Raw genomic sequence first — 121,896 nt, forward strand, 5'->3', positions numbered from 1 at the left:
AGCTACTGCAACATGATAGATATAAGCAGATGTGGTATGAGTGCCAATGAGACAACTCTCCATCCAAGTCACAATTTGTAAAAAGTAAACCATTATAGGTCAAAGGACGGTCTTCAACACTGAGCATTGGCTCACACCGAACAGCAAGCTATAACGGGCCCCAAAAATGACTAGTGTAAAACCATTCAAACAAGAAAACCAACGGTCTAATCTATATAAAAAACGAGAAACGAAACGAGACACACTTGTTAACCATATCAACAAACGATAACCACTGAACAACAGGTTCCTGACTTAGGACAGGTGCAAACAAATGCAGCGGGTTTAAATGTTTTAACAGGCGCCAACCTTCACCCTTACCTGAAACAGTAGCATAAGATTTCAACATAGAAAGACACCCTATAAAGTATCAATTGAAATGGCTTAACTCAATCAAAAAGAAATATTAACAAAACAAGTAAACATACACTGAACGAATAAATTTGATTTATGACACAACATAAATACAATATGTAAAACAATGTCAAAAGACAACTACAAAGTCTTGTAAAAAACTAAAAGGTCAAAATGGCGTTCAATAAACTAACGTACACAGGTAACTATAAATAAATTAATTTTGTTGTAAGGAGTACGGAAATATTCTTTACAAATATAATGTTCATATAGATATTCATTTCACACTGGTTAATCAAATATCTTCTCTATTTTATAGTGCATCTTCTGCATAGTCAAAACAAATAAAATTGTGTTTCAGTCTTCAGTGTGATTTTGTAAGGACCTGTAAATCTACAGTGGCGGATCCAGAGGGGGGCGTAGAGGGCGAACCCCCCCCCTTTTGCTTGCACTTTTTTTTTTTTTTTTTGTAAAATGATTAATCAGACTAGACTTCGCGAACTTTGCCACTTCCCGTGTATTTAATTTTTATGCGACAATTCTTTACATATAAAGATATTTTTCGCTCGTATTTACTGTAATATATTATTGATTATGTCAAAGTCATGTGATTTGCTACGGTGGAGTTGACCAGTACGTCAATAAAAACGTCACTCAGTCATTTTGAAATTCAAATTACAGTACTAGTAACACATTGCTTAGGCTGAGGATGACAAGCTTGACGCCTTTAAAGCGACAAAGTATTGAACAAGAACGTTTTGACTTCTATTTCACAATTCCACCCAACAGAAAGTGATACTCTATTACACTCTCATGAAAAAAAAAGTTCCACAGCAATATTATTTACCTACGAAAACATGTTTAACCCCACACGCCCCAGCCCATTAATGCCATTGCTGAATAGTGATCCCCAGTCGGTAAGCTCTAGATATAGATTTAAAGTCTAAGGTACGGACCATTTGATTTGAGGGGGCTGTCTGAGATATTTTAGAGAAAAAATTCTGATCCTGATTTTTGCCCGTCGTCTTCTGTGTGAATTTTTATGCAATAAGCATAAATAGTTTCTGACATACGGCGTGACATGCGAAAACCCCCCTTTTTTTTTACAAAAAACTCAATATCTCTAAAATTAAATTTTGAATCAAAACCAAAAAGTATACAGATCTTTAGATTAATATAACTAAGAAGTGTGTAAAATTTTAAGCAATAATCATAAATCGTTTTTGAGATACGGCGCGACATGTGAAAAACCCCTCCCCTTTTTTTACAAAATACTCAATAACTCAAAAATAAAATTTTGAATCATCACCAAAAAGTATACAGATCTTAAGGTTAATATAACTAAGAAGTGTGTAAAGTTTTAAGCAATAATCATAAATTGTTTTTGAGATACGGCGCGACATGTGAAAAACCCCTCCCCCTTTTTTAACAAAATACTCAATATCTCTAAAATAAAATTTTGAATCATCACCAAAAAGTATACAGATCTTAAGATTAATATAACTAAGAAGTGTGTATAGTTTTAAGCAATAATCATAAATTGTTTTTGAGATACGGCGCGACATGTGAAAAATCAAAGCGCGAAAGCGCTGTAAAGGCAGTTAATTACAGGTTGTCTGTATTTGTAGTCCAGTTATATCATTATCTTGCATAGTACATTGTACTTATCAGAGGTGGCTTTCAGTATTTAAGATTTAGACTTCTCTAATGATATTGAACAAGTTTTATGAATGTCATATTCTGAGCACCATATGAAGGCGATTGTTCTCACTTGTTTATGAACTAGTGCATTATGTCCAGTTTGTACCTTTTTATCTATGTTTATAGTCAAATACTGTTTAAAATAGTTTGGCATTTTCTTTTTAGTAATAAGTAAATGTTATCAACTGTATTTTATTCAACTTTGCAAATGTGGTTTGTTACTGGTAAGTACAATGCATGGATGATAGTTGTTTCATTGGCAATCATAACACATCTCCTTATTTATATAATGATCTATATTCAACGACCTCAGGTACAAAAAAAATGTATGTAACTAAACTATGATGGGAAACCTTTGACTTCTTTCTTTAATATAAACTTTTGATTTGGTACCATAGAACTATGTAGAATAAATGTACATTGCAACATGTCAACTCTTTCAATGACAATACTTTTTTTAGAAACTATAACTCCAAGCAAAATTATATTTCCAAGTATAAAGTAATTTATGAATGAAACAAGAGTACACACGCTGAAATGTCTCGCCTTCTTTACTAATCATTGATATTATGTTGATAGTCCTAAATATAAAACTTTATTACAACTGTCACATAAACTTAACTAAACATTGACCAATGCACCAAGAAAATGAGGTCAAGGTCAGATGAACCATGCTAGGCAGGCATGTACAGCTAACAATTCTTCCATACAACAAATATAGTTGACCTATTGCTTATAGTTTAAGAAAAATAGACCAAAACACAAAAACTTAAAACTGAGCAATGAACCTTGAAAATGAGGTCAAGGTAAAAAAAAACCTGCGTGACTGACATATAGATCATAAAATATTTCCATACACCAAATATAGTTGAACTATTGCATATAGTATTAGAAAAAAAGACCAAAACTCAAAAACTTAACTTTGACCACTGAACCGTGAAAATGAGGTCAAGGTCAGATGACACCTGCCAGCTAGACATGTACACCTTACAATCATTCCATACACCAAATATAGTAGACCTATTGCATACAGTATAAGTAAACAGACCAAAACACAAAAACTTGACTAAAACCACTGAACCATGAATATGAGGTCAAGATCAGATGACACCTGCCAGTTGGACATGTACACCTTACAGTCCTTCCATACACCGAATATACTAGACCTATTGCTTATAGTATCTGAGATATGGACTAGACCACCAAAACTTAACCTTGTTCACTGATCCATGAAATGAGGTCGAGGTCAAGTGAAAACTGTCTGACGGGCATGAGGACCTTGCAAGGTATGCACATACCAAATATATTACTTATAATAAGAGAGAATTAAACATTACAAAAAATCTTAACTTTTTTTTCAAGTAGTCACTGAACCATGAAAATGAGGTCAAGGACATTGGACATGTGACTGACGGAAACTTCGTAACATGAGGCATCCATATACAAAGTATGAAGCATCCAGACCTTCCACCTTCTGAAATATAAAGCTTTTAAGAAGTTAGCTAACGCCGCCGCCGGATCACTATCCCTATGTCGAGCTTTCTTGGACAAAAGTCGCAGGCTCGACAAAAAGGAGTTCTTAATTAAGTAATAAACTGATTCGCTGAGCGCAGCTGGATACACCCACAGAGGTCCAACCCTGAACAGTTGGGGGGAAAAGGACACAATATTCAAGATTGATACCGGTCTGAATTTGGATTGTAATTAAATATTTGACATATTACAGTTTCTGAATAAATGTAGTCAAAGAACTTGAAATCGGTTATATGAATTGAATTTATATTCAATTAAAGATTTCTTGCTGTTGTGCAATACACTGTGCTGTTGCGCAATACTTAATAAATCTGTTGCCAGACTATAAACAAATAAAGTTCAATTTCTTCTCAATGTCATATTATAAATTTATGAGAATCAATAGGGAGATTACATCAATAGCTATAAATAATTCACCGAAGTTTCATGCGAACTACTTAAAGCATTTTTGAGTTGTTGTCCAAAAACTGGAAAATCCCCCCTTTTTTAATGAATAAAACCCCATAACTCAGAAATGTAAAATCTAAAATTTATAAAATTCTAAAGGGAGCTTACGGATTGATAATTTAGTCTTAGATGCAAGATTTTTTTATCAGTTGTTTGTGGCTTTGAACTAGTTGTCAGTAAATTCGAGTACTCTCAGATCTGTACTTAGTGTCTTTTTGTTGTTTGGATGTACAACTACCCGGCCACGTCCACTTGTATTTGTATTTATCCATCTGATGAGTTAAGCCTCTTTCAACTGATTTTTATAGTTCGCTCTTATATTGTACTGTTACACCACTGTCCCAGGTTAGGGGGTGGGTTGGGATCCCGTGAACATGTTTAACCCCGCCACACTCTGCATGTACATGTATGTGCCTGTCCCAAGTCGGGAGCCTGTAATTCAGTGGTTGTCGTTTGTTTATGTGTTGCATATTTGTTATTCGTTCATTTTTTGTACATAAATTAGGCTGTTAGTTTTCTTGTTTGAATTGTTTTACATTGTCATTTCGGGGCCTTTTATAGCTCACTGTGCGGTATGTGCTTTGCTCATTGTTGAAGGCCGTACTGTGACCTATAGCTGTTTCTGTGTCATTTGGTCTCTTGTGGAGAGTTGTCTCATTGGCAATCATACCACATCTTCTTTTTTATATTTACATCAACAGATATAAACAATTCACCAAAGTCAAGGTGAGACAACAAAACTTAGGTTGTAAGATCTCTGAAATTTTTTACACGGTACAAGTTTTTCTAATTGTTGGAGATTGTATGGTGACAGTAACACCTGTAACTGCTTAACCCATTTCTTATGCACTTTGGTTCGATAAACTCACTGAATATCATACCACATCTCCTTATTTTTATATGCATTACAATTTACATGTGCATGTAATTGTAAATAATATTTATCTATATATATCAGAACAAACTTCATTGCGTCACTTTTATTTATGCATCCTTTGGCACAATACAAGTTCTAAAATTACACAACATAAAACAACTAAATGTTATTTCAGATGAAAGTTTTGTTTCAGTTCCATTCATAGAATTTATTAGAATTTTGTATGTTTTGCCAAGTCCAATAATTAGCTCTATGTGCACGTGTTAATTGGAGACTTTTCTATCCCGTATAAGAGTTTTGGAACTAATTCTGTTTCTTTTTTTGAAAAAAGTGAGCAAACAAATCTTGCACATTTAAACCTTTGTCTGCCATCACACTGTCACCTGGATCACATAATTGAACTATTCTACATCTTTCAACTATTTCACAGTCACTGGTACAACCAACATATGCATTAGAGACATAGTTGACTAAACCACCAGGTGTCGAACATACAAGTATTTTCAGTGTTTCTGTTTTTATATGATGAAAAGGTTGCCTGAGCTCTAGGAGCTTTAGGTTTTATCACGGGATATTCTGGGCTGTCAATAATAATCCAAGTTGTAGGAAACTTTAATTTAAAGTTAGATGGCGAAAAATACCTGACTAAACCACTAAATGGCCAAGTGTTAGCCTCACGCCACTGTTTAGACATAAAAACAATCCATGTTTACACAATATTCTTAACACTAGTTTCAATCTAGAATCTAGACAGTTCAAAGTTGGTTGTATAATGCATCAATTTCATCAAAGTCATAAAAAAACTGATTTTCAAATGACACCCTATCAATTTGAATATATATGTATCTCAAACAATGTGCTGTTGGACCAAGTGTGGTCAAAACAAATAAAAATTTAGTATACAACTCTAAACCGGTATAAAAATGCATGGCTGTGTCACGTGTCTTCATTTCAAAATTCTCTGCTGAAAATATAGGCATTGATGGTGTTTGCGTAATTCCATCTGTGAAGCTCAACATTAGCTCGGCAGTTGGTGGTGGACAGTCATAAATCCTGTCTGCAGTATGAATTACTTCTTCAGGAAAACCAATCAAAACTTTCCTCTAGATTTCTACTACAATATTCATCAAGTTTAGTTCTTTTGTTTTCACAGGAAACTGCCCTGATTTTTCTTTTTGCGGACGATTCAGTCTCTTGCTTGGTCCAGGAAAATAGGCTGGGATTGGCAGTAGACTTAAGTCTCTGTATGGTGGGTTTGTGCCCTGAAAAAGGTTATAAAACATTAGTTTTTTGATAATTAAATGAACTTCCATTAGCAATGCATACTTTGTACGGAAGCAAGTTAACTCGTACCACGTAAACTCGTACCAAAAAAGTTAACTCGTACCAACGTAAACTCGTACCACTGGGAAGTCGTACCAATCAGAACTCGTACCACTGCAAATCATACCATTAAAAATATATTCAAAAATACGAATGTTTTATGAATTTTTTTTTGGTAAACTAAATAAAAAAAGTTGAATTACTTGAATTTTATACTAGATTTTAATGAAAACTTAGACAAAAATACGAATGTTTTATGATTATTTTTTTTTAAGCTTTATACAAAAAATTAAAATATCTTTGAAATTTATACCAGATTTTAATGAAAACTTAGACAAAAATACGAATGTAATTTCTTAATTACCATGCTAATAATTATATTAAATTTCTTTGATTGTGTGATTATTGGTTGTTTATTAACTAATCAACTTGTTTTTTTTTTATCTTTAACTAATCAACTTGTATAATCATATAAGCATGGTCATATTCTGCTGAAATGGGCTGAATATTGTATAAAAATAAATTTCATACTTTCTAACTGTTGGTCATAAACAATTTTAAACCTTTAAAACACAATCAATAAATTCTTTCATTAAATAAAATTCCTTTTAGAAACAATAGAAAAATACCCAAATCTATTCAATGTTACTGATTTGGAATGATTAAAAATTAAATCAAATAGTTGTCAGTAAAAGTTTAAAAAAGAGTCTATTCAAGGGAGACAACAAAGCCAATCTGCCACGGTTTTCTCCATCCAATTAGACAAGGAAAATTAGCTACAAATTGGTTATTGTAATTTCCAATTATATACATTTTACAGACTTAAGAGGTATTGAGTGAAATTAAAGTATATATTCATCATTAAACACCATTTGAATGCATTTAAATAAATTGGTACGAGTTTACAATGGTATGAATTTACCGTGGTACGAGTTAGCAGTGGTACGAGTTTGCATTGGTACGAGTTTTTGTTTAGTGGTACGAGTTGACATTGGTACGAGTTTACAATGGTACGAGATAACTATAATTCCTTTGTACTACCTGTCAAAATATTAACTAGATTTATTCATTACAATCTGGATAAAACTATGTTAGCCTGATTCAATGTACATCAAAATGTATGTTATGTAAATCCAAAGGACAAACAATGAGAGACGTATGAAACAAACATACATTGTTTGTACCTAAATAACTATAATATAGATGAGAGAGATGAGATCATGTCATTGTTTTGTTCCTGTTAACATTGTCATTGATATTTTTCAAGAAAGTCTATGAGGCATAGCTTATGCATTCCTGTCATTACTACATTAGCATAATTACTGCTAAAATAATTCTCAGTATGAAATACCTCTTGTAAGAAATCATTATAATTGTAGCAAGCACCAAAAAATCTCAAACAGATCACATTGAATCGTAATCCAAAAAATTATGACGTCTTGAATTAACCACCCCCTTTTATTCTAAAACGATAATTGCGGTTGTAAACAGACTTTGGTTTATTCGCATGGCGATTACATATATAACTATATATTTTAAAAAGAAAATAGAGTTTTACCATGAATAGTTTCCTGCACGTAGTCTTTTTCAGTAAAATGTGCCTTGCAAACAACAGCTGATTGAGATGGACTCCACGATTTCATCGTGTTCTCGTCCAATCTGCGTATGGGCCATGGCGTTGATCCAACTTTTCCTTCTTTTTAAGTCATTTGGAAATGCATGTCCTCCTCTTAAATGACATCCAGGTACACAACAACAAGTACTTGGCATCGTCAATTAAAAATGCAACTGTAATAGTTGCACAGTGCAGAAACCGGAAGTTGAAGATCAGGATCGGCTACTACGGCGCCACCTATTCAGGAACGATAATTTGCTACTTTATATAACTGCGAAATAACAATAACGTTAGACGAGTTCGCGTGCATAAACAGAAATGCGCTTTAAATTGTATAATATAATTCATGTTCAGTCGACCTTTAATTATTATATCAACGACTGAAATGATTTATAAACATCTAGATTGCAGCAAGGATTTGTATAGTGAGACTATACAAATCCTTGATTGCAGATAACACTCGAAATTAACCCGACCTCTTTCCACACGGAATTCAAATAACTCTAGTTTGTCAATCGGTTGACTGCTTATAATGTAAAATACAAATATATCAAAAGTTTTTAAAACTAACAAAACACAATGATCGTTTCTCTATTTTCCAATGTAAATGAAATGAGACAAAAAACATTTGATACCGCAATAAGAAGAGGAGAGAATCAACATTTTCCGGATCTACTTGGAGCCTAATGACCCCCCACGTAGATAAGTTGGATATCGCGGAAAGAAATATTAACACGGCAACTAGAAAGGCATTAAAGCACTGCCTTTAAAAACACATACCTGTTTTAGTTACTAAGTCCCGTAACTCAAAAAGTTTTAATCTTATTTTCACCAAAAAGTATACAGATCGTTAACTTTGACCGTCATAAGAAACAACTATGTTAAGTTTCATGAAATTTGGATAAGTCATTCTCAAGTTACGGTGCGACATGTTTACGCCTGACAGACAGACGGACGGACGGACAGACGGACGGACGGACGGACGGACGCCGGACATTTGTATACCATAATACGTCCCGTCAAAAATTTGACGGGCGTATAAAAACGGGCGTAATTTTTTTTTGGGGGGGTTGCATGTGAATCCCATATCTGACCGGAATGTCTGTTTCGCCGAACTGATATACTGAATACTTTTTTCAAGGCCCGACTGCAACCTGCCTGCTGGGTGTGGCCTATATGTCTCCATGTGTCGACCGTCATTCACAACTTCATTGTCATTTCCGACGACTCATTCGTAGCCTTTGGTTGATTTGGAACCCCTCACTTCCCTTGTTGGTTGAAACATTTCAACCAAACATTTGGATAAAAATTGCTTGTTTGTCTTTCTTCTTGTCGGTCGTATTGTAAATTTCATTAAATAGCCGTATATCTTGTTTACAACAAGAAATCTGTGAGGTTATGCTAACTAACCATTCAACAAATGAGAATTTTCCATGTCCGTTTTTACTGACAAATCCCACATCAAATATATTAATTAGTACATAGCTTTGGATCCATCCAATCATATAATAATAGACAATTAATGGAGAGAATACGGCACCAAAATTGTCCAACCCCTACACTCTAACTATAAAATGCATTTTACACTTATTATTTGTTTTTTAGCCAAAAAAAGGTCCAAAAATTTTTTAACTTTAATACTACGCCCCCCTTTCCAAAATCCTGGATCCGCCCCTGATCTATCTTGTATAAAGTAAAGAAATTTATCAATAAACTTTATCTATAATTCTCCTTCGCGATAGAGTTGTCTTGTTTCGTATAAATTAACAAAAACAATTTCTAAAAACAAAAGCATTGCAATTCAATCATATGCATGTACTTACAACTGACGTAATCTTTCTAATCCGTAAAACGTATAATGTGTTATATGTGTGATCTTGTTCACTCGTATATCCCTAAAATTAATAAATTAAACGTATTTTATTTTTATTGAAAATATCTTAAGTCTGTATTCCCTTACCTGTAATGAGCAGATATTTTTTTCTACTTAATGTTTTGTTCTAAAATGTACAGTCATATATCTTGTGTTAAAGACTTGATGTTGAAGTGTAGATACATTTTGGGTGTATTTATGTTTGCTTGTTTGTATCATGTGATGTTGTCAATGGTTGGGAAAATCAATTAAAATTTCAAAAGATACTCGGTTACCAGGTAATATGTGTAATAACACTAGTAACCTAGATTACAAGTTCGAACTCTGCGCGTTATGAGATATGTTTAACTCCAACCTTAATTGATTAGCATTGCCACTGTTTTTGCCGAAGGTCATCGGTTATCTCCGGTTACTCCCGCTTTCTCAATCAATGAATAATGGAAATGAAAATGTACTTGCATTTACCTACCTTAGCTGAACATATTTTTGTTTAAATGTTTAGTGTTATGAAACTACGATAAACCGCGTATTCACATGCCTTTCGTGTTGTTTTATCATAAAACGTTTGTACCAAAATGTTGCATACTTACAGGCTATTAAGAGATGTCAAATTCGAAAAAGCAAAATCCTCTATTTCAAATATGGTATTGGTTCCCAAATTCCTGCAAAAGTAATTTCAGAGTAAATATCGAACAAAGGATATGACCCGTGTGGAAACAATAACATGGAACTTGGTGCCATTGGCATAGAAACATTTCCGTTTGATCTCAATCTTCATCTTACAAAATACAATGTATTTCCAAGAAATTATTTTGAATTGTTTTTTTCTTTTCAATTGTTTTTTTTTCTGTTTTTTCTTCATGCACAAGGCTTTGGACGGCATTTGGCTAAGATTTCCTGTTTTCTTACCCCTTTCCTTTTTTTAGATTCCCTTTTCCTTTGCAGTTTATTTGATGTCTTCAAACTATAATTTTGAGTTTTGTATTTAAATTCTTCTGTTTTTGTACAATCGACTTTTCGAAATTTTAATGATTGAATCAAAGGGTCCTTCTAAAGAACATCTACAATCACGAACTTTGCTTGCAGAAACTGTGACCTCTGGTTCAGGTAAAATTGCAATATTTATAAAAAGTTGAAGATACCGATGGACCAATCAATTACAACAAGTCGAAGTCAATTAGTCAACACCATTTTTAGAAAAAAAAGAAGAAAATTAAACAACATATCAACTGAAAAATTATTCAGAAATAATCATTCAATTCATGCAAAAACCAAAATCAACTTGACGATTGTACGCTATTAGAATAACAGTCTACATGTACTGATACCGACCAAGTAAAAGAATGACATTTTATATCGATTTCAGTACAGCAATTATTAATTATTCTGATCATCGTATATATTAACTTTTCACTATTTTTATTTGTTTAAATGATGAAAGTTAGAAATTTAATGTTAATCCTACAGTTTCCTTAACGAATATACATTAGGAAGACAAGTTTGGCTTGTCTTTCATTTTGACAATAATCCAATCAATTTCTCGGATACCAAAACTGCACGAATGTCCTGATAAGCACTATGATATAGATTGGTGTGACAAAGATTGTTTTAAATAATGAAAACACATGTTTTGTATTTAAGATAAATAAAAGAAGTAAAATAACAAAAAAGGTTGTAAATCATGCATATAAAATTTTGAAGAATAAGACAAAAAAGAAAACTGATTCAAATAAAAAGAACTCAGAAGAAGATATAAATCTGTATCAATATTACATACGTAAGCGTTTTGAGCGCTGATATTGTGTGTATTATACTTTTTTCTACCATGCAGTGATCTACCACTATTATAGTACAGAAATGGGTGTTGCGTCCTACAGGTCTAGTTAAACAACAATTTACATATATTTGCTTATAACGGAAGTCTTGGTGGGTTTTTTTCTGATGTTGTCGTTAAGATCTCGGATATTTTAGCTGTTCACAGCTTAATACATGAAATATAAACTTTTGACTTCGTGTTGGTATAAATAGTCCCTTAGATGCGTTTGTTTACTTAATATTTATTATTCAATCATGATCGAATATAAATTGAATTGTTTAATCAAACTTACAGTATTTCAAGGCGCTGTTGGTCCTCAAATATTCTTTGCTGAATGCTGGTTATCTTGTTGAATGACAAATCACTACAACGTGAAATATATCAAATGAAATACTACCACCTTGATATTATACATTTTAGCTTAAGTTCGTGGATTTTGACAACTAGCAGGCACTATAGTCGAAGTTGTTCTAAATACACATATGTTGAATTATGTGTAACAACGACAATCGTTAATCCTTGTGTGTTTTTTATTCAATTTAATAAGAGCTCTTTACATATTCCTTTTGAGTTATAAGCCGTACAATAAATGGAGTTAATATCAGACTTCTGTGTAATAACTAATAATTCAGAAGAAGCCGCTGTTTCTAGTTTTCACGATACCATCAAGTATATATATCGCACCTAAAAAGGGACGCAAATATACTCATTGTCCATCCATTACAAGATACAACATACATTTATCTGTTCTATTTAAGCATAAATTCCAACTGACATGCTGAGCATTTTTTATCACAATTAATCATAATAAGGGAAACGAAATAATTGGGACGACAAAAAGTGGGGGAAAAAAGTAAGCAATAAGAAACAAACAAACAAACAAACAAAGATAGAAACAAACAAACAAACAAAAATAGAAACAAACAAACAAACAAAAAACAACGAAGGACAACACTATGGCCATTACTCACATGTTGTGAAGATTTCGAAGTCCCCTGAATGCATTTGTGTGGATACTTTTTATCTCTTGGTGACTAAACGTTCTACAACGAAATTCAATGTAAAATACCATACACAAATAAATACGTTTCAAACTTCCAAAGAGAAATACGATACTAAGGGGCAGTAAAGTCTACAATCAAAGATAGACTAAATGTTAATCCGCAGACACTTCTGAAATAACCTCGTTTTGGATTCTTGTCAACAACATTTCGATGGATGTCATATATAAAGATGCAAATGTGATTAATATATCTTCTTTATAAGGCTTTTAATTGTGTCCGGTTTTGCAAAAACTATTTGTAACATACCAATTTTAAATAAAGTAGGTCAGTTTCTTCATGCTTGGAGCGTCATACATTTTGAGTGCCATAAAAATTGATATATTCAATCCAGAATTTAAATCCTTTTTATATAGCATAAGAACTAACATACATTTAAAATGATTGACGAATTTTCTATTTTTGTATTATTAGGTGTAGGACCATTGCTCTTATCAATTTCTTGAGTACTTGTAACTTACAGTGTTTTAATATTCCGTAGATGTGTCAAAACGTGTTCAGGGATACTTGCCAGCATGTTGTTTTGTAAATTCCTGAAAACAAAACAGGCAACATGACAAACATTACCATGTATAATAAATTGACAGAAGTTGAAATTCTTCATTTTCCGTTTTACATTATTTTAATAGAAATCTGCAACAATAAATTATTGTAAAAAGTTTATTTTGTTTCTTACTTACATCGATTGCATACATAGATCTTGTCATTATTCTGCAATCAAACGATACAAAATTTAAACAATGACAACTCAGTAGGACTATCCTCTATTTCAATTGAAATTCCGTTTAAAGATGATTATTGATGTCTTTATTTACTGTTAAATCTTCTGTTTAACTAATTTTTTTTTGTCAAGGTATTCATGGGTCACCAAGATACAATTTTTAATATATCTACTAACAGCACAAAGCTAAGTTTAAGTATCTTAATATCATGATCATTGTCTCTACGTAAATAGATAAAATTAATATAGATGATAATCAAACACTTTACGTTTACTACCTGTTCTTCATATTTGAAGTATTTTTTTTGTAAGTTCAGGTAAATGAAATAATTGACTATAAAGAATACTCACAGTTCAACTAATGATTCCAATGTATTAAACAGTCCTTGTTGTAGAGTACTTAACTTGTTAAAACTCAAATCACTAAGAAAAAGAAGAAATCATTTACCAGATAAAGCTATCAGATAATGATAACAGTTTTTCTTGTAATAGAATTGAATCGAGTAATTCTTATTCAGGTTTCCTAATCAACAAACAATTACAAGAAATAATCTGTTTTTTATGTCCTTTTTGGTTATATAGCTTCAGCGTTTCTGCGTATTTATAAATCCCTGGTTTTCAAATGTTGAATGATGAGCGTACCTAATGTCGGTAAATCAGCAAAGCGTTTTTAACGCTCGGAATTTATAATGTGTTATTCAATTTAAACAACAATAATTTTTTTTTTAAGTGCACAAATGACAAATAAACAACTAAAATATTGGGATTCGGAAATAAATTGACAGTTTTAAAGGTCAAGGAAAAGAGGGCAGTTTGTAAAAAGAGGGCATGATGGTAGGAAAACGAACATTTTAACTATCATTGTGTTGTTGCAAGAATTCATTATTGTTCATGGAATGACAACTGAACTGTACTTACAGTATTTGAAGCGAATGCAGATCAAGGAAGCTAGTATTTGCGATGAATGTCAGTCCATTTCCGCTCAGGTATCTATAATTTATTTAATTGAACAAGTTCAAATTAGATCTTCATTAATAATGTACACATGTATATGATAAAGGCTTTTTGAACTTTGCACTTTAACATTTCCTTACTCATATAAAGATAGAGAGACGATCGGTTTCATGAACTTGAATTGGCAAAAAATAAGCATTTTGTTCGATTTATTCAAGATCGAGTAGGTACACACATTTAGAGCACAAATCGAACTATTAGAACATAGACCATAGCAATGTTTAATCGCAATTCCCTTCAATCTTATGCTATTAGAACAGACAACAAAAACCTATTTAAAAAATCTCTGTATTTTGTATCCTTGAAAAAGTCATACTTACACCTAAATAAGGTTGTGTAATCCAGAGAAAGCATACTCTTCATTGTCTTTATACTTACAACTCAATCAGGTTGTTCAATCCAGAGAAAGCATACTCTTCGATGTCTTTTATATGATTATATTCCAAGTTTCTGTTGGCGTTTTAAAAGGAAAGGTCAACAAATAAGTTTAGAATTATACATACTAACTGAATGACTTTATTTTCTTGACTTTACGTATTTATTTAATTTTTAAACTCATAAAATTGACTGAACTAATGGTATACTCAGCAGATACGTTGACTAATGTTCATTAGATTATTATGTTTTTAAATTCCAATTTTAGATAAAATATAACAGTTAACAAAAACATCGTCTTTAATTATTAAATTACGACATAATATTATTGTCCACGCAATATATTCAAAATCCAAAAAAGATGTTTTCTACTTAAAGTTTAAAAATGTTAGCACGTGCTGTTATTTAAGATGCTTTTTTAAACGTTCATACTTATCTTTACGATTCGTTGACCATTTCTAGTCACGTGTATCTAAATAAACATAACCCATTATTTCAGAGAAATAAATAATTTAAAAATCATGCACCAAGTTAGTTCGCTTTACTGATGTAGAATATATCTAAGGAGATACTTGAAACAACGACCTAATAAAATTGAAGAACATACGGGTCTAATATATAACCTACTATACGGTACTGGTTTTTCTCATTGCTAAAGTTCGTACGATTGCCTATTATTGCTTACATCCACTCATTTGAACTTTGGTGGATATTTGTCTCATTGGAAATCGTACCACATATCCTAGCGTTTTATAATAATATCAATTGATATGCTTTAAAAGAGACTAGTACATGTGTAACTCAGTAGTCATATTATAGCTGTAGATATAAAACTAGATACAAATAGCAAGAAGAAAAAGGCGACAGGGATCAAATCAGACCACGTGTCTTGAAACATTATGTTGAAACAGATAAGTTGAATACATGCATTAATAAATTTACTTACAACACTTGTAGACTAGATATATCAGAAAACATGCCATTTACGATGTGCATAAACTGGTTTTGTAGTAAATTTCTGAAACAAAATAAAAAACTGTTCTATCTTTTCATTTCAGTTGAGACATTCCATTAAAATCGTCTAGAACAACACAACAAATGAAATCAGTTTAAGTTTTTTCCTTTCTTTCGTCTTTTTATAACACGTTTTTGCAAAAAATATTCCATCAAAATTAAACAAATTAAATATGCTGTAGATTTTAAACATTAATAGATATTTTGTAACTCCCGTGGGCAGAGTTTGTACAGATAGTTTTTGCTGTACTGGTTTGGCCCTTTTGTGATTGTATTATATAACGTTTGATAATTGTCAATTACAAAACTAATATCTAGCGTTTCTGGTAACTGGCAATCAAGAAACACGTGTTGTATCCACTGAAATCATATACGAAATCTACTGTCTGGATTAAATAAAACTCTTTTTAGAGTTAAATTTCTAGAAAGAAAAAGATATAACATACATAGTATATTCTTAGACATCATACTAGAAAGACGGATTCATACAAGAATGTTGAAGTAACACGAACAACGTAGCTTACTAAATATTTGTTGCTATTTTGAAAGCTACCCGTCTAAAAATATAATTAAGATAATGGATTGTATTGTAATAGATAGTGATCTATTTGTTGCATCCTTGTGTCATATTAGGTTAAGAATATGCTAGTTAAAACAATGCAAAAAATATCATTTACATGTATGTCTCCGATTTGTTTCGTTGCAAAAACTGCATGCATTCATTTCATTGATTTTGTTCCGTTTTCTTTATATGCTGGGATAATTTCCCTTGCTAAGACATGTTTTATTCAGAAAAATTTTAATACAAAATACTTACAGGCGTTTAAGTTCGGGCAGATCAATGAAACTGCTGATATTAATACTTTTAATGTTATTGTTGTTCAGTTCTCTAAAACAAAAAACAAATTTGAATGATTCATATTTTAAAGTCATCCTTTCGACAAATTGACAGCCTCCATCATGATTTGTTGACTGTTATGGACGATAACGTACATGTTCCATTTTTCGCAGCAGCAATATCCCGTCCTCTCTTTCCGATTGTTCATAACTGAATGTGTATGCAATAATTAACACACATATAACAATAAAAAATAGCACGTGTTAATTGCTGTATAACTTGGAATTAATGCTTGTATAGCAAGATCTATACATGTCAACGTTACTGATCGGAACAAGCAAATCATTTATTTATTTATTTGCACAATATACTTCTATATTATTTTTCGTGGTGTTATAACATGTCCATTTTTAATAAATATTTGACTTACAAAAGGACAGTGTTGTTTGGAATGCCAGACGGAACTTCCACAAGATCTAAGTATGCACAGTCAACATCTACAACAGCTTTAACAACCTTGCATGAACAGGTATAATTGGAATCGAAGGCATATTCACATTCAACATTTCCGTTATAGGCGAGCGTGTAAATGAACATACTGAAAATATATATGCGTACGAATTAATTGAATTTTAAAATTAAACTATTACGTTGAGTGTCGGTGGCATTGGTGTAGACTGATACGCCTCTAGAGGGAACGAACAATCGTGAAAGGTTCTATAGTCTTATAATCTACAAGTTAGTCATTGTCCTGTTTCATTTTCATTTCTTATTTTCAATAATTATTTTTTTTGCCCAAAAGTGTGGGTTGGCAATTTTGCCCCTCGGCTCCAACGTCCCTGTGTCTGCTGATGTAGATAGGTAATAGTTGAAACATCAGCACATTCAAAAGGATACACTACAGTTTTCGATCACATTACTAAAACCATCTGAAACTGATACATGTAATTAAAATACAATTAGAATAAAAATGCCGTTTAATGTCACGTTTAAAAATGATTGGTTATAAGCCGAGGTTTGGCGAGGTAGCAAAACCGTCTAAAATTTGTTTTGGGTATTAATGTCTATCGTTTCAAAACCATGTTATATATCATGCTGATGCTCCTATTATATTTGAATTAGTACAAATAAAACTTGCAAACAATCAATAAGATTAAGACTTGTGTTTTCTGATTTCGTTTACACAAGCTATTTGTATGTAGTGTTGGGTGCCTTGGTGACATTTTCTTAATATGCATTTATGTACATGTATGATGTATACAGTCATTATCCAGTAAAGGGGGCAAATTAACATTACAACAGTTATTTATAGAGAAAGTCCAAATAACTGGCCATTCCTCGAGCATAATGGGGCGGAGGTCCGAATGAGTGTTTTGATTAAAGATTTACGTTGCAGGTTTATTTTAACAATGAGAAAGGAATTAAAATGTCTAATGACCACAGAAAATAAGGAAAACAACCCGCATATAAACACAAGTATCACAATTGAATGAAAGGAGAGAAAAGAACTACCCCAGAAATGCTACATGTATGTTCTATAAAGGTAGTGTTTAGTTTATATGATGAGTTATAACTATTTATTACACCCTTTCTGTTGGCGTCTTTGTAAGATTAATTTGTATGTGTGTTTGGTATTTTTTTTAGTCAGTTTTGTTGTACGTCTGTGATGTATGTTTACACAATTTGACCCCTGGATCCCAATTTATGTCACATTAACCTATTATGTCTGTTTGGGTTATTTCCCATATTTGTCAATATAATGGAACTATAAACAATTGTCATACAAGTGGGAGGTTTAGCTAGCTATAAAACCAGGTTTATCCCAGCATTTTCTTTGGAGAATGCATGTACCAAGTCAAGAATATGGCAGTTGTATTTCACTAGTTCCGTTGATTGATAGCATTTAGTCTTTATGGACTTCCCCCTTTTTGAATTTGCCTTGGAGTACAGTATTTTTGTTAAACTTTTTTTCATATATCATCTTCAACATTGGTATTACATTTTGGATATTCAAATATTTTGGCTTCGAGCATCACTGAAGATACATATATTGTCGAAATGCGCATCGTGTGCATTAAAATTGGTACCGTTTATGTTATTAAATGCTTCATCTATGAAATTAATTGTTCCTTCGATATCAAACACTTACCTTATTAAAACATAAATATATCTCGACATTATACGGGTTATTTAAGGACTTATTTACACAAATTAATAGATGTTATGATTAAGGTTACATGACACAATTGTTTGATAGATAAACGGTGAACAAATATTAAGGTGAATGGATTCTACATATAGTCTTTCATTGAGGTAAAGGTAACATTTATCGCTGCGATAGAGCCTTTTTGTTGTTTCGGCGTAAAGCCAAAACTAATCAATCAAAGTAAATAACATGCCGTTTAGATATGTTTCACATATTACTGTATAGGTTTTGCTCATTGTTAAAGGCCGTGCGGTGACATATTGTGTGGCTTACATCAACGTTATTTGGACTTCTGTGATTAGTTATCTCTTTGGCAATTACACCACATATCCATATTTTTCTAGCAATCAATCAATTCAATCTTGTCCATAAAATGTCCTCCAATAAGTTGACTAAGACAGTAGTAGTCTGAAATCAAATTTATGTTTACCTGTTCATATTTAAGATAATAGATAGAGAAGGTGTGTCATGTAATGGAGTCAGGCCGTAACCGGCAGTACTATAGCAGACTTTCAAGACAACCAAACCACACTGCAAGAGTTACAGGTTAGTGACTCAGAAATGGAGTCAGGGCGTAACCGTCTTATAAATAAATTCAAACGGGAAAACAATAAAAAATAAAATAAAAGGCAAACAATGAATGAAAAAATGAATTAGTGTAAAAATAAATTTAAATTTATTTATCAGTTAAAATATAATATATAATGTTAAAACAATTGAAAAAAATTGAACTAAACAGTAATTTGCAATTATCTACTAGAGGCTTTTTTTTCCAAATTCGCGGCACCAAAATTATCTCTGTATCTACCCTTTGTGACTTTTGTTATCTATTTGTTCTATTTAAGAAATAATTCATGGAAGCCATAGATTTGTTGTAAATTACACATGGCCTGGGTCGTGTATTCGAATTTTATCCTGAGCGTTAGCGAGGGATAAAATTAACGAATATCACGGCCCAGGCCATGTGTAAATTTACAACAAATCTATGGCTTCCATGAATTATTTCGATTCTAATAGGACAAATACGGTCATTTAAAAACTGATGCGAGGGTGGGAATGCCGTGTGTGCTGCTGTTCTTTTTTACTCCCTGTTAGATAAAGCTTAAACTTTCTAATAAATCTGTAGCTTGCATGAATTATTTCAAAAGTAACCGCTAGAAAAAATGAACTTTATTCTTTTAATTCTCAAACCGAACATTTGACATTTTTAATCTACATGTTTTTCTCGTAAGCTGCGGTCAAATCCAAAGATGACATTTCATTAGTGTTATTCTGTTCCCGTTTGCCTAAAGTTTTCCCAGGTTCTCTAATAAAATGACGATTATTAAAGTATATATGTTTATTACGTGCTGTTAACATGTATTTAGTTCACATTTACAGTATTAAAGTCATAAATATCAACTATCAAGAATACGATGGTCAAGTTTACGTTAGTCCTTACCTGGGTAGTAAGATATAACTATGTTTTAGATAAAAATGTAGAAAAAAAAATAAAGTCAACTATCAACTGGCGTTCTAATCCCAAAAGTGCACTCCCCCAAACCCTAGAGCTTACGTATTTCTATCCCCAATTGACGTCATAGGCCCGGCCGGGCTACCGGGACACCGGAAGTGGCCCGGCGGGGGAAAGAAAATGGCCGGAACTACAAGAATTATTTATAAAACGGAGATAGAATAAAAGAAAAGAAAAGTTAACCAAACCCCTGAAATGTTTAAGGACTAACAGCAAAATGACTACCGTCACACTCCCTCCCTCTTAAGACCTAATGTGCAAAAACACATTAGTCCAAAGTGGCAGGAATATAACCTAAAACATTTAATTTAAAACAATTATTAGATTTACACAAGTAATTAACAATATATGTATAACATTACTGGTTAAGTATGTACTGTTCAATGTCTATCTGCAAGAAAGTTAAAGTTAACACAATATGCAATCAAAATTTAGCCTACCATAGAATTCTATATCTTATATAGATCAACAAGTAATAAAATATTCAATAATATCAACAAGTAATAAAATATTCAATAATAACAACAAATAGATATATTTCTATAACAATGTTCAACCTGAAATTAATTAAGTTATTTAAATAAAATTATGCAACAATAAGTATAATAAATAAGTTCTCATCACAATATTAAATATCAAGTTCATTCCTCCACCTGTTCTCAGCGATTTGTCTCCTAAGCTCTCGGTTTTCTGCCTCTAATTTCCGTCTGATTTCTCTTTCTTGCTGTCTGCTTCCCGACTCTTTGATTTCCTTTAATTTCTGTTTTGCCGACTCTCGCAACCGTCCTATAATATCCATGGAATTACATAACCACCGGAGAAGGGATTCGACTTCCGGGCGGGTCTCTGGAATCAGTGATAATACCAATGGAGGCAGATCTGTTAACGATGTTTGGGTTTCACTGCTTGTGAACGTTGTCTTACAACCAGATTGTTTGTTTGGCTCTGTTGTCTGGATTTCACTACTTGTTACGGTTGAGGTACAACCAGAGTGGTTGTTTGGCTCTACCATAGCAGGATGCCCAGAATAGGCATTTTCTGTAGTTGTTTCTGGTTGGCTTCTGCTTTTATACTCTTGAAGAGAAATTCTAGATGTTACTGAGAAAGGTGTACGATCAGGAATTATAGGAAGGTCTGGAAGTGGTAATAGTGGCGGTCTTCTTTGTGTTTCAGGAAATTTTGGTGGAACATTTACGGTGAAAGATGGTGTAGTGGTGAAAGATGGTGTACTGGTGTTACCCATAGTGGTAACAGTATTGGTCGATAAAGATGTGGTAGAGGTTGAAGTGGTTGATAGTTTGGTCCGGCCACGAAAAATGAAAACACCAGGATCAACAAATCCTTTGTTTTCTCTGACCTCTTTCTTACAGCTTATTAATTGGGTTTCCAGTTTCAGTGTATTTCCGATGTCATGAATTTTTTTAAGATGTTGTTTCATATCTGCTTTTCTTCTGCATACTGCCTTACACAATTTCGCAGGGCAACTGTAATTAATAGTTAAAAACAAGTGTTTCTCATCCCAATGTCTTTGGTATTTAGCCTTTGAACCAAACCGACCGGCATTACAGCCATCAATTGGACATTGCATTGTAGTTGGTGTATAAAAGAATTCTACTCTGTTTTCTAAGTCCTCCTCATTGAAATCTCCATCGGCAAAAATCTGAATCTCCATGCTGAAATTGGAACCAAAAGTTTTTAGGTGACATTGTATAAATGCATTTGTTTTTACTGATCAAATTATTCAGTCAATTGACTAGCACATCTCCCCCTTTAAAATAAAAATAAACTATAGAAATATATTATGTCAAATATTACTCTTGACAATTCTGACATGGCCCACATTGGCCAGTCATTTTAAAACAAATTGTGTTTATTTAGTATTAGTGTACATGTTTCTATCAACGTAACCGAAAACTAAGAGTCCATGGCCAACAAATTGCCGTATAATAGAACATGCCCACCCCGACTATTCATAAGCCGTGTTACATTGGTACACATTGACCAATTCAACGTTCTCAATATCGATCCAAATTAATCAATACATCCACAGCATCCGGTTACCACAGTACCGAAAGTACATAAATACCCATGGCAAAATATTGTTCATGTGCGTATACCGGGAATACTGTACATCCTTAATTAACTAATAACAAAAGAAAACATATAAAATATGTGCTAATAAATTATCCGAACACTTGCTCAGAATGACAAGAGCATGTATTCATGCGAAGTTAAGGTTATGCTCTTGTTAAATACATATCAACCAGTATATATATATATATATATATATATATATATATTTATAGTATATTTAGAGTATAAGACATGTAATTTTATTATGTTGGGTATAAATATAAAAAAAAAATATGTATAGTTTGTACTTGTATATATTTTTGATAGTATATCTTGTATTATGGTTAATTGGTACTATAATGTGTACCACTCTGTGCAAAGCAAATATGAAGTACACTACACTGTACATCATTTCAAATAAATTACTACCCCCTTCCTTTAATAAAAAGAATTTGGCATTCTTTTGACTGTATTTTATTATTATGTATGTTATGGCGAAAACTTTATTGGAGGTTTTATCTGTCTGCCACGACTACTATACTTTGGAGAAGCTGGTTCTGTTTCAACCTTGTGAACATTTTCATCTTGTATATCAGTGATATTGTCAACCGTGTAATCAATCCAAATTGATTGATCTAATGTTTGTTCTGTTAATTGTTCTTCTTGAACTGGAGCATCAAATGTATCATCACGGGTGTAAAGTGATTTTAAATGGTCCACATGGACCACTTTAAGTTTTGAATTTTGACAATCCTCAATTTCGAAGGTTATATCAGACAATTTTCTACTAATTTTGTAAGGACCAATCCAACCCAAAACAAGTTTTTTGTTTGCTTTTGGTGGATACCATCTGAGAACTTTATTCCCAATTTCAATGTCTGTGTTTTAGTTTACAATCATAGTATTTTTTCTGTCTATGAAAACTTGACTGCAAATTTTCATGAACTTTATCGAAAGCTCTTTGCATGGCGTCGCGCATCCATTCAATGTATAAATTTGGACAGAAACTAAAATTTTCATCTTGGTTTGACCCGGTTAAGATATCAATTGGTAAAGATATTTCGCGTCCGAGCATTAGTAAATTTGGACTGCATTTCGTACTTTCGTGGGTACATGCTCTGTATGCCATTGTAACATAAGGGAGGTGGCTATCCCAATCATCTTTATTTTCATTAACAAACATTGATAAAATTTGTTGTAGGGTCCTATTGTAGCGCTCTACCATACCGTCTGACTGTGGGTGATAGGGAGTGGTTCTAGTTTTCTCGATTTCCAAAAGATCGCACATACTTGCGAATAGTTTGGACTCGAACTCACGTCCCTGATCAGTATGTATACGGCATGGCGCCCCGAACTGAGAAATAAATTCTGTTACGAGCTTGTCGGCCACTGTCTGAGCACAGTGTTCTTTGAGAGGGTACGCCTCAGTCCACTTGGTAAAGTAATCGGAAACTACCATGATGTACTCGTTTGAATGGTCTGTAATTGGCAGTGGACCCATTAAGTCTATTGCGATGCATTCCATTGGTCTGTAAACATTTCTATGTTGCATGGGAGATTTGCCTAGACCAGGGCCTGGTTTTCTTTGCTGGCATAAGAGACATGTCTGACACCATCGTGTTATGTCTGTAGTCATTCCCGGCCAATAAAACCTTGCTCTGACTTTCGCTAGAGTTTTATCGCGACCAAAGTGCCCTGCCGTTCTACAGTCATGTAGGAGACGCAAAATTTCACCCCGAATTCTCTTTGGCGCAACCAGTTGCTGATACGATGTTCCATCACTATTTTCCCATCTTCTGTACAGAATGTCGTCAATTACATCGAGTAACTCCCATTGTTTTAATAAAGTATTAAGATCTTGGTCAGGTGTGCTTATATGAGGCTTTTCTTTACCATGTATTTGCCGAAGCGATAGCATCGAACTGATTGTTTTGTCTTCATGTTGATATTGTTTTAATTCGGTTGCACTCCACTGTTGCGTCCAGTTTGATTCTTGGAGGTCAACCGAAGTGCTGACATCAGAGTCATCAGATACATGTTCTGTTTGGATGGAATTATTTAGCGTGTTGTCGTGCTGAGAGATGACTGATACAGGACAGTTGCCAGCATTATTATTAGCGCTACACTGTAAACAAGTACTCCTTTGACATCGTCGCCGTGGGCGCCGAGACAGGGCGTCAGCATTGCCATGTAATGCCCCTTTTCGGTGCTTAATGTCAAAATCGTAGGTGTCAAGGGCGGATATCCAGCGTGCCACCATTCCTTCTGGTTCTTTAAAATTTTTCAACCATGTAAGGGAGGAATGGTCAGTACGGATAAGAAAGTTACGTCCGTACAGGAAATGTTTGAATTGTTTTACGAATACCACGACTGCCAAAAGTTCTCGATAAGTTGTGCAATATCTCATTTGTGACCTAGAAAGAGTTTTGCTACCGTACGCAATAACTTTTTCCTCTCCGTCTTGAACTTGCGATAGGACAGCGCCAATGCCATAGGCACTAGCGTCCGTGTCTAAAATGAATTGATCGTTGCGGGTAGGATAAGCCAAAACTGGAGCGGAAGTAAGCGCATTCTTCAAAGTAAGAAAAGCGTTTGCACACTTGTCAGACCAGACAAATTTCTGGTCTTTTCTCGTTAACTGTGTAAGTGGAAAAGATATTGTTGAAAAATTGGCTATAAACTTGCGGTAGTAGGACGCTATGCCTAGAAACGAACGGACATCAGACACATTTTCCGGAGCTGGCCAGTGCTTGATAGTGTCTAATTTTTCAGGGTTACACTTAACTCCTTTCTCGGAAACGACGTGTCCCAAATAGGACACTTCTTCTTCAAAGAGAGCACATTTCTTTGGTTTAAGTTTTAGGTTTGCTGATTGGAATCGATGGAAAACAGTAGTCAAGTTTTGTAAAGTTTCATCAAAAGATTTCCCAAAGACAATTACATCATCAAGATACACAAGGCATCTCTCTCATTGCATTCCGCTCAGTACTATTTCCATAAGACGTTCAAAACTTGCAGGGCTGTTAGCTAGGCCAAATGGCATACATTTAAATTGGAAAAGTCCTTTGTGAGTGGCAAATGCGGTCTTTTGTTTATCTTTTTCGTTCAACTTCATTTGCCAATACCCGCTGGCCATGTCCATGGAACAAAAGTACTTGGTGCCCGCCAGTGAATCTAGTGACTCGTCGATGCGCGGAAGTGGATAGGCGTCTTTGCGCGTAATGGCGTTCAATTTCCTGTAGTCAACACAGAAGCGCGTGGCGCCATCTTTCTTCTTCACGAGTACAATTGGTGCTGCCCAAGGAGAGTTACTGTGCTCTATTATGTCTTGCTCCAACATTTTCTCAATTTCTGTCTCTGCAATCTCCCTCATGTGTATGGGTAGTCGGCGCGGAGGAAGTTTTATCGGCTTTGCATCTCCCGTATCGATAGTGTGCTCGAAAAGATTAGTGTGTCCAAGTATCCCATCCGGTTCCATAAAAATGTCGGCATATTTTTGAATAACGGTAGTGAGTGCAGTGCGCTGGTCATGTGTTATTTTTTTGGATGAATTGTCTACCAACGGCTGCAAATATGAAGGAAGGTCAGGACTTACTTCCGTTCGTATTGAGGAGATTCGTTTTTCAAATCCGCATTTATCTTCATAACTTACTTTCTCTTTCTGTCCGAATTGACCAGAGAGTATATGTTCGACAGGGTGTACCGTTGCCACTTGTATATTTTTCTTTAAGATTTTCGGATTTGGTGTCGGGTTCATTATAGAAAAGACTATATTTGTTTTTGTGGTATCGGTTAGTGACTTTGGTATTATAACATGTTCACCACCCCTGAATCTATCTAATGGCTCTAAACAGCCATCGTTAGTACTTGGAAAATGACCCCGTATTTTCCCGGTAACAAACATTTCACAGTGCGCAGGAATGTGAACAGTTTCCGCTAAGTGTACTCTTGCACATCGTATATCAAGACTACCCTCTCTAATTAGTTGAACATCAACAAGTGGAGAGCATAACCTCCCCTTCCCAGTGTCTATAACAAATGCATTTCTGGACAAAAAATCCAAGCCTAAAATGCCTGGCATACCCCCTAATTCTGCCACAATCACAGAATTTATGAAAGTTTTACCCCACAGTGTAATTGAAAGTTTAGTTTCCCCCAATACTGTCAATGGTTCCCCGTCAGCGGTTGTTAATGTTGAAGTAACCTTAATTAATTTTGATTTGTTACAATTTAATTCATCATAATTCTCTTTTGAAATCAATGTCACAGCTGATCCAGTGTCAATTAACATATTAGTGTCTAAACCACCAATTTCAACATTAGCAAACCAACAGTTATTTGAAATAGCAGATAATCTAACAATTAAAGGCCCTTTTATTTGTTTTTCCATATCAATTTTAAAAGGGACTGAACTCTCGGCCTCGAGTACAGTCCGTCCTATTTTAAATCATCTGAATGAGTGTTTTGTGGTTGTCTCTGATTGTTAGCCCTTCTATTCCTATTGTAGTTATTGTTGTCCTGTCTTCTGTAAGATGCTTCTGGGCAGTATCTACTTATGTGACCTTCTTTTTGGCATGTGTAACATATTGTAATTTTATTGTCTCTTGGTCTTGTGTTATTGACCTGATTGAACTCTGACTGTTGGCCTTGTGTAAAATTTGCCAGTGTTTGTTGAATAGCCTTAACGGAATCAGCTAACTTCCAAATACTTGGTTCAACATGTGTATTTTTGTTTGTCTCAAATGTATGTGTATTTTGTACTGCAAATATATTAACAGCTTCCTCCGGTTTGGGTTTGCGGTATTGTGAATTTTGTGTCCCTTCAAAGGCTTCAAATTCTACGGCAAGCGATATTGCCTTATCTAGAGTTGAAGGGTGTGAGAACTGTACGTATCGCTTTAATTCCGCGTTACCTAACCCGGATACATATTGCTCAATAACCAGTGATTCACGCATGCTCATTGGGATTTGAGGATATGCATGACTGGCTAACCTCTTTAAAGAGTACCCGTACTCGGCAGCCGACTCATCTCGGCTCCTTCTGCGCGTTCTAAATTCACAACGAAAGGCTGTTTCGCGCTCAGGAGGGCAAAAACGTTGTGTTAAAGCAGATCTCAACTTGTTGTAGTCTGACAACTCACTCTTGGTCAGTTCGCTTAGAACTCACTGAGCATTTCCGCGGAGACAAATTGAGAGTTGCGTTGCTTTTTCTTGATCAGTCCATTCATTCCACATAGCGACCTGCTCAAAATGGCAGATATAGTCGGGCCATTCAACGTTTATCCCGTTGTATGTGTCAGGGTCCTTTTCTTTTCGTTTGTATCTACTAGACCGAGAGCCAGGTAGTTTTGAAAGATTTACAGGGGACTGTTCCCTCCTGTTTAGTTGTTTCCTCAAATAAGGTGGATACTCCCTATGTTTATTAGTTTGAAATTCTGTGTCAGTTTTGCAAACTGTTTGAATAGGATTGTAATTTTTATTTTGAGTTGCTTCATTACTATATCTAGTCTGATCAAAATAACAATTATCATTTGCGTGTTGATAATTTTGTCTGGTTTGTGTTTGATCTCTATAATTCAGAGCCGTATTGCCCTGGTCCCTTGAAAATAATTGTCTATTCATATCAGGTGTTTGATAATTTATTTTTGTCATTGAGTTATAGTTGCTACTCATTTTGTTCTTATTTTGGTACGTAGTGTTTGGTTGGCATTCATGTACCTCATATTCAGGACTATGTACGTTATGTTTGGCAGTGCCTTTTGCACTTGTTATTTCTTGTATGTTATTTGTGATGTTTGTGTTTCCTTTAGGGTCAAAATACCCCATTTTCTCATTACTGCTGACAGTATTTGTTCTTAATTCTGATGAATATTCATCAGGTACTTGTACTGTGTTTTTATTGCATTGTTCATAAAACAAACGTTCTTGTGTGTTGAAAGAATTTTCTTTCATTTCATCCATATTTGGATCATTTGTATATAGTTGTCTGTTTTCACGTTCCCCAATGGAGCCTCCGTAACCTGAGGATGTCACGTGATAAGGGTTAAATACTGAATGAACGACGTCATTTCCAACGTGTGGCGGACATGTTTGACGTGAAAAGTTGGCATGTTTGTCGTTGTGTACGGACACATTTGCCCTTTTAGAATACTCATCATCATAATTATGTGTATGATATGTTTGTCTCTCAATTTCACTATAGTGTGGTGTTTCTGTTTGAAAAGACGGCGTGTCAAGAAATGTTTCATGTTGACGGAATGTGGGTTCAGAATTTGTGATTTCACGACAATGGAATGAATTTTGTGTACCGTCATTCTTATTGAGAATGCTTATCGGAGTCAAAAATTTAGAGTTCTCAATATCTGAAGCTGAATTATGATATTGTTGAGCTTCGAAGTTATTTTGTGTGCAAATATTTTCATCCGAAACGTCATTGGATTTGTGTGCTGTTTGAACAAAAATTTCATTTTCATAATTTTGGATTGGACTAACTGCTGATTCAGTTGCGCTTAATTCAGGTAAGCCTTTATTCCTAGTATTCATATCAACTATTTCAACACATTTTGGTTTGTTTGTTTCTTGATTTTCGACTGTATTTGGTTTGTTACTTTCCGGGTTTAGTTCAAAATAACTAGGACTAAAAAGTCGCCTAAAACTAGACCCGACGGAGTCAAAAACCCTCCTTGCGGAAGCCATTTGTGTAAATTTTCAAAATAAAATCTTCACAATTCAAATTTCCTTATTGAAATTTATATATTTGTTGTTGTTTTGCTTTTAAAATCGTAAATTTATCCCGGACGAGCCCCCAATTTGTAACAGATTAGTGTTAACCTGTTCCCGTTTGCCTAAAGTTTTCCCAGGTTCTCTAATAAAATGACGATTATTAAAGTATATATGTTTATTACGTGCTGTTAACATGTATTTAGTTCACATTTACAGTATTAAAGTCATAAATATCAACTATCAAGAATACGATGGTCAAGTTTACGTTAGTCCTTACCTGGGTAGTAAGATATAACTATGTTTTAGATAAAAATGTAGAATAAAAAATAAAGTCAACTATCAACTGGCGTTCTAATCCCAAAATTGCACTCCCCCAAACCCTAGAGCTTACGTATTTCTATCCCCAATTGACGTCATAGGCCCGGCCGGGCTACCGGGACACCGGAAGTGGCCCGGCGGGGGAAAGAAAATGGCCGGAACTACAAGAATTATTTATAAAACGGAGATAGAATAAAAGAAAAGAAAAGTTAACCAAACCCCTGAAATGTTTAACCCTCTTAGTGCGTATCGAAATTTCAAAACATTGTCCAGAAACGGGACTATTTCAGTAAAAAATCCCACAAACAGTAAATTGTTATTCAGTCTTGAATCACAACATGTTAACTTAAATAATTGAATAATTACTAAAATATAAAATCAAGATGTTTATTTTTTCAAAAAATAACGTTATTTATTTGACATTACATAACGTCATAATGGTGTTCACGTCACGTCCTTAGCAAATTTCGCGCTTTTCAATTAGCTAACGTCAAGCACTTTGCAGTGGTTGGAAGAAAACGTTCAGTTTTTGCAAAACAGCACTATACTTTACAAAATTTCATGTCAGTTTTACATATTTTCGGTTGGTTATCTCTAATCAAATCAAATATTTTATTGGATAAAGCACATGTATATATATAAAATATGACATTGCGTAATCCAAGTGTACAACATACATGACAAAAAATGTAAATAAAACATAATGCATAATAAGAAAAAATTAACTATATGCTGTAAATATAACTACAAGTCTATTTTTTTTGTACGGTACTTCCATTACTTATGCTAGCCTAACTGACACTAAGCATAACTTTTAACTTCAAATTGGGTTTTTCTCATTGTTGAAGGCCGTTCGATTGCCTGTAATTGTTTACATCCACTTCATTTGAACCTTGGTGGATAGTTGTCTCATTGGCAATCATACCACATCTCCTTTTTTATATTCAAAGGCTTATCTCATATTTTTACAAATTTGGTTGGCATCAGCCAACTTATTTTGATTAATTAAATATAATTTAAATTTGGATGAAACGCGTCTCCTGAGTGGCTGCCAATGTTTGTCTATCAGCTCATAGACATAATTTTCTCATGTGACCGTGATGACCGTGATGTCATCAACGTGATTTACTCCGGCTTAAAATGGAAATTAGAATTAAATTATAAGTTATGACTAATATTTTTTCTGTCTATTCGAAATAACATGAAAAATGTGGTGCACACTTTAAAATAACCCGCTACGCTGGTTATTGGGTGTGTCACATTTTTTATGTTATTTCTTCATAGACAGAAAACATAACAGTCATTCCTTAAATGTTACTGATTTCATAACCTCATCTTTAACCAATTTTTGAAAACTTAAATTCTCCCAAAGGTTTTTTATATAGGGGACATTATAAAAGGAAGTGCACACCATATTCTGCTTTATCTCCGCAAAATTTGCAGAAACTTTCAGTTGCTAAAGTTTTTGGTAAACTGGATAACCCCGTTTAAATAGCAAGTGATTGTGCACTTATACTTATTTTTGTGAGAAGTGATCGCTCATATTTTGGAATATCAAAGCATAGTTAAGCTTTTAAGTCAAACGATGAGCAAGTTTTGCAATACAATCTGAGTTTAACAGTGTTGTGTTATTAGATTTAATGTGCTCAAATTGATATAATATTTAATAATTTATAAAAGTTTGTAAATGACTCTCCAAACGCAGTATATAATTAGGGAGCTACCATTTGTGATTTTTGACAAATTGTGGTGGTGGTGGTGGTGGGGATGGGTGCTAGGATGAAAAATCTTGTCCTGTATTTTTTTTAGTTGTAATATCTGTTCTGCCTTTTTTATTTTTTCACTCTGTTTGGTCCTGCCTTTGTTGTATTAGTTTATTCTGACTTTTTTTTACATAAATTGTCATCCTGCCTTCTTTTTTTTTACCAAGTTGCTCATCGTGCCTTTTTTTTTTAACTCAAAACTCCTGTCCTGCTTTTTTTCAAGTTTCAACCCCCCCCCCCCCCCCCCCCCCAGGCCAATAAAAATCAAATGATAGCTCCCTTATAACCTATACAATACACGTTTCTTTTGTTTAAATTGTGTTTTCTATGTACATACACCTGTACATGTATTGTATTTTCATAGCACGCTTATATTGAAATTAATCTGAACTGTCAAAATAAGATTTTTTACATTATTGGTTTAGGGGCCAGCTGCGTTGGAGACCCATTGGTTGCCTTGTGGTGTTTTCTGCCTTTGTATCTTTTTGACACATTCCCCGTTTCCATTGTCTACTAGTATTCAGATTTAAAGGATGCATGTGTCCTAAAATAAATATCGTCACACCTAAAAAGGCCAACATTTTATTGGTTTAACTATGATGCAATTAATTTTAAGCCTTGATTTCTTAACAAAGACCCATTTAAGATTAATGGTGTTTACACATGCACACAAGCACAAGCATGCACACTTTACATCCTTTACTTTAATAGAAATGTTTAAAGATGCCAAAAATATATCAATGCTGTGAAATGTTTTGCTATATATACTGTAAAATGTATCTGTCTCCGGAAATATCCTCCCCCAGTGAAACATTGCAGAGGCGGAACAAGGGGGAGGGGGCCCGCCCCCCTTTTGTGGGAAAAATTTGGTTGATTATATAAGGAATCACTGAAGCATGACTGGAGCGGGCCCCTTCTTAGGCAGTCAGTGGACCCCCACTTATGAAAATTTCTGGATCCGCCACTGCATTGTAATCGTCTTGTTCCCTTTTCTTTGTAGACGATGGTTGCACCGACGCTAGTGTCATCACATGAAATATTTCTTGTGTTTATTATGGTTATTAAATTCTATGTTATACATGTATTCATATTATATTATTTCATATGTCAAATTTATTATCATATCACATTGACGCTTGACGAATGATAAATCCAAATCGAGCACACCTTTTTACCTGCATGATTTCTAGTTACCGCCAAAAATGTGGATGGGTTGCGCTACTAGCTATATATTTACATGTTTGTTTTTTTCTGTTTCTTGGTTTTTAGGTTCGGTTCTAATATTTTCGTTAATAACTGCTTAATTTCTTTGATTACTACTGGTCGATGGTATATTTATACTATTTGTAACTATCATATTTACAGAATAAATAATAACAGGGCCCTTCCGAATTTATATAGCTATACGGGGAAATATAACTCACGAAAACTTATTCCAAAATAATACCGTATGTGTTAATTTATATGTGTACATCAATGTAATATTTACACATATTTAGAAAAGATCTTTTATTACATCCTTCTTTTATTTTTTTCCCCAACTTGGCATTTTACACTCAATATATATAACACATGAAGTATAAGGAAAATATAGATCTTTGTTTGAAGCATCGTATTCAGTATCAGCATGATATGAGTTAAAACATTATACTTGTCTAAAATTTAAACATCGCAAGGTGTTACTTCATTGAATAAATGTGAAGGAATCTCAAAATTTGCCGTTTTTAAAGATAGTACACTCTTTTGTTCACGTCCCAAGTCAGGAGTCGGAGCCTGTAATTCAGTGGTTGTCGTTGGTTCATGCCTGTCAAATGTTTTTCATAAATTGTATTGTTATAAATTATGCCGTTAGTTTTCATGTTAAAATTGTTTTACATTTTTTCATGTCGGGGCCTTCTTTAGCTGACTATACGGTATAATGGCTTTTCTCATTGTTTGGCTGATTCCTGCTACTAACGGGTTTCGAATAACTGCATAGTATCTATTCATTTTTGCACATAAACTAAAGCCTATAATAGCTAATAAAACATAAAAAAAAAAATATTCAGAATACTGAATGCTTTTTTATGCCAATTTAACAATTCGTATCAATAAATTAATTGTAGACTTATTTATCTATATACCAACGTAGACTTTTTCGTTGTTTAATTCATTTGTTTTCAAACAAGTAAGAAAACCAAGGCAAGCTCTAAGTTCAACACTTAGTATATATCAGTGTCCCTCCCAATCTAAAAGAGTTGAGGACATTTGTTTGAAATATTTATAATTGTTGGATACAAGAATTAAAACCAAATAGCAAATATTTTTGTTTGTACTTTTCAATGATTATTTGTTCATGTTGATTTTGTTTTCTGATTCTATGTTATCTTATCAATACGATGCATTTAAAAGGTTCATTCTAAAATTTGATAGCGCTATTTTGCCTTCAACTCAATTACGACATGAAATGACGTCAAATAATACTATGACATAATGATGACGTTTTATGAAAAAGATGGATAAAAAGAAAACAACAACAAAAATAACAACCCCATAATGAATAAAATATATAAAATGTATTCAATAAATGAAGGAAAGGGTATTTTTTAGAAATATTAAAAAGTGAAAAAATAATCGATTTTTTTTACACAAAGGACATATATGTCCTTCCCGCAGTAAGCCAGGGGAAGACATATATGTCCCTGCCGAAGTAAGAGGGTTAAGGACTAACAGCAAAATGACTACCGTCACACTAAGGAGCCGCCTTGTTGATTTGCTGAAATCAGTAAATATGCGAATAATGCATTAGAATAGAAAATAAAACAACACCTACCTAAAAGAATCATTTTAATGTAATAGTTTACAAATTTCAATGGTTTACGTAACGGAAAAACCTTCAGCTTTAGCGTTTTCATTTGTATGACGTCATGTTTTGAAATGACTTCAATGCGCCAAAAGCATTCATGAACTTTCGCGGAATTTTTATTTTACTTTGATATGTAAATTTCTCCGATCTCTTGTGCATTAATTCTTTTGTTATGCATTCGAATACGAATAAAAGTTCTGTAGTCTTATTTCAATTTCAGTTTTTAAAACAAAATATCGGCATAGCGTTTGTAAATAGGTTCTGATACATGTGGATTTACGTGGGAGGTATATTGTAACATCCATTATTATGTATCTCTCTGAGTCTGCGCTAAGTATTAGATATATCGAGAATTTTATCACGGTGTTGTTTACAAAGCGAAAGAAGCACGTCATATTAGAATTAATTATTAAAGCCGCAAGTCTAATCAAAGACTTGAAAAATTGTACTTCGTAAGATCTGGTTTACGTTAGCCCAGTTTTAGTTAGCGTGGGGGGTTTGTCTTCCTGCGGACAGTGTTCCGTTGGTGTCATGTTTTGCAATCAGAAAGACAATAATCTGTCACCTTAGAACACTAGACTACAGTTCACTATTGGGAATTCAACAATGAACAACATCAAACTATTAAGTTAATTATATAAGGCTTTGGTATAAAAAAAAAATTGCGAAGCGGTTCAAAAGAAAACAAATAACGGTCAGATTTAAGATTAAACTAAACAACATATAATAATGACAGAGAATAACAAACGACAACCACTAGAATACTGGTTTTGGTCAGGCACATATAAATAAAAGATGTTTGTGAGTACTCCAGCTAAACCCTTACTTGGGCTGTTGATTGACTGTCAGCTTTGTAGAGTGAAATCTGTTCAGAAAATTTTTCCAGAATATATATACTTTTAATAATCATTATCATTTCGGGTATACATATATGTGCGAGAATGAATTTTTTTATAAGATCGGATATGTATTGAAAACGTCCAGCGGCAAATAAAATAGGTGTGCTAGACTTATAGAGAGCTTATTAGTAAATGAATATAAACAACAAGGAAAAATACAAACCGTCGTGTCTTAATAATTGTTATATTATGATATTAATAAGGATTAATAATAGGAATCTCGATCGGTGTTTATGTCAAAACACCAGTATCAAAACGTCATCAAACCAGTATAAAAACGCCAAAAAATCAGTAACAAAACGTCTACAAACCAGTATCAAAACGTCATCAAACCAGTATCAAAACGTCAACTAACCAGTATCAAAACATCAACAAACCAGTATCAAAACGTCAACTAACCAGTATCAAAACGTCAACAAACCAGTATCAAAACGTCAACAAACCAGTATCAAAACGTCAACAAACCAGTTATCAGAACGTCTACAAACCAGTATATAAACGTCAACAAATCGGTATCAAAACGTCAAAAAAACATATACAGAAATTCAAGAAACTAGTATCAAAGAGCCAACAGACCAGTATCAAAACGTCAACATACCAGTATCAAAACGCCAACAAACCCTTATCAAAACGTCAACAAATCAGTATTAAAACGCACAACAAACCAGTATCAAAACACAAACAAACGGTATCAAAACGTCAACAAACCAGTATCAAAACGCCAATAAACCAGTATCAAAACGTCAACACATCGGTATCAAAACGTCAAAAACCCAGAAACAGAACTTCAAAAACTAGTATCAAAGAGCCAACAAACCAGTATCAAAACTCCAACAAACCAGTATCAGAACGCAAACAAACGGAATCTATCAATGATGATTTTATTGTCTAATAAAAGTTACTTGTTAAACTGCTTCCGGTTTGCCAAAGGTCAATTATGATTGACACGAAATGTTGAGCTGGTGCAGAAAATTTAAATCTTTAATGTTATTACAACCTCTGGATCGATGGCTCTGCTGGTGGACTGTTAGTCCTCGGGGGTATCACCATCCCAGTAGCCAGAGCTTCGATACTGGCATGAAAATACGGACATTGTGTTATAACAACTTGCTATTTTCTAATATTTGGAAATTATTTTAAACTAAAAATATTTTTTCTTCATGCAAAACTCTGATTCCTTGCCCGGCTTTGACTATACCGCTTTTCAGTTTTTCAACACATCGGTATCAAAACGTCATAAACACAGAAACAGAACTTCGAGAAACTATTATCAAAAAGCCAACAAACCAGTATCAAAACGTCAACAAATCAGTATCAAAACGCCAACAAACCAGTATAAAAACGCAAACAAACGGTATCAAAACGTCAACAAACCAGTAACAAAACGCCAATAAACCAGTATCAAAACGTCAACACATCGGTATCAAAACGTCAAAAACCCAGAAACAGAACTTCAAAAACTAGTATCAAAGAGCCAACAAACCAGTATCAAAACGCCAACAAACCAGTATCAAAACGCCAACAAACGGAATCAAAACGTCAACAAACCAGTATCAAAACGCCAAAAAAATCAGTTATAAAACGTCAACAAACCAGTATCGAAACGTCAACAAACTAGTACCAAAACGTCAACAAACCAGTATCAATACACCAATAAACTAGTATCAAAACTCCAACAAACCAGTATCAAAACGTCAACAAACAGGTATCAAAACGCCAACAAACCAGTATCAAAACGCCAACAAACCAGTATCAAAACGTCAGCAAACAGGTATCAAAACGCTATCAAACCAGTACCAAAACGTCAACAAACCAGTATCAAACGCCAACAAACAGGTATCTTAACGCTAACAAACAGGTATCTAAACGCTAAGAAATCAGTTTAAGAATGCTAACAAACCAGTATCAAAACGTCAACAAACCAGTATCAAAACACCAATAAACTAGTATCAAAACGTCAACAAACCAGTATCAAAACGTCAACAAACAGGTATCAAAACGCCAACAAACCAGTATCAAAACGTCAACAAACCAGTATATAAACGTCAACAAATCAGTATCAAAACGCCAACAAACCAGTATCAAACGCCAACAAACCAGTATCAAAACGTCAACAAACAGGTATCAAAACACTATCAAACCAGTACCAAAACGTCAACAAACCAGTATCAAACGCCAACAAACAGGTATCTTAACGCTAACAAACAGGTATCTAAACGCTAAGAAATCAGTTTAAGAATGCTAACAAACTAGTATCAAAACGTCAACAAACCAGTATTAAAACGCCAAAAAAATCAGAATTAAAACGTCAACAAACCAGTATCGAAACGTCAACAAACTAGTACCAAAACGTCAACAAACAAGTATCAAAATGCAAACAAACGGAATCAAAACGTCAACAAACCAGTATCAAAACGCCAATAAACTAGTATCAAAACGTCAACAAACCAGTATCAAAACGTCAACAAACCAGTTATCAAAACGTCTACAGACCAGTATCAAGATGTCAACAAACTAGTATTAAAGCTTCAACACACCAGAATCAAAACGCCAACAAACCAGTATCAAAACGTCAACAAATCGGTATTAAAACGTTCAAAAAAACAGAACTTCAATAAACTAGTATCAAAGAGGCAACAAACCAGTATATAAACGTCAACAAATCAGTATCAAAACCCCAACAAACAGGTCTCTAAAGGCCAACAAACAGGTATCTAAACGCTAACAGACCAGTATCAAAACGCTAACAAACCAGTACCAAAACGTCAACAAACCGGTATCAAACGCCAACAAACAGGTATCTAAACGCTAAGAAATAGGTATCTAAACGCTAAGAAATCAGTTTAAGAATGCTAACAAACCAGTATCAAAACGTCAACAAACCAGTATCAAAAAGGCACAACCATTGAATGCTCCTTTTTAACGGTTTATAATACATTTTTTGGGCAAATACTTTGCTCCTTTACGATGTTTCGCTAAAACTCCCGATTAATAAAAAAAACCGGAAAATGTTTTCCCTATCATAGTAGTACATTTTGTAAATTTGTAAAGACCCAAATCTATTTATGTTTCCTGCGGACTAGTAAAACTTGAAATCAAATTTGGATATCTGTTTTCTATGTTATCAAAGTTTTTCAGTAATAAAACTATTTTGTTGATTAATGATATAAGTCTGTACTATACAGACTTTCAACATATTCTGAATATCCATAAATTCGGCGCTGTTCATTGCTAGTAAATAAAAGCAATTTTGATTTATCATGGCAAAAATTTATGCTATGGCCGATCATGCGACGTCTATAAAAATTGCAGATTTGACTTTTATTAAAGCATTTTTATTAAATTCAAATGTTCAACAATTTGCTTATATAATCCAATTATGCTATTCAAATAAAAAATGTGATATTGTAAATTTAAGTTAAGATGTCAAGAACTTTTGAAAATATTTTGGTATAAAATAAATGTCAGAGAAAAATTACCATACAATCATATACTTCTTTATGTATTGGCCAACATCTGTATTTATAATTTCTTTTTTAAAGATTGTTAAGTTTTGATTACCGAAAAATGGTCAAACGTAATAAAACAATTGATTACAATGTTATGTCATTGAACTAATAAACATCCTATTGCAAATGTAAATTTGATTTGCGGGGAAAAAACGTATCTTGTTTAACATTAAATAATTATGTTATACTCTTTCAAAATGGAAAATCCAAATTAAAGTTCTGTACAAACTGAAGTTTTAATTGCTTTTGTTTAGAAATACACGTGAATTTTAAATTTCTATTTAAAATTGAATTGTCCTTTTGGGAAATTTAAATCCACAGTTTTAATTGATCTCCAAAAGTGCATCTGTTGTTTGGCATTTTCCATGATATGTAGTCTACATTACCATCAATATTTCAGAGAACTATCTTCAGTTTCTTCTCGCCCGCGTATAACCGAAACCGTAGCAGAACAATTGATAAAAACAACATATTTACTTTTGGGAATTGTATTACAAAGAATTTGATATTCGCAATGTTTTGCTTGACGGATATAATTGTTTCATAGCAGAAATTTGTAAACCAAAAATAGCATTACATAAACGATTTAAAAAATTAATACAATAAAACTCAGGAGTAATGTTAAATAAAATGTTATTCAAGATCAAAATAAAACACGGAAGACGCCCAGAGGCAAAGATACTGTATTCAACTATAGACAAGTTTCTATAAAATATGTCAAGATCTTACATTGTAATCGCCCCATCGGAGCATATAAACGATGCAGATTGTTTTTTGGGTTTGTGTTGTCCAATTCCCGAGCAATCCATATAGCTTTGTAGTTTTTGTTGTCTATCTGCTAACCTATAACTATTCATTTGGACTTTGTGTTGTCCAACTTTGAACCAATACATATTGCAAGGAGTTTGTGTTGTTAAACTTCTGACCCGTACAGATTGATTTGGAGTTTGTGTTATCCAACTTATAGTCAATACAGATTTATAATGCATGTCCGTTCTCAAGTGCTAGAATCAAGATAGCGATCATTAATCATGTTTATTTCCGAAAAACGTAGTTGCTTTGGTACTCTTTGGTTATTTTGTACTCATGTTAGAAACTTATTTTGTGTATTAAAGGTACCTGCGGTCGTTAACTCATATCTTCTTCACCTTCAAATTTGTTTCATACGGTTCAAAACTAAACAGACTAGGGCAGTTTTTAAACTGTGTCCACTACTACACAAATGTATATTAATCGACGAGATTCATCTATCCTGTCCATAGTACCAAATGATGTTTCATGAGAGTGTTGATCAACTCACAATGACTTTGAGATGAAGGACGGCAATACAAGCGTGATATGAACTCTTGGATTTTATTAACGTGCAGTTAGTATTTGTGTGTCATTAATCGTTACCATATGCTTTATATTTTTTATTGTATTATATCTGAAAAAAACAGATGTAAGGTATATGTTAATATTACAACAACCCAAAGCCACAAATAACGACACAAACATCTAAAGGACAACGTACAGTCTTTAACAATAAGCATGTGTCCATGCACTATATAAAACGCCCCGAATGTTAAAAGTTTTGGTGGGGTTCGTGTTGCTCAGTCTTTAGTTTTCTATATTGTTTTTTGTGTACTATTGATTGTTTGTTGGTCTTTTTGTTTTTTAGTCATGGCGTTGTCAGTTTATTTTCGACTTATGAGTTTGAATGTCCCTCTGGTAGCTTTTGCCTCCCTTTAACAATAGACATGTGTCCATACACTATATAAAACGCCACAAAACCAGAAAGTATCAACTATCTATCATCAAAACTAAATTCTTCAAATAATAACATCAAAATTTGAAATTAGACATCTTCTGTCTTAGTTCTTGGCTTGTTACAGGCATTTGCAAATGTTGTAGGGTCAAAATATTTTTTGATAATATCAAAGCTCCTTTTTTTAAATCTCGATCAGTAGATAAAAAACGTACATAAAAACAGACAATAAAAACAGTAGAGGTTAAACATTTAGTTATAAAAGATAAATAACATTAACACAATGATAGTATAATAAATAACATTAACACAATGGAAAAAAAAACACAAAATAAATAACAAACTATACAATTGTAAAGAGTTTGTCTGTTAATTACTCATATGGAGACAGAAAAGATAAAATACTACCAATACACAATGTCTGGAAAGGAGCCTTTCAAATGAAAAATCATGCACAAAACATGTTTATCAATCTTTGAATAACAATCGTTCTGACGTCAAAATATTTCATTTTTGTTCTTTTATAACAGTTATGCTTCAAATGTCTTGTATGCAAGTGGTACTTTAAACTGACCAAATGACATAGAAGTTAGCAACTATAGGTCATTATACGGCCTTCCACAATGAGCAAATCCCATACCGCAGAACACCATGTTCGTATCTTCAATATGAACTATGACCTACTACAATGTATTAATCATATGTTCATGTTAGGCCATTAGTTTTCTCGTTTGAGTTGTTTTACGTTTGTCATTTCCGGGGCATTTTATAGCTGACTATGAGGAATGGGCTTTGCTCATTGTTGAAGGCCGTACGGTGACCTATAGTTGTTAATTTCTGTGTCATTTGTTCTCTTGTGGAGAGTTGTCTCATTAGCAATCATACCACATCATCTTATGTTTATATAAAGCGTTTATTTCTGTAGTCAGTTTTAATTTTGTTTAACAAATATTATATTGTATTTTAATATCTTATTATACTGCATTCTTTATAGTGGTTGGTCTTTTCTCTATTCTTTATTTGTATGCCCCACCTACGATAGTCTGTGCGTCCGTTTATTCGTTCGTCCGTCCGTTCGTCCGTCTGGTCCGCTTCAGGTTAAAGTTTCAAGGGTCAAGGTCGTTTTTTATGAAGTTAAAGTCCAATCAACCTGAAACTTAGTACACATATTCCATATGATATGATCTTTCTAATTGTGATACCAAATTAGAGTTTTGACCCTTATTTCGCGGTCCACTGAACATAGAAAATGATAGTGCGAGTTGGGCATCCGGGTACTATGGACACATTCTTGTTTCACCTATTTAATATAGTCCTTGTTTTTGACCCATTAATCTCTAATCTGTAAACCCCATCAAGACCGTTTTCTTTTGTTGTTAATGCTGGTACTTTATGTCCCTTTATGCAATTTATATGATCAATGTTATTAAGACATGCAACCTTAAATTTCTACACAATGTGACGAAACTATATCATCCTCATCTCGTCCTGAACATACATGAACTATTTGCCATTTGACGTTAAGCAACCAACAATCAATAAGTTAATGTTTTTTTTTTCAATAAACGAATTAATCTTGAAATCATTGAAGAACTTTGTTATCGTTGTAATATGAAGGACTAAATAAATAAATTTAAAGCTCTTATTATAATTGTTGCAATGAAAAGGTTTTTCCTCAGTCTAATGAAATCCTGAAATAAATCCTACATTTGCACTTCTCTGACCTAGGACAATTGGTGAGGTCAAGACTTTATCAACTAGAGCTAGTAAAAACAAGTGAGAACGCGTATTCTTGCATTTTCAGATTTATTTCCTTTTAAAGTCAATGTACTTTAAAAGAATTAATATTCAAAGAGTGACTGCACTGATAACTCACGAAGGAGCTACATTTGGATTGTTTGAAATTTCCCTCGCCCTGCTCGTCCGAATTAAAAGCGTTTTTAATGTAAAGAAATCCCAGAATTGTTTTAATTAACTTAAAGAATTTAAAGTATTTCTAATTTTAATTCAATTGGTGATAGATAAGACATTATAGATATAGGATCGGTTGCTTACAGAAACTTATTACAACTCTAATTTGAATTACTTAAGCAAACTTATTACATCTAGAAATCATATATATATATTTAGCTAATCTGCAATAAATTCCAACTTCATGCCTAATATATCGTGTACTGTGTTACATCTCTAGACTCTACTGACGAGGAAAGGTAACACTAGGCCACCGAAAGCTGAATTTTTAGTTCAGTAGATGGCCGTGTTGTCTAGAGCGCTGGACACAGTGCAGGCGGTGTTGTCTCGATATCCCAATAGCATGAGTCCGAATCCCGGCAAGGGAAGAACAAAAATTTGCTTCCGCATATTTGCAGATTTAACATTGTTGTGCTGATATTTAGAGTGGTTATGTATATATATATATATATATATGATAAACGTAGCAGCAACTGTATAGAATAAATCTTAGAATTTCGTCGTAACTGCGAGCACCTTCGATACTGATACATTTAAATTTCTAACGTTATGTAGCATCATAAAACCACATCTATACAAACACCTGAAACATTTCTGGTGCGCCATGCAGGTTACATCAAACTAAATGAAAATAAAGAACTGTTGAACAGCTACTTATACGGGTTCTCTCTATATATAAATCATGCAGATAAAATAAATAGAAATATACTGAGTTATTTTATAATTGTCATATTCCTCCTCTCGCTGGAGAGAGAGGTGTACATGTTAAAAATCAAGTTTTGTGATCGACAGGTAGAATACTGTTTTCCAGAAGTGCTTCGTTTTTCGTTTTCGTCTTTTGTTGCATCACATTAAGTTGACTGTTAAATAACATGTAATTATTTACAAGTGTTGGGATAAGTATAGCTAGCATACAGACACCGATTACTGCGCATGCGGATGCAACTAACTTTGACGGCAAAGTTTTCGGAACTATATCTCCGTACCCTACAGTTGTCAAGGTTACAATTGCCCACCAGGAGGCCTGAGGGATGCTTGTAAAAGCAGTATCTCGTGTGAAAAAGGCCAAAGAGGAAAATATGAGAACTGCCGTTAAAAGACAAAGTAACATCAAAAGCAAATCTTTTAAACTTGTACGAATCGTAAAAATTAAAATGCGAAAACTAGAGACATACTTCAATAATCGAAAAAGCCTCATTACACGTATGATCTGCAATGATTTTACTGCATCTACAAAACTTTCCTCGTATTTCTCTCGTTCGTCGATTTCGATTGCTATTTTGTCAACGTACATCACTATAAGTGAAACAGCATCCACAACAATGAAAAAGTTGAGGAAATCCTTCCAAGGCAAGGGAAAGAAAATCATCTTACAAATTATCTCAATTGTAAAATACACAATTGTTATCAATTCTAAATATTCTAAAAAAATCATCCGACTTTTAAGGTCTGGTAATTTATCGGCCATTGTTTCATTATAACTACCCGCTCCTTTCCATCCGAATTTTTCTTTTTCTTTCGCATTTAAATATTCGTCCCATTCTTCGTCTGTTAATGATTCATAAAACATTTGATCTGTACTAGCCACAAGGATGAATAAGGATAGCATTACCATTAAATTGCTGAACACCATGAAAATCTAAAAAGAGTGAAAAGAAGCAAGTACTACATTTTTACGCACAGCCGCGTGTTTACGTTGGTTTATTGACAAAACGTTTCTACAAGATACAACAGATTTTGCGTTTGTAATTTGTTCAAGGTCATAAATTACATGTCTTTTTTGTTGAATTGCTATCTAATCTGCTGTTTTAACAATTTACTCGAATTACAGCGTTAGTCCGAGTATCCCTGTTATTAGTTACTGAATTTCCAGGGAAAAAGCTCAGTCAAAAGTAATAAAATGTTATAAGTAATAACATATACATTCTTTTAAATACAGTTTATATACAAAGTATAGAATTCCATGGTACAAATCACGTGTTTATGGAACATCAATTTGCCTTTTCACTTGATTCAACCCGTATAGTCTTATTAACTTTTTAGATATATTTAAAAAAATTATCTAGCAAGCATAAATATATGAAGTAGGCAATCATTTCCAACGGAACTAAATTATATAAAAGAAAAAAGCATGTATGAATATATATGTTATGTATGTTACAAACCTTTGCCATGACTGACGTACTTGGGTATTCCATAATTTGCCATATTTTCGCCTGCATTGCCTTCCATCCCTTGCCTTTACTCATAGCGTATACCCTTTCCTTTCTCGCATGTCGCTCGTGTTCATCTCGTTCTAAAACCCTTAATGTTTTTTCATCATCCAAAAAACTTTGATATTTAGTAAAGCAACAAGTCGCTATTTCATTTTCTGGTACTCCCCAAAATTCCATTTCCTGTCTAAACTTTTTTGGACAGACGTCAGTCGGAATGTGTAATAAATCTCCTCTTATGTAGTCCAATATATTTAATGTGCATGTTGAATGTCGTTGAAAATGAAATTCAACGACTGTCTTGTCCTTAGTAAAATCAGAAAGTATTTGTTTACCAGCAATTGACCCATTACATGAGATTTTATCCAAAATTATTTTTGAAATTTCAAATTTGTCACCCTTATTATTTATCGAGTAAATAACATGATCCATGGTAAACACAGTAAGATGTCTGAATACCACAAATGCTATATTCAAAATGCAGAAATTAAAAAAAAATTATGTAACGTATTTTTTAAAAAGTAAATTCGCTTTTATTGAAAAACCATTGGTTTGCATGTACGACCTATTAAAAATTGATAAGCTTTCATTATGGAATTTCCAATATGACGGTTATGGTCTAATAATATTATAACATTGATTTGTTCAGTTGTTAAAAATATAAAAAAATATATAATTTTGAAATCGATGAACCGCTGTTTTAAAATGTAAATTATTTACAACTATGTATAGTTATCCTTGATTGCCTTTTCAGTAACTTTAATCTCAACTAAAATACAAAGGTAACAACAATAACCTATAAATGAAATTTGTAAGTGAGAAATTTGTGAGTGTTCGTGTGATTACTTTTTTGTGAGTGTGTAAGTATGTCAGTGGGGGTATTACCTTAAATACTTTAAATGGGAACTAATTGACTGTCCTTTATAACCCACGCCAAAAATGCGTATGATTTAATTATTTGAAACACAAATGAAACGGACAAGTCCTTTAACGGTTCACCAGAAGACCAATTGCGTTAATATTCGCTTCGAATTCACAGGTAATAAAGTACGTATAGTATTTTCTGAAGTTCGATCAATAAACTATTTCCATGACTGAGATGATCTGCCAACTGCTTTAAATTGTTTGTCATAAACTCAATTTTATTTTCATATAAGAGCGCAGTGGTGCGTTATCGTTCAAATTGATATATACAAAAATATTCCTTTAGGTAAATTGTACAGCGTTGTTGTTTATCTAAGTTGTTGGTTTATAGTTATATATTTTATCCAGTGACCATATGCAAATAAGAAGATGTGGTATGAATGCCAATGAGACAGCTCTCCACCAGAGACCAAATTACGTAGACAACTAAAGCTCATCGTACGGCCATCAACAATGAGCAAAACCCACATCACATAGTAAGCTATTAAAAGCACCGAAATGACAAATTTAAAATAATTCAAACGAGAAAACTAACGGCCTGATTTAGGTGTAATACCACCAAATCATAGTACGTCACGCCCGGTTGCATACGAAAAAGGATCGAAAAAAAATATTCCCCTGAATTTGACAGTTGTGGGAAAGTAATCCTACATTTCATTGCAGTTAAAAATTTCTGAGTCATCAACTTATATCTTGAGTGTTTCAAAGCACCATTTTTTTTTATTTGGAAACTTGAGGTTACATGGTTACTTAAGCTTGTAAACACGAAAGAAAGGGGTGGAAATATGATTGGTTAACTTCCAGTGATGGTTATTATCTTATATGCAATGAAATATTATGTGAAATTTTGTCTGTAGTATTGGACAGGATAACACTTTACTCATGCCAAGTATTTCTTTATTTGAAACAAAGATAAATTCTGCACAATTTTTTGAAAAGTGCAAATTTAACAAAGACTAATAGGGGAAAACCAATGGTGGTATTACACATTTATGTATAAAACAACAAACAAAAAACAAAAATGATATACATCAACACATGACAATCGCTGAATTACAGGCTCCTGACTTGGACAAGCACATACAGAGTATGGCGTGGTTAAACATTTTTGTTGACGCCAAACCCTCCCCTAACCTTTATACTCCAACCTCCTCTAAAACGATACTCGATGCACGACTATAAAGCTTAGCGTAACGATCGATGCCGCTGTTTTTTTGGGGTTTTTTTGGAGTTTGCATAATTATGCTGAAATTGAGAAGGAAGAATTGATTTAAATTCGAATCGAATGACAGGAAGGACATTTGAAAACTAGTTTAATGTCATAAACTATTCTAAACTAAATGGATATCAAATTGTTCATGCTAGTCTCAGGACATAGTCTCAGGACACAGTCTCAGGACATAGTCTCAGGACATAGTCTCAGGACATAGTCTCAGGACACAGTCTCAGGACATAGTCTCAGGACATATTCTCAGAACACAGTCTCAGGACATAGTCTCAGGACATAGTCTCAGGACATAGTTTCAAGACACACTTTTTAATTTAATATATAAGTTGGAGAAGCGGCACACAATATCAAGTCTACTTATATAGTTGTTGGAGAAGCGGCACACAATATTAAGTCTACTCATATAGTAGTTGGAGAAGCGGCACATAATATTAAGTCCACTTATATATTAGTTGGAGAAGCGGCACACAATATCAAGTCTACTCATATAGTAGTTGGAGAAGCGGCACACAATATCAAGTCTTCTCATATAGTAGTTGGAGAAGCGGCACACAATATCAAGTCTACTCATATAGTAGTTGGAGAAGCGGCACACAATATCAAGTCTACTCATATAGTAGTTGGAGAAGCGGCACACAATATCAAGTCTACTCATATAGTAGTTGGAGAAGCGGCACACAATATCAAGTCTACTCATGTAGTAGTTGGAGAAGCGGCACACAATATTAAGTCCACTTATATATTAGTTGGAGAAGCGGCACACAATATCAAGTCTACTCATATAGTAGTTGGAGAAGCGGCACACAATATCAAGTCTACTCATATAATAGTAGTTGGAGAAGCGGCACACAATATCAAGTCTTCTCATATAGTAGTTGGAGAAGCGGTACACAATATCAAGTCTACTCATATAGTAGTTGGAGAAGCGGTACATAATATCAAGTCTACTCATATAGTAGTTGGAGAAGCGGCACACAATATCAAGTCTACTCATATAGTATTTGGAGAAGCGGCACACAATATCAAGTCTACTCATGTAGTAGTTGGAGAAGCGGCACACAATATTAAGTCTACTTATATATTAGTTGGAGAAGCGGTACGCAATATCAAGTCTACTCAAATAGTAGTTGGAGAAGCGGCACACAATATCAAGTCTACTCATATAGTAGTTGGAGAAGCGGCACACAATATCAAGTCTACTCATATAATAATTGGAGAAGCGGCACACAATATCAAGTCTACTCATTTAGTCTGACATATACGCTTATATACGCATCGCAATATAGCATTTTGTACTGAGGGGTGTAAAACAATCCACAATCAATCATACCCATAAAATGATCCGTCAATACATGTACAACATGTCTTAAATTACCGCTAAATGATTAATAGACAAGTATCAATAATCTTCGTTATCTTCGCAATATGTATGTAAAAATTAAAACAATATTTAATACTATACATACATACATGGATCGCAAGTACTATTTTTAAAATTTTGATAGGCCCGATTGAGGATAGAAATTGGACATATACGGCCTAGGCGTACACGCTACCACTAAGATGAAGACGGAAAGAAATCAATGAAGTCGTGAGAGACTATTGTTTGCAAAGCATCTAGTGGCAAATATTTCATGTTCAAGTTCGCCAGGCTTAAGCGATCATAAATTATTTCTACAATTCAACTCAACACATGTATAAGAAATGACCTCTCATTATGAAAGTAGCATTTAATTTATTATCAAACGTATACAACTTCTCAAAATAAAAAAAAAAACAGTATATTTTACATCTAAAACACATTACGGCTCATTCTCGTCCATTATAAAACACATTACGGCTCATTTTCGTCCATTATAAAACACATTACGGCTTATTCTCGTCCATTATAAAACAGTCATTCATAAATTATACAGATTCAGTCACAGCCATCCAGTTAAAATGTAATGTAATATAAAGCTTTATAAATAACCATTACTTTTCACATAAAAACAAAAGACTGTCTAAATGAGAGGGGGAAGTAATACAACCAAGGCATTTGCATGTAGTATTCTACTCAGCGTAAGGCGTGATAACTTCGAATAATTACACTATAAATTTTATTTAATTTATGTGTATAATTCGGAGAATATTTCCTGCACTGCGACAAATGTATCTAATGGAAAACCTTTATATATAAATATAAAAATAAGAAGATGTGTTATGATTGTCAATGAGATTTATAACTCTCCACCAGAGACCAATTGGCATAAAAGTTTTAAAATAACTATAGTTTATACTATAGGTCGCCGTAAAACACATTACTAGTATTCTAAAACAAGTGTTGATGTAAACAAACACACGTGTTTTACCAAAACAAATACATGTGCTTCCGTACTATAAATAAATATATTTTATGCATATTCAGGAAAAGAAAAAAATGTCACGTGACAGTCCAAATTGGTTTATGTAAAAAAAGTTCGGCCTCCAAAATCGATAAATTTGGAAACTGCTACCTAAAAAGAGAGTATCTGTGGTGAACAAGTCCGGAAACATTATGACTTCAAAATATGTTACCTACAAATCCCTCTAAAGAGTATTGCAATATGAATAAAATAGATGTGGCGTATACGTGAATTACACAACAAACAATTAAAATAAGCACAACCAATTACACAGTGAAATAGTCAGTTGTAAGGACGATTTTACATGACTGTCTCAAAACAAAGTATCATCATAGTAAGCTATAAAAGTCTCCGGTAGGACAACATGTAAAGCAACTCAAAAGAGAGAAAAAAAAACGGTCTGATTTTAACTTCAACCACTAGATTACAAAATACTTGATTGAGACAAGTGTTTAGAACATATAACTTGTCTATAGTTGATTCTCTTAACCAAACACTCGTACGATTGAAGAATTAAAGATCGATGTTATTAGTGAAAGCATTCCGGGGGGCTTGCAATCTAGATAACAAAATATCTTATATACACGAAAACATCCATACAAGCAAGAGATAAAATAAAAACACCATGTAGGACTGTACATTTCCGTATAGGAGCGACACCGGATATTGATAATAGCTGAAATGGAGATAAATTTAAAATGCAAGCCATCGTACAAAACTTTGTCTTTATGACTTTCATATAATCTTAAATGACAATTTATGAAAATTATGGTCTTGTGTAGTCGTAGTGGGTCATATTTGAATAAAAGGGGAAAATATTAAACATAACCTTGCTATATCTCTTGATCTGAAGTAATCGGCGTCTCTTTTTTTTCCGATTCTAGATGGTAGTTTTTTATCTACAGATTTAATTTACGTTGACGTCTAACATTTATAAATGTTTGGAGAACAGGTCAATTCCAACATATCATTATACAAATCTTTAGACACGTGCAATGATTACAAATGCATAAACAATTGATTGGAATTCTTACCTTTGATTACAAAATTTTACAACATCTCTCCGCTTCAGCTAGTACCAATATCCAGTGTCGTTTCAGTACGATGTACATGGTACATCCCATGCTCTCTTAATTTGATTTGAGGTCGTTTTTTCATGACAATGCGAAAACAATCAGATACGCAAATATGTACTGTATCTTTAAAATTTCACGAAGGCGTATACATGTATATTTAACCGTTTTGTATCACTTTAGACGCGTAAGTCTTGGTAGATATTATTTTAATCTTTTAAATAGTAATTTGACATTTTAAGGCAATAAAAACATAAAAAAAGCAAGATGTTTTTTTAAACAAGTTTAAAATATGCTTTCAAATTAATGAATAAAACCATGAAAAACTGACCGCCGCAAAAAGGCCAATAAGGCTGAAAGTGGCGTTAAATACCAATCAATCAATCCATTGAATTAAAATGAAGCTTATTGATCTTTTGGACAAAATGCACAATACCAATGTAATAATAGTCGAATAATATATACAGAATATGATACGGCTTCTTCAATAGCATGCCCGTATCAACCCGAGACACCAATATAATCACAAGAGGGTTGATACGGTGTGTGATATTCAAAAAAGCCATTTCCTAAATATACACTGTATTATATACATAAAAAGATGTTTTTCGCGGGACTTGCCGTAATACAGATAAGGGGTTTGATAACTCTTTTTAATTGTGACTGATATCAATATTAACATAGATGGCTGATACAGAACGATCGCCATTGATTGTATTACACATCTACATGTACTTCGGTACTGGCATGCAAATACGAATATTGTTTGATTAAAATATGCTGTTATAAAATTAGAGATTTGATCTCAAGTTAAGGAATATATCTCCGTTGTGCAAAGCTCTGATTCCAGATTTGGCAGTACTTTAGGTCCTTTTTGGTTTGCTCCGCTCTTTAACAATTGTTTTAGATTTTGGATATTTAAATATTTTGGCCTCGAGCATCACTGAAGATATATTGATTGTCGAAATGCTCATCCGGTGCACGAAAATTGGTACCGTTTATGTTTTTACTATTAAGTACATAATAAATGTATGAAAGCACTTTCAAGGAGGCACGCTAACTGAAATATCTTCCCTTTACTATAACTCGGTATTTGATATATTCACTAGCTTGGAGTTTCATAATTTTACTACCAAGACCTCAAGACCTTAAATGCAACCAGTTGACCTAATGTCGGTTAAAGACAACCACTGTTAAAATGACGTAAAATGATTTTTTTTTTGACGCTACAAATTATTGGAAAAAAGTTTTTCTTCACTCATTTGCGGACACTCTAGAAAATGGTAGATAGTGTTATCTAGAACAGTATGAGAGAATGTAAAGTTTCAAAATGTATCAACTACATAAAATTAACTCTCAACTAAATACACTTTTTTCTTTAAGTTAAATTCGTATCCTATTTTGGTGAAACTAGTGTTTGTTTTCTAATGAAATGCTCTTTCTTTGAGTTCTGTCGTCTCTCTATTCCAACATAATGAGAGGAGAATAACAGAAAATTATTAACAAGTACTGGAATCAGTAGAGCAAGAAGACATACCCCAGTAATTGCACATGCTGATGCAATCAGCCTTCCTTGGACAGTTGACGGGTAGATGTCTCCATAACCTACAGTCGTTAAAGTGACAATAGCCCACCAAGCTGCGTCAGGGATATGTGCAAATGCTGAATCTTGCGAGAAGTAGGCGAGAGACGAGAACAGCAAAACACCTGTACACAAACTTAGAAGCATGACTAAAAAATCTCCCATACTAGCACGAAGCGTGTACACCAATATTCGAAATCCGCTGATGTGCCGTACCAGTCGGAATAATCGAAAGACTCTGAATATCTGAAGTGAATGCACGGCATCATGAAAAGAATCCTGATATTGTTCTTTAGGATTCACTTGATTTACAATGAGCGACATATACATTACAACCAGGGCTAATCCATCTATGACGTTTAAAAATGTAATAAACCCTCTCCACGGCAATGGAAATACTAAAAGCCTGCAGATAAATTCAGTCGTAAAGTACGCCAATGTTATCATTTTGAGATGCAAAAATGCATCGATCTCGCGGTAAACATGGCTGGGCAGTGATATGTCTGTTCCGTTCAATGTTTCATTTATAGACCAGTAATCATTGTACAGTTCCTCCTCCTCTGATGTGAAGTATTCAAACCATTCATCTTTTGTTAATTTCCTTCTAAATAACGGGTGTGTACTGCTGACCAGTAGAAACAAAGACAGCAGGACAATGGCATTGCTGGTGTACAAATATACCTAAAAGTAAAAAAAAGTAAACCTGTTTATTGTTTTTTTTTTCTTTCTTTTTAACAGTAGTTTATTTTTTAATATATTTTTCAAACTTACCAATATTCATAGTCATGATAGTTTCAAAACCATACTATTTTAAAGTTCATACAGCACTTTGTAACATTTCTAAACATTTAATCAAATGCCAAATTGCTTATGATTGATTCCAAACTGTGACCTGAATATAGGACTTATTTGTTTGAATAGATCAAGAATTCTAGCTTTTATCAACTTGACAAATTTGATTTAATACCCCCAAAAAATACTGTGAAGTGGCAAAGAATTTTTTTTTACAAAAGATTGAGTCAAACAACTTAAGGTTTATAGAGCAATCGGAAGTGTTTTCGGAATTGATAATTATGAAGTAAACAAATGGTAAAAAGCTAACGAATATATACATATCGATAAATGAAAATTGTTATCTAAATTTGTTTTAGAAATGTTGATTTTGAAGTAGGAAATGCATCATTTATTTCCCTTGATGATATATAGGACAGAAGGCGCTTCATCTGCAGAATGAAAACTACAGAGGATTTTGGGGAGTTGAATTTGTAACACTCACCACCCGTGAACAGCGTAAGCTACTCATCTTGTTTGATATCTAATATTTCAATCAAAGCTGTTAAGTATTTATAGTATAACGGACAATTTCTACTTTGTTTTAAATGTAATTTAGTGCAATTGCTATTCCATCAAAGGAAGTAAGACTGACACAGTGTGTTGACAAAAATACATCTTTATACTCCTTTTCCGCTCCGCTCTTTTCGTGTAACTTCGTCTATTACAATGGACAACAGTCTTTTTTATTATACACTTGATATGTTTGCAATGACAAAAATGAAGATATAAGTATTCCTTTATGTACCTTGGTGAGTGATGAATATTTGTAGCAATGCAACTCGACGTAGAGGCAGTCATGATCGACGTCATTGTTCATCACCTACTCTCCATGACGTCTCTATAATGACCTTCTGCAATTTATACAAAAGCAGTTAGGTATTCACCACATTTGCACGACGCTTTACTCGCGACTCCTTCCAAAAACGTCAGTCTGTACTACTGTTACAAACCTATACAAACTTACAGCTATCATCTAAGATTTCGCAAGTCACAGACTTTTTAGACCAGTTCGCACTGGAAAAAATTAAGAGGAAAAAAATCCTTTCTTAACTTTTTTCTGCAAACAAAGGTCTCGACGCTATCAACTTGTGCGATATCATAGATCATAAATCACTTCACCCGAAAGAAAAAATCACTATTTCAACTATCAATCTATACCTATTATCATTCCAGCAGCGCTGGCATATGGAGAATATATCTCCAAATCTATATGATATTACAGAGCTGCATTGTTATCTTAATTTACTTGATACAGAGTTGCTGATTACAATGCATCTTTAAAACCAAGAGTTCCAAATGGTTAAGTTGAATTAATTCCTTCGAAACTTTTACGGACGTCATCACGAATTGGTTGACCATTATGAATATCTAGTTCAAAGATGACGATGGATATGATATAATTGTCCTTACCACACCATTCCGTCCTCTTTTCATCGAAACCAGGGACAGTCTATACTAGACTGTCTCTGTCGAAACTAACGACCGAATTAGACTTATCACCGGGTTTGTACTTAAATGTTCAACACGACGGGTGCGACATGTGGAGCAGGATATGCTTATACCTCCGGAGCAACTTAGATCAACCCCGGGTTTTGATAAGGTTCATGTTGCGCAGTCTTTAGTTTTCTATGTTGTGTTTGGTATACTGTCATTTGTCATTTGGTCGTTTTAGTCATGGAATTGTCAGCTCGTTTTGACTTATGAGTTTATTTATTTCTTTGTATCTTTCATCTCTCCTTTAATCGAGGCTATCTTGGAAATCATAAACGCAATAAAACAACTAGAATGTATACAAGACCACTTACTCCTACTCACACCTCAACTAAAGAAATCCAAACATAAAATATGGTTGCTTTAGGTCAAGCTGGAATCTTTTTGTGTATATTCATTTCGAAAACATTTAAGTTCACACTATTTGTAGAATATAAAAGGTGAACAGATCAAAAACAGAAAAAAATAGAGACTGGAGTAGAGTTGATGATTGATTTGTGTTATAGAATTGATGATGTAATCCTTTCAAAACGAAAACAATGTTATAATGTCCATTATTAGACCGAAAGTGACTGTGTATTTATACATCCTACGCCCAGTAGGATTTGAAGCAAATTATAACCAATCAACAGAACTAGTACACATTTTTGTTTAGGGGCCAGCTGAAGCCTGCCTCCGGGCGCGGGATGTTCTCGCTGTGTTTAAGACCCATTGGTGACCTTGGGTTGTTTTTTTTTTTTTGTTATTTGGTCGGGTTGTTGTCTCTTTGACACATTCCCCATTTCCATTCTCAATGAATCAATTGATACCATTTTGTTTACTTCATACATGATTGGACTTTCTTTAACTGCTGGCTAGAAAATTTGTCCACAAACATGTACGACTATCGTAATGATTTCAGATTATGTAATGGATGTGGTTTGCGTAGTCTCCCTTTTAAAGTTCCAGATTAGTATTTTCTTTATCAAATGTTTAATTTAGTTTTAATTTCATTTAAACATACTATAATACAAAAGAGCTTTATTATTAACTATAAAAGTATTCAAATTTCATATTACTTTATAAATTGGATGATTATTCATTTATTTGATATTTCTTCAATACCATATATTTATTTATATCTTTGGAGTGATAAGTTTTTCATTAAAGTGAGAACAGAAGTTGCTTCTGTAGGGACAAGTTTACTTTTCATATCAATGTAAAAGCTGGCAGTATACTACCATTTTTCTCTTATAACAATACAGGAATCTAATTCAATTGTGCAATTTCGCGCCTTAAATTTACAGAATTTGTTTATGCATTTGCATAACTTTTTCCGTATGAATAGCTATCGAATATACGGAATTATGACGTAACAATTCTTTGAAAACGCAAATACAGACTTTACAGAATTTTAATTACGTTTATATATGTGCAGAGTTCGAATTACGTTATACAGGGAATTATTTATACAGATTATCATCAAACTATTTTCAACAAATTAGGCGGGGTCAAAATATGATTTGCTTTATAAAATACAGAATATATATTGGAAATTTGTGTGGCTCCAATATGGCCAAATCTGACCCGTCAACTTAGGAATTAGGTGGGGGACTCTGCGTCTCATTTAAAACAACCTACAACTATAAAAAAAAAATCTTAAATTTGCTTAAAAGTGAGGCAAACTGATGCATTTTATTAACGTAACATATATAAGGGGGTATTCTACTGGGGCCCCGTATTGTCATGCATTAACACACATTGTACATTTTACAGATATTGTCAATAATAGTAGTATTTGTTTTCTTCAATATTCGCATTTTGAAATTGACATTCAGCATCAAACGCATTTTAAGAGACATTGACGCTAGTCTCCTCCAAAATTAAAAAAAAAAAAATCTATGCATTATAGTGTTATGCACAATCAGTTTGACTCAATAGTTTTTCTTGACTTAACCAATGAATGGTAGATAAACCAAGCGTTTGTCAAGGAGAAAGGAAACCATTTGACAAAGACACATGCGGGACAAGAAAGACACAGTGTCTTAGATACATGATTTTTTTTATAAGTTGTTATTGTAACTAGCTGTCAGTAACTGCGAGTACTCTCAGATCTGTACTTTGTGTTTTGTTGTTGTTGTAGTGAGGGATGTATAAATACCCTGCCACATCCGGTCTGTCTTTTTGTTAGATATTTTTTGCTTTGTATCGATCTGATGAGTTAAGCCCTGATTTGTATAGTTTGCTCTTATGTTGTACTGTTACACCACTGTCCAAGGTTGGGGATGGTTGGCGCCTTCAAACATGAAACATGCTTAACCCCGCCTCATTCTTTAAGTGCCGTCCCAAGTCAGGAGTCTGTAGTTCAGTGGTTGTCGTTGGTTCATGTCTGTCATATTTGTTTTTTGTAACTTGTTATAAATTAGGCCGTTAGTTTTCTCAATTGAATTGTTTCATATTTTTCATGTCGGGACCTTTTATAGCCGACTGTACGGTATGGGTTTTTTCTCATTGTTGAAGGCTGTACGGTTGTCAATATTTGCTTACATCCACTTCATTTGAAATTTGATTGATAGTTGTCTCATTGGCAAGCATACCACATCTATTTATTTATATATTCCACAAGTACAAACAATAGTAAAACTAGTAAAATCAACGTATATATATTGACCTCAATTGGATTTTGTTTTGTTATGATTGTTTTTCACCAAAATATAAAAATGATTGATTGATTGTTGGTTGCTTAATGTCCAGTGGCAAATTTTTCATGCATGTTCAGGACGAGAACAAATTAACAATCTTGTAATAGAGGGCGTCCGGGATGAAGGTCGGGGAAATTTAGACTGCCACTGGAAAATGAGGGTATATTGGATAGGGATAGAAATTTCACCTTGCAACAGGCCACTTATGGACCCTTCAAAGAGGTGTTGCAAGGGTTCTTGGCGTGCAAAGAGCGTGGCATCGAATTTAACGTCCCCATTCTGACCGGACGTGGCTGCGTACTTGATACACCCCGCACAGCCAAACAGACGCCCAACTTTGGCAAGGGTTTTACTGCCGGTCGGAAGAAGACCTGTGATGACCATATTTCTATTCCCAAGTCACCCTTGGGGGGTATAAAATGAAAAAGAACCCCATTGTGATACATACAGCCATGCATTAAGAATAATGACCCGTGATTGTTCTGACTTAAGTGGTTATAGAGGCTCGTTTACATGTTTACAATAAAAGAATATACGCTGAGTTTACGAAAAATTACCCTGTTTCTCCTATTTTTTTTTTTACTTTCAGGAAAAATGTAACACTTCCGCTACAAAATTAGATAAAACCTAGTTGAGTGATACAAGGGGTTGAAAGTGTTACAACCAAATGGGGACGGTAGGGTTATCCAATTTTGAAATATTTATTTATGTAGTTAATTGTGGTAAAACCTCACTCCCTTTATACAAAAGGAGGGAAACCGAAGATCTAGTAAAAGGAAAGTAAATCAAGAGACAAAAACAAAACCGGGGACTAGGACAGCACAGAATGACAATGGACACACAAACGCCGAAATATAAAGACAAATAAAATACCCGATCCGTTTAAAGGAAAAGGGGGCAAGGATAAGGACTCAACATTGCAATATGCATGTATATCAACTCTAAGGCACTGAGACAAATGTCTCGCATCAGAAAAATAATCGGAATCTAAACGGACAACCACAAATATTATCGAGAACAGAGATGGTCTTTTGTAGAAAATTACCCATACACTTGAGACAGATGGAATGTCGGAATAACATGAATAATGAGCTGTCGGAATAACGGGATGTCGGAGTAATTGGCTGTCGGAATAATGGGATGTCGGAATAATGGGCTGTCGGAACAATGGGATGTCGGAATAATGGTTGTCGGACTAACAAGATGTCACCATTCCACTTGAGTTAATATTCAGCAACTACATTGGCATTATTTTTATACAATTTACTAAATTCTACAACACAACGCGAAGTATATAATTACATTTACATTTTCTTTTTAAACTTAAAGTTTGATTTCATTTGATTTAAAAGACTTTTCCTTTTAGTTTCATTTGCGAACTATTACTATTTCATTACATTTCGTTTTTGAACTTAACTTTTGAAATACTATTCTCTTTCATTTCATTGAATTGTTGAGTTCTTTTGATTTATGTCTTTGTTCGGCCAAAATCTGATATCAGGTATCCCGAGGATTGAATAGGGACGAAGTACTAGCCACTACACATCCCAGGAGGGGTCGACACCGACCCCCTCCCATTACAATTAATATACCATAGAGGGTTTATTACCCGATCAAATATCACCACAATAATTAGATTGTACTTTTTTTCACAGTAAGATTAAACTGTCCAGTATATAAATATTTCATTGAAATTCAATTATCCTAATTAACAAAACCCAGTATATTGTACTAATAATTACTCAATGACATCTTTTTTGCATTTTGTCTCTGGTGGAAAGTTGTCATTGACAATCATCTCACGGTTTCATCAAATCAATTTATTTTCGTTTTTGAGATAAAAAAAATCAATCGACAGGTAAATGGTTAACGGATAGTTATCTATTGTCAAGTTTTTATTACTAATTGTTTCTTTCTATACTGTAACATTAATACAATGTAAGTGATTTACGAACAATTTCCGAAGAACCCAACGACATACTGCTTTATAAGTATACTGGTTCCCTGTCCTTTATCTGTTTGGCTCTGACATACCCGTAGGTTGCAAGGAGAGGACCAGCCTACTTTATAAGTATCATAACAAGTTCGTCTTCTCTTTAAAAGATCAAAATGCTTCTAAATATTCCAGTTAAATTTGATAGTCTAAAGGTGTAACACTCTCTCAAGTCGTTCGTTCGTTTGTCCGTCCGTAACACTCTCTCAAGTCATTCGTTCGTTTGTCCGTCCGTAACACTCTCTCAAGTCATTCGTTCGTTTGTCCGTCCGTAACACTCTCTCAAGTCATTCGTTCGTTTGTCCGTCCGTAACACTCTCTCAGGTCATTCGTTCGTTTGTCCGTCCGTAAAACTCTCTCAAGTCATTCGTTCGTTTGTCCGTCCGTAACACTCTCAAGTCATTCGTTCGTTTGTCCGTCCGTAACACTCTCTCAAGTCATGCGTTCGTTTGTCCGTCCGTAACACTCTCTCAAGTCATGCGTTCGTTTATCCGTCCGTAACACTCTCTCAAGTCATTCGTTCGTTTGTCCGTCCGTAACACTCTCTCAAGTCATTCATTCGTTTGTCCGTCCGTAACACTCTCTCAAGTCATTCGTTCGTTTGTCCGTCCGTAGCACTCTCTCAAGTCATTCGTTCGTTCGTCCGTCCGTAACACGTGCACTCCGTTCGTAACATTCTCTCAAGTCATTCGTTCGTTTGTCCGTCCGTAACACTCTCTCAAGTCATTCGTTCGTTTGTCAGTCCGTAACACTCTCTCAAGTCATTCGTTCGTTTGTCCGTCCGTAACACTCTCTCAAGTCATTCGTTCGTTTGTCCGTTCGTAACACTCTCTCAAGTCATTCGTTCGTTTGTCCGTCCGTAACACTTATCTGTTGCATTGTCTCACCAACTACACATCAGAGATTTGTTTTATATTTGTCACTTACTTATAAAAAGCTATATAGTTTGACGCATTCTCATAGTATTTACTTGTCTACTTTCTATTTGCTGCATTATATGTGTATTTTCTTCACATGGGTGCATCTAAGATTAATTTGTGTGACCATTTTCTCAGCAACTGCAAATCAAAGTTCATCGATGTTTTAGTACCATGCGTCAGATTGGTAATCATATCGATTGCCACGTTTGTAATTCGTCACCTTTTTACTTTTCTTTGCGCAATAGAATTATCAAAAAGGGAAAAGTTGTATAATTTCCATATAGATAACTATTCATTCAACAACAAACTTTAAGAACAACACTGTGAATGATTACACTTGTAGTTCCTTCTTCAACAATAGAAATTAAAAAAAAAAAACAAACACTTGAATAGTAAGTGACGATCTGTATCAGCTTTGTTTTTACTAGGAAATGGATTAATATAATTTAACAGCTTGTTTCTGGATCCTAATTATAATGCAATTGAAATAATAATAATGTTAATGCCAAATTGAGAGTATTATTTATCTTGAATTTAATTCATAAAAGATGTTTACACATTTCTATACTTCTATCGTTGCATTGTTTTCAGCAACTAAAATATAGCTTCTGCTTGGGTTATTTTATTGGGTGAAACTTTTTTATTCCGTTCCTTATTTACCTCCTGTTAGATATGTACTTCATGTTGGTGCTCTTATAAGAAATAGTCGTCACAATGTTCTAAGCAACTACAGAGCAGAGCTTCTTGATATCTGGAACCAAGCTTCATATTGCTCATTGCATATTATTATATGAAGGATTTAGTTAATTACTTGATTAATAGAATATAGTTTTTTCTCGGACTTGACCAGACTTTTTTAAGCTCCAAAAATAATTGACATTTGTGTTTTGATAGACTTTCTTGCAATATTGAAAAAATGGTTTCTAATAATAGGAAGTCCAATAATCAGATGGACTGACAATTTAGCTGAAGTACACATGCTAGACGCTGATATTTAACTGGATTTATAAATTGTTTTTTCTATTTTTTTTATGGAGTCCTCTAGGTAACCAGTACATAATAGGGACAATGTGATTTTCAATTGACGCTTGAGGTTGTTAAGTTATCAACTCTATGTTGTGTCCTTCTTTGTGGTTTGGTATACAGTACCTTATTGCACGCAAAAGAAAGTGCATAAAAATATTGTTTTTATCCTGAGATAAACATCCGGCACTTTCAACTTTAGTTAAATCCAAATAGCTGTCCCGGATTTTTTTTTAAAGAATCGACATAGTTTAAACGCGGACCGCAAAGAGGTCCCGAAAATAAATAGTTACACAAAAAATTCCCGCCCTTCATCTGATCCCTACATGGTACATTGAAGAACATACATGTAGTGTTAACTGAATTAATTGTTATATTTTCTGACCCGGAATTTGCATGAAATACTCGCAGATGGACGTTGATCAAGCAAGAAACAATTACACACTACATCTTCTTGTATCAAATATACATTATTATAAAAATTACTGCAGCACTAATTTTAGATAACAGTTTTACCTTGGCTAACATAGAAGAAGTTGGATATTCCATTACAGACCACACTCTTGCTTGAATAGAGCTCCATCCGTGTCCTCTGGCCATTGCAGCTACTTTTTCAAACACAAAATTTCTTTTACATTCCCCTTCTTCTAAAACTTTCAAAATGTTTAAGTTATCAAAGTACGAAACATACTTAGTGAAGCAACACGATTCTAAGGTAGTTTCTGGTAAACCCCAAAATTCAAGTTCTTCATTGAACTTCTGTGGACATATGTCTTCTGGCATATGTAATTTTCCTCCATTAAAATAATCAAAGATGTTGTTGGTAGACGAAGTGTGTCTATTAATACGAAAGTCCATACAATTAGAATCATCCTTTATTGTTGCTATGATATGGTCTGCAGCATCAGAGTTAGTTTCACGAATTCTTCCTAAAAGTTGGTCAGATAATTCGTGTCTTACACCTCTATTTGAAATGTAGCGTGTTTTCTCCATTTTTTGATACACTTTCTTATAGAACTATATCAAGCGTACATATTGAAACAGTAAATTAGCCATCTAAAAGTATTTAACTTTATCTATTTTTTTTAAAGATGTACGTTATAGTTTCACAGTTTACCGACAGAGTGTATTATAATAAAAACTGAGATCCTATAGTTTATATAGAAAAACATTCATCAGTTTCTGGCATAACAATATTCTAAGTCATCAATTAATCATCAAGTAGTAAGTAATTAAACTATTAAAACTTGTAAACTTCCATCTCAATATAGCAAACACAAGTATACTAATATTAATACATGGACAATGAACAATATATTCGCAGTTACAATCGTCAGTTTAAGTTTATATAATGGATTATCTAACCGGAAGTTCCGATTGAGGACAATGTTATATATGATCAGAAGTATTGATTAATTTGAAATAATCATGTTCTTTGAGGACACTAAACAATTTGTTTTTGTTTTCATGAATTATTAATATTTAACATTTAAATGGACTTTCAAATATCCCAGGCAGAACTCAGATTGTTAATTTCAAATGAATAGACAAGAAATCTTCTGTAGCCTGAAACGAACAAAATAATTATGCAATCACAATTAGCTTTGATATCTTGAACTGTACGCAATACGATACATTGCATGTATTATTTTGTCTTTCAAATCATAGATACAGTCTTCAGTTCAAATAGAAATAGATAACATATGCTATGAGAATATGAGAATATGAAAGCGAATGTAATTTAATATTTAAGCTTATTGGATTTATTTCTATTAGCTATGCAAAGACAAAAAAAAAAAAAAAAAAAACATTTGGTGGAGGAAAGAGGAGGGACGGGAAGTAAGAGGGTTTAAAGTGAATTTGTATTCTTCTCTACAAACTGCAATAATTAATTGTATACAAATTCGAGAATACCACTGTGGTAAATGTCGGCTACCTAGCAATGAGTGAATATATATTTTAATTAAAAGAAGCAGTAATGCATTTTATCAATATATAACTCAGTGAAAAATGTTAAAATGGACTAGCATTTGTTTGGACAAAACGTTGCATCGGTGTAAACTATTCAACATTGACTTTATGATTTCTTCAGTCAGATATCATTGAATTATTCGTTAATATACATATTCCATCTTCATGCCTTAAATATCATGTAGTGGGTACGACGCTAGAAAAAAAACTGAAGAGGAAAGGTAACACCCGGCCACCGAAAGCTTGATTTCTGTCGAGCCTAGGTGGTCGATTGTGCTAGCGCGCCGGGCATAGTGCAAGACGATTTGGTGACACGATATCTCAGTAGCACGAATTCGAATCCCGGCCAGGGAAGAACAAAAATTTGCTTCCGTAAATTTACAGATCTAACATTGTTGGGCTGTTATTTTAGACGAATTATATATCCGGATATGGTATACAAATTTTCGCACCTGATGTTTGCGGTATACCATCTTTTCCGCAAGTTTATTGTTTTCTGTTTGGTAATAAATAAATAATAAGATCAAAATTCAAGAGTCTATTCTAAATTGAGGTAATTTATATGTCCTTCCAAATACTGTTTCGATCCCTAACATCACTGAAAAGACATTAATTGTCGAAATCCGGATATGGTGTACAAATTTTTGCACCTCATGTTTGTGGTATACCTTCTTCTCCGCAAGTTTATTGTTTTCTGTTTAGTATTAAATTAATAATTAAGATCCATGTTACATCTCGTGATCAATTTATTTGGCAATCTGTCAATGGCAGTAAGAAGGGTTTACGAACATCAGTTGGACCTGTTAGTCAAAATCCGATTTGTTAAAATATACTTTTCACTTTTTTGGTCTTTATTACCAAACAGAAAACAATAAACTTGCGGAAAAGATGGTATACTGCTACATGAGGTGCAAAAAATTTGTACACCATATCCGGATTTCGACAATTAATGTCTCTTCAGTGATGTTAGGAATCGAAACGGTATTTGGAAGGCCATATAATTTACCTCAATTTAGGATAGACTCTTGAATTTTAAAGAGTCGAAAAATAAGATGAACGGATCATATAAACCCGAAGGCAAATATAATAAATTCCAAACGAAAAAATATAAATAAGTCTAAATTGAAAACAACGTTCAAACTTATGATTGCGTTGGATAAAAACCGCAATTTTTATACGTGTGCATGCAAAACAAATTTCTTGGTAGAAGGGTCTAAATACAGCACAGACAACATTTTCCAAAAGACCAAAAAAAGAGAAAAGTATATTATAGTTACGATACTTTTGTCAGGTCATTAAAGATTGCATATTTTGGCGTTAATATTGATTCACCTATAGGGTCTTTGCATCGGCACTAAACACATTTATTTAAAAACCAGTTGTTGGCATGACACGGGTTATGTTCTTCTCATATATGTTATGATGGTATGATACTAAACCCCTAACGGGAAGGATTGTGCCTGATATTCATATGATGAAGACATAATCTTTCAATCAGTTTAATTGAAGTCTGGAGCTGGCATGTCAGTTAACTGCTAGTAGTCTGTTGTTATTTATGTATTATTGTCATTTTGTTTATTTTCTTTGGTTACATCTTCTGACATCAGACTCGGACTTCTCTTGAACTGAATTTTAATGTTCGTATTGTTATGCGTTTACTTTTCTACATTGGCTAGAGGTATAGGGGGAGGGTTGAGATCTCATAAACATGTTTAACCCCGCCGCATTTTTGCGCCTGTCCCAAGTCAGGAGCCTCTAGCCTTTGTTAGTCTTGTATTATTTTTAATTTTAGTTTCTTGTGTACAATTTGGAGTTTAGTATGGCGTTCATTATCACTGAGCTAGTATATATTTTTGTTTAGGGGCCAGCTGAAGGATGCCTCCGGGTGCGGGAATTTCTCGCTGCACTGAAGACCTGTTGGTGACCTTCTGCTGTTGTCTGTTCTATGGTCGAGTTGTTGTCTCTTTGACACATTCCCCATTTCCATTCTCAATTTTATTTTATTGTATATATATATGCTGTCCATAGAAGTTATAGATGTTATAATATATGTTTTTATTACTGTCCCACCCGTATCAACCAAAAATGAAAAATGTGGGTTGATAGGATATGTGATATTGAAAAATCCGTGTAATATAAACTTTATTATGTGTTAAAAACAATTAATGTTGCTGTTGGAATTTGATAAAGCTTGTACAGCCATGATTTCTATCGATAATCAATGATGACTGGTACATGTACAGAACGATTACCATTGAATGTATAACATATTAAACTAACCTGTAACTATTACCAATATAACAAAAGAAGATGTGGTATGATTGCCAATGAGACAACTCTCCACAAGAGACCAAATGACACAGAAATTAAAGAACAAGTATTTAATAAAGATAAACTATTCACACCATAATATCATCAGTATAAAATAATATAAAATCAAAACAACAGAGAATTTCCCGCAATATAAAACAGAATTCCTAAATTATTCGAATCATTTTCTTTACAATTAGACAATAGCTGTTCAAGTATAAAACAAGATAGTAATAAGGTTTAACATACGTCTTTCCTATTATTTAAAAAATTGATCCATTATGATTTCTAAACATATAATCTGATGTTCAGTAGTTGTCGTTTGTTGATGTGGTTCATAAATGTTTCTCGTTTCTCGTTTTTTATATAGATTAGACCGTTGGTTTTCCCTTTTGAATGGTTTGACACTAGTCATTTTTGTGGCCCTTTATAGCTTGCTGTTCGTGCTTGAAGAACGTACTTTGACCTATAATGGTTAACATTTATAAATTTTGACTTAGATGGAGAGTTGTCTCATTGGCACTCATACCACATCTTCTTATATCTATAGATATGGTGTTCCTTAACACAATTCCTTTCAAATGGTATGATTTCAATCATGGGGTCATCGAAATCATTTTTTATGTATTTACTTTTAGTTAAAGATAATGTTTCTCGTTTCTCGTTTTTTATACAGATTAGACCGTTGGTTTTCCCATTTGAATGGTTTTACACTAGTCATTTTTGTGGCCCTTTATAGCTTGCTGTTCGTGCTTGAAGACCGTACTTTGACCTATAATGGTTAACTTTTATAAATTTTGACTTAGATGGAGAGTTGTCTCATTGGCACTCATACCACATCTTCTTATATCTATAGATATGATGTTCCTTAACACAATTCAATTCAAATGGTATGATTTCAATCATGGGGTCATCGAACTCATTTTTTATGTATTTACTTTTAATTAAAGATGGTATGTGTTTTTTTTTTTTTTTTTAAATAATCAGATAAGATTTTTTTTTCATCTGCTTTCGATGTTTTATGTGTTAGCATGTAGCGTTATACGTCACCAATGCCATTTGAGTCGCAGCAATGACACACTCTATCGTCTCTTAAAAAGACAATTTTCCTGTCTCAACTGGAAATCGGTGACTACCACATCTAAATTTGCATAAATTATACAAATGGTAATTGACAAAATATTAAAATATTTTTCAAACTTAATTTTTGTCTTAAAAATTCTATAACATAACCCTTTTGGTGAAACATCTATATTTGACAAACATGACTGTCTACATTGGTCTTGTTATGTTTTGTTCAACACTTTTTGATACCCATATATTTTGAATTTGCTGAATACAAATCTATATAGCAGACAAGATATTTTACTTTCTTTATCAATTAATTATCTGCCCTGACATTTATCATTCCAACTTTTGCATTTAAGGATATTGGATATTTGCCAAGTTCTACATAAACAATGAAAATTTGAAGTGCTTTGTTTTTAATATAGAATTCATTATTTACAAAATCTGAAGTTGATACGTTTAAACAAATCACAATTTTCAAAACCCCAAATTTCTAAGTTATAAGAAGTGGCAACTCTGGTTTATCAAAAATATCGAACTAACACTTATAGTTTTATAGATTTGTCTGCATTGTTTATAGGCAGAGTACATATATTTTTATACCTTGTTCATATAAATATTTATTTGATATCCAAAACGAACATGAACGTCTTGCCAACATTTTACCAAGTGACTTGCAGTCTTTGAACTTTTCAATTTTATTATCGTTAATAAAAAAAAATCAAATTTTGTGGGATTTTACTACCTGAAAAAAAGAATAGTATTTTTTTCAACACTAACTTTTAACTTCCATGTTGTACAATACTTTTAGAAAGCATTTAACATATTCTGTAAATCAGAATTGGTTTCTGCTAATCAGTGTCATCAGCATATAAACATTACATTTCAACTATTTTTAAGTAAACTGTAGGTTTATTTTCCATATCTGACCTATAGATGTCAAACCAGTTAAATTTGTTCATTCAAGATATTCTGAGATCATTTACTAGATAAATAAAAAAATAAGGCAGGAGGATGATGTTCTGCCTGTCGAACACCGATTGCGCACGAAATAACAACTTTCTCATTATATACGTAACTTTTTATTCTTGTACGTATTCTGCATAATTCGAAAAAATCCGTTCAAGCTATCATTCTACTGTTTGCATAAATGTCAATTTCTCAGCGTAACATTGGACGCTCGTTGGAAATCAACATTCGTTCATTTGAGCACAGTGTAATTTTTTTTTTTTTATTTTTTTATTCAAAAGCTCTAATAATTAGTACAACGAAAATATATGATGATTTGTGATATACCATGTTTAAAACCTGTTTGATTTACGTGAAGGAATAAAAGTTGGTCAAGTAATCGCATAGTTTTTCATTCAATATAGAAGTAAATATTTTCCAAAGGCAAAATACAAGTGTTATTAGCCCGTAGTTCCTCGGCTTTGATATATTATCTTTATTTCTGAACACTTGAATTACATTTCCCATAAGCTATGCCTCAAATAAAAGAAAAACGGTATCAAAAATTAAATTGAAAAGATACACATCAACACCACAAAATAAATCAGCAGTTGAATATATGTATTAAATAATTATCATATCATCACCAGGCGATTTAATATTTTTATGTATACTGTTAACTTTGATAACCACGTCTCTTGTAATACTATTGTTCAAAAAATCTCATCAAAATAAAAATTGAAAATAGGTTAGAGATTGTAAGTCGACCTCTTTTTTAACTCTCTTTTTCATGTTAAATGTCTGTCAAAACAAGCAGTTTTTTTTTTTATTGTAAGTGTTACAATGTATCATTTTCTATATCACTATTAAAGAGACGAATGCTACTGGTCATAGTTTTCTTTTAATGTTTTTTTTTTTCTAGCTATTTCTCATCTTTACTTAGATATATTTGACCCATAGTGCTTATTTAATCTGAGTGATTTTCTATATAGATGCACACTTTTAATACTATCGCGATTAAAAAGTTACTTATTATTATTTCTAGTATTCTTATTATTCTCATATTTTGATATATTGATATCAGCGCAAAACGTTTAAAAAGAATATTTGTTACATCATCTACTATAACTTTCATACAGTTTTGATCAACAACATCGACATTTACTCTCTTCTCTAATCAACGTGAAAATAAATCATCAACTTCATTGATATTTCCATTACTTTTAAACTGTTATGATTTGTCCATGTTTCCATTTACTTGTAATTGTATATTCGGTATCTGATGAGACTTTTTCGACATTAAACTCAAGAAATAATTGAACGTAAATATCTAAATAAAGATTGCAAAAACATAAAACTTCGAAATCTGTAATTTTACAAATCATATTTGCTGAACTTATCGCATAATCAACAACAATAGAAGCCTATCTACTCTATTATAAATTAATCGTCCGTTTTGTTGGGTTTTTTTTACAAAAAAATAATAATTTGTTTTACCAAATGAGTTTACATAATTATCAGGTAAAGTCCGTTGTCCAGGAATATGAACATTACCTAAAATAACTACACCTAAAAGTCATTATAATTAAACAAATCATTAGGAAATCGATTATCAAAATCATTTACTTCCTAATGATCGGTACGATTCCCAGTGCGACTATAAAAATCGTTAAATAAAATAACATACGATGTATCTTTAACAACACTGTGATACTCTTTTCTAAAATAGCATCAATTACAATATAAACTATGTTATTGGTTGGTATTTAATTAATTCAAAATAAAGCTTTTTATGCTAAAATAGAAGTGTTCCCGTTAATTTTGAAACAGTGTACAGATAATCAGTCCGTATTTAATGGATGCAACATTTTTAAAAGTGATTCAGTTAGGCCAAATGCAATCCCACCTGATTACTAACGTCATCTTGATCGTCTTATTTTATTTTAGTAAACATGCTATGGTTTTGTAGATGTTTTTAAACTCGGTAAACACATTCCTAGTCTTCAGACCACATAATTCAAAACATAACTTCAAATTGTAAATAACGTTAAACATTGATTACATAAGCTGTATTATGCAAGATCGTTTATAATGTCGGGTCCGCAATGGTCTTCAACTTCATCATTTGTTTTGCCTTTTTAATTTTTTTATTAGAGCGTCACTAGTGTGTCTTTCATAGACGAAAAACGCGTCTGGCCTACAAATTTGAATGCTGGTATATATGATGATTTTTTTACTGCTGCTGTTACTTTAAATAATAAAAGTCTATTCCCGTAGATTTGATAAAAAAAAAGTCATGTGATCCTTACCGATACACTGATGTGTGGCTATTTTTGAGCTCGAGTCGCATGTTCAATGTTTTTTCTTGGGCGCACTCCTTAGCAAATACAGCCGTCTTCAAGTTTTCTATTCATCTCTCCATCGGCCAAATGCATTCGGTACCATCTATTAACAGTTTGTGTTTTTGAAATTGCTTTTACGCTTTTTTTTACTTTGCGGTATTCAAGAATGGTCATAATGATTGGCGGGGTTCGCCTTTTTTGGGGGGTATTGTATCTTGACACCAAAACAGAACACACAGCTTCCTTGTTCATGACGTTTTAAAGCGACTAACAATTAGCATTGCTTTAAAATGAGTTATACCACTCCGTTCTTAACAACCGAATCTGTTCCAAAACTATGTACACTACAAAACTCTATTGGGGGTCCACCTCATCTCCATTGCAACAATTCTTAAAGTTGAGGCCTCCGTGTCTTTAGATTCTTGATTAAGAACGAATTGATGTAAACATCACACATTTTCTCATTCTTGTTTGTAAGTTTAAATGAAGCTCAATAGGTCCCTCTGCAGCTGACCAACATCTTTGGTCACTTCATCATGCTGTGTCCTTAGCCCTAAAACTGATGTTGTTAATTCTCCTTTTTCGATTTTACTAGATTCAATTTGTGATTCATCAATGAAAATGCCTTTTTCAAAAATCGTTCATGCGCATAGTAATTTTGTCAACATTTCTTACAGGAAAGCTCATAGTGGCTTCATTATTTTACCATTAACATTATCGAATGGAGTTCCTGAAACATATGTGCTGGGTTAGTGCGTACGGCAAAAATGTGAAACAATCAAAGCAAAATAAATCAAATAGCCTGATTTATAACAAAACAATAAACAAAAACAAATATTACAGACAACAATGAACGACAATCACTGAATTACAGGTTCGAGAATTGGGACAGGCACAATAGAATATGTAAAACCTACTTGTAAGCGCACAACCCTCCTCTTACCGTGAAAAAATAAATAAAACAGCAAACCATAAAAACAAAGCGTAAAAGAAAGTGGAAAATGTTTGACTCATCGAACTAGCACAAAGCACAAAGAAAACCAAAATTTACACAAAGTACTGATTTATGAGTATTCGCAGTAACTGAAAGCTAGTTCAAAATCTATTTCAAATAACAGATAAACTATATATTCCTTGACTAAAATAAGAAGGCATCAAATCAGTACATATCCAACACACATTTTTGTTAATCTAATGGAATTCTATGAAACAGTCATACAAGTGGGAGGTTAAGCTAGATATATATACAACCAGGTTTAATCTACTTTTTTCTACATAAGGAAATCCCTGTACCAAGTCAGGAATATGGCAGCTGTTTTCCATGTGTTTGATGTGTTTGTGCTTTTGATTTTGCCATTTTATAAAGGACTTTCCGTTTTAAATATCCATTGGAGTTCGGTATTTTTGTTATTTTACTGTTTATCTAATATATATTTAATTTTAAAACGTCGTAAACAGTATGCTTCAAACATGACTTTGCGCAATGCCAAACTATACGTATCGAGAAGATGTACATATAGGACCATAAGTTGTGTGTATTGTTGTTTCTGTTTAGTTTTATTTTATTTCATTTTTTTTTCAGGGCCGGGGTCTTGTTTGGAGATAGCAATACTTTAGTCCCTATTCAGAGTATATTATAACCAAAAACACGTCAATTGGTATAAGATTCATCTAATGTTTAAGTAATATTTTTTTCTGTTTTAAGGTATAAAAAATTAACTGTAGGAACATAACGAGATGTAAATTTATTGGCTTTGGGTAGACATCATTTTTCCATTTCGCATTATTCGTCAATATCTGATAATGTTGGTTCGAAATCGGATACCTGGGACGCTAAGTCATTTTGTGTTAAGAAAGTATCAACTGTAGAACCGGTGCTAAGGTGTTGTTGGCTAGCATAAACTACACGCCGGTGTAATGAACGTGGATGGACGCAGGTTTCTTCAACAATAGGTCCATCTAAAATTAGGAATTAAAATACGTATCAATTGAAAATGAAGTAGAGACCAAACTGAGAATAAACAGCTTTGAAATCAGACTTGATTCATAAAACAAATTTGTTAAACTAAAACAACATTAAAGTAGTCATATTTACATTATTAAAAATGCGTATCAAGTGGTGTATCGGTGGGTCATTATTTAGTTTATAACAGTAAACGAACGACTTGATATGGATGTATAAGTGGTTGAACTAGTTTCGCTCTGAATTCATTTCAACTGACAATTTACTATTTCTTTCATCGAACATGAATCTTATTAAGAAAACGGACATTGCTATAATACATATTTGCGTTATCGGTTATTAATCATTTTTAATAAAAGGGTTGATCGGGATATAGAATTCTTGTCACCTGGACTTCTCCAATCTATATGTTAATTTAGGGTTAAAGAACGTATTCGTTTGGGTATGCGGGGTGTGGTAATCATGGCCATGTCCGGTTAGAATGGGGATGTTAAATCTGTAGCCTCGTGTTAAGGGAAAACGAACTATTCTCTCTCTTTCTTTCTCGTTCATTTTAATAATATCTTGCAACAACTCTTTTATTGATTAATAGGTTACTTATGAGTTTGAATGTCTCTTTGATAAATTTCGCCTCGCTATTATCAAGTACAAGACAAACATTAATCATCGTATCTAAAATACTTTATTTCTAGATTGCACTCTCTTAATTATATGTCAATCCATACCGCAGAGACTGCCTACCGAATGGTTAAATGGTTATGCATGAATAGTTACGTTAAGCAAAGAACAATCAATCAGTTGTTTTACTAATCACAGGACATGTAACGACGACAAAAATGTTATACCTTCACCTATTGATTACTTTGTTAAAAACATGGTAGTGCTGTATTTAAAGAGTAATGTAAACAATTGTTTATTGATGGAAATTAGTTTATTAATTACAGAATGCATCTCCGGAAACAGTTGACACTGATATTTACATTTAGTTTTGTCACACAAGTTGTTAATCAGGCCTTTAATCCCTTTAATCAGGCTTTGAGAACGCTAAAACACAGTAAATATTAGATATTTCTATCAGAACATTTGATTTTTTTAACGTATTCAAATTTCCAGAATGTCTGTCTGATAATACCTCATAAAGGTTATTCAATCAACCAACTAGTGTCATGCGCACTGAAATAATAATCATACGTCTCTATTACATGCGGCAGATATCAATCGTTACAACTAGTGTCATGCGCACTGAAATGAATATCATGATAAATAAGAAGATGTGGTATGAGTGCCATGAGACAACTCTCCATCCATGTCACAATGTATTAAAAGTTAAGTCTATAATATCTAGTGAAGATATCAATCGTAGCAACTAAAAAGGGTTTCTTAAGTAACTTATGACGTCAATGCACTTCATTTGGGCCGCTGTAATGATATTGTTGGCAATCAACAAACCTGCACGATTGAAGCAGTTCCGACAGAGACATGAATGCACATTTCTGGATCTTCTTCCTTCTAACCTCCGTCTTGGCAGAATTGAGTTCGGCGAACATACCGTGCTACATCTGTAACAAGGACTGGAAGCGACTCCCATTTGTCCAAATCCTCTGTAATAGTTTATAACTGAATATATTTATAAGTTTCTCCTATGCTCTAAAGTATTGTTCGTTACATACATTCATAACAACTTTTCCCCTGTCTGTTCTATTAAGCTCGGAATTTATATTTTACAATATCATTCAAAAGAATAAATCATAAATACACAGGAAAATACATATTCGAAGCAAGTTGTATATTTAGATAAGATATTCGAAGCTATACTTTATTCAAAAAAGATATTCGACGCATTAAGACTGCAGCAAAATGTTGTTGGTCATATCTTAATGCACTAAATTTCACGTCAAAAGTCTGACAATTCTAAAAACTGAGCACACACACTTGTCTCTTATACATATACATAGAAATAAAGGCAACAGTAGTATGCCGCTGTTAAATAGTCACAAATTGATTAAGCAAAAACAAACTAAAATCGAGGAAAACACATCAGCTATAAGAGAAAAACAACGGAACAACAGAAACACTGAACTGCAACAAAAACAAACTAAACCATTAACCTGAAAAGGTATGTGGAGTATTTTTTCTCAGACACCATAGTGCCTGTGAAATTAAGATAACATAAAATATATGCAATGTAAAACATAACAATGGCACAGAAACGGATATAAAACAGGGAAGAAATGTCAATGATAACTATACAAGCATAATTTTACAATTGGAGACGCAAATCCTTTCGGTGCATGAAACAGACGGACGCCGAAGGGATATAATCTATATCACACCTTTTGACAGGTAATGAAATTAGCTATATATATTTCGAGACTCCCTATTAAAGTATGATACGTTACAATGGAACGAAGAGTTCAGGGATAAAGTGACTGAAGATTTAATATATTAAGAACATAAGTTGGAAGAACTATACCAAAGTATTACAGAAAATGACAATTCTATTAATAACACTGTGAATAAAATAAATGTATTTTGACTGATATTTTTCAAAAACAATACACACAAAGAAGTAGAACAAACGATACTTTGTGATAATTACACGGAAAAAATCAGAACTTTAAAAAAGACAAACTATGGATAACGATCAATTGTAAGATACTGTATAAGAACTACTAGCATGCCTTAATGAAGTTTAACAGTAATCACTCCGAGGAGAATAGACTGAAACTGAACTTAGATAAAATAGAATAGGAATGGACTAAATAGTTAACAAACATAGTATTGAAAGCATGCCAGTATGACTACCTTTTATATTTTAAATTGTGGGTTAATTGATTATAAAAATTGCGTTTTAAAATGTTATGCATGCTAAGTTATGGATCAAATTAGTTAAATGTGGTATGCATGAACCAGTAATTCAATGTTGTCGATTGTTGCTATATATCATATTTGTGTTCATTCATTGTTTTGTACATAATTCAGGCAGTTAGTATTCTCTTTTGAATTATTTTACATTTGTTTTTTCAGGGCCTTTTATAGCTGACTATGGGGTATGGGTTTTGTTCATTGTTGAAGACCGTACGGTGACTTATAGTTATTAGCTTCTATGTCATTTGGTCTCTGGTGGAGAGTTGTCTCATTGGCAATCTTACCACATCTTCTTATTTTTATATAACTGAAAACTGTTTAAAGGGGCACTAGCTACGAAATATGAAAAAATTAGAATATGATTTCGTTTGGATCAATCATTAATAAAAGTGAAATATAATGAAATAATAATTCGTTTTTAGCAGACAATTTGGTTCAATTTTGTCAAAATTAGCAAAGAAATATTGGTGATGAATTATTAACTTGCAAGTGAATAATGCGACCCAATTATATCCGTATTCATGTGACCTTCAATTTAACCCATTAGATAGAGATTGTTTACGCATGCATAAGTCGTGTTCAGCCATTAGAAGGAAAAGAATGTCAACATTGAAAGTGAAACAAAGGTGAATCATTTCGTTGATTGATTCGACTGACAAAAAAATCATTCTGATACAGGTAAAAACGTTAATCAACTTATTTTTTTACCTATAAAATGAAATCAAACAGACCTATAAAAATCCAAATGCAAGAGGTCGGTAGGCTATTTATATTTATGTTTATGTTTATATCGTGTTATGTGACCATCGGCAGTATTCGGAGGTCATCTTGATAGTTAATTAGATGGCGTCTAAACCAAAATACACACGAAATTCTAATATATATTATCGTGTACATGCATTGTTAACTGCTTATTTCAGACTTATTGTAATTTGGATATACGTTTTAGTATGTTATAAATCAAATATGAGAATTTGAGCAAAATCGGTGAACATGGATTTGACAGCTAGTGCCCCTTTAATCTAATAATATCAATGCATTCAAACTTTAAATCACGTGTTAAAAATGAAGGAAATTTTTCTGAGATTGTTACATTTAGACTCTTCATTTTTATTTTTAAAGTGAATTTTCAAAATGAAAATAGTACTACAGATTACATGATGTATTTTGAAATATGTAGAGCTCCATTGCATGTATGGGTGTATTGTAAATTGATGAAGTTGGTGTAAATTGTTAACAAATAACAATTATATTCAAGAAAGTGCTGGCGGCTAGATATGTTAAAAGTAAAAATAAATTGATTTGGTCGTGTAAAACAAGAGATTTATTATGTTATTATGGCTTAAGTAATGTATGGTTGACAAACATTTTTTTTAAATGAAAATGGCTTATAGCTGGATTCAAACAGCGTGTAACTGATAGATTTATAACCAATACAATGTCATTTCTAGGGGTTTCTTTTAAGGTCAGTTTTACAAAAATATAATTGTATGACAGTCATGGTTTACCGTTTTATCTAAGTATACCTGTTAATTTTAGATATGAACCATTTTTAGGAAAGGATCCTTTACATGCAAATAAAATTGAGAATGGAAATGGTGAATGATTCAAAGAGAAAACAATCCGACCAAAGATCATAAAACAGGCCACCAATGGGTCTTCAACTCAGCGAGAAAATAATCTATATATTGAAACTGGTTTTTAAATATCTACGGAAACGCTAAAATATGTAATATTCTATTGAAGATGAACATCATTTCATTGTCGAAAGCATTATACATAAAGATATTCGAATGAATTTTATGGAACTATATAACTGGAGAAATCCGTCGGGATTTAAACTTATGAAATTTTTATCGGTTCGTTATATATAAAAAAAAACTTATTAATATTGGAAATGTGTATGTATGCCGACAAAAATTGTTGAATGTGTATATCATGCTCCTCTTTAAAAATAAGGAGATAAGGTATGATTGCCAATTAAACAACTTTCCATCAAACTTCAAATATAGTGGATATAAGCAATTATAGGCAACCGTACGGCCTTCAACAATGCGAAAAACCCATACCGTATAGTCGGCTATAAAAGGCTATATAATCCCAGATTGTATTAAATTGTATTATCTAATACCTTGCTCCCAGATTGGTTTTCAATTGTAAACATGAATAACTATATTGTACTATGTGATGCTTACTATATTTAATATAATATTCATTGCACTTGATACCTATAAGCTGTATTACCTTTGGACGAAAGAATATAAACATATATTTCACACTCTTTATTGAAAGTATAACATTTTGTACCCATAAATATAAATATATCGATTTTTATTTGAAATGATGGATAAATCTTTATAACAAAATCATAAGCATGCTATGCTTCAATTGCAGATTTATAAACAAGGTATACCACCAAGATTAACATGTGTAAGTATTAATAAGGATAAATGATTGATGAACGACTAACTTAAAACCTGCAATTAATTTCGTATTGGGTATAATGAACATTTTTTGGTCATTTATTTTTTGTATTCTTGTCTTTCATTTTTTAGTATGTGCTTTGTCTTTTCCTATAGAGTGTCTATGTGCCATTTTCTTTTTCTTTGTCGACATATTTGTGTGTTTTTATGGTGATTAAGATCATAAGACAATATTGACTGCTGTACCCCCCAATGTTTGACATTTTCCCTAGTATGTCTGTTTGTTTTGTTAGACAGTATTGTCAATATAATGGAATTATATGCGACTGTCATACAAGTGAGAGGTTTAGCTAGCTATACAACCGGGGTTAATCCACCATTTTCTACATAAGGAAATGCCTGTACCAAGTCAGGATATTGACAGTTGGTTTCCATTCGTTTGATGTGTTTGAGCTTTTGATTTTGCCATTTGATAAGGTACTTTCCGACTTGAATTTTCCTTGGAGTTCGGTATTTTAGTTATTTTACTTTTGTTCAATACCTTCATTATGTTTAATCTTTAAATGTAAGATTTTCTATCCGTAAATCTACTTTATGTACCGTGTGTATATTTTGTATGCGTGGTTTGATTTGTTTAGGTTCTCTCAAACTCAAAAAAAAAATACATAGATATAAGAAGATGTGGTATGAGTGCCAATGAGACAACTCTCCATCCAAGTCACAATTTATAAAAGTAAACCATTATAGGTCACAGTACGGCCTTCAACACGGAGCATTGGCTCACACCGAACAGCAAGCTATAAATGGCCCCAAAAATTACTAGTGTAAAACATCATGGATTGATGAGTTCTAGACTAATTTCTTTTGAAATTCGTACTGTTCTACTAGTAAATATTTTCTATTGTAGTAATGAAGTATGAAGAATACATTTAATTGTACAATTGTTATAAAATAGTATTAATCAAAGATAATATATATATATTAAACACTATCACTTGCTGTACATGACAAAATATTAACAAACGTATTCTCGAATATTGACAATGACATTTTCTTCCTATCAGAGAACAGATCAGCTATAACACCAAAACTGTTATAATAGATTAGCATCGATAGGGTCAAAGGTAACGAATTCCAAACTATAATCAAATGCGTTGAAAAAAGCAAGCATATGTGCAGTTCTTTTCAATATTTCCGTTTTTGAGTAAACCGTTTGATTTTGATAAAGTAAGAAAAGCAACTCTACGAAAGGTGAATAAATAGGCTGTTACATTTGACTGTGAAATATATCTGCTTTGCTTTTTGAATTATGCTTAGTTGATATACAATATACTTCTACATGTTGTATATATCTGAAATTTATTAACACTTTGTTATTCGTCTTGTTGAATACTATACATACCTGAAGACATTTCCACAAAGTTGACAATGAAATTCCGCTCTTCCCCATTCGTATTCTGTCGGTACTGCTTCGTATCGTATGTAACATCGCACACACCTCGATACCTGTTTAAGTATTGATACCTGCATTATTTGTTTATTTTGTAGTCTAGTATAACATGTTTTGTTCATAACAAGAGTTGTTTGTTATTTTGTTTGTTTTAATTTTTGTATGTGTTATATAAGTTAAACCTGATATACAGGTCACCCCTATTAAACGATTAAACTAGTAAAACTGGAGAAGCTCGAACAAATAGAAGGGGAATCAGCTAACACTTGCCTGTTCACAGAATACCACTCTAAACGCAAACAACAATAAAATACGATGTTCTGTTTCTTTCAGAAGTCAAACGAGATTGTTCAATATTTGTCACTACTTGAAGTCAAACATAACACGGCCGTTAAATAATGACAATATACTCTCAGAGCATATTAAGTAACGTCCTTTATTTTTCTAAAACCTCGAATGAAATAAAACTTTACCAGCTTGCGGTTAGGAACTTTTCTCCACCAGACATTGTCACACGTAATGCATGCAAACTGTCTCTCTTGTTTTGGAATAGTTCCTTGTCGTATTAAGTCTTTCCATATTTGATTATTTTTTATAACTTGCCACTGCAATAAAATATTAATATATTTAAGAAAAACTGTTGTATTTCAATAACATAAAGCTTGTTTAAAAAACTATAAGAAACTTTTTCCGTTATTAGACTGTCATTTATTAGTATATATGATGTTTTTTAAAATTGTGTCTTACATGTTTACTGTATGGCTTCAAACTTTGTCAATTTCGTGCAATCTCCAAAAAATGCCAAAACTAGTCCTTTTTGATTTATGACAGATTAGCATAATTTTTTAGATATGAGTCAAAATCTGTCAAAAAAGAGAAAATAGCCTTAGTTCATATATCATTCACCATATTTTTAATCGAAATGTCACTTTATATAATAATATAAAACTTTCTAAAATATAATTTTTGTTCTCATTAATTGAAATTCAAAAAAGAATTATCATAACACTTTCCATTAACACATATAATTAAATACTTTCAAATATATATTCAGCTAAACGTACCGTTTGGTTTTCTGTCCCAATAACATCTCTGACTGTCTCAGGCTCCTCTGAAATACAAGTCTTATGACAGGAGAATATTCAAAACATTACGCATAAGAAAAACGTTACTGCAACAAGAAATAAAAATGTAATAATGAAATTGTTTTTTAAACAAACATTTTGTTCATAAAATTGTTTGATGATTCGATTGGGCAGTAGATATAGGGTAGTTAAACACGATTTCCTCTTTCGATCAGGTGCTAAGCTCTCATTACGTTAGCACTACCAAACATGGCATCATGTGTTAGGAAAAAATAATAATGTATCGACTATCATCACCTTTTAGAGCTTTACCTCATCAGCTTATGTTACTGACTTGTTGACTTGAATAACCATGCAATACTTGTTCAATGATATATAGCTAGCAATAAATGAGAAATGTCAGGAGATGTGACAAGATTGCCATTTAGACAACTACTCATCAGTTACCAAATAACGTGGATGTTTTCAATTATCGTTCACTGTCCAAAATTCAACGACGAGCTAGACCCATACCGTATAGTCAGTTATGTATAAAAGGCCCCGGCATGACGAAATTTGAAGCAACACAAACGAGAAACCAACGGCCTGATTTCTGCTTAAAGAATAAACGATAAAAATAAAATAGCATACAGCAACCAACGAAACACACTTAGTAACATGTACCAGTTCCTGTCTTTCGAAGGTACAAAAAGCATGTTGTGCGGTCAAACATATTTGTGAGCGTTCACCAACATCTCCGAATCACCTCTCTCACTCATGTGTGCGTTTTCCTTTGTATGTTGTAAAATTGACAGTTAAAAAAAAAGACGAATTTATATTTCAAGTAACAGTAGATTGCTGATTCTGTACTATTTTATGATTAAACATGTCTAATGCAATACAATATTACTTTACATGAATTAGTAATTTTGATTAACAGACAACAACTGTAACATGTGTAAGGCATTCAAGAGTTTAAAGTCTATTTCTCAATGAAATTTAACATTCATGACTGCACGCGCGTGCTCCACATGACAAACTTACAACAATGCATTGGAAAATAAACGAATGGTTTTATTTGGAATTATAATCTCACGGTTATAGCAGAAAATAAAAATATTTTTATATGAATTCAATGTTTCTCGATTAGTGTTGGAAAAACGGTGATCGTGTGCATATTATAAGTGGAAGCGCTCCATACGTAATTCGTTCAACGGTTTAAAACCAATGAAATTATTAAAAAAAACTCATGTAAGTCTTAGATATTAATTGTAATATAAAAAGACTGACAGATTAGTATTTACCATCAAAAACAAAATTAGCAGCTGCCTGGCAGTCTCCATGGTGATGATTAATTAGTGAATGTGCTTCTTCAAACGTAAATCGTCCTCTGAACAGCTCCTGCAACCTTTTTATCTATATAAACATGATTACGTGAACTGTTAGTATTTTGCTGAATTCTCAAACACAATGCTCAATTTTGCGGTACAGAAGAGTACTCGAAAATGTTAACTTTCAAATATTTGAAGGTCGCACAATTGGTAAAATCATCGATATTATAAAAAAAAGATAAATAGAGTCGACGAAAAGAATACATGAATACATTTATGCAAGATAGCCGAACGACGCAAGCCATTTAACGAACCTATATTAAATATACGCTCCTTAACAAATGATGAGTGTCTAAACAATATGTCAACCGATAATCTAGAAAGTGGATAAACTTAAACTATTAAAGTAAAATATTATGAGGGGAAATTCTCCCATGGTTATCAAAATTACGTATATCCACAGATATACGCGAATGTCAACTGTATAACATTTAGAAATCCAAAAGATTTAAACGTCAATGGTCCCTCTTTAGTTGCATATTGGGTTGATATGCAATATATTAGCCGCGAACTTTACTTTATAGAATATCTGGTTGTACGTAAAACTTTCTAGTGTCAATAGAAACGTGCTATATCGTATTCAAAACCTCGGCCCTTTGTTAATTTTTTTTTCAAGTAAAATACAAAAATGCTTTTAAGTTCATATCTCTCAGACATTTGGCTATAGGTCTCGCATCGAATTTTCAGTTCAAATTATTGCGATGAGTATAGGGTTCAAAATCAAAACTCTTAAATTTCCATCAAAATGTGTTTGCACGATAACCGGTTTTTAGTTTGAAGACTCAAGTGTGGTGAATGATCATCATAACCTGGTCTTTCGGTCATAAAACTTTACTCAATAGTCGGAGTGCAAATTTGTGTCAAAAACCCAAAATTTTATATTTTGGTAAGTTGACTTTAACATGTTTAAGTTAGAGTGCGATAATCGTACTCGAAAGTTTTATTACCGTTAGTCGTAGAATTGATTCGTTTCGCTTCCCTATAAAACACTCATATGATCATTTAAATCCGGACTGTGTTGTCATTTAACTATATAACACTCAGATGATTTATGGACAGAAATCAACAACCCGCGTTCCTTTATCTGTCAATACGAGGTGTAATCATTAATATTAAAGTTATGAGGTAGCATACGTAACTAAATGAAGTAGATTTTATTGAGAGTCAATAAAATGATAATGTGTTCAAGGGTTTAAAGAAGTTTCCAAAGAAACGTATGCTTCTTCTTACAGGGACATATTTTGTACATACTACAAAAGGTGTGTACAATTTATGTGGGTTTCTATATTGTATTTGCGATGGAAAAATTATTAAGGCAGAAACCATCCAATGCCAGTTTTGCAAGAGGTAGACGTACATGAAACGTTACCTTTAGTCAAATATAATAAAATGTATTGCATTGTTTTGTAAAACTTACGAACAAAAATATTTAAATCATATTAGTATCAACGCACCGGCTTCTTGGGTACGGGACAAATGACAAGTATTAAGTATTCACTAACATTTGCCAGTGTTAAAGATTGATAACATGTACTGCCTAAAGTTGTTGCCAGCACATGTTGCCTATGTCTCACCAGAAAAATTTTTTTTCTATCAAAATAGAATTACTAAAATGTAAGGGCACAAAATAGATCACATTTCTATTCAAAACAATTAGATTGTTTACAAAATGCACAAATATTAATTAATAGAACACTTTAAATACAAAAGGGATCACATATCTTCTAAAACATTTTGCTTGGACGGATAAAATATATATACTGCCATTGCATCGAAAGTGATACGATATTTCTCTACTCGAGACATTTAATTCGTTAACCTTAATCGTGAGGCTTGACGATTGTTTTAATATTTAAATTTGAAGGGTCGAAAGCGGAGAAATATGGCTTTGTACGAGATTCGGTAGCGGAATCTGTTTCCGTAAAGTTTTTCAGACGATACGTAGGCATAAGTTTTCTTCCTCTCTCAATCATCTGGAAAAATGTGTATTTTGCAATATGACGGCAATAATAAAGTCATAATTTAATTTTGACCAATGAAGAACTATGATCAAACGAACCCTACGTTGAATACAAATAAAATACTCAATGGTCAGTGAAAGTATTCAACGCCTAAAATTATAGTTACTTGTCTTTTATGTTGAAACATTTTATCAAATATCTGTAAATTTATTCGTCAGTAGTTGATCGGTGTTCAGATCTTATAAATCGATTAAAAAGATACAAATATAGGTAACAAAAAATACTGGGGGATCGAATGAACTGAAAAGGCGGATCAAGACTTGTACATGTGTGTCGACAGGGTAAGAGTCTTCTGCTATCCGTACATCACCTGACGTGCGAATCATATAATATCTATGCACTTTATGTACAATCCGATAGCACATTGATCTTTCTTACAGTAACATACATGTACATGTAATATGAGACAGGTGTTACCTGTGAAAGAAAGGTAGTCTGTATTAGTAGCACTGTAGACTAATATTTATCTTTTTTTTTTATTTAGAATGCATAAACACGTGATATTCAAATATATATTTTATCTACTCTCCGATTCGAGGCTAAAAAAATATTTATAAATACTTATAAACACCATGAACGAAACGTTTACTACATATACAAATAGACAATACCTCAAGTTCGCTGTCCTCCATTATATGGACTATAAAATCATATCTGTTGAGATAAAACTATTTCCTGCTTTGTGTTAACATATCAGTTCAATACTTTTCTGCAGTTTATCATCGATTAAAATATCATTAAATGTTTTCATACAAAACACATTTAATTATTGTTTAAGAATCAATTCAACTAAACAGACATGATGACATTAGGTAATCTCGGGTAATTTTTTTGCATTTTGTTCTTATTTACAAATTATTGTTTAATAACTTATCAATCAGCTTACTTATGCTAGTATTAACTATCAGTTAACAATCACCGTCTCAATTTACATGTTCTTATAGTCTGTATTATACCTTTTCAACAACTGTCCACACCTACATGTACAGTTTACAACGACACCGACAGGTCAAAGATCGTAAAATGTAAGAGGTCGTCTCAAAAATAGTAATTATCGTGTATGAATATCGGCTTGAAAAAAGGTTCGTCCGTATGTCTGTAATACTTATTACAATGATATTTTCTTGTTTTAGTTGTATATGAATTTTAACTAAAACTCCGTTGTATTGTTTAACTGAGTATTACAAAAAGTTCGAAGGGTCATAATTATTTTATTTCATTTTTTTAGACAACGTGCTTCTTCGAGGAAATAAAGTAACAAATATACTGAACTCCAAGGAAAATTCAAAATGGAAAATCCTTTATCAAATGCACAATCAAAAGCTCATACACATCTAACGACTTGAAAACAACTGTCATATTCCTGACTTGTTGCAGGCATTTTCTTATGTAGAAAATGGTGGATTAAACCTGTTTTTATTACTAGCTAATCTACTCAATTGTATGACAGTCTTATTTAATTCCATTATATTGACAACAATATGTGAGCAAAACAAACAGATGCGGGATTTTTTTTATTAGGTGTTATTGGCTTTGAACTAGCTGTCAGTAACTGCGAGTACTCTCAGATTTGTATTCAGTGTCTTTTTTTTTTGTGGGGATGTATAAGTACCCGTCCACGTCCTCTCTATGTTTTTGTAAGATGTATTTTATTTGTATCCATCTAAAGAGTAAAGCCTTTTTTAACTGATTTTTATAGTTTCTTCTTATGTTGTACTGATACACCACTGTCACAGGTTCAGGGGAGGGTTGGCGCCCTTTAAACGAGTTTGCCCCCTCCACATTCAGTATGGGTGCCTATCCCTAGTCACGAGCATGTAATTCAGTTGTTGTCGTTTGTTGCTGTATAACGTATTTGTTTTTCGTTCATTATTTTGTACATAAATTAGACCATTAGTTTTCTCGTTTGAATTGTTTTACATTTGTCATTTCGGGGTCTTTTATACCTGACTATGCGGTATGGACTTTGCTCATTTTTGAAGACCGTACAGTGACCTATAGTTGGTAATTTCTGTGTCATTTTGGTCTCTTGTGGAGAGATATATATACATGATAGTTAAAAATGTCAAAAAAGTAGGAACAGCAGTCATCATTGTGTTATAATCTTAATCACTATAAAAACAAACAACTAAGTCAACAAAGAAAAACAAAATGGCATGTAGAAAGTCTAAAGTCAAAGCACGACAGTTAAAGGAGTGAAAAATGAAAGAGGTCGTTTCAAAAAACAGGAATTATCGTATCTGTATACTGACTGTTTGCCCGTATATCTGTTATACTTATTGCAACGACAATTTCTCGTTTTGGTTGTATATCAAGTTTAACTAAATTTCACTTCCATTGTCCAGAAATCCACCCTTCCTATACCTCTAGCATATGTGTAACTAACAAACACAGAGCAATACGCACAGTAAAACTCAGTTCAAAAGAAGTTCGAGTCCGATGCTAGAATAGTTAATAGTTCGACTAATGAGTTTCAATGTCCCTTTGCTATCCCTAGCCTCTCTTTAACAGAAGAAATTAACTTCAATAAATAAAATGACAATGATCAAAATAAATTTACAAAGGTTCAAAGTTCTGCAGTTAGTTAATTGATAATTATGACCACACCAAAGACATTAATTGCAACATAGAAATGATGATACCCTCTTTTCAAAAGGCAGTCCAAGTTTCTCCAATCCGCGAGGGCAATTATTACCGGACCAACCTATTGTATTCATTGGCATAATCAGGGCATCTACAAATTTGTTATACACGAAAAAAAAACATTTTGACAGTCTGTATAAACATGCATTGCAGATGCGGAAGATGTATACCATGCTGGCCTTCTTGAACATATACTGTCTGATTTAATATCATAGACTTGATTGCACGGTTTTGTCGGAATGTCCAAACAATTAAATTATCTGCAACCGTCATTCTTATATTTGATGTTAAAAGTTTGTACCATGACTTGTATTGTGTTACACTATGGAACTCATCAAAAATGTGAAGCACTCTCCCAAAGAATGTACACATATCGAGTTCGAACAATTCATATACAAGGTTGTCTTTGTCAAATACTATCAACTTCAAAAACATTTTATTTGTGTATTTGTTAGATTTATTTGCAAGTTTGTCTGATTCTTTTAGTCAGTTGTGTTGTTTGTCTGTAAAAAGTAAAATAAACAGAAATACCGAACTTCGAGGAAAAATTCAAAACGGGAAGTCCATAGTCAAATGGCAAAATCAAAAGCTCAAATACATCAAACGATAGGATAACTACTGTCTTATTCCTGACTTGGTACAGACATTTTCTTATGTAGAACATTGTGAATTAAACCTGATTTTATAGCTAGCTAAACATCTCACTTGTATGACAATCATTTAAAGTTCGATTATATTGACAACAATGTGTGAACAAACCAAACAGACATAATAAGTAAAAACAAAACAAAAGACTAGAACACTAAAATTTACCATAGCACAATAATACAATGACGGGATGTATAAGTATCATAATGGACATCACCTAAAATAGACTAAACAGTAAAAGTAATAATTTACACAGACATATGAAAGAACACTATAACACGTAATCAACATGATAAACAACGTCAGTGCCAAGAATCTATACTTCAAGACCATCGTGTATTATAAGTGAAGTTGATACGGAATATTTATTAACAAGGTCTTGGTATCTTCCGATGAACTTTTTTAGAAAAAGGATGAGACGTTCTTTGATATAACCCTGGTGCATCAACTTTCTTTTTTAAAAAGTCTGAGTTGCAGCTGCAAGCTCTTGAATACCGAATGAGTTGGGAAATGTATACCCCATATGCAGGTGAATTTGGGATATTTCTACTAAGGTGGGTGAAATTGATAATTTCAAAATTAAAATCGTCTCGTTTGTCATAGATTCTGGTACTGAGATGACAGCTGATGTCAAATTCGCTGCATTTGTTTGCACCTGTCATAAGTCAGGAACCTGATGTTCAGTGGTTGTTGTTTGTTGATGTGGCTCATAAGTGTTTCTAATTTGTTCGTTTGTTATATAGATTAGACCGTTCGTTTACCTGGTTGAATGGTTATACACTAGTCATTTTTGGGGCCCTTTATAGCTTGCTGTTCGGTGTGAGCTAAGGATCCGTGTTGAAGGCCGTACTTTGACCTGTAATGGTTAACTTTTACAAATTGTGACTTGGATGGAGAGTTGACTCATTGGCACTCATACCACGTCTTCTTATATCTATATATAAGTCTTAAAATGATGCAGAGGAAGTCGTGTCTGTTGTTTTTTTAATTTCCAGTTCTGGAGGATATATTAATAGAACCCAATCAGAAAAGTTTGGATTGTTAATGGAAAGAACATCATCAATATATCTGAATGTGAAATTAAATGATCTGGCTTCTTTGGTCTTCTTGTTTTTGACAAGTGTCTGCAGGAACTCCGTCTGATATGAAAATCAGATGATACAGTAATGTAATGTATGTTTATACAGTTGTGTTTGCTGTTCTGGAACTATTGTCATAGTAACATAATATATCTGTTTGGGTTGCTCATCCAATTTTGTCAATAACATGGACCTAAACACGTTTGGCATATAAAACCTAGGTTTAGATAGCTGTAAAGTCAGGTTTAATCCACCATCTTTTTTTCGAAAAATGTCTGTACCCAGTTATGAGACGGTTGTTTTCCATTCATTCTGTTTGTTGATAAAGTCTCGCATTTGATTTTTGTTTTGATTTTTTTTTTTAATTTGTCTAATTTGCCTTTTATTTGAAATTTTTGTTATACATTTTTACTATGATATTGATAGATATAAAACAAAAAATGCAAAAAGTATAATACAGCAGAAATACAGTATCAACACATTGATTGTCACTGTGTCAATGACAAGAATGATAAGGTTTACAGATCCTTGTAAAGGTAAGAAATTAGTAAATATATTATACATTATATTTATGGAAATGATTAGTTGTCATTTATTTAACTTAACGTTCGTAAAATGTCAATATACCTGCACAAAAACGCATACTGCAAATTCAACATTTAATATTGTATCTTTAATTAAGATTTTGAACAATGGCCGAGCATTCGGGATTAGTTAAAACGATTTCAAAATGCGACTTATTGTTTTCTAGAAACCTTTCAACACCTATTTTGAAATTTTTCGCGCTAAATAAAATATAACAACAGAGCATTGATTTACAACATCTACTTTCCAGAATGAAACTCCATAGAAAGCGACTGTCATTCAATTGAGAGGGTTAACTAGCTATAAAACCAGGTTTAAACCACCATTTTCTACATAAGAAAATGCCTGTACCAAGTCAAGTATATGACAGTTGTTTTCCATTCTTTCGACGTGTTTGAGTTTTTGATTTTGTCATTTGGTAAGGGTCTTTCCGATTTGAATTGTCCTTCGTTTTCCGTAGTTTTGTTATTTTACTTGTTTGTATTCGTAACCTTAATATCGGATGTATAATGAATTTGTCATGTACATGCACCATGGTAAATGGTTCACATTGGTTTATCTCATGTTTACCAGAGATAAAAGACATAATATTAAAAAATAACTCAATGTATCTAGTCAAAATCTAAAGTAGGCCGAACTTCAAATACAATACGGTTATCTCTATTCTAATACTAAATAAACAAATCAGTCCATTTCAGTCTTATTCGGAGTAAAATTTCATAAAACCAAAAATCGCGAAAGGATCAATCCGAATGTATATGCCTACGACGCTAAATATAAAAAACCGGTCGTTTTCAGCCTTCTTGTACTCCTCAGAAAGTAGTTAAACTCCATAAAAACTGAGTTTGTTTTTATTTATTATTTGATAAAATGATCGAATATCAACCCCAAACCCATGGTTAAATGAAAACAAATCAACGGCTGCCATGACTTATTTCTTAAGCAATGAATTTATCGAATGTGGATGAATTTAATATTAGTATAACATAGAAATCTCCCAAACTTAAGTGTTTGCCGTATCTCGTTACATACAACGCATTGTCATGCACAGTTAATTTTGTATTGAGACATATAATTCTATATAGGATATAATCAAATTTGAACAATGCTTTTATCGACCTTTATAAAGGCATTAAGCGTCTGAGTTAAGTATGTGTTCCGGACCATACGCATATTGGATGACTGTTGAAAAATTAACCATTAATGCATGAGGTATGATGCCCCTTCAAGGTATAATAATTTAAAAGTTTCTAGACATTTAATTTTGACCTATTTATTCATGTGGCAATCATTGTTCCATTTTATTTACACTAGAACACACCCGATAAATCGCGGGCATTTAGAGCGTTGTTGATGGTATGTAAACTGTTGTGGGATGAATTTTTGTAAAAGATTTTATGACTGGAGTATTTCAGGAAAGTTATCAAAAGTCAAAGGTACTTGGGGACAGTACAATTTGTTTAGCCCTCCCCTTTTTTCCAAAGTCCGTTATTTTTTTGTTGTTTTCTGTTAATTTCAATTACATTAGCGTTTTTTTCTGTACACTATGAACATACACAATAACATATAATATATAAATACAGTTTATTAGGTATTTATTATCAATCCATTGAAATAAACTTGGAATTGAAAGCAAATAGCAAATACACTGTATTTATATAGTATACATGTATGTTTGTTCATAGTATACAGAAAAACGCGAAAATAATTGTCCTGTCCCCTTGTACCTATGAAAATAATGTGTAAGTTTAAGTCCTAAACGGAAGTCTTATCTATGACTTAATAGTCAGTTCGAGGACGGAAACAATATCCGAACGTCTTTATTTTTGTTTTTCACCCAAAAAACCCAAACGAAATATTTATAAGCGAGGATGACAAATGCGACTATGCATGGTACCTATAAAATATAAAAGCATGATGATTGATTTAATGTGAAAGGAAGAGAAGCGACTCACAAAATGAGGTCTTCTCATTTAATAGTATAGATGTTAGGATTATAGTAACAACATTTTGCAAATGTCCTTTTTCGATGTTTCTTTACGAAACACAACATGTGGACTTCGGAAAATAACTAATAAGTTATATCTAAATGAACTGTTAAAAAGAGGTGAATCGTTTTACCCACATGCACTTGGAGCATTGGAACTTTTTTTTATTTTTTTAAAAATGTATTATGGTGTTTAAATTAGAAGAACTAAAAGATAAACCAATTTAACACCGAAGAAAAACGGGAAAAAATCTTTACCTAACTGTTTCACTTATGGACGAAAAATGCACTTGAAAATGACTCTAGAGAATGCTAGATAACAAAGACAACAATTTTCAGAAAACATACGATAGATAGAGGATTAAAGCTAGTAACTTTTGCCGATTGTGGTTCGCAGAGCATGCTGTAGGTTGCTGCGAACGAAAACTGTCTATAAGGTTTTAATACTCATATGGTCCGCCCCATTTAGAAGTAAACGAGTATATACTCATATGGTCGCTCATACGCGTATGGTCAGACTATACGGGTATAGGCTAAGTAACCAAATGGTCCGAAACATTTACCTTATGTTTAAGTAAACTTACGTGAGTTTTGTTCTCTGCAGAACGATGGAGCAAAGTTTGAATTTGGTTATCTCCTTTCGCATAGAAACATTTAGATACAGAAATAACCTATATGAATAGAGCATTAGAAATCGATTATACATTAAATGTATGCGAGAAAGGTCAGTTAATTCAGTAAATTATAAGTTATGTTGCTTTTCTTTACGTGTCTTGTTTGTCATGCTGTATTTCAAAGATCCATAACACTTTTCTTTCTATTTCCTATTGCAGGTCATTTTATTCACACAATATCATATATGAAAGCTTTTTCTTTATTGTTGCAAACGAGCAATCTATTGTATTCCCTGTCGTATGCTATAGCTCTAGGGTTATTAAGTCCAGAATCCGTAGTTAGAACTTCTCGGCATTTTTTACCATCAGCTGATATAACTACAATATTTTCAGAAAGCCCACCGACTACAAAGACATTTTCCTTTTTGTCAACGACTATACCACGGGGTTGCTTTAAAATGTGTGTGTCTTCGAATGACCATAACACGTTTCCTTTAATATCACAACACTCAATGCTTGTCTCGGTTTTCGTATAGTAAAGATGGTCATTATAAATCGTTATGTACGAATATGATCCGCAATGAAACGAAAGAAGATCAAAAGCATTATTTGATTCATCCTCAATGTTCAGGCTTATGATTCCTTTTGAGAATGAACAACAGTAAAGTGTACCATTGTGATATGAAATGCCATTTGTTTGGCCGTTAACTGGTATTTCTCTCATTTTCGAATTTGTCAAATTTAACAGAAAAACTTTATTACTTCGGGTAGAGACTGCGATTGTATTTCCGTCTTTTGAAACTTTTTCTATGTCAAATATAGGAATCTCTTTCTCAATTATATTTACTCTCTTGTTTGACCCGTGTTCATTAACCAAAATTATTCGATCAAAGTAGCGACCAGTGTTAAATTCACCTATTAAAACCTTATTATCGGGCAAGAATGTACAACCGCATATAAAATTGTAATGAGTCCTTTGTTGGATTTCAATAGTTCTATTTAATTTAAGAGAAACTGTATCATACGTATTTGAAGGTATTGCAAATATCTGCGCTTGTGTTGACTCGCTCTCAATTATATCTATACCACTTGGTGTTTTTGAAATTGCTAAAGTACCAAGCGAATTTACATCTCTAAGAATGGTTTCGATTTTTTTCCCCTCAAACACGATTGATTTACTGTCTGTATTTCCTTCTTTTCGGAAAGTCTCGAGAGTTCGTTTAGCAGTTACTAATGACGTTTCTATTGCCTAAACGCCTACAAGAATTTGCATATTCGTTGCATTTTCTTTAATTAGTTGTATGTTTTGTGATAAAATTGTAACATCAGTTTCGATCCCAACCAATGTATTGATGGATTGATCATTGTTTCTAATTTCAGTATGCACCACTTTGGAAAGTTCGCTCAAAGTCGCTTTTTCAATATTATCAAGGCGGTCATTAATTATTCTACGAACTTTACTTATATCTTCTTTTACTGCTTGTTCTTGTTTTGAAAGTTTTCGCTTGTTATTAACCCTCCCGTTCTTTACTTTTTGTATATATTCTATAACATCACGAACGCCCTGCTCTGTGCTCGATAATTTTGTTTCATGTACGGTGTTTAGTGTTTCTTCAATGAGTGATATGTCTGGGCAGGTTTTGTGCTCTAAAAAGATACACTTTCTACAGCAAGTTACGTTGTGTGTTGGACAGAAAGAATAAAACTGCTCGTCATGTTCAATACAGACGTGTTTTATTGATCGTATATAGGATGGAATTTTCCTGTATTCGTCAATGGAAACTGAAGTATGTCGTTTAGACAATCTTGAAACACTATGAGGTCTGCGACAATCAGAACACAGATAGTCTTGACATTCATAACACCATATCTCAGCTGTTTTTGTTATATGGAGCTGTTCACAGAGCGTACAAGACTCGTCCGCTAAAGTAGTCATGAATACCTGTGATAAGAAATCAACAATGTCTGTATTATCGGCAATATGATTTAAAGTATTGTACTTGTAATATTTGTTTAAGTAAATTGACACAAATTATAACATTTAAAAATGTTAGTTTCTCTGGCTTCATTTTTATTCGTGGAATACAAATTAAAAAAAAAAAACACAAAATCAAATATCCACGAACATGCAAGTTTTCCTTAATCCACGAAAGTTGGTACCCACGAACATAAATGAATTCACAGTAGTAATATAATATCGTTTCTATTGGGTTTGCAATATATATGAGATATTCAATATTCAGAAAAACTAATCATTTACACATTTGCCCTGTAGCCTTACCAGTGTAGCTTACGTAGCAATATATTTGTCATTATGAAATAAAGACAACAGTACAGAAACAAGTTTACCCATCTTCAATTCGTAAAATAAAATTCGGTCAAAAGATAAAAATCAAAGTAACAAATAGTAGAAAACGCTTAGCCTGTCGACACCAATTTTGAATATCGTGCGATACTCTCAGTTTTTGTTTTTACATTGATTTGTATCTGTTGAATATACTTATGGGATTAAAAATCGGTAAACCATAGTTACATGTGATAAACCGTGCTTGGAAATGTTTTATAAACTTTTGTTTCTCAAACTGTACATACCTTCAATGATGCAAGAAAGTATTGGTGACAAAATGGTTATCGTTATTGATAGTATATGCAAAAAAGCACATACAGTATTGTCACTTTGCGAACCAGCAAAGATTGAAATGCAAAATACCTAAAACTTAAGGTTTAACAAATGCGAAATTTACAAAATCAACAGACAGATAACCATGATGGACGAGGACGCGAATCATTTTGAGTTGAGTGTTTGTTAACTTATCTGGGAATAATATTGAGCCACAGTAGACCTGCTATCTTACCTCTGTTTTTAAATTCCTATATTGTTTCTAGTGTTTTCACAATTCATTTTACTCCGGCTCTTATGTGAGAGATCATTGGGTAAGCACAGATGAAATACACTGCACGAAAACACCTACGAGAAGGACATAAGGTTCTCTAAACAATTAGACGACTAGGATTATTATAGGTTTTATCATACTCTTTAGGGAAATTAGATTAGATCAGGTTCATTACACCACGCTTTTGTGACAGTGTGACATGACTCATCAAAATGATATTGTCCCTACCAGTACACAACGTACAAGAATGGTACCGAACAGCTCGAGTTCGACTATCATAGGGAGTCGTACGATGACAAAACATGATAACAATAAACATAAAAAAGGGGAAAATAGTTCCAAACGATCTACACAGTGTCAGCCGATTCTGACACGGGCAAGTTTGAAGGAATGTATTGACATGCATACTGGTTGTCAGATCAAAGAGCACCAGCGAGTCAGAAAATGACTTTTAAGTTCATAAAATACTTTGATTTTGGTAAGACGATGGAGAAAATTAGGAAACTTGTCGATGTCAAGATGGTGAACACTGCGAAACAAACCTAACAGTTTATAGCCAAACTTAATTTTGAAAATCAAGATCATGACCGATAACAATTGATTTTTTGAGGATGTGGCACCATTGACCTCTTTACGATATTATGTAGGATTTTTGTAAACACCTTTGTACTAAAGTTGTATGAACGAAAGGTACAACCAGTCGATCATACGAAATCGACAAAGAAAACATTTAAAATGCTGTGATCCACTATTCAAAAAGTAAATTGAATAATGCAAAGAGTAAACTTAACACGCCAAATTCCTCACCAATGACACGTCTGGCATGTCATCTTGATGAATAAAACAATATCGTAGACATGTTCAAATATGAAAGTTGTTCAATGTACATGGGAGAGTTCATTTCACTGCGTGTATCTATATCGTCGTTCAAAATAATAGACGACGAACACAAGTAAAAAAAACGGACTACGAAGAACAGCTTTCAGAGAAACATCAACTTCACTAACTAAAACACATATTTGTAGACGCCGGGACTATTATACAAACTGGTGAACATCATCCGAAGTAGACGTTAGATATTGTACACGAAAGAAATTAACACTTTTTCATTGTCTGATGACAGTACTAAGAGATATAATCTTTAAGATAAAATTACCACTTAGGGACGCGTACACTACAAAATGAAAGACTGATCTCATAGCTTATAGATCATGATGATGAAGGTTTATGAATGATGTATAAAGAGAAACATCAATGACTCAGATGTAGCAAACAATATTTAAAGGATTATCTAATATCAGATACAATGACAGGGTTATTTAATATTTGAAAACATACATTAAATGTCGATGCAATATTTAAACCAAGCACCAGATTACTGGAAAAAGCTGAAATCAAGGAGACAACAAAATCAATCAAAATGTAATAAAAAAAAAAGAGGCGGAAGACACCAATGGAAAATTCATCGATCGAAGAGGAAGTAACAACGACATGGGGAAACGACGATCAGAGGATAGCAATGCACCCTACAGTGTCAACTGCATGGACGACCTGTTTTTTAGACATCTTCACATTTTATAGAGCTCAAATGCCATTAAACACTTCAAAACCTATAATTTGCATCTAACACCATTCAACGTTATGGGGAATTCAACGTAACAAATATAATAACATTTTAAAACTTGTGTTTCTCAAAACTGTACATGCTTACTATGATGCAAGAAAGTATGTGTGACGGAAGGGTTATCGTTACTGGTAGTAAATGTAAAAAAGCACATACAGTAGTATCACTATGCGCACCAGGAAAGATTGAAATGCAAAATACCTTAAACTTGAGGTTAAACAAATGCGAAATTTTCAAATTCAACGGACAGATAACCATGATGGACGAGGACACGAATCATTTTGAGTTGAGTGTTTGTTGACTCATCTGCCGGACAGTGATCAAGATCATATAACAAGAAAATACTGAGCCGCAGTAGACCTACCATGTTACCTCTGCTTTTAAATCCTATATTGTTTGTATTATTGATGCAAACAAGAAATACACTGCACCCAAACACATACGAGAAGGACATAGGTGTTGTCTGAAAAGTTATATGTTTAAAATATTTATCAAATGTGGATGCAATAACTAAAACAAACAAAAGATTACTAGAAAAAGCTGACACCAACGGGTCTGAGGATAGATCAAAATCAACCAAAACGTAAAAAAAAAGGCGGAAGACACCAATGGGAAATTCTAAACTCATCAATCGAAGAGGAGGTAACAAAGACATGGGGAAACGACGATCAGAGGTTAGCAATGCACTCATCAGTGACAACTGCATGAACGACCTGTGCGTTAGACATATACACATTTTGTAGAGCTCAAAGGCCATAAAACACGTCAAAGCCTTTAATTAGCGTCCAGCACCATTCAACGTTATGAAGAGTTCAATGTAACATATAATAACATGTTTAAGTATGACTCATCCTAAACATCCTCTCATCATGACTTTTCAACATAGAACCATGCCGAAGAGTATCATCTCAGAATCTAGTGATCAACGGTATCATTTATCTATTCAAAAGTTTTTGTTACAGATTATCTGGACACATAATTGAGTGATACTGGCTAGGCCACAACAATTTTCGTTGACCTATCCCGATGATTTTAGCAAATCGCCGGGTTTACCCCAGTTGCCTTACAAAGATTTCACGAACGACGTCGAAGATGACAATATAAAAATAAGACAATGTGGTATGATTGGTATTGAGACCACTTTCAACCAAATTACATAGAAGTAAACAACTATAGGTCACCGTACGGCTTTCATTGATGAACAAAATCCATACTGCATAATAACCTATAAAAGGCCAGTAATGATAAATGTAAAACAATTCAAACAAGAACACTAACAACCTGATTTATGTACAAAACATTAAATGAAAAACAGATTTGATATACAGCAACGAACAACAACCACTAGATTGCAGTAAAGTTAGACAGGCCTTGACTATTTACCGAAACAATATGATCAAGATAACGATACGCGTTGTTGAATTTATCAATTAAATACAAAGTATACGGTTTCTCTCTGAGTTTGGCCATAAACTGTGATTCATTACAGTTCAAAAACAAGACTGTTATTTAAGAGGCGCAACCATTTTTTTTCAACATGTCGTTACACTGTTTTGACGAAACGTACATAACATTTGGCAATGAAGACACACGTTTGCTTTTTTAAGTAAACAAACAAGGCAAATATAAAATCCAAAGAAACTAAGGGCTTCGTTTGTAAGATAAAATGTTTGATGCAAAACGATATGAATAATCTCTAAGCATGATGATCCCGATAATATGTATAATCTTCAATTGAAAATTGGATACATAAAATCAACATCATTAAATGCGCAAAAAAAAATATTTAGAAGAATTTAAAATTTGAGTTCTTTTACATAACACTAAATAAGACTATTCCATACAAAGCAATAAAAATTTGTAATTCGAAAAGAAACCGACAAAACAATAAAAAAAACGTAAAACGAACAAAAAGACAAATTTTATATAAAACTAAAGACGGAGCAAGACGAATACAAGCAGAAACTGTGGTGATCTGGAAGTGTAAACATATCAAGCTCCACATTTGGCAACTGTATTGATGATAATGGTCAGTACCAGTTCGGTACAAAATCTAGAAAGAGGCTTATATCATATTTGTTTTACGTTTTTTATTTTTAAATAAACCAGGCCGTTATTTTTCACGTTTCAATTGATTTACATTTGTAATTTCGGGGCCTTTTATAGCTGACTATGCGGTAAAGGTTGTGTTCATTGTTGAATGCCGTACGGTGACCTACAGTTGTTAATTTTTGTGTCTATTTCTTTGGTGTCTTGTGGAGAGTTGTCTCATTTGGAATCATACCACATCTTCTTATTTTTATATTTAAGACTTAAGTCTTTTTTGTACTTTCGATTAAGGCAAACTTATTAACAAACATAAGAGTATGAAAATGTGATAAATCAAAATATATGAATTCCAGACACGTATCATATTTTTACATCAAATAAGTTGATCTTCCTCAGCTATCTACCATTATCCATGACTACATACAAGATTTCAATAAAAGAAAAAATATCTCATATGAAATAAATTACAAAATATTAACTACATATTGATAAATCATATAAAACCTCTTCTTCCGTTTTCACAGTGTAAATCCTCATGACATGGCAAAGTTCAACTCTGTAATCTAGATAATATCATATCACCATTTTATCTAATATAAACACAGTTTTGGTTTTTACAATTTATTCATATTTAGGGCAAGGAGAATAAATCAGCTTATCCAAATGTCATAAATCGTGTAAATTTGTAAAGTTTATTGAAACTCATCTAGGGGGTTGTCGTGGATTAGCCGTTCCCTCATAGTAGTAGTTCGAAATAAAAAAAAAGATAATTGCACATAACAAAATATTACGGTACTTGTTTCTTACGGAATAAACGGTCTATAATATTTTCAAATAAAATTTTGTTGTTTATTGTCGAAATTTACCTAGCGTAACTCGATAAACATTCCTCATAGAATCATGAAGCACGTGAAAAATTTTGTCATCACAGTTGTAAAATGATTTGGTGTATCTACATTTTTCTGTCAGAATCAATTAACGCTATCTTAAACATCCTTTCTATCTTTTCTTTCAACAATGTTTGTCCCTTGCACTTGCGCTGTGCGCTTTCCAAAGTACTAGAGAGAGGTCTCGTAATGATGGTCACTGTATACGGAAAATCTATCGGCGAACTAGAGAACGTGAAGACACCATTCTTTGCACGATTATAATTCATAATAATAGAATTGCAAACATCTGGTGAAATACAACTAAAGGTTTTATGGTATATAATGAGTGTAACAACAACATATTTTGAACGCAAATCCTCTAAGACCATTTGACAGAAAGTTCATACACTTGGTAGAATTGTTTGCCATAATTTGTAGTTGACCATATTATACCATACGGTCATTTTGATTTTCCCTTTTTATGTGAATTGTCGGTTTTTATACATATTTTGACTATCGTACCAAAATGACATATTGTGACACACAATTTAATACCTCGTTTATACAGCACGGCGCACATTTTTGTTGGTTTAATTTTTGTTCTGTTAAAGTTTTTTGGGTTTTTTTATGCGTTATGTTTAAGTATTGTGACCTTTGGTGTTATTGTTGTTGTTTTTGTCTTTTGTTGATCCTAAGGTATTGTCTGTTTATTTGTTTGTTTGTTTGTTTGATTTTGTTGGGGTAGGACTTTTACCGAAGTGTCTAATGGCCAAGACAGCATCTCTTTGTTCTTCAAGAGATATTATATGCACCTGCTGTTTTAAAAAGTATTATCATTGTTCGTTTTCAAATAACAACATTGATTACAAGAATAATCAAAAAGCTGTTTATTTCTGTTTGGGGAGTGTTCGGGTAAGACGTCCTGGTGTAATGTATTTCGTGGTCATGACACGTTCTATTCGCGTCGAATGATATAATATTCACCTGATGTATGAGACATTATTTTTGTTTGATTTTAGAGTCACAAGAATAAACAAAAAGCTGCGATGTTTTAATTAATTTTGGTAGAAGGTTTGGATAAAATGCCCTGACGTAATGTATTTAATGGTCATGAAGCCGTCTATTCGCGTCATATCGTCAAATGATATAATATTCACCTGGTGTTTAAATAATTATATTTTGTGAGATTTTAGAGTCACAAGAATACATAAAAAAGCTGCTTTGAACATTTATTTTCTATTTGTAAACTGCTGCTCGATTATTCATCAATATCTGATAACGTTGGTTCGAAATCAGAAGCCTGGGAAGCCAAGTCATCTTGGGTTAAGAAAGTATCAACTGTTGATCCGGTGCTAATGTGTTGTTGGCTAGCATAAACTACCCGCCTGTCCAATGATCGTGGATGGACACAGGTTGCTTCAACAAAAGGTCCATCTGAAAAGTATATTTTAAAAATATACTCACAAAAAGAAAAAAAGGTCGATAACGAGTTGGCAATCCTGCATGTTGGACTGAAAATTTATTAAAATAAAATTACATTTGTATTGAACATTTTAAATGGACAAATCACACAAATCACACAAATGCTACAATTTTGAGAGTTTACGAGTTAAATGGGTTGTCATATATAAAAGCCTTAGATCAAAACATTTTATTGTATTTACGCATCCCAAGATTTTAATTGTTGAGGTTTGAGCGTTCTGGATGACAGTGATCTACGAAAAGCGCTTCGAACGCATGACACTTATAAAGTGTTAATTTCATACGGATTTTATATTTTGACACTGTTTATTTATGTTTGCTTAGCGTATGCATATATTTGTTTTATTATGTATGTGTTAATGTAAGAACGAACAAAGTGTAGGAGCTAAGTCTGCTGGTGGAGTTTTAGTCAACACGCTTATCAACATCCCAGTATATGAAGTCAGTACTTCGCTGCGAATATTGTCTATTGAATTTTGCACTCATAAAATTTTAAAAATCATGTTTAATTAAGGAATGCATCTACCTCATGCATAGCTCCGATTCCTTGGTTTGGCTTAATTTTAAGGTCATTTTTGGTTTAATCAGCTTTTCATCCCATGTATTAGATTTGAGACTTTCATATATGTTGGCCTCAATCATAACTAAAGTGAAAATAATTATCGAAATGCGAATCTGTTACACTGAAATAAGCACTGATCATTGGATGACAAGCTGTGCTTTGGTTCAAAGAGATGGCATGAAATATGTCTTAGTAGATGAACGATGATAATGGGAAAAAACAATCCTTCTGGTTTTTTCGAGTGTTATGAAAAAAGTCTTTGTCAACAATAAATTGTGTGTAAAACGTTGCAATTTTGCCTTTGCTTCGTCATTTCAAAAAACATGCAGAAGATCCGAAACAGACATTAAAAGACAAGAAAAACTACAGTTCACTAAGGACTCAGCAACACGAACCCCACCAAAACCCCGGGGTGATCTCATATTCTCTGCATGCCCTCAATTAGTCAAGATTAAAGCAAGTAAGGCGTTCAGTACAAATCACAGGAAGACCTGAAATTTAGGTAGCCAATACGTACAAGACCTGTACATGCTGTGCAAGAATACTGTTACACAACTGTTCTTGGCTACAAGATGATTAAGCATTCACGATCATGATACAAATTCTACTAGTGTCTGTCGTAAGCCCAGACCTTAAAATCCAGTTGCTGTCTTACATATTTGATTTTTGTTTGTTTATGTTATATAGCTGTTGGTTTGGTTTATTTCATATTGTTTCACGTTTTGTCATACCGGGATTTCCGAAGCTTGTTATACGAGAAGGTTTTCATCATTGTTGAAGGATGTGAAGTGACCTGTAATTATTCAGAATTTGTTCTGTCTTCTGGTTTTTATGGATAATTGCCTCATCGGCAATCATTCCATATTTTCTTATTTTCATTGTATGCATGTCTGAAGTGTATTTTTAGTTGCAGAATGTTTAGTTGTTTGCATATTCGTGGTAGTCACGGTTGAACTCATACCCTACGTGTCATTTCTAGTAGCTACTCCTTTTTTGCGGGAATGGATATAATTTTATCTTACCTCCTTTACATTTCTAGGAATATGATTGGTTAAAAGCGTCCGCGTGGAGACAGTGTATATTCCATATTAGGTCAGTAGGGAGGCTGGGCTTATTTCATACACGGTTAGTAGTAGTGTTACATCCCTTTATAAAAACAAAACGGTACTGAGAAAAAATCTTAAAGGTTTCAACAGACGAAGAAATTGATGATGAAGATTGAAATAAATTTATAAAACACTTTTAAACTTAACAAGTTGTTATTGTTGGCATCTGTTTTTGTAGGATCAATGGAAGTAGCTTCTTAATGCTAACGGTATTGAAGACTTGCTCATTTTGATAGGTCACTTGTTTAAATTTCACACGTTAAGATAGTCGGTAAGATACATTCGTTACATAGTGTGCTAGTGACGTAATACGGTATATATGGGGTCAGTAAATTCCATATAGAATTTACTGACCCCATATATACCGTATTAGGTCACTAGCACACTATGTAACTAATAATGTTTGGTAAAGTTTTGTTCTAGAGAGATACCAATATGATATTGGTGTTACATGTATTAAACAAACCTGCACGATTAAAACAATTATGGCAGAGACATGAATGGACATTTCTTGATCTTCTCCCTTCAATTCTCCGTCCTGGCAGGATAGCAATTGGTGAACAAGCAGTTTCGCATCTGTAACACAAATTTGAAGCGACTCCCATTTGTCCGAATCCTCTGAAATAATGAATGAAACTTTGTATGTTCAGCTTCTGTATGCCCTTGTCCATTATACATTGTGAACTTTTATTGAGTTTCTTCCTTTAAATTTCTTTAATCTCAGAAATTTACATTTCACAATAACACAAACATATTAAAAAAATATATCAGCATTAAACTTGATTATGGAAACTTACCCCACACTATGTTTTAAATCAACCAGTATATGAGCATCATGACTAATTATGAATTATTTTATTAAGATAAGCAACTGTACCAGAGGTAAATGAATTAAATCTAACAATGTTAAGAAATCGACAATTTTTACTTTGGTGTTTTGCTAGTAAATATTCAATACATTTTAAAAATCTGTTAAGTTTAATTGGAAATTACTATTCGTTTTGCTGAATATTATACATACATGAAGATATTTCCACAAAATTGGCATTGATATTTGGCTCTTCCCCATTCATGTTGTCTCGGTACAGCTTCATATCGTATACGACACAGCACACATCTTGAAACCTGAAACATATCCAAACCGTTTTAGAATGACAAAGAAATGTCGAAAAATTAAAGTCGTTTCAAAAGTTGTGCAAAAAAACGATATAAATCAATAATGTTATTCTGATTTTGCTGTGTTCTTAGAGTTGGAAAATGTGTATTGACTGCGCGTTACATGGCTATACGTAGACATGACGATTTATCAGAAAAAATTACTTTGGCCATTACTGAGCCTCGGCAGGTCAGAAATACTAAATAGTTGGAGTCATGTTTATTTTTGTTCTTTTGGATAATCTTTGAATATTAAATACATATAGATATTCTCTGTGTTGCGAGTAGGTTCAATATATTTTCCGATTCTAAATAGCTAAATTAATTAGAGTTTTAACATGCAAAGAAGCATGTTGATGTTTCAAATTTACCTATTCAAAATGGATAAATATTGTTACTAACGAAATGCAAAATGTATCTTTTCTTAAAAGCGATATACAAAATGTATTTTTTTAAAAAGAGATATGTATTGATAACTCCGTAAAATAAACCAACGGAACTGAAACACAAACTCGAGTTGTAACTATTCCTTACACAACTACAAGAATCATGTATCTGTCAAAAAGTGGTCTTGAAAGAAATGATATAAAAGGATTCGGTTTTTATCACTCCTGTGAGGAAAGAACATCTGGTTAAATGATATATTACAACATATCTTTTCTGTCATGTATATTTATATAACTAAGGAAATATGATCAAACTTCGCACTGAATTAGCTATGTCCTGTCATCAATATTTCAATAAAAAACTAACACTCATGCAATCACTCTTTTTTGAGTTCAGTGATAGCCAGTTGTTAGCAATATTTCTTACCCTAATCATAATACTTTTATTTTCCAGAGAACGACGAAATTCCAGCTATTAAACCGGGTCAGTCAGTTTTGCAGGACTCACCTATCAATTTATTGTTGGTTCAGTAAACAAATTTTAGTCTGAAACGGTCATTTTGATCTGAATAGCTCTTAAAGCACCGAACAATAGATTAAAATGATTACGTCATTTTTAGTTTTTCAGTAACTTTTCAGACTTCTCCACTACTGATTTGACGAATCGCTTGCAATCAGTATAGATCACTTCAGACTGACCAGTAGTTGTTATTTACCTGTACAGATCACCAATATACTGAATTTTCCAAAACGCTTCTGAACAGTTGTGAATTGACTGAATGCAAATCATCTGAACAGTACTGAATTTACCACCTCGGTCAATTAATCTGAAAATTGACTGAAAAATTGAACAAGACTAAATAATTAATTATTCAGATGATGTCAAGATCAAAATGACCGTTTCAGACCAAAATTCGTTTAGAAGCCTTTGTTCTCGTCCTGGATATTTTTTAACCTTTTGCCATTAGACAAATAGTGAAGTTCAGCAAACAGTAATTAATCATGAACTGGCTTTTCAATATTAAATATTACTAGGCAACAATCTGAGAGATAACATATTGCCCAAATCGGACAGTCTGAGAAAAAATAAATCGCTCAAATCGGACAGTCTCAAAGATAACATATCGCCCAGATCGGACAGATTATTATTAATCCGAGTCAAATAGTACTGCTAAATGTCCTGGTTTATGGAGATACATGTAAACTCATCGCAGATACCAGAATCAACATGTTGTACACAAGACGCACGTTTCGTCTACAGAAGACTCATCGTTAACTCTGTAATAAAACAATGTTAAAAAAAAGCCAAATAAAGTACGAATTTAAGAAGCATTAAGGACCCGAAATTCCGAAACGGGTTGACATTTGCAGCAAATGCAATCTATGCCTGGAGTAAAAAAACATCCTTAGTAGTTCGAAATATTCCAATTTTTTTGTAGACAGTTAATGTATGATGATTACCGTATTAATTCAGCATTTACTATTTCTATAGTTTTTGGCTAAATCCGGTCAGATACCTCCTCCTGCACTCAGGAGGAGCACGAGATTAACGAAATAGTTATATTCACTGCATAAATGCACACATAATACGACAGTTTGATAATTCCTTTGTAAATATGATTATACACCGAGCTTTGAATAAATAAACCCTTGCTTAAAGCAAGTCATTTGAATCAAATAGAAACTTACCAGCTTCCGACTTGGAACTTTCCTCCACCAAACATTATCACACGGACCGCATGCAAACAGTCTCTCCTGTTTTTCGATAATTCCTTGTCGCACTAGATCGTTCCAATTGTGATTATTTGCAATAACTTGCCACTAAAAAAAAGATTTTTTAAGAAAAGCATTCTTATTTCTGTAGAAAAACAGCGTAAATAACTCTAGGAGAAAGTTATGTTTTAAAACATTGACAAAGATGCAATTATGTTTGCATAAAGTGGAATAAAACAACAAGGACGCTACGTTAAACCAAATTTTCTATCAAATCACTGAAAATCATGGCGAACAAAAAACAATGACGAAACGACAAGTAAAAGTCAACACAGAAAACTCAAAAAAAAATGAGCATTTGGAACCTATTCAAATTCTGAGAATGAAATAAGTTATTCAGGAAGGTTATGCAGGCCCTGCCAATCTATACACGCATTGTGATACTAATTCAAAGTGAAATTCCGATGATAATTTGCATTCGGTAATTTCACAATCAAGGAAAAAAGGACAGGATAGTGGCTAAAATAAGTGGAACATATAAATGAAAAATTACATCACTGACATTTCATTACGTCAACCCGTCAACCAAATGATGATGACGTCCGTAAAACTTTCGATCGGATGACTTCAACTTTAATTCTTTGTAAGCAGCCGCCCTCTACGAACGAATACATGATAGGAAACGTCTACTCGCAATATAAAAAAAAATGTGTTATATTGAGCACCACGAAGTTGTTTCCTTAAGATTCATTTAGAATCGGACATCCGGTTGTTCCATGTGATTAGTTTGTACAGACACACTTTCAATACACCATGAACTACAATTGTACCTCTAGAATAAGTTAACAATTTATAACACGTAGCTTTATTGTTAATAGAAAATGGTATAATACCAACAGAAAAAAACACATATAAATAGGGGAGAGAATTCCAGTTTATAAGTTATATAACCAACTTTAGATTATTTTCAAGTTTTTTATTTAATAGTCCAGTCCTAATAGATCTCGGTTTGTTTGAATGACCATGTTTTGGATTTCTGTGTTTGACTGTTTTGTCATAGAGGTTGTTTACTGATACATAAGTTAATGTTAACATGTCGTATTATAATAATAAAGCACTTTTCGCCTTACTTAACATATAGTCTAATTGTGTGGTTTTAAACATCCGTTGCTAACTTTATTTAACTTATAATTTGTGAGGAAAATAAGGGTAGGCATATATAATATTATTCAGGTGAAATTAAAAACAGAAAATATTGATTCGAAGTCTACTTAATAAAAAGGTTGAATAAAAGTAATTGTTGTGTTCAAAATTTGCGTCAAAGTGTATGAAGGTTAGTTGATTTTTGTATTGTGTTGCTATAATTTTCTACTTTACTGGAAGGTAGATTTTTTTATGAAAATTTGTTGAGTCGATGGACAAATTGAAAACAGACACGAACTTATATATACTTCATAAGATTGCCAACATATAATTAGTTAATTTTACCGATTCATTTTCGGTGCCAATAACATCTCTGACTCTTTGAGGTTCTTCTGCAAAGCAAATCTTTATATTAATTTCATTATCAAAGAGCATGATATAATATAATGCACATTTATCAACTTTTACTGCAACAACACAATACAGAGAGAAAATAACATTTCATTATCAAATCACAGTTTAACTTTGCCAACTATCCCCCAGTATCAACAACTGTATTAGCCTTACCAAACGGTTTATTACAACACTGTAATTTATCTAAAATATGATGAACTATTTGCCACTCGACATAAAATAATCAATAATCTTCCAATCGCCAATCAATACGTTTGATTTCGTCCAATAGTTTGGTTTAGGCGACGATATTTTACGTCATGTGTGCTATTGTTGGGCATACAATTTACGTACATACATTGAGCAAGGCGATGAATATTATAATGGGGAACAATTGCCTTATGAATGCTTGGATATATGTGTTAAATGATGAAATTAATATATTTCTTAAGGTAGAATAAAACTTTATCTCTTATATTTTCTGAAATATTAAAACAGGAATATTTTCAAAATCCATGTACCTCTGACTTTATTTCTGTACCACCCTAGTCATGGTTTCTATAATACATGCTTTAGATTTTGTTCTCATTAAAAAAAGTTATTTACCATCGATGACAAAATTAGCAGCTGCCAGGCAATCTCCATGGTGATGGCTGATAAGTGACTGTGCTTCCTCAAACGTAAATCGTCCTTTGAACAGCTCTTGCAGTCTTTTTATCTATTCAATGTAGAAAATGAATTGTTTATTTGTCACAGAATGAACAACTAAAAAATTAAATCTTATAGTGGTAATGATGCAAACTTGTTTTAGGGATGTTCGCTACTGTTTTTCCAAATAACAAGCTTTTTAAAAGATTGTTATTAATTGATAGTTTATAAATAATAAAACTTAAAAAGTAGATAAAAATGACAGATCCGTGTCCTTGTTTTTGAGATATAATCAATTGAAAATTTGGCGGGAAATGATTCTCTCTAGACTCTTCATACATTTAACATTAGCATCGTTTTTCATTCAAAAACTATGAAAAAAAAACAAGGATTTTATAAGATTTTAAAATATTGCTTTTTAAATTATATGCAATAAAATTATGAAAAGAAAAGTAGGGGTTAGCGGGCAAAATTTTTATTGGTACTACATGGATAAAACTAGAGGATTCCGAATATCTGACAAAATGTGGAAAAACATGAGTAGCGAACATCCTTACAAAAGAAAACAAATTGAAACATTCTGTTTCAACCATTTGAAGATTTTGCTTTGGGTCAATACATTAGAATGAAAATTGGAATGAAACGAGTTGTTTGGAATACATCAATGAGAAAGGAACTAAAAGACTGAAGAAGTCAACAAAAGGTCTTAACTAAATTACAATATGTCAATCGAGTCTAGAAAGGGATTATTTAAAAGACTGTCACAGATGTATCGTCAACATCACCATTCCCTGGAGGAAAAACAAAAGTAATACACTTTTATACTAAAGATAGACATAGCATTATTAATTCGATTAACAAGTCAACGCATGTGTCATGTTTCAGTCAGTTATTACCTCTTTGAACATTTCATGTATATGCTGCACTACCCGCCTTTAACCATGAGTAATTGATATCTTCAAAATATTGGCGTTTTCCTTATTTCACTTATTGGTGATAAACTGGTAGTACCCGTATGTATCATCAGCTCAGTAGTTAGAACCCGTGTACTGATGTGATTTCTATCATTCGTTTCTTAAATTCTCGGATGGTGAATTTAGAAATTATTAAGAAACAAAGGTACATACTCCCTCAGCTATAGTTGACAGTAGATGGATTTGGCTATTCTTTCCTGGGTTCCGTTTGGTTTTGTTGCTCCACGCATATTCATAAGCTAATTCGTTCCCAGTTTATTTTCTTTGGGGAAAGGGGGGGGGGGGGGGGGGTGGAGGATTCCTGAATAAGATAAATTCAGAAAACGCTTCAGACGCACCAACTTTAAAAGATGCGCAGCTAAAGTCCCAACATTGGATCCTTGATATTTGCACCTCTTGGTGACCTGGACGGCCGCTCCGGCTTGCCTTTTTTCCGCTGGCGACTCGCTGGCCTGAACATTTTTTTCCCGCTGACAAGCCGGTGATTGATTTAATATCCCTAGAACTAAAAACCATGAGATATAAACAAATGACACGGAAGTAATAACACAGTTTAATAAATCTGGTCTTATTGACATTTAAAATAAATATAAATATATAAATTAAACGCTACGTGCGTAACAACAAAAACACACAAAGAAAACCAAAAAGGTCAGACGTCAACGTATGGTCATCAGCAATAAACATCATTCCATATCTAATGTCCAACTCTAAATCGTCGCGAGTCAAGAACAAACAAAACTTTTTTCAGCCGACAGTAAATCGTGGACAGATATTATCACAAAAAAAAACCGACGAAATCTAATCTTCAAAGAATATTAATTTTGCATACTTGGAACTACTAAAATTAAATCACATGACATCAAATTAAGAGATAAAACCACGAAATGTTAACCATTAAACACTTAATGTTTCTACAGAATATTTACTATACCTCAGGCTCGTTGTCCTCCATTTACATAACATACACTAGTCCTATCTTTTTAGATATAATTATTGACTGTTTATTGTTTACATTTGGTCAATACCAATCTACAGTCTATAATAAATCTTTAAAAGTATTTGTATACGAATTGCAATATTATTGTGGTTTAAAAATCAACTCAATATAATAGGCATGATTTCATCGATATCTTCGGATCAATGCATTTAAACATTGTGTTCATTTTTTCAAATTATTGTAGTCTAAAAACTAATATCATTTCTTATTGTTGTTACAAGTTTGCAAAAGTGTATTTGTTTTTTTACTTTCTCTGTGTACTTCTAAATGTATTTCATTAAATAATTACAATAGAGTTACTGTACGGATAAGTCTTCTAAGTTATACTATTAAGAAATATATATTCGCCATTCGGGTATGTTTAAATCGCAAATGTAACATCAAAACAGATTACATAAACCTGGTATAACCACATTATACTATATTTACCGTGATTCTATAAATCTCTTATCGCGAGTTCGAGCGAAAACGACGAAAAACTTGTTTTCAGAATTTTCAATGTCCATCAAAATGTATTAAATTGATTGTTCCAAAATTCATATCTAAAATAATAAGCATATAGTGCCTCGATAAAACTTTCAATATACATGAGAGATACTTTAAACGAAGACGAGATGAAGGGTTTCTCTCCACATCCCCCCTCCTACCTCCTCCGATTCCCATCTATTAATTCCGTTTTTTAAACACGTATAATACGGTATGCTTATTCGATATGCTACAAGACAAGTAATGAACAAACTTCCGAACCTTTCATACCTAAATTAAAAAAATTATGATGTGTGCCTTCCATTTTAGGCTAATGTCGGAAATTTCGTAAAATCAATGTGTGTTGCATTTCCAATGCTTTACTTCGGCATTTTATAAATATAAAGTTGATGAAAGTGTTGGACAATTGAGCCAATCGTAAGTCATGTTTCAATTTGTTTTTCAATAAACAACAATTTAATCACCGTCTCAGTACAATTTTGTAAATTGTAAATTGTATTTATGCTGAACTTCTTTTTGTTTTAATAAACTACATTAAGAATGTTTTGCATACAAGTGTTCTATTCAATAAACTCATCATAGATACCAGGATTAAAATTTTCCGTACTCCAGACGCGCGCCTCGTCCACACAAGACTCATCAGTTACGCTCGAATAAAAAAAAAAAAAAAAGGCCAAACAAAGCTCGAAGCAGAAAAGCACTGAAGAAGACCAAACATTCATAAGGAGCATTAGCTGATTAATTTATATTCAATTGCGTTGCGTGTGTATTCTAGAATAGGCGCCATCGATATTTCGTAGGTCATATGAAATGATGTAAACATACATATAAATATAAATACACAGACAAGCACGTATAAAACGATTTTTCTAGGTCTGTTTGGTTTCATATGTCATATTTAAAAACAATATGTTTTACCTGCATTTATTTGATATTTTGTGGTCAGAATCAGTATACCAAAGGCATCTTCTCGTTGGCTGTCTTGTTTCACTTTATAATGTTGTAATTCATTTCTTTTAAATAACTAAACATGACTAGCCAATGTGTAGTCCATCCCAGATAAGGGTTTAAATTAAGTTTGCATTAATACGGATTTCAAAAGAGTGGAATTTTTGACTTGAAAGCAAAAAAGGACATCTTTGATTTTTTTTCAGTATATTTTGACAAAATCGACCCAAGGTGATTACCAGTAGCGAAATATTATTTTACATTTCAGTCATTATAAATGTTTGAATCTAAAAATAGTCTAAAATTGTTTTTTTGTTAACTTCGTAGCTAATGCTCCTTTAATTCTCTGTGAAGCTTTTATTTTATTTGCCACAATTTATACTCTTATCACAACAAAACTAACAGATACAGATTGCAAATATCTGTCTACACATTTGAAGCCTTTTTACGGATTTACCATTATCAGGAACGTTAGAACCAAAACATTGAAAAGCGAAGTATGTATATGATGTATAAAGTACATAAAATAATATTGTAAACCAAGTTATTTTTGCGGATACTTTATTTCGCGTTTAGCCCGTTCTAGCCCACTACGCGGCGATTTGATTTCGCGATTTTCAAACTCATTTGTTGTAGCTAGAGAAGGAGAGATCCAAATTTTAAATTTTCGCGACGATTTATATTCGCGTCATTTTTATACTCGCAAAAATTAGTTGGTTTACAATAACCAAATCAATATAAAGTCCACTTTATCTGAAAAAAAATTTCTTACTTTATAATGGCTTGATAAAAAAAACCATTAAGCTGATGATAATCTTGGGGACTAGCAGTCCACAAACATCGGTATTACACCAAAGATAACAAAAAATTAATGTATATGTATTATAAATTTGATGCGTCCGAAGCACTGTTCTGAATGTTCCTCCGTACCCTTCCGGAGCACCTGAGATCACCCCCCAGGTTTTGGTGGGGTTCGTGTTGCTCAGTCTTTAGTTTTCTATGTTTGTTTTGTGTACTATTGTTTGTCTGTTGGTTTTTTTTCTTTTTTAGCCATGGTGTTGTCAGTTTATTTTCGACTTATGAGTTTCAAGGTCCCTTTGGCATCTTTCGCCTCTCTTTTCCATATGAACGCAAAAAAGGACTCAAAAAGACAATCAAGGAAGTATGTAAATTAATATGTCTGTAGCAAAATACAAGAAATAACAGAAACGTTAACCTTAAAAGAAAAGCCAAATCCATATAAAGTCATCTTGGTTGAGGTAATAGAACCCCTTAGTTTCTTTATTATTTTAAAAAGTATCAACGGTAATTTAAAAAGGAATGCTATACATATTGTCAGTATCGAAGCACTGACAACTGAGCTGATAATAACCTTTCAACTAGCATCCTCCTAGCAGCGGTTTAAACCCAGCGTTTAAACATTAAATTCACTTTTGAAAGTTGGTACAGCCGAAGCACTTTTTGGGATTGACCTTCATCATAATCGATTATACCCCAAAAGTTGTAGCCAATGGTGTATACATATCGAAGAACTGACTATAGAGCTGCTGCTAACATCAAGACTAGGCGTCTTTAAACAGTGGTATTGACCAAGGTCTCACACATGAAGAATAAAGGATATTCAATCAATTTCTTTTCAAGCCCTTTTCTGGATTTGCCTACATTAAGAACGCTCAAAGTTCAATTGAAAGCTCAGGAAATATACATTACTTCAAATTTTGAGAAGTAATTTATTGGAGATATCGTTGTTATTAATTTACCAAACATCTGATGGTTATTATACAATTTGTACCCATCATTTGTTCGGACAAACAATTATTTCTGAATTGAAATCGAGAAATGTTTGGTCATATCAGTATGTGGACAAACTTGAAATATTTTCTTATTTGTTATACAACATATGTTATATAAACGTTGCTCAGGTAGCAAGGTCGCAACTTACCCGTATGCATATATTTTAATAGAATAAACAAATTGTAGTTCCGGTGTTTTTGTATTTTTTATTTTTCGACCTTAATATTTAGACTACAGAATTAAAATTAAAATTGCGCATAAGAGCGAATTCACTTTCTTCGATTTAAGATGTGGAATTTATGTCACGCTATGTTTACACAAAGTTTGATCAGGAATGTATCAAGATTAGTAATTTTAATAAAATATTAATCACTTTAGAATGTGCTAAAATTAATACAGATATGTTAGATTTCTTTAACTCAGGATTCGTGATTAACATTCATTCACAGCTGTTCGTGTATAATCATACTGAACTTGGAATTGACTGATCAAATAGTTGATTTTTGTATTGGACGCTGTGCAATTATTAAGTCATTTACAATGTAGAAATGGATGCTTTATTTTATATAATAAAAGACCTATATATAATATATATACAACATGAACCATTCTTGATATTACAAGTATTAACACTACGGTTGGTCTTTCTTTGATCAATCCTGACACCCCTCGGTGTGTTCTACAACAATACTTTAAAATATGCATTATCTATAACATATATCGTTCGAATGGCGTGATTAAAAACGAATTATTAAGCCCTGAATTCGATTTTCTATGTTCTTTATATTTTAAACTATTTTTTCATGAATATTTAAAAAATAATTGGACATGCTGAAGATTTTTGTTACAATCAAGTCAGCTGGTTTTGGAGCTCATTGTTCATACGGCGACTTTAAATAAACTGTAAGTTATTATATTTGCCTTTTAAACAAACATTAGACACAATATATTAAACAATCGAAGACATAGATTTCAGCGATTTACGCTGTAAATTATAAACAATATTTATCCACTCTCGATATTAAGATTTGGCAACTTAAAAAATCAGTAGCAATATGACAAAAGAGACTTTTGAAAATAACAAAAGCTAAATTCTCCCAATGTCAACTTTGCCTGATAAATCTTGAACTTAAAGGGGTACCCAACACTTTTACTAAAATAGATTTGGTTCGTTTAATGTTCAAGAAATTTTGATAAAATATTAACTTTGACCTGTTGGCAAAAATAAAAAAAATATTCAAGAAATTTAAACCACACGGGAATGATTTTAAAATTAGTTAACTCCCTTAAGTGTTCTGTACCCGCTAAAGATTCTTGATAATTCTCTGATTTATCAACGGACAATAGAAACAGATATCATGTTATTTCCGAGTAATATTAAGTTGGAGATATTCTTAGGGATAAACTTTCCACCAGCAACGGTATCGATCCAGTGCTACTAAGATATATAATTTACACTTTATAGAATTTATTCAATTTTCAAATGAAATACAATCTTATCTATAGCATTTCGATATGACTACAACAGTTCCAATTATCGACTTTTAAACAGAAAAAGGAAATTAATTCAATAGGGTTCTTATAGATATGAGATTACAAAGTACGTTGTTGTATTTCCACAACAGCAATTATCTCCATATACTATCTATCTACTGGCGATTTATTGTCCATCCATTTAAAAACAAAAATCATAATTCTGTTAAGGATATTTGAAAGGATATTTAAATTTATCAAATATTGATATTCATGAAAACAAAAATTGTAAAGTGTCCTTAATAGACATAAATATTTTAGTTGAATCAATACTATTGATGCCAATGAATTTAATTACAATAGTCCTCAGTCATCAGAAAGTCAGGTTAGGTAATGCATTATTTAAACTTTTAATCTGACGATTGTTACTGCAAACGTGTTGTTCAATTTTCATTATTACATCTTTAGAGTATACTTGTGTTATCTTTATTTAGCTAGATGGAAGTTAATAAGCTGTTATAAATTAATTACTTACACATTGATGTCTAAGAATACTGCAATGTTAGAAGTTGATGAGCGTTTCCTATGTCAATTAGAAGATCTCAGTTTGTAATATAATTAACTCAGCAAACTGTGAAATTATAACGTATACCTATGATAGTTGAGATTAAATTAAATAGTTTAAGATGGATGGTTATCTATTTTAATTACGCTTGATATAGTTCCATAGGAAAGTGTAGCAAGTATGGCAAAAGTGCGTTGCATTTCAAATAGAGGAATAAAACACGAATTGTCAGATCAACTTTTAGGAAGAATTCGTGAAACTAACTCTGATGCTGCAGAACATATCATAACAGCAATAAAGGATGATTCTAACTGTATGGACTTTCGTTTTAATAGACACACTACGTCTACCAACAACATCTTTGATTATTTTAACGGAGGAAAATTACATATGCCAGAAGACATATGTCCACAGAAGTTCAATGAAGAACTTGAATTTTGGGGTTTACCAGAAACTGCATTAGAATCGTGTTGCTTCACTAAGTATGTTTCGTACTTTGATACCCTAAACGTTTTGTCTGTTTTAGAGGAAGGGGAATGTAAAAGAAATACCATGTTTGAAATAGTAGAGACGATGGCCAGAGGGCACGGATGGAGGTCTATTCAAGCGAGAGTGTGGTCTGTCATGGAATACCCAACTTCTTCTATTTTAGCCAAGGTAAAAGATGTTATGTCAATTAGTGAAGTTTGTTTCAATTAATAGTACACCACAAGTGGTTTGTTAAATACATATATAAATGATAGAGGATACAAAAAGATGTGATGAAAGATGGATTGATTGTTGCTTGCTTACAGGCCCCGAAATGATAAATGTATAACACTTTAAACAAGAAATATAACGGCTTGATTTATGTATTAAACAATAAACGAAAAACAAATTTTATAAAGACCAAAAACCGACAACCACTGAATAACAGTTCAATGCTAATTACAGCTAATAAAAAATCATGAAAATAAGACTAAAATATCGATCAGTACACATCCAACATCCATTAAATTTAGTGTAAAGACGTCATTATCAGTTAAGAGAAGACATGCCCTTGTGCAATGCCAAAATATAGGTATCGACAGATTGTAGTACCGTGAATGTATATATGTGTATAACAAAAATGTTTAGTTTGGTTTTAAATTTTTTATAATAAAATTGATATCTATACCGATAAAAAAAATATTCAAGGATCTAATTACAATGCTGAATTGGTAACCTTTTAGAAATGTTTTCTGAAAGAAACGACTAGTTTACCCGGATCTCATCTACATTTACGGGTTCGGATAACAACATCATCGTCACAATGAGGATGGGCTATCCCGCTTGTAAACGGTTTTCTTCAGCCACACTTCCAAACCAAATTTGTATATCTATGAAAGAATTTTAACAAACGAAATCCTTTCCTTTATAACTTACCAGTATGCATAAATTAGGTTCATTGAAATCCAAACGTCACCACAGACGTGTGCATAGAAAACGAGTTAAGATATATGAATACCAAAAGATGATGCAAAATGTATATTCTAATTAGTAACAAAGCTGATACGGAATGTCAATTACTATTCATGAATGGATAGTTGTCTAATTGACGACCATACAATTTGTCCTTATCTTTATTATAAAGGCAAACAAAAGTTAAATAGGTGACGAACCTAATAATGTGGCAATCGCTAAAGCTTACAAATCTGACGCATAGAACAAAATAGCATGAAGCTCGGATTTGCAGTTGCTGGAGAAAATGCTAAGACAATATCTTGTAGATGTTTTCATGTGAAGAACATACAGATGTGCAGCAAATAAGAGGTTGATAAGTGACGGCTCTGAAAATGCTTCACACGAAATAGCTTACAATTATAAAATTTGGTACCAAATAAAACAAAAACATTTAGTATGTGTAGTTGCTTAGAAAAGGCATCAGAAAGTGTTAAGGATTGACGAACGGACGAACGAACAAAATAAATTTAAACCAGTATAATAATGTCTTATACTTATAAGACAGTGTTTTGTTGTGTTCTTCTCTAGTTTTTAATTTATAACATGCAATTCATTACTGTAACAGTTGAAACAAATAAGTGGCGATAAATGAGACAGTTATAAGTTTTATAAGTTTTAGGATAAACATTCACTTGTAGATGGATTCATTTCATCTTCAAAGTGAACATGAATTGATTAATTAGAATAGAACATGGGCACCAGTAACTAATAGTATTACATAAATGTTGATGTTAGTTTATAAGCAGATAATTGACTGTCAATGACTTTTTAAAGATTCAAGTTTAATCTTAAACTTGAATTAATTGCATGAATGAACATTCTTATTGATGTGGTGGTCGTTAAACGTGTCACGAACCCTATTGATTAACTATCTGGAGACTGTTATCATTATGTCTGTCTTGCATGTTTGTAACTATCCTTTCTGACAAGCAGTTGTTTGGAGGGATCAAGTCTGATGTAAAAGTGACAAAAGAGAGGTTTAGCTAGCTATAAATACATGTTAAATCCACCATTTCTACACAAGGAAATGCCTGTGCCAATTCAGGAATATGACAGCTGTTTTTCTTTCGTTTGATGTGTTTCAGCTTTTGAATTTGCTGTTTGATAAAGGACTTTATGTTTTGACTTTTCATTGGAGTTCGGTATTTTTATCATTTTACTTTTTATTAATTAACTATCTGGAGACTTTAATCATTATGTGTGTTTTACATGTTTGTAATCAATCTTTATGACAAACAACTGATTGGAAAGATCAAGACTGATGTAAAAATTAAATGATACTTGTTGATTAATTAGGTCTTTCCACTTTTCTGTGGAAAGACCTATTGGTTTTCTTCTGATCTTAGGTCTTTCCACTTTTCCGTGGAAAGACCTATTGATTTTGTTCTGATTATTATTTTTTTTTTTCTTCCGCCTAATTTTTTTCTTGCGTAGTATTGTTGTTTCACAAGATGTCGCTAAGATATTTGGTATATGATATCGAACAGTTTATACGCTTTTGAAACTGACAACCGCTTAACCGAATACTTTATGTTGTAAGAGTTATCTCCCCAAACACTGTTTTTCTTGTGGCCACTACTCCTTCGCAACCGTAAAAGATTACTACAAATTTATTTTACCAAATTGCTCGCTATATCTTCAGAATGTTGAGTTTGGTTTTCACCGAAGCGTTCCGGAGACTCCATATGAGAGTTATTTCCCCTTATGCATTTGATATAAGTGATATGCATTTCTAACTGGTAAACCATAAGTGATAGAGACCTAGGGTATTTTGATTTGAGGTCCCTGGTCCAAAAAAAAGAAAATTTGGTCAAGGTCAAAGGTCAAGGTCATATTCGAAATTTTGATTTTAGCTTATTTTCACTTCTTTTCAAAAACCGTATAAGATATCGACAACATATTATTACTAAATTGTTAGATGCGACATGTCGTAACACATACATTTTGGTTTAAAGGGTGCGCTAACATTAAATTAGAGTTTTCTCCCCTCTTGTATTTAAAAATACGTGTATGGTGATATAGCTCATTAACCATATATAATTAAGACCTAGGGTCTTTTGGTTTGAGGTCCTTAGTTAATGACCTTGAAATTGAGCTCAAGGTCATAGGTAAATTTGACGTTCTAGATTTTGACCTTTGCTTTTACCTCATATGTATACATGATAAAGCCATGGGACTTTTTGCATTAGGTTGCAAGCCATTTGACCTTGGAAAAACCAACCGGAAGTGACCTTGTGTAAACCGGAAGTAGCTATTTTTTGTACTTATTTAATATAAAAGCATATAGAACCATATATTTTTGGAATCAGTGTCAAGTAAACATTCAAATTATACCGGAAGTAACATTTTTCAAACCGGAAGTGACAAATTATCTCCTTTATTTAAAAAAAAATGTATAGAAACCATATATTTTCGGAATCAGCGTACAATAAGCTATCATTTGACGCTGGAAATGACATTTTAAACCAAATTGTAATATTTTCATATCAAAATAGATCTTTGTGGTAGGAAAGACCTTCAAATGTTCTCTGAACAATTGGTTTTTAATTATTATTATTTTTTTTCTTCCGCCTAATTTTTCTTCTTACGTAGTTTTGTTGTTTCATAAGATGTCGCTTAGATATTTGGAATATAATATCGTATAGTGTATACGCTTTTAAAACTGACAACCGCGTATCCAAATACCTTACGTTGTAAGAGTTATCTCCCCAAACACTGTTTTTCTTGTGGCCACTACTTCTTTGCAACCGTAAAAGATTACAACAAATTTATTTTACCAAATTGCTCGTTACATCTTCAGGATGAGGATTTTTATTTTGACCGAAGCTATCCGGAGACTCCATATGAGAGTTATTCCCCCTTATGTTTTGATATAAGTGATATGCGTTTCTAACTGGTAAACCATAAGTGATATTGGCCTAGGGTCTTTGGATTTGAGGTCCTTGGTCCAAAAAAAGAAAATTAGGTCAAGGTCAAAGGTCAAGGTCATATTCTAAATTTTGATTTTGGCTTATTCTCACTTCTTTTCAAAAACCTAATAAGATATCGACAACATAGTATTACTAAATTGTTAGTTGCGACATGTCGTAACACATACATTTTGGTTTAAAGGGTGCGCTAACATTAAAGAAGAGTTTTCTCCCCTCTTGTATTTAAAAATACGCGTATGGTGATATAACTCATTAACCATATATAATTAAGACCTAGGGTCTTTTGATTTGAGGTCCTTGGTTAATGACCTTGAAATTGATCTCAAGGTCATAGGTAAATTAGACGTTCTAGATTTGGACCTTTGCTTTTACCTCATATGTATACATGATAAAGCCATGGTACTTTTTGCATTAGGTTGCAAGCCATTTGACATTCAAAAATCCAACCGGAAGTGGCCTTGCGTAAACCGGAAGTAGTTATTTTTTATACATATTTAATATAAAAGTATAAAGAACCATATATTTTCGGAATCAGTGTCAAGTAAACATTCAAATTATACCGGAAGTAACATTTTTCAAACCGGAAGTGACAAATCATCTCCCGTATTTTAAAAAAATGTATAGAAACCATATATTTTTGGAATCAGCGTACAATAAGCTATCAATATAGATCTTCATGGGTGGAAAGACCTTCAATTGTTCTCTGAACAATTGGTTTTTAATTATAGTTTGCTTCACTTCCTATGGAAAAACTTTATGCAAATTAGGGACTAGAATAACAACGTTCATTTCAATAAGTAGGTTCTAGAAAGTGAGACACCAGGAAGAATGTAAGATTGTTGACGACAATTAGAAAACGAGGATAAATTGGGGAGGAAAAACATGTTTGCCTTGCAACAAGCCCCAACTAGACCCTTAAAAAAGCTTATGAAACGAGAAAAGAGCGTTGAATTCTTTCCTATTGAAGGCTTTGAGTTTAGGCTCACTTTATGACACGACTTTGCTTCGAATTTATTCGTCCCGATGACAGTCATATTAAAGAAAAGAAAATATCAACCGATAAAAATTTGATTTTTACTTTTAGACTTAATTTTTCATGAGAATTGCTGTTGTTGAAAATATTCACCTTAATACAATTCTTACTCTATTTAAAGTTCCTTATTTGAATCTTCGGTAATTGTGAAGATGGCAAATCGATTTCCTAATAACGATCAAGTGATCTATTCAGGAATGTCGATTGATTCATTGTTGTTTGATTGACGTTCAGTGGCAAATATTGAATGCATGACAAGTACAGGTAAACAATAAATACAATATGTAGATTCTGAACAAAATGATCGATCTAATGACGGCATTGAAATTTGAAATACCACCGGAATATGAGGATATATTGAAAGGAAGAGAAATTTAGCGTACAAACCCTCGATGAGTTGTTGCAAGGGTTCTCAAAGTACAGAAATCGTTGTTCACTTTGTCTACACAAGACGTCATATCCCCCCATTATAAATAGACGTGGATGCGTCCTATACATCCTTCACAACCAAACATAATTTCATCCAGGTTTAACTGCCGGCCTGAAGAAAATCGAAAGTTTCCATATCTTTAAACCCGGTCATCCTTGTGCTGAGGCATATCGATGAATAAAGTGTAGTTGTGCATCCTCCTGTTAGCTTACTCTCTAATAGGATGTTAGAGCTTTGAAATATTTTAAGACTTCTTCTGTCCGACTGTATGAAAGACGGGTTTTTTTTTTTGCTAAGCTTGGGAGGAATAAATACCCAGTCACGTTTAGTCTGGAAATGGATGTTATGAACACCATGTGGTTTTTATCATTTCGAGTTCTTAATTTGAGTAGAAGAAGTATGTCTACTTTTATTGTGTTTATGGTTTCCAAGCTACCATTCATTATAAAACAAATGTATAATTATAATAGACTGCTGTAAAAGACGAAAGTAAAACGAAAAGAGCGGAGCCGAGTTTAAAAAAAAATTAGACAACACTGGCTGCTTTTGTTTGATGTTATGGGACTTGCTCTAAAGATATCCTATTTGTCATTAATGGAAATAACTGATTCATTGAATAAATCATTAACAAAAGGGATTTATGTCGTTTTCTTTAATATTAGACAGACTTTTTAAATGGTAGTTTACATCTATCCATGAGTCTATATTCATTGGATGTTTGCCATGATCTTTATTTGGTTATCAGTTATGCTGTTTTGAACGCACTAACTTATTGGAGTTGTTGGACTTAAATCTTCAATTGAGGAAATGCCTTCCTACTTCACACTATGTATTCCCTGTAGATCAAACTTGTTTAGTTTATGGAAGCTAAAATACTTCATCTTATTTATGAAATATCCAATTTCAAAATCGGTGTTATTCATGTGAATCATGTATCAGTAAGGTTGGTCTACTATGAACATTGGTAAGTTTAAATTAATTTAATTCCAAAAGTCCCAACTGTTAAAAAAAAAAAAAAAAGAGAGAGTTGTGTATGATAACCAAGTTTTTTGTTTTTATTTTTTACTTTTAGGTATATTTATACACCAGCAATGCAATTGTCCTGCTGTCTTTGTTTCTACTGGTCAGCAGTACTCATCCGTCATTTAGAAGAAAATTAACAAAAGGTGAATGGTTTGATTACTTCACATCAGAAGAGGCGGAACTGTTCGATGATTACTGGTTTAATGAAACATTTTACGACACAAACATATTACTGCCAAGCAATGTTTACGTTGAAATCGATGCGCTTTGGTATCTCAAAATGATAACATTGGCGTACTTTACGATTGAACTTATCTGCAAGTTTATAGTTTTCCCTTTGCCGTGGAGAGAATTTATTACATTTTTAAACCTGATAGATGTTTTAGCCCTGGTTGTAATGTATATGTCGCTCATTATGAATCAAGTGAATCCCAAAGAAGAATATAAGGATTCTGGTCACGATATTGTGTATTCACTTCAGATATTTAGAATCTTTCGATTATTCCGACTGGTTAGGCACACCAACGGATTCCGAATATTGGTGTACACGTTACGTGCTAGTGTGGGAGATCTACTAGTTATGCTCTTAAGTTTGTGTACAGCTATTTTGTTGTTCTCGTCTCTCGCCTACTTCTCGCAAGATTCCGCATTTGCGCATATCCCTGACGCAGCTTGGTGGGCTATTGTCACTCTTACGACTGTTGGTTATGGAGACATCTACCCGAAAACTGTCCAAGGAAGGCTGATTGCATCAGCATGTGCAGTTACTGGGGTATGTCTTCTTGCTCTACTGATTCCAGTACTTGTCAATAATTTTCTGTTATTCTCCTCTCATTATGTTGGAATAGAAAGACGTCAAAACTTAAAAAAAGAAGTTCTGATAAGAAAGTCATCAGTTGCACCAAAGTAGGAAAAACATTTTAATTTAATGACAAAGTGTAATCAGTTGTGCGTGAACTTTATGTTATATTGATTTTTAAACTGTACAAGGTCTTATACAGTTTTAGAAATACTATGCACCTGTTTGGAGTTTGTCTGATATAGGCGTCACAATAATGAATCTTTTACGTCAGAGTAAAAATGAATGTGTGCATAAAACATCATGTCAGTCTGCAGAACAAATGATGGACAGTGATAGTAAAATTTTGAATTGATAAAATAGCTTGTCACAGGTTAAACATATCAAGGAAATTGTATCTCTTACTTACATTGAAGTTGTTTCATACCTTTTTTATATTCTTAGTTGTAAACACAATTAAATTGTATTGTAATACAATCTCTGCAAATCGTTCTGTATCGTCCATCCACGATGATAGTGATCAGGATCAGGGATGTCACAGTTACAAAGGCTTCAAAGTTATGAAGTGTCTCAACTTACAAATTTGGGTATAAAGGTTTCATAAGAAAATCATAAGCCATTTATTAGATATAGGAAGATGTGGTATGAGTGCCAATGAGACAACTCTCCATCCAAGTCAAAATTTATAAAAGTAAACCATTAAAGGTCAAAGTACGGTCTTCAACACGGAGTCTTGGCTCACACCGAACAGCAAGCTATAAAGGGCCCCAAAGTTACTAGTGTAAAACCATTCAAACGGGAAAACCAACGGTCTTATCTATATAAAAAACGAGAAACGAGAAATACTTATGAACCACATCAACAAAGGACAACAACTGAACATCAGATTCCTATACAAATAAAAATATACATATTTCCGAGCTATCATGATATCTTATTTCAATGAAATGTTAGCCACATGCGATCTATGATTCATGTTATGAGATAAAGAGATAACACAATTTTTACAGACATCTTAACAGGAGATGAACATGAATAACCCATTG

At 33.0% G+C, this 121,896-nt stretch overlaps 5 protein-coding genes across 6 annotated transcripts; 1 reads left to right on the forward strand and 4 right to left on the reverse strand.

Annotated features, from left to right (window-relative positions):
• Window positions 1–40,551: 40,551 nt before the first annotated feature.
• Window positions 40,552–44,934, reverse strand: LOC127699820 (potassium voltage-gated channel protein Shaw-like). Its single transcript, XM_052203189.1, has 2 exons — window positions 44,334–44,934; window positions 40,552–43,807 (listed from the first exon to the last, which is right to left on the reverse strand). The coding sequence occupies exons 1-2, from the start codon at window positions 44,811–44,813 to the stop codon at window positions 42,941–42,943; spliced, it is 1,347 nt and encodes a 448-aa protein (XP_052059149.1). The 5' UTR covers window positions 44,814–44,934; the 3' UTR covers window positions 40,552–42,940.
• A 3,297-nt stretch (window positions 44,935–48,231) lies between these two features.
• LOC127699821 (potassium voltage-gated channel protein Shaw-like) lies at window positions 48,232–61,784 on the reverse strand. Its single transcript, XM_052203191.1, has 2 exons — window positions 61,031–61,784; window positions 48,232–52,253 (listed from the first exon to the last, which is right to left on the reverse strand). Exons 1-2 carry the CDS (start codon window positions 61,505–61,507, stop codon window positions 51,387–51,389), a joined length of 1,344 nt encoding a protein of 447 aa, XP_052059151.1. The 5' UTR covers window positions 61,508–61,784; the 3' UTR covers window positions 48,232–51,386.
• A 9,111-nt stretch (window positions 61,785–70,895) lies between these two features.
• On the reverse strand, window positions 70,896–83,037 carry LOC127699828 (shiftless antiviral inhibitor of ribosomal frameshifting protein homolog). Its single transcript, XM_052203201.1, has 7 exons — window positions 82,945–83,037; window positions 80,226–80,337; window positions 78,922–78,968; window positions 78,331–78,462; window positions 77,810–77,913; window positions 72,566–72,717; window positions 70,896–71,112 (listed from the first exon to the last, which is right to left on the reverse strand). The coding sequence occupies exons 1-7, from the start codon at window positions 82,963–82,965 to the stop codon at window positions 70,937–70,939; spliced, it is 744 nt and encodes a 247-aa protein (XP_052059161.1). The 5' UTR covers window positions 82,966–83,037; the 3' UTR covers window positions 70,896–70,936.
• A 14,108-nt stretch (window positions 83,038–97,145) lies between these two features.
• On the reverse strand, window positions 97,146–107,998 carry LOC127699827 (shiftless antiviral inhibitor of ribosomal frameshifting protein homolog). Of its 2 annotated transcripts, XM_052203200.1 has the most exons (8): window positions 107,822–107,998; window positions 105,872–105,983; window positions 105,218–105,264; window positions 103,706–103,837; window positions 102,733–102,854; window positions 101,497–101,600; window positions 100,942–101,093; window positions 97,146–98,759 (listed from the first exon to the last, which is right to left on the reverse strand). In XM_052203200.1, coding segments are annotated over exons 1-7 (540 nt in total). In that variant the 5' UTR covers window positions 107,843–107,998; the 3' UTR covers window positions 97,146–98,759; window positions 100,942–101,091. The 2 variants fall into 2 exon arrangements, with proteins under 2 accessions (XP_052059160.1, XP_052059159.1); XM_052203199.1 differs by lacking the exon at window positions 102,733–102,854 and having other exon boundaries at window positions 97,150–98,759; window positions 107,822–107,993.
• A 5,074-nt stretch (window positions 107,999–113,072) lies between these two features.
• On the forward strand, window positions 113,073–121,327 carry LOC127699822 (potassium voltage-gated channel protein Shaw-like). The gene is made up of 2 exons (XM_052203192.1): window positions 113,073–113,810; window positions 120,101–121,327. Exons 1-2 carry the CDS (start codon window positions 113,334–113,336, stop codon window positions 120,959–120,961), a joined length of 1,338 nt encoding a protein of 445 aa, XP_052059152.1. The 5' UTR covers window positions 113,073–113,333; the 3' UTR covers window positions 120,962–121,327.
• Window positions 121,328–121,896: the final 569 nt, after the last annotated feature.

This window comes from Mytilus californianus, unplaced genomic scaffold (assembly GCF_021869535.1).
Source record: "Mytilus californianus isolate M0D057914Y unplaced genomic scaffold, xbMytCali1.0.p SCAF_41, whole genome shotgun sequence".
In the NCBI taxonomy this organism is placed as follows: domain Eukaryota; kingdom Metazoa; phylum Mollusca; class Bivalvia; order Mytilida; family Mytilidae; genus Mytilus; species Mytilus californianus.

Bases quoted from the DNA above. Each gene is read 5' to 3' on its own strand.
- LOC127699828 (XM_052203201.1), bottom strand. From the start codon at position 82,965: ATGGAGGACAGCGAACTTGAG. The intron at 78,463-78,921 runs GTACGTTTAGCT...ATTTTATTGCAG, and splicing joins TTGGGACAGAAAACCAAACG to TGGCAAGTTATAAAAAATAA. The intron at 71,113-72,565 runs GTTTGTTGATTG...TCCTAATTTTAG, and splicing joins GAACTGCTTCAATCGTGCAG to ATGGACCTATTGTTGAAGAA.
- LOC127699820 (XM_052203189.1), bottom strand. From the start codon at position 44,813: ATGGATCATGTTATTTACTCGATAAATAATAAGGGTGACAAATTTGAA. The intron at 43,808-44,333 runs GTTTGTAACATA...CACTCTTTTTAG, and splicing joins GTACGTCAGTCATGGCAAAG to ATTTTCATGGTGTTCAGCAA.
- LOC127699822 (XM_052203192.1), top strand. From the start codon at position 113,334: ATGGCAAAAGTGCGTTGCATTTCAAATAGAGGAATAAAACACGAATTG. The intron at 113,811-120,100 runs GTAAAAGATGTT...TTTTACTTTTAG, and splicing joins CTTCTTCTATTTTAGCCAAG to GTATATTTATACACCAGCAA.
- LOC127699821 (XM_052203191.1), bottom strand. From the start codon at position 61,507: ATGGAGAAAACACGCTACATTTCAAATAGAGGTGTAAGACACGAATTA. The intron at 52,254-61,030 runs GTAAAACTGTTA...TTTTACTTTTAG, and splicing joins CTTCTTCTATGTTAGCCAAG to GTATATTTGTACACCAGCAA.
- LOC127699827 (XM_052203199.1), bottom strand. From the start codon at position 107,842: ATGGAGGACAACGAGCCTGAG. The intron at 101,094-101,496 runs GTATGTATAATA...TCATTATTTCAG, and splicing joins TTTTGTGGAAATATCTTCAT to AGGATTCGGACAAATGGGAG. The intron at 98,760-100,941 runs GTTTGTTTAATA...TATACTTTTCAG, and splicing joins TAATTGTTTTAATCGTGCAG to ATGGACCTTTTGTTGAAGCA.